The 121,896-nt window shown below is 44.3% G+C and overlaps 2 protein-coding genes across 2 annotated transcripts; one reads left to right on the plus strand and one right to left on the minus strand.

The window, feature by feature from the left end:
• The first annotated feature begins 4,013 nt into the window (after window positions 1–4,013).
• tcima (transcriptional and immune response regulator a) lies at window positions 4,014–4,984 on the plus strand. The gene has a single exon (XM_084457134.1). The coding sequence runs from the start codon at window positions 4,104–4,106 to the stop codon at window positions 4,404–4,406; it is 303 nt and encodes a 100-aa protein (XP_084313260.1). The 5' UTR covers window positions 4,014–4,103; the 3' UTR covers window positions 4,407–4,984.
• Window positions 4,985–57,425: 52,441 nt separating this feature from the next.
• Window positions 57,426–121,564, minus strand: LOC311324623 (zinc finger matrin-type protein 4-like; the record flags this gene model as incomplete). Its single annotated transcript, XM_084457120.1, has 7 exons — window positions 57,426–57,453; window positions 66,750–66,846; window positions 75,691–75,912; window positions 84,524–84,680; window positions 99,371–99,460; window positions 110,566–110,667; window positions 121,478–121,564. 7 exons carry the CDS (start codon window positions 121,562–121,564, stop codon window positions 57,426–57,428), a joined length of 783 nt encoding a protein of 260 aa, XP_084313246.1.
• Between the last annotated feature and the right edge of the window lie 332 nt (window positions 121,565–121,896).

Below are 121,896 nucleotides of genomic sequence, written 5' to 3' on the forward strand. Positions count from 1 at the left end.
ATATGCCCCTGCGTCTGTCTCTCTCCCTGCCCCTGGCCTATAAATACATATTTCTGGTCCTGTCACTTCCATTTCCCCTGTCCCTGACTCCCTGCCAGCCATCAGAAGGAATGTGTCCACTTTGCTGGCTTGGCTGTTGGCTTTGGAGGTGTGCCATGGATAAGCAGCGGCCTCTGGGAATTCACATACCCACACACACACACAGACACACACACACACACACACACACACACACACACACACGCACACACACACACACACACAACCGCCCCACACACACACAACTTCCCTTCTTCGTTCTCTACACTAACTCCCGGTAGCAGCTCACTGTGAAAACAGTCCCCTCCAGGCCATGGTCAAGCCTTATACCCCTTCCCGACCACTGCTCTGCTACCTCGAGGCAAATGGTTTCCCTGTCACTCCGAGGCCCCTGCAGCCAATCGACCCGGTCAGCGCTCTTCTCTGTCCTGGCCCCACAGTGGTGGGATAAACTCCCCACTCACGACAGGACAGCAGAGTTGCTTCCCATCTTTCGCCGCAGGCTCAAAACTCACCACTTCAAGAAGTACTACCTTGATCCTCCCTCCTCTTCCTTAGCACCTATTGTATTTGTATTTGTTGCACTTTTACTTTAGCACTAGTTATGCTCTTAGATTCCCGTTTAGAAAGGAGATGCACTTATGATTTCTGACGACTATAGTTCTCTTTACTACCTACATGGAATCTACTTATTGTAAATCACTTTGGATAAAAGCATGTGCTAAATGACTTATGGGAATGGAATGGAATAAAGACATGTTTACTGCCAGTGTTGTAAAGGCAATCACTCTTCACATCAATGGTGCTTTTACAACTGTGTTTCCGGACTGTAAACATTCCGTTATTGGCAATAAGCTTTGTTATTCCCTGGAGTTGTTGTGACATGCATATTTCCTGTTGTGCGTGGTCCCTTCTGTTTTGATTCTGGTTTGCAGAAATGTGAGGAATGATGTTTCTCTCTTTCTCTTTGTTTTCAGATTTTCTCTATGCTGTTGAAAGATACATTTCCTTCAAATAGTGTGTTTAACCAGTGATATAATTCTGTACTGCCCTAATTAGCAGGTCAATGTCCAAAACAGTACAGTCTTATGATAAAGACGTCTGTGCTTATCTCCTCTGTCTGCCAATAATATCAAGATTTTACAGACAAGGAGCAGATTACACAAAGGCTGTTTCTCTCTCTCTCTCTCTCTCTCTCTCTCTCTGTTCTGATAAGTAACAGAACTGATAAGCAGAGCGTGTGAATCTTCTGATAAGCAAAATAACTGATAAGTGTCTGAATCTTCTGTTGTACTGGTGTGTTGATAAACATCTGTAAATAGGCCTGGTGACTGCATGAGACAACGCACAGTCTTTAATTACAGTGATTGATTCCTTCTCCCCTCTGACAGAGAAGTAAACAAGCTGACTTACGTAGTTGACACAGTAGCCCGCATTAGGAAACACATCAGCCAGAGTTTCCCCATTATCACTCTGGCTTCTGGTGTGGCCACCAATAGGGCCCTCATGGTAATTGTTGGTTTTATTGGCTTCCTCCCTACGAAGCAGCGCAGGCAGCTAAATGATCACATTATGTAACACATTATGTGTCCGGCATTGTTCCTGGGTCATAAAGCTGTAAAAAGATAACGGAGCATTTCAACATCACAACAATATTTGATACATACAGGACAGAATCTAAATTAAAATAGCTGAAGGAATTTGATTGAGAAATGAGTGTGGGGGGGGGGGGTTGAAAAGAACATGAAAAGAACATGTGCTCATGGAACGTGGAACAGTACTGTACGCATGGAGACCCTGCTGCCAACCAAAGACCCACGGGATGGGGAGGAACACGAGAGAACAGCTTACCTCATCACAAACTGACAAAAATACAGTTTTACACCTTTGTTTATAACACCATTATCAACTCTCCTGATGTTCTTACTGATGAGAGAACAGATACTGTAGCAGTTATCATGTCTGCATATGCTATCACATAATATTTCAGACACTATCAAGTAAAAAAGGCTGGCACATGGGAATTGAGTTACCAGCACTGACCTTGTTGTTTCATCTGGACTGCTTTAATAATGAGTCTTCTACAGTGACATTTTCTGGAAGTTGTTGACTAAATCACTTATTTTCTCCATGTATACATATGTGAAGATGGAACAGTTTTGAGACTACAGTTTACTGGGGGAATACACTGTCTCCAAAGACTTGACCCCAGGGGGGAAAATGATGACATGACCTTTGGCCCCAGTTAAATTTAGCGTCCCTTTGTTATGATGAATACTGAACACTTGGCGTGTAGGGGAGGGAAGGTCAGTGGTTTGGGACCCCACCTCCTGTTTCCCTGACAAGAGATTTCATTGTGTGCTCTGCCTCTCTGTCTCAACCCTCAAGTACTTTTGGGTCATAAATATGCCAGTTTCCCATGACTTCCCTTTCCTGAACTGCACTAATATTCTCTGTCTCCGGTCAAAAAGGCCATGCCAGCCAGAGACAGACAGGTCTTCTGTGGCGACACTGTATTCAGACAGACAGGCCGACGGAAGAGAAAAAGACAAAGAAGAATGAGCATGAGGGTCTGAGTATTGTTCAGCTCATCACAGTAGTTCAATGCCAAATACCTGACATTCCATGCCAAGTTCACTATAAGCCCCAGAGACTACTGGCATACCAGCTGATCTGCTGAGAGAGCCAACAGCTCTCACTCTCCACTTCCATATATGGAGTAAGAAAACACTTTGTGACACACGCCAGTGTTGGGGACTTCCCCCTTCAATTGAGGGACATACGCTACTATAACTACTAAAGAAGGAGAAGCACTTGAGGTTTGGCGTCCCGTGTGAACATACAGGATGCAAGCCCTGGAGATGTGTGTACACAGTAGAGTTTATATATTCGGTGTTCATGGGAACGCCTATCCATCTTATCAGCAGAAACAGAGTAGGCTCTTCCCTCATGCAGACATGCCGGTAAACACTCAGAAAACTGAAGCAGACCACCTTCCTTACACTGGAAACACAGGGACGGGGGACAAATTCGCTGGTAGTTACAGTAAGCCCTCTAAGTGCAGTTGTAGAATGGTGTCTATATTTTTCTTGGTAACCCTATAGTGGATCTGTCACAATATTTTAAGTAAAATATCATGATCTTATAGTTTTTCTTTCTAGAAGGTGTTGCTTCTAGAAATATAATGTACCCCTGTTGGGAAAAATAGGAAAGGCAGACAAGATACATTTCTCAGAAGGATGAGGCCGGGGTACAAGAGCCAACCGCTTACTACAAGCATGAATTTCAATATAAGGCAGAAAAAACATCCAGTTTCATCCATGATTCAATAAACATGCTTCTATAAACAACGTAAGGATTTGCTGAAGAGCCTGTTCTGTTGGTCTCTTCAGGAGCTGCTCTTACATTATTGACAATATGCTGTTGCAGTCTGTTTACACTGATGCAGAGTGTAAACCGACAACTAACAATTTAGATCACTGTAAATGAGACAAGTCTATTTTTCTACATCTTATAATGACAACAAATGTGCTGTGTTTTAGCCTACAGTAGTTTATTACAATTTACAGTTTGGTCATTTAGCAGACGCTTTCATCCAAAGCGGCTGACAATGTTTTTGAGCTAGTGTTGGGGTTAATTATGTTTTTGAGCTAGTGTTGGGGTTAATAATGTTTTTGAGCTAGTGTTGGGGTTAATAGGCAAAGGGGCCTTCTCTGGAGCGGTAGGCAAGCAACCCGACGTTTGCAAACAGATTTCATCATGCTTCTCACTGTGCACTGGGGTTGAGCTCAGCTCATCTATAATTACTATAGCAGCACAGCGCCTAGTGCGCACAAAGGAGAGGGGCGGGCCTTGCGGGTGTGTAGAGCCGCCAGTGATGTCATTTGTATGTGGGTCTTGGCAGCGTTGAGCGTCCCTAGCAGCCCTTTATAAGCGCAGGCTGAGCTCTCAGCCTCCACTCACTCCCAGCTCGATTGCTCAGGCGACAGTTGCCCTCCCAACAGCTCAAAGGAGTTGATGAACCAGCTTCGGAGACAACTACAACCGTTGGAAGAAAAGGCAATATGTCTAGCTACGTCTCGTCCGACTGCCGCCGTGTCAGCCCTTCGGTCCACGGGAACAAATTCGACACAGCTTATCGCAAGAAAGCTGTGCCCAACATCTTCGAGAACGTCAACCAGGACGCACTGATGAGGCTGTTCCAGAAAACGGGGGACATGAAAGCCGAGGAGAGGGTGAGAAGCATCTTCTCCTTCACCCAAGACCCAGATGAGACTGCCAAAGCACTGATGGCGCTGAAGCAGCGAAAGAAGGACAAGTTCCTCCAGATTGCGGGAATGGTTCGGCATCTGCTGAAACTGCGTTGACTGTTTGCTCTCGGCTCTGCATGAGCTGAATTGAGTGTCCTTCAATATGACCGAGAACCGGACAGGTGATGGAGACCTGTCGCCAGGAATGGAACGTCGTGCACGCACTAAGCTACAGTCAAGACACTGGCCTTTTCAAGAGGGCAACAAAGCGTGACTATTCGATGAAGATAAGATGAGCTCCGTACGAGATGAAAGCAGAGGGTCGCGAGGATACATCGTGATGGAGGGAGAAAGAGAGAGGGAGATGGATTGAATGGAAATACTAGTGAGAGCTGTCCCTGTAGTTACAGACAGGGAGGCTCTCATACAATATGTTCTTCTTGAGACATTATGCATTCTTGTGAATGCGTGACTCTGCACCTTATAGGTGTTTATTTGCTGGAGCACAATATGAGCTAAAATGTGCCGAAGAAACTGCCTGAAAATGTTCTGTGAAAACATGCCTCGTCTCTGATCAGTTTAATTTTGTGATAGCCTACCTGCTAACACTGTTCATTGGTGTATTTATCACAAACATGTTATAGCACCAGGACATGCATTAAAGGAATGTCTTTTTGCAATACCAATAAATTATTTTTCCCAAAAACCAACTCGTTTGTCCTTATTCTATATATCAAACGACTCCATGACGTCGTCAGGTTTCATATCATGACATTATCACTTTTGTAGGCCTACAATTTCTCCAAATTAGTACCCCTAGAATATAGACCTCTGTTAAGATAAGCTCATCACACACAATGTAAATATTTATGTTAACCTGCACCTGCTGTAAATTCATACAGATACATATTAATAGTATATGTTTTTCTTTTACACACAGACCAAACCATGCAGGCTAACTGGTCACGTGTGTGTATTTTTTTTTACACGTGTTTCTTATTATGAAATCAAGGTTTTAAAAATGTGTCAGCACAGAAACCATGGATATACTGTATGTGGTCATATTTACAGAAGGATGACCTAGAATGGAATAATCAAAGCATACTGAAATTCTCACAGCAGAGACTGCTCAATTTCTCATACAAAAAAGGCACATGGTACCCATATCATGCTCAGGATTATTTTTTCTCTCTCTCCCTTTTCCCTCTTTCTCTCTCTTCCTGGTGAAACAAGGGCGTTTGAAGGGAGGTAAAGTTACACGTGGCTTCATCTGTGGTTCACCTTCATCGGGTTTCCCTACTCCATGCAGCCTTAGCAAACCGGTGCAAACCAGTTTGGCTGGGTATGGTCTGATGGACAGCAGTGTGTGTCGTGTGTATCTCACCATGGCTGCAGGCTCCCCAGATAAAGGCTAGCCAGTAATACTGGGTTTATGCCTGCTGCACACATGACACTCCCTGTCTCTGTCCATAGACAGTACAGGAGACACAGTCGGGCTGTCATCTATTATAATGACTGTTTCACCAGTATTTCAGTAATAGCCTATACTGTAAACACACTCTTTCAACAGTTGAGCAAGTATAATATGCTACAACATTTCATCACATCATTGTGCTGTATGGGCAAGCTTAGCTGAAGCCATGAGGATCAGTGAGTGGATGTTTGCTAATCTCATTGCAGTGATAGTGCCTCTCTGCCGGCTCAAACCAGTTCTGGGGATGCGTCATGTGACATCTGAAAGCATACCTGACTCCTGCATGTGCAACAGCAGGCACAGAAAACGCCCACAACCAGGCCCCAGGGTGAGGATTTCTCAGGTGAATAATCACCTGAGCCGGAGGCATGCCAATGCCAAATGTTCATAAACACACCTCACACACCGCAGACGCTCACTCGCTCTTTACAGGCAGCACTGTGCTCTCTCTTGTCCTGTCAGGGCGTTATTAAAACATGTTCAGATCAAGTAGCTAGTAGTAACACTGATGAAGGTCATAGTAGCGAAACGTCTATTGTGAATAAACCTTATTGTAAGTAGAGACAGAGTGCGGGAAACTTTTCTTTATCAGATCAAGTAGCTCGTCATGACCTGATGAAAAGAGACAGGTATACTGGATATACAGTGTCAGAATTCACAGTTTAGATTCAATTTTATTTTCATTTAGAGTTCACATTGAGAGTTTTATTTCCTAAACTGAAATAGTCTTTCCCGTTTGGCGCCTCTGTAGGACAGCATTAATTGCCAGCTTGTCCTTTTATGGTCCTCCAGTTGTTTAGGAAGAGAAAACTAAATATTTGAAACAGTTGTCTTGAGGACCTGGTGATATGTTTGCCGGTTCTCTCCCACCCTCTTCCTGCCTTTCACAGAGCTCAGCTCAGCCTCTTTGATGTCAGAAGACACTGTAGCAGACGACCCTCTAGTCTAGTCCCTGTTGGGGCCATTTCCATGGTGACAGGAAAAACCAGTGTATGAGACAAGGAGACAGAGAGAGAGAGGGACAGAGAGAAAGACGAAGAGAGAGAGAGAGGGACACAGAGAGAGAGAGGGACAGAGAGAAAGAGGGAGAGGACGAGAGAGAGAGGGACAGAGAGAGGACGAGAGAAAGAGGGACAGATACAGAAATAGAGGGAGAAAGAGATGGACAGAAAGAGACAGAGATAAAGAGACCGAAAGGGAAAGAGAGAGAGAGAAAAAAGAGAAAGAGACAGAGCATGAGACAGAGGGAGGGAACGGGAGAGAGAACGAAAGGGAGACAGAGAGGCGGGATTCCCCAGGGACCTGGGATTCCAGTGTGAACCGGTTGAGATCTGGTTCAGAGATGAGGAACTAAGCATGAGCTGTACGCTCTCTGTTAGGATTAGTCAGCATAGTCCTCATGACTCACAGTTAGTCACTTGATAAGAAACCTCCTCCTTCGTCTACACTTGGTTCATATTAACCAACGCTTCAATATAACTCCTATCTCCTTTACCTCCCTTTATTTCTAAATACATATTTCCACAACGTCATATAAGCTAAGAGGCAGCAGAGTTGAATCATAGAATAGTTTATTGGATCAAATAAAGTTGTGTGGGAGTTGAAAACTATTCTCTCTCCAAACAGCTGTTTCTGAATACAACACAGACAGATAGAGGTTACTCCCTGACCGGAAACATGATAACGGTAAGCATGGTAAGTTCTGGTAAGAACTCAGTGAACTGTGTCTGCCTGCACAGCAACTCCTTTGATCCTCAGCATTCCCCACAACAAAAAGTAATTGCAATTTTATGGAGCTCGTTATTTGAAGGTGGGTCATATTAGTCCTAAGTAAAAACCTGTGAATGACTATTCAGGCTGTCACTTTCAGAGCAACTCAAGCACCCTCCTCCTTTTTCACTGCGCTGACTCGCGCACGCTCCGCGACGTGGCCTGTGTTTGACGCTTTTTGTCCAAAGCACTCAGGGTTGCTATGTCCTACTTTTCTCACCTTCTTCCGCCACTCTCTCGCTCTGCCATGTGTCCGAAGCAGCTGGGTCGCTGGCAGAGTGAGAAGGGTGCGGGGTCACAGGTCACGGCAAGGTGGGCAGCGGGCACTATACAGGAAAGAAGGGGCTGTTTGAGAAGAGAAATGACAGTGAAGAACAGGCACTGAACCAAGCTTTTCCTTTGCGTGCCGGAGCCGGTGACTCATTTCATTTCATTTCCCCCCAGGGGCCAGCTAGCCTGTCACATCAGCAGGACTAGCTCATACTGTAGCGCCGGCACAAAAGAAAGGCACAAAAACAGTACGCATTCTACAACCCTTGAAAGGGATTCCCAGCATCTGGCGCATTGTTGTCACCGCTAGTCACCGGTGAATGTCGCTAGTCACTGGCGAATGTCGTGGACAGAAAAAAACACCTGACTCTTGTTGGAGGGCTGTTGTTTCTGGATGAATCGGTGTATTGTGTGTGTAGGATATGGGCTGGCCTTACATTGATGTCAGTTTGTGTTTGCGTCAGTCGGCTGCGTTGGAGCTGACCCTCGCTGCCCTCACAGCACCGACAGGGCTGAGCATGCAGACACATTGACGCTCTGTTCAGATTCCAATCAAAACATCCAGGCCGTTTCGCAGCAGCCTACATTGTCCCCCGGTGTGTCTTCCTTTCTCTATGGGTACAGCAGGAGTGTTGATTCGACAACTGGATAGTGATCTGATCGTGAGGCACACATATTATTATGACCACATATACGGAAAATGTTGAAAATGTCGAAAACAAGCACATAGTTCTTGGTGCTGATGATGGACACATCCCAAGAGTTCAGTGACTTTGTAAGACAAATACAAACTGAAACCGTTCTATCAGACTGGAACATCGAAACCACAGGCACATTCCAGGAAAAAGACAAAACTGTGTGTTTTTATGAATTTGTTCCATGGACTGCAGTGGTATGCTGGTTCATTTGAAAAAAGCAATCTGCCTCCTGGCCCTGGTTCAGGTTGGTTTACTATTCGGGGCTATACCCTGGTATACCTCCCTGCCAGGGACCATTCATTACGCCATAGACTTTTTTCACTCGGTGTACATTACCGCATCTACAGACAATATTATTTGGTTACTCACTGAAGACATTTTTCACAGGAGAGCATAGTGAGTGGTAAGATTACACCCTGCGCTTCTTGCCTCGGAAAACCACTTTAGCATAATTTTCCCAATGCATTTACGTATGCCCCATTGACTGCCATTGTAGCCCAGTGAGAGCCTGCATAAAAACTGCAGTTGTACTTTACTTAAATAATGGAACGATCAGTGAAATTATGGTCTCCCTCTCTCTCTCTGTTTCAGGTTCATGGTAGACAGACCAAAAAATAGGGCTAAATGTCTAAAATAGCACACTACCCATTTAAGTGCAAAATGTTGCTGTTTATATAAAAGGTGGACCAGGGCTATTTGCCTCCTACCTCTTGAACATCTCACTACAATAGAAAAGATGTACTATTCTACACATACTATTTAAACATCTTAGGAGCTTGTCCTAGTTGAATGCAAGAGTTGTCTTCTAGGACTTGTGTGAGTATCAGTTCTGACCTGCCCATAGGAGCGGTGTTAGCAGATAGCGTGCTAGACTGAGACTCCCAACAGTGAAGATCTGACTTATTGTAACCTCATTCTCCTCTCCCTGCCCCTGCCAGGACTGACTGTTCTCTGGACTCGTGTGTGTGATGAGTCCCTGGAGCCGGTGTCCTGTTCTGGACTTGGCTTTGCCCAGGGAGGGACGGGAGAGAGGGGGTGCCTGGTAAGTTCACCTCCATTGTTCATCTCTGTCTGTGTGTGAGCATTTGTTGTCTGTTGTATGTGTGTGTGTGTGTGTGTGTGTGTGTGTGTGTGTGTGTGTGTGTGTGTGATTATCCGTCAGTGTGTGTGTGTGTGTTCTAGGGAGGCGCTCAAGAGAAGCCCCTTTTCCTGTGTGGCGCTGGGGTTCCTCCCGGGGCTGGGCGGTCGGCAGGCCCTGCAGACAGCCTGTCTCGTTCCAGTTCCACCACGCGGCCTTGCCATTGTTCTCCCCTTCACTCCTTCGTCCTGCCCCCCCCCCGCCCCCCCCCCCCCCCCGCCTCCTCCTGCTCTGCCTCCAGCAATGCAGGTGCAGCTGTGTCTGGGCCCGTGGAGGAAGCCAGGGCCCAGCACAATGGCAGGCCTCAGCTCCTATTTATACATCAACTTATACAGTTCTGTGCTTATTTTCTGACAAAATGAATTGTGTGCAAGGACAATATTGTAAAGACGAGTTATAAAAAACCCCTAGGGAACTATATATAGGGTGAAGGACTCAGACCAGTGCTTTGTTAGTTGTGTTGCATGGAGGGAGTCGGCCTAAAATGCCTCGGAATTCCCCTCGACTTTGGTCTCGGCTTGTCGTTTTTGGAGGGGGAATTCTCTGAGTTTTGGCACATAGAGAGAGGCATGACCTTGGCCTACACAGATACATTACCTCTTCCCTTTGTTTACACTTACTGACCCTCAGTGAAGTTCAGGTACTGAAGGACACTGTGATGTAATGGGAGAATATATCATAATAGGTGCCATTCCAAGGGTCAGGAGTTATCAGTTTTGGTCAGGTACAATCTTGATTGCAGATAACAGGCTCTCTGTTGAATCTGAGGAAAACATTGACAATCACATGGTCAAGCTTGACACTTGTGGGGCTACAATGCAGGTGGAAGTGCTGAGATGGTAGTACTGGCTGCAGAGAGATTAGACTTATAGGCCACTCACTGGGTGTATGACGTCAAAAAAGGTTTCTCTCTCTCTGCACTCTGGACTGTAAACGAATGATAGGGGCCACGTCCCCACATGCTGATATTGAACCTTGGAACATCTTGGAACAGTGTATGTGTGTATTACACGCTCATATTCTAAACGCCTCCCCGTGTCAACTGTCTTCTTCACCCCAAATACTCTCATGTCAACTGTCATCTTCACCTCAAAAACTCTTTTAAGTGGTAGTTGAAATGTGATAGTAGCTATTAGTCTTTATAAGCACTCCTTTAGTACTGCCAAAGTAATAAAGTAATCAACCTAATTTGCAAAGCAATACTGTATCATTTATATGATCCGAGATATTGCACAAGATGTACAAGTACAAGTGTACATCATCATCTACGAGGCAGTGTACAACTCCCAGTCTGGAGTGGCCCCTTCTCCTGGAACCTACGCACGCTCCACCGCCTCTGGTTCATTTACAGTACGGTAGCCCTCGTTTGATCTTATCCTTTGACGGGCATTCACTTTCACAGTTCCTCAGCACTTAACAATGGCTGCTTCAGCCCCTCGTCTCGCCTAACATCTATCAGCTCACGACAGGAACTTGATAAAGGGAGAGGAAGGCGATAAGGCCATATTGCTCTGTGGCCATGATCCATATCGGTTTGAGGGAATGTCAGGCGCTGCACCAATTAAGGAAAGAGTGGACACTTCAAAAAACAACATCCAAAGATGTATGGAAGAGAAAAAGGACATGGACAGTGCCTCGGTTTCACCAATCTATTTTGGCCATCAAATAAAGCTTTCCCTCTCTCCATATCTCTCCCTTAACCACCATTAAGATCACAATCAGCGCCAGGCATCATCAGCATTGGCCCACTGTCATACTATAGATCACCTCCCATCAGATCAACCCATTAATCAGGGAGAGAGAGAGACCGAGAGAGAGGGAGGATAGATAGAGAGAGAGGGATTGAGAGAGAGGGATTGAGAGAGATAGAGAGAGGGAGGATAGATAGAGAGAGAGGGATTGAGAGAGAGAGAGAGAGGGGGGGGGGGGTAGAGAGACATACAGTACTGTACTGTAGTTCATCTCTCATCAGCCTCAACCCATTAATCAGGGAGAGAGAGACAGAGGGAAAGAGAGAGGGATAGAGAGAGAGAGAGAGAGAGAGAGAGAGAGAGGCAGAGGTTGTGTGTGACCACGGCTGATGATGAGGGATGTTAATCTGTGTAGTGATAGTGGCAGCCGAGCGTAGTAGTTTAATCTGTGTAGTGATGGTGGCAGCTGAGTGTAGTAGAGTTGACGAGGCCTCTGGCTGCCACCACATGATGAGAGAGTGTGTGACCTCCATAGTAAGACCTCTGAGAGGGAGATTTATGTGGAAAATGCAGGAATGAAGAGGACTGTAAGAGTGTAAGTAAATGGGTCAGTCTGTACTCAGTACTCAGTCTGGAGGGTGACCCTCCAGTGGTTATGACACTGACCTCTTAACGGGCCTCTGGAACTGGAGCCATAGTTGTGAGGTACATTTTCTAAACCACCTGGTGGTATATGAATTAAATGTCCATATTTACACACTTCCAACAACACTGTCAATAATTGCAGAGTTCACCACATCAACAGTGGTTATGGAAGGGTTGAGAAAAAAAGTTTGGACGCAGCACAAAATAACAAAAACATTGGGGAAATTTGATATTGACTGTGTGTTCGAGAGGACCGCTAAAATAACAAACTCTAGAATGCACTCTGGCCTCCACACAGACAATAACACCGGGGTTCCTCGGGGGCGGAGGTCAAAACAACATGGCAGATGTTCTGTGCTGAGTGGACTACATCCCAGGCATCAGGCTGTGCACAGACTCTGTATCAGCAGACAGCACTCATACCAGCAGCCAAGGGTAAAGAAGACAAAGCAGGCAGAGGCAACTATGGCCACAGAACCGGTTTGAAACCTGTTCAGATTAACCCCGCCGGTCGAGTCACGGTCGAGTTGCTGGGAGAGCACAACACCTTATCCCAGCAGCCTGGCACCTAAAGCTCATAAGCAGCTCAGCTGTCAGTCGGCTATGCCCCACGCCCGAAAACAAAATCCAAGGGCTAAAAATCATCTCAACAATGACAGTTCCTTTCTCAGCATCGTCAGAGACCTTGGCGTGTTTTAGTGGCAGCTTTGCCACTAGTTCTTCCTGGTTGGTTCTATTCTGTTATGGTATCTTAGCTACAGCACACTATGGAGCAGATCCAACTTAAAGGGGTAGTGTGCTATTTTGGACATTTAGCCCTATTTGTGGTTTGTCAACCTGAAACATAGCGACCATAATTTCACTGATCATCCCAGTATTGAGTATCTTATCTGAGACTAGTATTTTACTAGTCTCAGTATGCTCTCCTGTGAAATGTATCGCAATCTGAATATTTTTACGTGTTTGGCATGGCTTAGACATAGCATTCCCCTGGCACTTGTTTTCACTGCTCCCACGGAGGACTATGTGCAAGTCAACCTAAAAATATTAGAAAATATAGAATTTTCACAGGAGAGCATACTGAGATTACACCCTGTGCTTCCTGTCTTGGAGAAGCATATTTATCATAATTTGTCCATGCATTTACATATGCCCCATTTACTTCCATTGTATCCCAATGAGAGCCTGCATAAAAACTGTAGCTAGCTCAATACTTAATTATGGTCTCTATGTTTCAAGTTCATGGTAGACAGACCACAAATAGGGCTAAATGTCCAAAATAGCACACTACCCCTAAATGTCCAACATAGCACACTACCCTTTTAATGTGTCCCATAAGTGCCCTCTGACACACAGCTGGACAGCAAGTATCCCCCATCTAATCCCTATCAGCTTTTTGTTGCAATAAGTGAGTCAAAATATAAAGTATGCACAGGTATGTGGAGAGTACAAAAAATATATACATACAGTATGTATAAAATATAGTATATAAATACAAATAGTATAAATATGTATAATGTATCATAAAAATAACAACAGTAATAATAATACTAATATATATGTACATATACATGCATACACATTAATATACATACAAGAGTAAAAGTACTGATATACAGTAGACCTACAGTACTGTACCATTCAAACATTGGGCTGCCATAAAAAGTGTCAGCACTAAGCTGATTATAATTGAGTAGTGAGTCCTGAGGTAGGGGTTATGTCACTGAGCAAGGTGTAAACTTCATCTGATTATCAGGTTAAGGAGTTCAGGTGCAGGAGTGTTTGTAGAGCAATTTAATTTAAAATAAGTAAACCTTTTAGCTCAACTCAACTGCTCTGAGATGTTTAGTTTCCTCAATCAATTTAAGTAAATTGAACTCTATGCTACAGTGGAAAAGCTTTCTGTCGATAATAGCATTGATTGCTGAGACTATATATATATATATATATATATATATATATATATATTGCTGTGCAAAAATAATCTGATCCAGAGCCTATGAAGTCAGGTTAAAACCTCCGTTCAGTTCAATGCTTTCACTTTAACTCCTTCAAGTCAAGCTCTCCTCCTCCCATGCAGAAGTGACACAGGCCCAGGGCTGTGGTGCAGTGTTACTCTAGTGACAGCTGATTTGTCAGACTGCTGACTCAATTTTGTTTACTGCCCTTCACAGGATAAACATTCCACCACCCTCTCTCTCCCCACCTGGCTTTACACACAGCCCTAGCAAACTTGGACAGGAAAACATGCCTGTGGACCTTTAGATAAAGAACACTGCCTCTGCTGACTGTGTGTTTACAGACAATACATCACCATCACCTGCAGTTAGAGTGCACGATGCAGCCTGAATAGAGGTCTGGATAGATGCAGAGTACTGAGTGCCATCTAGTGTTGAAACAGCAGGCTTTTATGATTCTGATAGTTGTTACTTGTGGCCCTATGTAACTGGCTTCAACACTCTTGGAATCTTGTTCTAACGATAAGAGTGCTAAAAATGAAGAAATTAGAGATTATGCAAAAAAAAGCAGATTGCACAGCAGTGGCCCCGGCTACTGCTGTGTCCTGGATGCCCTAGTTCTCCCCCCTGCCTCTGTAAACTGCACACAGCCTCTCCTGACATTCCCAATATCCAGGTGTTCCTTGCCATACTGTATGTGATGCATTAGGCAAGGCAAGTTTATTAAATAAACTTGATGTATAGCACATTTCAGCAACAAGGCAATTCAAAGTGCTTTACATGAGACATTAAAAGCATCAAGACAAAGTGCAACACATAAAAGGTCATATGCAAACGAAATGCAACGAAATATGCAACGAAATACAAAAAAGGACATTTAAAACAAAATGCAGGAAAAATAAAATACAGGAATAAAAAGTTACAGTGCAGTGTAGGCTATAAATTAATAATTATTTGATTTAATAAAAAGCAGCGGCAAAAAGAAAAGTCTTCAGTCTTGATTTAAAAGAACTGAGAGTTGCAGCAGACCTGCAGTTTTCTGGAAGTTTGTTACAGATATGTGGGGCATAAAAACTGAACGCTGCTTCTCCATGTTTTGTTTTAACTCTGGGGACAGAAAGCAGGCCTGTGCCAGACGACCTGAGAGGTCTGGATGGTTCATATCGTAGCAGCAGATCAGAAATATATATTGGACCTAAACTATTCAGTTCTTTATAAACCAACAGCAGTATTTTAAAGTAAATTCTTTGACAGACAGGAAGCCAGTGTAAGGACCTCAGAACTGGAGTGATGTGATCCACTTTCTTGGTCTTAGTGAGGACACGAGCAGCAGCGTTCTGAAGAGAGACCTGTAAACACACCGTTATAGTAGTCGAGTCCACTAAAGATAAATGCATGGACAACTTTTTCCAGATCCTGCTGAGACATAAATCCTTCAATCCTTGATATATTGTTCAGGTGATAGCTGACTAGATAGAGCATTCATGGGAATTCTGAGTATACTGTACATATGGATTCCTATTTTTAATGACCACTACCCCATCTTGTGGCCACTATGGTCACTGCATTTCTGGTTGTCTACTTCAAGGAGAGTCTGTTCGGCTTGCATATTCAACCACATAGCTTTTATCTTGAGATGAGATGGAAGGTTTTGAGGAGTGAACAGAAATGGATAGATCAGTGTCTGCAGCTAGGTAACAATGCATCATTCCATAAGCATATGTTGGTCCTTGAGCTGAACAATACCAAATGGGATTTCCTGTTTTCTTTCAACTGTTCTTTTATCTTCTTTGACATGCTGAACATTCCACCATTTTATTTTCTGCTAGCCTCAATGGTCATTTTTCTGTCATTGTCTCAATTTGACAATGGCATACCAAACGTGTGGATGCTCTTGGTATGAAAGGAAAACATCGTATTGTAACTCACACACTTGACACACACTTAAAGCGCATTGTGTTGCCTCTGGGTATGAAATGCGCTATATAAATAAAGCTTTGATTGATTGATTGATTGATTGACACTCAGCTCAGAATGGAGGCAACAGTGGCTTACATCTGGGAAAGGGAGAGGGAATGACAGGGAAAATATTTGATGAGTCATTTTATATTTTGTTTAGGTACAGTAGGCTACATTCTCTCAGACAGTCAGCAATTTAGCAAATAACAACAATGGAGCTTGTGTAATCCATGATATTTTCATTTTAATATAGAACTGCAAATCTAGTGATTTATTTAAAAGCGGTCAAGGAATGATATATTGAAGTGATTGAAGTGAGTAAAATAATTTTCTGTATAGTTTGATGTACAATATTTTTATTTTATTTTAAGTGTACCAAGAGAACAGCAACCCCTTTGGATTAATACTCTCAGTTTTCTTAATCATATGATAACCTTTACTCACATTATTTAGAATAGAATAGAAAGTTTATTCGCCATGTGTAACAAGTACGGGTACAAGTACATTTGAATTCTTGTAATTGTTTGTCTCATTACAAAGTGTCAAGTGATTAATTGTTGGGGAGGGGTTGGTTGTGGCAGGTCGACAGGGGGGTGGGGAGGGAGGTGTCAGTAAGGGCAGAGGAGTGGGATTGAGAGACTGGTCTGTCAGGGGGGGGGGGGGGTAGCTGTCCAGGCAGAGGGGTGCTGGGGGTAGATAATGGGTCGTGGGGGGGGGGTGGGGGGTCTGACTAGGGGGTGTCTTCAGGGTCAGTCTACTGCAGCTGTTGGCTGTTGAGCTTGTGGACCGCATCAGGAAAGAAACTGTTGTAGAACCTCTCCTTCATGGTCCTGATGCTCAGCCATCTTCTGTCTCTCCGGTAGATGGTGCGTGGTGGTATAGCTGGGGTGGTGGTTTTATGTTTTTCTATAAGTAAATTCATAAATAGGAATCTGAATCTAATGTATTGGCATCTTGTCTTGAGCCCAGACATGAAATTACAAAAGCCCAAAGACCCAAATCTTTCCTTATATAGTCAGTGAACCAGAGACGGCAGTGGTCTGGGAGAATGATAAGGTCATTATAGTTGTTCACAGTGGTTACTGAAAAACAGTGATCTGCTGATAACTGGCCCTTTAAAAAGGTAAGTACCTCTATAACAGGCCAGAACCAGGCCCAGAGCTCTACAGTAAGTGGCAATATGTTTGTAAACAATTCAGTCTCAGGAGTTGAGGTTAAAGAGATCAGGGAACGTTTACTGCTTGGACCCAGAGGCAGGCAATACAAGCTGGTACTATTTCTATTGTGTTTATTCCCAATAGTTTAAAGGGAAGTTTTTGGTAACTTCCATCTTCTCCCCGGTCTCACTGCTGTCCCCCTCCTCCTCTGCTTCTCTGAATCCTCTCACTGCTCAGCTGGCTATTGTGGGAGGATATCAAAAGGGAAACAATTATCGAGACCAACGTAAATACGGTCATTGAATTCGACATGGCCGTTTTCCCATTAATTGCTGTTTTGGTGCTAGCAGCAGTGGCCTTGTCATCTAGTGGTGCATTAAAATCACAGTGGGCCTTTTAGACATGAACATATAGATATTCACTCAAAGCAAATGGCTGTAATTATGCAGTCTGTGGAATGATCTATGCTTGAGACTGCAATTGTCGAGAGATGTGACAAGTGTTTTCCTTGTCTAGAGTGCCAAACTAAAAGCATATGTCTGTGAGAAGAGGCTTTTTCTGGGATAAGATAGTTGAATGTGCAAGTCCCCCCCTCTCTGCAAAGCCTGCAGTTAAGTGCCAGTTAACTTGACACGTCAGAGAAGATCTTGTCTCCCTCATTTTCACGCCTCTATGGATTGCCCCCTTTCCCTTAAGCTGTGAATCTGTCACATGCCAAAATTGAAGCCAGATTATATGGTAATTATATTATTATATGCTAAAAATTGACATTTCCTCCACTGAACAATCTGGGAGAGCATGTAAGAAGAAAAGACAGTGATTCCCCCCGCAGAAAGAAAGAAAAACAGGTGTGATCCCAAAATGGATGGAGAATTTCAGGGTCCTCTCCAACACAGCTACTGTTCCAAACGATCTAATTTGTCTTCTGGTTTGGTCCTTGGTTCACATCTTTGATCTACCCCTTCTCTCTCCCACCCCCCCCACCCCCTCCCCAGTCTATTACGCTCACCTTCCCCTCAGCCGCGGAAAGTACATAAACACACACGTCGCCCCGTGGGTGCAGGTCATCCTGCAAGGGCAACACACACTCCACCTCGTGTGCCTCATGTCACACTAGCCCTCCGCCATAGCGTTAGCTTCACGAACACACATCCAGAGCCTGACTGTTGTCTTGGAATGCACAGTGAGTGCAGGCATTCATCCAGATGACATGTCTACACTGACAACGGTCACATTGACCCCCTGTCTCCTGTAACACGTACCCACGCTGGGGCCATAGCAGGACACTGTGGTTGTTTTCTGATGGCGTGATAGGGCTTTAAAGTTGAACTAGAGCTTCAGTGACAGCGACCATAAAGGGTGTTGAAATTCCCCAATCTACTTGGTCCCCAGGGCCTCTCTTGCTTGCCGTTGTTGTCGCTCAATCCTTTGATCGGCTTGAGCGAGGGGGGGGGGGGGGGGGGGGCGGCACCAAGCATGGTTAATTCTTACCGGCCCAGAGAATGACAACAACCAGAGGGCAGATAGAAGAGCTCATGCAGCCAAGTTTGGTGCTGCTGCCAATTACATGAATACTTAATGACCTGCTTTACAAGGAGAACACGCATGGTGTGTGTGTGTGTATGTGTGTGTGTGTGTGTTTGTGTGTGTAGGGGGGCAGAGAATGTGTACGTGTATGTGTGTGAGGGAAAGTGTGTGTGTGTGTGTGTGTGTATGGTCTGTGTGTGTGTGTGCATGTGTGTGACTCAATTAAGCAGGGGGAAGAGATGAGATGGGGATGGGTCACAGAGAAACACGCACGGTGCTGTCACGCCTGTCCTTGTGCTATCCTGGTGATGCTGCTGCTCTCCCCATGTCCAGAGTGACAGCTACATTGTTCACACCACAACAGATTGAATTGTATGTGGGTTTAGCTCCCCACGGACCAATAGCAAATAGAGAATTAATGGGATACAAAGACACCTTCAGGACAGTAAGACAGGTTGTGGCTGGATTGGAACATGACACATCTACACATCTGACTGTATACTATAGACTTTGATCGGCAGACCCCATTCATCTTTATACAAACTTAGTCATCTCATTATTTTCACCCCTCTTGAGCTGAGATCTCATTCATCTACATCCCATTCTCTATGGTAAGAGATTGCTTGTGTTGTAATCTGATAAACATTGTACACAATGAACAACTTGGTGGGCAGCATACTGCGTAATGTAATAACTGCAGTAACATAATGTGAGGGAAGCAGATTTGTCACCTGAAACATGCCTCTTTAATTCCTCTGTGTTTACTACCGTACACAGGCCCAGCAAAAGACTTGAAACACGTGTCTTCATGCAGCACATTTTATAATTAAGTCCCCTACTGATTAATAACTGTACGAAGGTAAGTATCTTGTTTCTGTAAAATTGGAGAGATCAAATGGAAGGCTAAAACATTTTGCAAAAATGTAAGCATGAGATGGAACCGTGTGAGGACACGCTGGCCCTGGAGAAGCTAGCAGTTATCTTGGTTAGATCTGCTTCACACCGTGAGAGCTAGGCCTGTGCCGAGAACTGATAAGAGAATATGTGATTTTCACCTCTGCAGTAGATCCCCAAACTGACAGAGATTATCTCGCTCGACTCAAAATGCTCAAAAGTCCTCCGGGGATCAAGCTTTTGTCTCCAGCTGTTGTATGAAAGTGACAAGGAGGAAAGTATTTTTGATTCAATGACACGTATTATCAAGGAGAAACACTCAAATTAAAGTATTGATTATTGTGCCAATTCTAGCTGCTATGAAATGGGCTCTGATGGCTTCTCCATCTTTGAAAGGTAAGTGCGAGAGGGCCCTGATATTTTCCTGTCACAGTCCATGGATACCAGCAAAAAAGGCTTTGAATATTCAACACATGCCGGTTCACATGGGTGCCTTTGAATCTCCCATCATGCAGTATTAACTAACAGAGTAGTCATGGAGACGCTTTTCAGGAGTAATAATAAACAATGTGACAAACTGGCATTAATTAACTCATTCATGGACTTTGTTTGGTGGTATATTGAAGACAATAGCTACAGGTATGGACACACCATGAAGTGGCACACACAGACACCACATGGGAAATTAAACGAACATGAACTTTTATCCTGGATCTGATTGCGATGGTGAGATAATGTTTCAAATAATGTACATGTCAATCAGGCTTAGGACACAATGTTTTCACTGGGGTGACATTCAATGTTTTATTTGTGCCAATCACAAGGAATTTGTCTTAATCCAGATGTTTTCAGTGTGTCTAGGAAGGAAGGAAGGAAGGAAGGAAGGAAGGAAGGAAGGAAGGAAGGAAGGAAGGAAGGAAGGAAGGAAGGGACTGCCATTGGGGGAGTGAAATAAAACAGCTTCCTTGAGTCTGTACAGAGCATGGTGCCTTGTACACCAGATATGGGGTTTCAATCTTAATGTTAAATGTACCTCTACATTCTTCACAGGGATTAGGTTCATTCTTATGATGGAATCCAATAGTATTTTTTTTTACTCAATGCATCTGTTTTTACTCCTGCGGTCTGTATATGCAAATTCAACACACAGGGCAGTAAAATATCTGGAATCTCATTCTGCACCAGTGGGAAGATTCCACAAATCAAGGCAGTTATGAACAGAGGAATATGGGTCTGCTCATATAAGTATGATCTAGCACCTAAGAGGGTCCATAAATTTGGATGCTTTTAAGGGAAGCCTGCCCCTCCCATCAATCTGGAAGGTGATGTGTAACAAGCTCCATAATTCTCTGTGACTCACACACTGGCCATATGGCTCCTCAAAGGGCTCCTCTGTCCTTTGTCATCCCAAACACATCAATCCTAATGAAAAGCTACACATTATGGATTGAAAAGGTCAATTCATTATTCACATCTGTAAAAGACACAATTCAAATCACAGACAGACGCATGTACTCTATGATAATGAGAGCTGCTTAGCAGTGAGATGATCTATGTATGGTTGTCTTGTGGTGCAAATATGTTTTAAATCACATCCAATACGCACCTATTGTTCATCAGCACTAGGTCACGGCCATTATGGAATTGGTTAAAGGATAAGTTCACTACTTTGGACGTTAGGGCATATTCTCGTAGAGACTATCATTTCCCTGATCGCCTCACTATGTAGCTACAGTTGTCCTGCAGGCATGCACTCGTCTACAATAGAAGTCAAAGGGGCAGTTGAGACGTTGGAAAAAGTATGAACCATTGCTGTTATAGAATATTACAAATATACTGTTACAAATACTTAGCTATCTAGTATGCTAGTAGCAGGCAAGCTAGTAAACTCCAACATCAGGATTTGTTGCCGAAGTGTGATCAGCTGCTTTTCAAGTGGCCCTCCACCTCTCTACAATGTAACCTAGTGCAGAAGTTTACAGTACGAAAGGTATGAGGTAGTCGACTGCTGACTTCCATTGTAGCCAAGTGCACACCTGCAGAACAACTGTAGTTCAATAATGAGGGAAATTATTCTCTATGTGTCAGGTTCATGTAAGACAGACTGAGAATAGGCACTTAAGTCCAAAATAGTGAACTTATGCTTTGAAGTCCATAATAATCACAAAGTCACTTGAAGATCATTTCAAGATCATCACCATAAAAAGTTAGTTTAGTTAATTTGATCAACAAATTCTGATGGCTATTTTCAGATGTTTTTCTTTTGATTACAAGTATCTGACCAAAAGGAACTCAAACTAGAAATGGTGCTCAGAGCAGCTCTGTACAAGCCAAAATTGAATGGGTTCTAAATTGACCCATGCTACACCCCTCCACCGAGTTTCATGAAAAGTAGTCTGGTAGTTTTTGCGTAATCCTAGTCCAAAAAATGAATGGAGATGAATGGCCGTCTGGGCGATGTTTGGACGGCTCGTGGACGCGCTCTGTGATTCGCTGGGGCGTAGGTAGGTAAAAATGACTGGAGGTGAATGGGTGGCTGTATTTGGCTGGCTCTGTGGCACCCTCCTTGGGTCACTGCCAGCGGGGGGCAGCGCGGTGCACTCCGGGCTCTCCCCCGCACACCCCAGTCCAAACCCTGTGTCTCTAGCACCCCCACACAGGGAGCTGGCTTCGTTCTAAGTTTTGTTTTCATTAGTGGATCCGGCCCGTGATTCGGATCTGCTCCGAAATGTAATGGGTTCTAAGGTGGCCCATGATACACCCCTCCACCGAGTTAAAAAAAATAGTTTGGTAGTTTTTGAGTAATCATAGTCCAAAAAATGAATGGCGGTGAATGGCTGGTCATGTTTGGGGCGGCCCGTGGACCAGACCCGTGCTTCAAATCTGCACCAGGGTTCTAAGTTGGACCATGCTACACCCTTGCACAGAGTTTAGTGAACAACGGTCCAGTAGTTTTTGCTACTAACAGACAAACACATGCACTAACGCCACTGAAAACATTACCTCTGCTCTGTTGCTGGGCCGGAGGTAATTAAACCCAGAGTAGCACTGTAACTCAAAATACATATAACTACTGCTTCTCTGCAGAACCACCCAATCAGGAAGAGAATCAAAGCATCAAAGCAAAATGAGAAAACATTAAAGTGTAGGCCTAATAGAGAGCAAATGTCAACACGCTTCTTTTCCATTGGCTTTCCATCTCATTTCCCTGCTCCCCCAGTTTTTGCTGAGTGCTCAAAATTTCATTAATCCACACGTGACGGCGCTCTCTCTCCTCAGCACGCCTGACCCACTCCCCGCAACACCGCCCTCGTTTTAAATTATCTTTCCCAAGCGCCCCCAAGAATGGGACTTGACTTCTTACCGCAAAGTCAATGAGTAGAAACTGACAAGGATGGAGGGGCAGGCAGTGATGTGAGAATGCATGGAGGAAACCTTTTCCATTCAACCCATGCCTCCCGTGTAGGCCTACAGGCCTGGTACTACAAGCCTATTTTAATTGCCACAGATGACCTCTGTGAGGGCACAGCTTCATTCTCATTTAGGTCTTGGTGACTCAGAGGAGGCGTGATCAATCAAGTCAAACCCGGGCTGGGGGGTTGCACATTTGAATGTTTCTTTCTTCTTCTCCAGCAAAAGAGAATGAGGGAGGAAGAGTGAGAGAGAAAGGGAGAGAAACACCCTCTCATACATTCCAGCTTTTCCTCACAGCAGTCAGTCAAATGATTCACTCAGCCAACATCATTAACGCTACAGAAATGTACAGTAGGCTAACTGGTAATTAGGTCAATGTCACCAGGCCGATGATCTCTCTACTGGAGATCACTGTGTCGCCTGCAGCCTCGACTTTCCAGCAACCATGATGTGATCTATTTTCAAAAGAGCATCACTCAGTGACTTTAGAGATGTCCTGCAGCAAAAATACACTGAGAGAACACTGACCTTTCAACACAAAAGGCAGAACACAAAAGTAGGTGAGTCTGTTGGCTACTGATCTGACAGTTTGAGAGAGACAGATATTTTCCCCTGTAAATGTTTCCTTTCCCATACCGAGAACAAACACACCCCTAGAGGACATCACTACCTCATCAAATACTGTATCAAAAATCACAGGAGAGGGTTGGTGTTTGATTGCTTCCTCTTTTGTAAGTGTGGAGTATATCCACCTCAATTCCAATTAACTCCTCACACTGTTCACCATCAGGGGACTATTTTACATTACATTGCATTACTTTACATTACTGTAATTTACAGTAGCTGACGTTTTTATCCAAAGCGACTTGCAATAATTGCATTTAAAGAAGGAAAAATCAGTGACGTTTTTATCCAAAGTGACTTGCAATAATTGCATTTAACGAAGGAAAAATCAGTGTACAGTACTACTACTTACCAGAACTCACAAGTGCATCTTCTTTCTAAAACAAGTGACTGAGAGCATAATCTAGTGCTGAGGGCAAAGTGCAAGAGTAGCAAACTAAAAATACAATAGGTGTAGAGGGATGATCGTGGTAGTACTTCTTGAAGAGGTGAGTTTTAAGCCTGCGGCGAAAGATGGCATCAGTGGGAAGTTCATTCCACCGCTGCGGGGCCAGGACAGAGAAGTGCCGTAACCATGTCGATTGACCGCAGGGACCTTGGAGTGACGGGCAACCAGTCACCCCGAGGTAGCAGAGCATAGTGGTCGGGAGGGGGTGTAGGGCTTGACCATGGAGGTAGGAGGGAGAAGTTCCTTTCATAGTCCTGTACTGTAGGCTACTACCAGAGTTAAACTGGATGCGAGCTGCTACAGGGAGCCAGTGTAGAGAATGGAGATTGTGTGGGAGAACTTGGGGTGGTTGAACTTCAGGCGAGCGGCAGCTTTCTGTACAAGCTCCAGGGGTTGCAGTAGTCCAGGCGGGAGATGACAAGGGCCTGGATGAACACCTGGACTGTTTCGTCAGTGAGGAAAGGGTGAATCCTTCTAATGTTGTAGAGCAGGAATCTGCAAGAGCGTGTAAGGGATGTGATATGCGCGGACAACGACAGTTGGTCGTCCAGGGTCACACCCAGATTCCTCGCAGTCCGAGTTGACGTCACCACTGTGTCTTCAATGGTGATGGCCAGGTCCCGTTGCGGGCAGCCCTTTCCCGGGAGGAACAGCAGCTCAGTCTTGTCCAGGTTGAGCTTATTTTAAAGGCTTGGGAATATCACTAGACTACAAATATCACAAAACAAACCACAGTCCAAAAACAAGTGCCACTGTATAATTTAAACCCTCTTTTTATTTTATTTTATCATGAAAACAGAGCCTCATTAGATTCCAAATGAGTATTCAAATGTTGACATTGACATTCAATGGGATTCATATTTGCTGTCATAGCTCCAAAACCCTGGAATGAACTGCCCCTGCCCATTAGGCTGGCCCCAACGCTTCCAGTGTTTAAGTCCCGCTTAAAAACACATCTGTTCTCACTGGTGTTTTAATACTTAGTAGGCTATCAGAGTAGTTTATTTTATTATTTTTATTTTGTTATTTTTATTATTATTATGTTTCTTGGTTTCTATTGTCCTATTGTGTTGTTGTGTTTCTTATGTTCCATTAGTTCCTATTGCCCTACTGTGTTTGTTGTGTTTCTTGTATTGTTTGAAATGGAAAGCACTTTGGTCAACTTTTGTTGTTTTAAATGTGCTCAATAAATAAAGTTGGATTGGATTGGATTGGATTGGATTGGATATGGAATGAGTCCCTACAGTATGAGCCCCTACATCCTAAACAAACAGATCACTTTGGGTCCCCTATCAGAACGGGAGTGCCATCATCCACTAATGGATCTGTAAGCGAATTAGATCCTCTGTGACCTCTACAGAGGTCACGTTAAACTGATGGGATTCTCTTGTTGGCAATGACAAGTTGGATTGAAGGTTAAAGTGTAATGAGAGTGTTAATGACTGTTTTCAACTTTGCATGAAAAGAAAATATCTGTACTTATGAGTTAAGAGGTGAAAACTGCAGTGTGTCTGCAGTTTCCTCCATTCTATTTCAGAATGTACAGATAGATATATGATGCTGTTTGTATGCTCTTTTCTCCGGGTCATCCATTTTTAAATTAAATCTCTTGGAAGGAGGACAGGTAATTTCAATCTTCACTTCTAATAAGATGTTTTTGTCAACAATCCTTTTCCATTAGTCCTCTAGAGATAAGGCTACATTAAAAATGTGGGGACATGTTCCAGCTCAATACATAATTTTGCAGTAATGTAAAAATTATTCCAGATTGCTTAAATCTGTGAAATATATATTTTAATCCACAGTGGATCATGGATTTGTTTTGCTACAATCATCTTGCACAGAGGGCTAAGTTCTGTCATATGTGCTCTTTGCATCACTCTAAAAATGAAATTACAGAGCCATTGAATTTGTTTAACAATTTAACGATCCTATCCTGAGAGTCTCGTAATAAATTGCTTGCATCGGACCTACCAGAGTGTGCGGCGTCTCCCCTCTTCTAGTTAACAATTTAGCGTGACACATGTCTTTAAACCTTGAGTGTGGTGATGACAAAGTTGGATTTTGCACTGCTCTTTGCTCTGTTTTCAGTAGAAATGCAGAATCTGATTTCCCATGGTACTGAGACTGTGATCCAGGGCCATCATCAGTGAGAGAGAGAGAGAAGAGAGAGAGAGAGAGAGAGAGAGAAGAGAGAGAGAGAGAGAGAGAGAGAGAGAGAGAGAGAGAGAGAGAGAGAGAGAGAGAGACACACGTGTCTGTGCCTGTGTGTGTGTGTGTGTGTGTGTGTGTGTGTGTGTGTGTGTCCACGCCTCGGGGGAGGCTAATGTCAAGGCATCTCCCATAGTCCAGTCTGATAGATCAGGTCAGAACAGACAGAAGATTGACAGGAGGGAAGAGTGCTCTATACTATTTTCCTTGACAAATGGGATGCTTTCTTTTCTTCTGACCAGGTTGGAGCTAATATGGGAAATACAATGAGATCCAGTAGCCAATCATAGCAGGTTCAGATTCAGATTCAGATCCAACATGTGATTTACTGGATTGACCTCCAGTCAGAACCAGTCAGTAATTACAACCATATTTTGATTAAAACTATGTCTCTGGATAGTATAAATCAGACAAACAATTTTCAATGAAAAAGTCCTTTTGGGACAAAAATAAATTGAAATTGACAACCCTGTCTTTTTGTAGACTGTTGAATAAGGCAATTAGATGCATTGCACTGTTTCAGCAGTACACAGCCAAGTTTCTTGTACATTAATCACAATCTATTTTCACCTCACAGACGTTTGCTGCATACACTGTCTGGACTTGATGTTTCTCCAGAACCATGTGTCCGCTGGAGAAAACGGCATTTCAATGAGCCAAGCAGAGGCGCCTGTGTCAGTGCAAAAATAATGACTTACAAATCAATATGATTCCAGAGGTCATTCAGCACTTGTAATTACAGTTCCCTAGCCCACAAACAAGAGTCATCCAGCTGATCCACTGAGTGTTAACACTGCATTTTAGCACTAGAGAGAAGAGATATAGACAGCATTTCTTCACGCTCTGTCTCACCAGTCAATGGAAATGCTATTTTCCAATCTATGATTAGCTCTGCCTGCTTCCTCCAATCTCTTGCATTAAGTTCACTAGTGCCAATTCAAACCACTTCACACTCGACAAATGCTTCCTTGGGTCCTGAGCAATACACCTGCTGAATTTCAAGTTTATAAAGTGCAATGATGACCATGGTGAATCTAATCTCGTATTCTACCTCAATCATGCTGCCCTTACACAAGAAGCCAATTTAGAGCACATGTTACATTAGCACACATAGGCTACACACAGCAATCAGATATCAATTGATGTTTTAATACCTCCTGGTTAAACAGAATGTGCCCTGGGAGAAGTGAGGTTGAGATGGAGGGGAAATGAGGCCAGTAGGAGGGGAAATAGATTTCCTCCATGATGACAAAATACATTAAGGGAAAATCAAATGAACACATCTGTAGTGAGTCATTTGGTCACAAAAGCAAAGTGACCTTTTCCATTAGATAATAAATTTTACTGAACATGTCCGTTTTCACTTTTGTCTAAGATATCTTAAAGATTTGAATGACCGGCCTGCTTAATCTTCTACAGTGAAAAGGATAATGTGTCTTGATTTGCTTTCTGGAGTAATTACGGCCAGCATGCAAAATCGAAGCAAGCTAAATAAGATGTAACGTCCACAGCCACAATCTTTAGTCCTTCAGTTCAAGTTGATAAAGGCCTGGAAGCAGTCCAGTGTCTCAATGATTTTTGGTTTCTTGTTTTTTTAAGCTTTAAAAGCAAATGTCCTGGGGCCCTTATAGGACAATCAGACAAAGTAAGAAATCCTGTTCCACCTGGAGGTGCCCCCAGACATCTTAAGTGAAGGAGAGAATAAATGAATCTCTATATTGGCTGGAGATACTTCTGCACCACTAAAACTACACTCAAAAGCAAGACGACTGGAATACTGTAGTTGATGTACTGAGCATCTCTTCAACGAGACATCCTGGTTTGGCCTTTCAGATATTCTAATAGAGGTATCATCATCGTGAATGTTTGATGTGATTATCTCCTTACTGAAGGAATGATCCAAAATGTCAAATGAGACCATTCTGAACTTGATACTTAAAAAGGTTAAAAAGGACAGAGCAAGTACCTTGGAACATAACACTCAGACTAGTGACACTTATGGAGAGTAAAATGCATGTATGTTGAAGGCTGGGAGATACCTGCCCCCGTCTCATATGCAAAAGACTTGTTTTCCTTGCAATGTTGTAATTACCATAATATTACAAGATGTGGTCTGATTGGTTATCTTCAGCAACTCAGTTGATGGTTGGATAATATCAAAGGGAATGTAGACCATTGTTTTCCTCTTTCTTTCTTCTACTCTTCCTCTCTTCTCCCTTTTCTTTTCTTCTTTGTTCTTTCTTCCTTGAGCTCTCTCCTCATAGGCCTTCATCATTATTTCTCTCTCTCTCTCTCTCTCTCTCTCTCTCTCTCTCTCGCTCTCTCTCTGTCTCTCTTTCTCTAATCTCACATCACAATGGTAGAGTAGGGTAGGATCGAAACATATTTTGGTAATATTACATTGTGCAGTTTACCCTTCCTCTGTCAGTGTTAGTGGGCCTAATTTTCTTTCTTTTGTTCGGTTACAAAACCCCTACAGTTTTGGAGTCTTCGACGTGTTACAGTTATAGTTTCAGAGACCCAATATAAAATCCTTACCTGTCATTCTTACAATGACATTTTACACCCCCATACCTCTTCTCTGAGGGAAAAGTAGGGCGATAGTGTGACCCATCATTGGGAATGTCCATGACCAGGTGGCAGAGCAGCACCTCAAATGGAGAAACAGAATATCCCGCTCTGTGTGCACCTCTCTCAACCTGCTCTCTCTGCACCTGTCTCCACCAGATTTTTTTTTTTACTGTATCTCGATTTGTATCTCGACAATTTGAAGCGAAAGCTTGCAATTCTAGACAACAGAAGCTATGGGACCCTGCAAACATTTAATATCAGGTAAAATAGATAACTTAGCTAATGCTATATCCGATTAACAATTATGCTATGGCCAGATAGCATAAAGTAGCTGTAATGTGTTCAGATTACTATAAATCCATCACTACATTAGGCTAACATGTTAATGCTATCCTTATCTAACTTTCATGTAGCGTTATTTCAGGGTTCCAAACAAATGACAGACCCCACCGAAGACAGACCCTTTCTGTTTCAAGAAACCAATGAGGATGGACGTACCTCCGTTTGTGAGTCAAGGTGCCCCTGCATGTGCTTAAATGAGAGAACAGGCGAGAATCAAAAGTTGCTGCAGTGATGTCGAACACCTGTGTTGTTAATAACCAAAAGTCTACATAGGGGTCAAATTTAAACCTTAAGAACACATAAATGGTCAAATATGTATGATTTTCTGATGTATATGTGTTGTAATATAATTTAGTTGAGCTGTTTTAAAACCCCATAATGTAGACTACTGTACATAGTGAACAGGCACTGCACTAGTCCTGTAAAAAAAAAAAAAAAAAATCACACCCAGGTGGTGAAATAAGCGGTGCTTATGAGCAATCTTTACTACCCTCTTGTGGTGTGCAACGGTATTGGCGACACCTGATCATGCTACAGTATGAATGGACACATGTCACGTACAGTATACAGTAGAAGCAGCTGCACTGCTTAAAAAAGGGAAAGAAAGACACTAGTTTATGTCTTGGGAGATTAAATTCTAAACCAATGAGTTAAAATAATCATACTTCGTAGGTGTTAAGACCTCTGAAAACATTTTAACAAATCTATTGCACCTTGTAATTAATTTAATTTTGGGGGACAACCAAACCTGTTGGGATTTGGCTGGCACAGATGCTGCTGATGTTAGCTGGAGAGATAAACAACATCCAATTTGTTTGCCTAATGTGCTTAAAATGTAATTTATTTCTGTTTAAAAGCTAAATGATTCAGCTGGTGCTTGATATGGCTCTGTGCCCAGCACTGTGATTGATCACACAAGTATGAATAATGGAATTTTCCACCCACAGTCCAAATGAAAAGGCTCTTCAGTCACAACCGTTCATTATCCTGGGGGCGCTCTGACCTGTGATGCCATCGTTGCAGCACATCGGAGTGTTAACGTAAGGAGTCCGAAATCACGTGTTTACTCTTTAGGCCTGCATCTCCATGAAAAATCTTTGATTACATACCAAACAACTCCCTCACAGTTTGTAAATGCTTCGTTTTAAATTGAGGTTTCACTATCTCAGTTATGTCCTGTATGAAATGGTGAAATGTGTGAGAGGCAATGACAACTGTTCATACTGTGGAAACCCAATATGCACTCACGGGTGCAGGCAAGATTGGAGAATTTGGAGTTCTTCACATGAAATTCTTCACAGATGAAAAGACTGAGAAAACTCAACCACCATCGGGCATTGGCTATGTAGTTGTATTCCATGTGGATTTCTCGAGTCTAGACACTTCTCAATAGAATTGCAGGTCTGAGTGACGGATGAAAACAATGGAAACAGTCAAACTGTAGGCCAATTTGTAGCAAAGCTGGCTGCCTTCTTCTGTTGCCATATTGACCCTTTTGTCAAAGCAGGATAAACATGGGTGTAATTGATCAAATGATTTATGGCCCTGTTATATTTAGTGTGTCATAGCCATTCCATTGAGCCAGCATGCACAGGACCCTAGGCCCACCTAAATCCTAAATTGAACAGGGCACCATAATTAATATTATTAATTACACCTGTGTTTACTCTGCTTTGACACGTCAACATGGCTGCTGTGAACATTGACTGAGTCAACCACTACAACAACAACAACCACCACAACCACATGGAGAATCAGTTACCACCACAAGCAGGGGTACCTTACCACCACGGGGGAACTTTTTACTTGAGAAACCTCTGTATGTGATTATCAGTATATTGAGCTCACATCATATAATATTGAAGTCAGCTGCTTATACTATAGCCTATATTTGGCTCAAGCTAATGAGAATAGAGGTCAATATGAATGATGTGGCTATGTCAGAGGCATGAAGATAACGTTTTTTTGACCTAGTTTCTTCATTGGCTAGATGCCATTTTAGTGTGCCATCTCTAAATGTCAAATGCTGCCATAGAGCCACAATCGGCTTAAAAACCTCTGCTTTTTTCATTTGAGACTCATTCAAAATGTCTATATCATAAAATGAGGCCATGATGACACCAAAATTATGTCAATGGCGAACTCAGGACTATACACTCTGCCTGGGCCTGGCATGGGATGTATGATTAGCCTACTACCCCGTCAAAAACAGCTGTTGCACAAGATGCATGACTCAGCAGCTAAGTATAGCAGACACTTGCTATATTTATGAGGCAATGTGCTAAATCTCTGCAAAAGGGAGGCAAGTTGACTCTAAGCATGTCCAGACCAATATGACTCACTCACAGAAACTCTCAGCTCCATGTCCAGTGACATTCAGGGAATACTATGGTTATTTATTGTTTTTTAAAGAAAGAAACAGCATCTGCATGCCTGCCTGGCTGTCTGACTGTAGCCTATCCTGCATATCTCCACAACCCCATAATCAACCAGGCCAGGTGAAGCCTGGCTTACAGTATGTGCATGGCTGGCTTGTTTCTGTTCAGGACTGGTAGGACGGAAGCTAGTCATGCCACTGAAATAACTGTGAATTGAAATGACATTGTGTCTGATAAATTAAGATAGGTCTTGTCGCCTGGACACATCAGTTCCAATGCTTCCAATGCTAATCCTACACAATAAGAGCCAGTTAGCCAGTTAGCTCATGAGCTCACAACAACTAGCAGCAGCTTCCATAACATTAATGGTAGCGGTCAGTGGCTAAAGCAGTTACACTGATGATTCCTGTAACGTTAGCTATTTTGCTGCAATTGGTTCAACTTCTGTTTCTGGACAAAGGTAAGGGATAAACCCAGATAACACAAGGCTAGCGGACCTACAGCGGGTCCCTGATGGACGAGTTGGCGGACCTCCGGGGGAATATAACACAAGGCTAGCGGACCTACAGCAGGTCCCCAATGGATGCTCCACCACCATTCCACCGGTAGTTAATTGTCTATATCCTAGGCCCATTGGTCGTAGGTACCGTAGCAGCAACACCAGCCAATCAGGAAGCACTTTTTAAAGGTGCTCTGTTCGATTTTCTGCACTTTTTGTAAAAAAAAAAATCCAATATATGCAATAAATAGGTCCAGGGGAGTCATTACTATCTGTACAGAAAATATAGCCAGCGGTGTAGTGCCTGTGGAGCAAATGCAGAATTTATTTTTATTATGAGCGAAGCCGGCCCGGCGCTGAGCCCCACCCCCTGAACGGCATATCCATATATGGAGTGAAAACGTCCACTTGTTTATATCTGATACGCTGCACCACTGCCCCATCTAGTGGCTGAAAAAAGAAAAGAGAAATCGAACTGAGCACCTTTAAAGAATATTAATCAGGCCACACCTGCCACCCTGCATTTCAGAAATTCGTGATGACAATTTCTGGTGGATGGAAGGTGTACAGTTGTTGTGCAATGTCTGACACAGGAGAGAAGAAAAGCATCTCAGAATTATTGAGAGAGGCTGCTAACCACCTCGATGTGCCAACCACCTCGACGGCCTGCTAGAGCTGCCGAAGTGGCAGCTGCCGATTTTTCAACAAATTTGGCCCCAACCTACTGTCCAATTGTCCCATCACTGCTGTGGAGGGTCCGTCGCATTAATTCCGCGGTCGGCGATCCAGAAGAGAGAGCCAGCTACCTGACTACAAGCTACCTGGCTCTCTCAAGCCCGTTACCGCGATTCCGACATCGGACGGGGTCACTGTGGAGTGGCGGATCCTCTCACTGAAATTAAACTAACCACCCTTGGGAGTGGCAGCCACTCCCCTGTGGGATCCAGCCATATTCGGATCTGGCGAAACCAGGGCGCAAACCCCGGTCCCCAGTGGGCAGCTGCACCAGAAACTGATGCTTAGATTGCTACACCACCGCTGTCCCTCCGCTCCAAAATTTAATTGGTTCTAAGTTGGTGCATGCTAAAAAATGACTAGCGGTGAATGGCCGGCCATGTTTGAGCGGTTCATGGACCTGCCCTGTGATTTGGATCGGCTCCAATATGTAATGGGTTCTAAAAATCGCCCATGCTACACCCTTCCACAGAGATTGGTGGAAATCGGTCTGTTAGTTTTTACGTTATCCTATGTAAAACACGTACAATGTGTTGTGTTGTATATACGTACAAACACCGCCCCCCCCACACCCGAAAACATTACCTCTCGTCCTGCGCTGTCACTGGGGCGGAGGTAATAAAAAAATATAAACTTTATAGGTAACTTTTTACAACAGTACAAAGTAACAAAGTAATCACTTTATGCTAATAATGGTCGGCAACCATCTGTTGACGGTCTCTGTCTGTACCCCGAATATCTCCATAAGTGTATTACGCGGCAAATGTATTACTCAGGACCTAAGGATGTGCATGTATCACGTGAAACTGAGAAAATGTACGTTTTGACTCATTTTAACGCGGCTCCGAAGTTCAACCCATTCTTTCATAATGCACTGCTCTGACATACCTACTGCACCAAAGTCAAGTCAGGCAATAGAAATACAGTACTGCTCCGAATAGAACCCGGCACTATGAAGTTGATACAAACGGTGCTGTTGTCATCCTGTTTGTGTTTCACTGTGGTCTGAGAGAAATACCTCTGTTTCGTTCCCTGAATGTAGGTTACGTTGTCATGCATACGTGGAATGGAATGACATATAGAGTAGTGAAAAGGCATGCACAGGATCGGCTCTTGAGCTGATAGAGGTGGACACACAGCAGCAGACTGTCTTTGTCTTGGCTACAACACTGTGAAAACAGGTAACGCTTTCGATGGGGGACTATTTTGATATTTCAGTGGACAAATGCCTTGTGGTGCTATTAAGTTGTGAAGTTTGCCATTCTTTCTTGCTAATTAGCTTCAGACAGCAGACGGGGCTGCTTTTATAGTTAGATGTCTTCTGTGCAATTATTAATCGGTCTCCAGTGTTCACTGACATCTTCAACACCTCATTAGAAACATGTCACATACCAGCTTGCTTCGAGACTTCTATCATCATCCCCTTCCACCAAAAACAAGGACCACTGGACTTAGTGACTACAGACCCGTCACCCTGACCTCTGTGGTAATGAAGTCTTTTAAGCGCCTTGTACTGCTCCCCCTCAAATCCATCACGGACCCACTCCTGCACCCCCTGCAGTTCGCCTACAGGTCTGTGGATGATGCGGTAAACATGGTCCTCCATTTCATTGTCCAACACCTGGACTCTGGAACCTATTCCAGGATCCTGTTTGTGGACTTCAGGTCTGCCTTCAACCCCTTATGCAAAGAAAAATATATTCCCCTATATATTAACTGTCAATATATTATAGTATATAGAATATATGGCGGAAATATACAGAATAATATATGATACATACATAGTATATTGAATTAAGGAATTATATGTAAAGAATTGCCGCTTTTCATATATTGCAGTATACTGGAAAATATAACCACTAGTTTCCTATATATGGAAATGTATTGTTTGATATATTACATTATATTTTCCAGGGACACCATCCTCCCGGCCCGGCTGGAGGACAAGGGCCCAGTCCCAATGTCCCTCCTAAACCCTCAAGCCCTGAGCCCTCACAGACTTATAGAGGTCAGGTGGTAAAGTGGTCATCAAAGTGGTCTATCCATTAAAGATAAGAACAGCCTACAGAATATAGTCAGAGTGTGCTCCAAAATAACTGGAGTCAAACAGAGAGACCTGTGTTCTCTCTGGGAGGACCAGGTGGTCAAGAAGGCGAAGAGGATCATTAGCCAACCTCTCCATGCTCTGTCTCAGCAGTTTTCACTGTTACCTTCTGGCCGCCGTTATCATGTTCCTTTGAGTAAGACCAACCGTCCCTCTAAATCTTTTATCCCCTCGGCTATCATACTTCTTAATTCAGATTCTGAATTCACTTGCCTAGCCTATACACTGTCCTTGACAGACCTATCAGAGATCTTTTTTACTTTTTGACTTAAATGTTCCCGACAACAACATTGTTGTCTGTTTTACTGGACTATGTATAGCATGGAATAATATTGTTGTTGTATGTTGTTGTTGTTGTTGTTGTTGTTGTTCAATATGTTTTTGTTACTTGAGCAAGCTACAAATGAATTGCCCCATGTGGGATTAATAAAGTTGTCTGAATCTGAATCTGAATCACAACCCTCTGTATTACCCTCAAAAAATGTCATTGAAATCATTTCATGTTGTGGTCATACTACTTACTGCCTGTTTGTGAGGAATCCAAAAGTATTTACTCAAGAATGGCAACAAACATTTCTGCACCTCAAAACTCTTTCCATATTCATGTTGAAAAACTAAATTCAAAGAACACTGCACCGAGATGGATGATTAATGTTTCATGCTTTTAACTGAGGAATCATATGATTAAGGGCAATAGAAATCTATGTAATTTAGAGTGGGAGCTGAACATCAGCTCTTTCACCAAGAAGGCACAACAGAGGATATACTTCCTGAGGCAGCTGAAGAAGTTCAACATGCAAAAGCCTTCATCATCGAGTTCATCCTCACTTCCTCCATCAACATCTGATAAACTACCGCCACAGCCAAGAGCAAGGCCAGACTGCATTGTGTCATCCGCTCTGCCCACATGGGCTTGAAGTGAGGTCTGACTGGGCCTTAGGTGGGACCCAGCTGGGCGATTTATATGAGACCCACATAGGTCCCGCTTCTAGTAGCCCAAATGGATCTGGGCCCCTTATTCTTTGTAGAGAAATATTTGCCTTCTTTTCACCCACTGCTTGACTCAGTTTCACATGACAGCATCTTGTAAATGCCCTATTCCCAAAGCACAGAAGTAATCATGACATTGAATAAATATCACAACCATACGCACAGAACAATAATAATAATAAAAAAAACATTTTACCATCTAATCTGTGGAATCCGGATATTTGTATTCTGCCTGACTGTTATTGTTAAAGTTACACCTAAGTATCAGGAGGGCACAACTTATATTACTCAAATCGAATTTGATGTGGGACTTGTGAAGCAGAGCGGCTTAGCTAAATGCCATCAAGCCCTTTATAAAACAAGCTAGAAGAACAAACTGCACACTCAGGTCTAGATGGAAAAAAGGTTTAGGCAAAAGTTTCAGCCATAGCCTTTGCCAGTCTTGAGACTGTGTCAAGACTGTGACAAAAGCTATGGCCGAAACGTTGTCCACTAAACCTTTTTTGCATCTAGACCCGAGTGTGTGATTTATTTTTCTATATCAGTGTACTTCTCGTTACCAGCACCTGTCTGAATATTCCCGGTGTGCATTTTCTTCTCTCTGCAAAGCAAGCTACAGAGGCATTTTCAAAATCTTTTCCTCTCTTAGTCCTTGGGCCAAACCCCAAAAACGATTTTGGGCTAATTCTAGATGTGTTTTTTGTATACCTATACATCCCTAGATTATGTTTTGATATGATAGACCTTTTGGTTTAGTAGCTTATTAGTGGTTATCACCTGCTAAAGGTATGGAGTGCTTTTATTCAAAACCGGAGTTTTCGCAAAATAAGACTCTTCCCAAAAATCACATCTAGAATTTGCCCACCCAGATGGTACCGAAAAAGTGTTTGGCCCAAGGACTATCTTGTCTAATTAGTGGATTAGTAACAGCTGTGTTGCCACCCTTACACTTTTGTGGACTGACTTCAGGATGAGCTATAGTGAGTTTCCACTAAAAGTGAGTTTCCACTGGGCTTGATGTACTGTACAGTATTTGTTATGTTTTCTATAGGTTATTTGCTTGAAAGAACTCATGGAAGAATTCAGTCATTCGTAGTATGTGTGAACCATATGCCTGGCTAAACAGATCTGGAATCTTGAGAATCTTGAAAAAAAAAGGAAAGGAACAATATAAGAAAAACCTTTTAAGCTTACAATTCGTCCCAAAATGCATCAGGCTATTAACTCATAAGAACACCTCCCCAGCCCAAATTTCTTCTTGCCCACAAGAAACCCATATGGGGCCCATGTAGTCTGCTCACATGAGTTTGCTATGTGGGACCATGTTACAGAACCCATGTGGGTCCCACATAAGATTTCCAGTTCCATCCCATGCCCACTTAGCCTGCATATATCCCATATGAAGCCCATATAGTGACCCATGCTATTAAACCCATATGGGACCCACAATTTGCCCAGTTCCAGCCCATACCCACTTGGTACCCATGTAGCCCACATTTAGCCCACATTTATGGGGCCCACATGGACATGTTGGCTGGGCTATTTGGTAGAAACAGCAAAAACGGCTCTAAAGAATCCATTTCAGGCTTTTGATTCATTTTGGTAGGCTATTATCAGCTGTATAGTTTATCGTGGTACAAAATAGGTGGATGTAGAACACCTATTTGAAAGGAAAAGTCAGTTCGCGTTAGGTGAAGCTGGTTTCAAGTTGGATATTCAAAAGATATTCGAACACCCAGTCTTATTGTCATATCGCTACCCCGGGGTTAATTTCCGCAATGCAACGGTCTTCCCAATCTGCCATTTAGTCAATGTGTAATCAGGAATGAAACCAGATCTTAAATGGTACAATAAAATAATTTATTTAGGGTGTGGTAGTAGTATGCTACCTAAGTCGTAATAGACTGGAACGTATAACGTAACTTCCCTTTTTAAAGTATTGTCTCTTTAGTTCCCAAACAAACAATAACTTCTGCTTCAAATCAGAAAGTCATTATTATCCGTACAAACATCACGGACAAACAAAGCAAATTAAATACTAATGTTAATGAATATTACTAATATTAATATTAATTATTATTATTATTAATAATTATTATTTTTCCTAAAGTTAAGGAAAAAAATCGTAACTATAAGTTTATGAGGTCCTTTGTAGGTTGGGGGCCCAAGGCATAATGCAAAAGGTGGTTGGTTACACTGTTGCATTTTTGGTGTCTGTCCTCATGAAAAATACTATCTGTGGGAAAGAGACCCAGATGGTCCCTATAGAAAACTTAGACACTCTTTCTTTTATATCAGACTACAGATGTCGCAGCCCTGCTAGGTGATCTGCTCTCTGTACTACAGTAATACACCCTGAAACTGTTAGAATGAGATGATGACATAGGAAGGCTCGCTTTATGAGCATAAGGAAGTTTTAAAGTTCCAAACTAGGTTCAACCTCAATGCTTTCTGCATTATTGAATATGATGTTTCTGAAACGTGCTTGCCCCAGGAGTGTCTGCCTATAGGGGAAATATGCAGGTATTATTTTAAATATCTTCATAGATTAGATTATTTGTCATGGTTCTACTCTCTCCTGCAGCCATTTGTCTGCTGGAATAGGTGGCATTTCAGATGATTTTGCATCATCCAGTTCCCAGAAGAAATGAACCTGTGCTGAGTGCTGTGTGTGTATCAGTGTGTGTTTGTGTGCGCCATGATTACACAGTGTGAACAGAATCCCTTAGAAACACATGCTTTATGTTTAAGCTATAGCTGGACTTTACAAGGGGAACATAATTCATCAAAACAAATGGGTCCCCGCAGGCTTCACACAAAGGATTAAATTGCCAAAATATATTTTGTCTGATCAATACCAGTCATGCGGGTTAGATTAATGCAAGTTCTACTGAAAGATTTCACAAGGCAGCTGCTTTTGGAAGTCTAGAAAAAAAGAGATATTGTTTTTGACAATAAACATTAATTGATTTCATCACAGAGAAAACATTTTATAAAATCATTCACACTCTTTTGACATTGAATTAACTGGAAATTCAACCATGCACAATTTCAAATTGAACATAAGTGTTCGACCAAGAAACTATCAACTTGGACTGGCACTCCTATCATAGGGGTGTTTTGATATTGGCATTCTCCTTGGGTTTCAGTGGTACACTATCTCCATTGTAATATCAAGCTATGGAGTGTTCAGTAGCCAGAAAATTATCTTCATTGAAACCTGGAACATGTCATCCAACTTTTTGTTCAACGGGCCATACAGATTTCCTCCATTAACTGGAAATTGTCCCCTTGGATATAGTATAACACAATATTCTTTCATTTAGTATCTGACAGTTCCACAGATGCTCCCGGAGGAGGGTGTCTGGTGGCCGGGAGTTCTGAAAGACTGGATTAAATTTATATGATTTGATATGAGTAATGTAATCGGAGCGGTCACAGTTGGCCAACAATAAAGGCTGACATTCTATTGAACTGTCATTCGATACCGGGGGGGGGGGGGGGGGGGGATTGTGTGGGTCAGGGCCATGACCCCAAGAGAGAGAGAGAGAGAGAGAGAGAGAGAGAGAGAGAGAGAGAGAGAGAGAGACAGAGAGAGAGAGAGAGAGAGAGAGTAAAGGCAGGACAGGCAGGTTGTGTGGAGACTCACTTGTGCTGATGAGGATAACCTGATAGGGTTCATAGCCCACTAACAGGGGGTGGAGGCTGATATCGGCTAGCCAACTATTGCAGTGGTGCCAGGAAGTCAGCTGAGAACATGTTGACATAAGACTTTCATGTCACCATAGGGGAGTGTAACATGGCACCCCTATCAGCATCCTACCTACTCTTCGTCTGGCTGGAACACTTCGTCAAGAACACTGTGGCCAGTCCATCTGCCAGAAAAAGAGAGAATATCCTCAACTTGATATTAAAATGTGTTTAGGGCTCCATCCAGACTTGTAGTGTTCAGCTTTTCAGGGTTGCTGAGCTGCTAGCGAGGGCAAGAATGTGTGTCAGCAGGTGCTGAACCATGTTCACATCTTATGAGGTGTCTGCATCAAGCTTCCTTTCAGCAGCGATTAGTCTAATTGAACAAACAAGGGCTTAACAGAAATGAAACCCCACTTGGTGCAATCTAATGCCCAATTTGTTTCGAATCTGTTCATTCTAATCTCACACTTACAGTATGTCTTGGCAGTCTCCCTTTGGTGCACAGTTGATTTGCAACAACCAGAAAGCTGAATAGCATAGTATGATTTACAGCATAACATGACATTATAACCTCTTCAAATAGATAAAATATAATACATTATGACTTTGTTATCCATCTATATGGATAGAAATGTGTTTTCGTCTCACCATATCATAGAGATATGCACAACCAGAACATACTACAGTAATGAGGCATCAAGTCCCATCAACCCTCTCTAGGCTGAGAGACATTGGAAACCTTCAGTTACTCTGGGCAACTGTATCCAGCTTTAGGATCATCCTGTGTAGAAGGATTGAGATGAGGCATCAGGAAAACAGCTGTTTCATGCAAGGGGACATTAAAAATCCTATTTGTGTTTTGTATTATAATGTTCTAGTTAGGTCTCCTCTCCAAAAAGGTAATTTAGAGTTAGCTTCTGACATTGGCTTTTGGCAGCTGTACAAGATAGGATGTGCTTGCCAATGCAAAAAGACTGTTTTGGCAATCAGAGCTCACATCACAACAGTCCATTACTGTACATCCAAACAGACAAAACTGTTTGCAGATAATTAATAGAGTTACGACACCTACTCCTACTGCGTGCTGTTTTAATTGCCCCTGAGGGGATGAATCAAGTTGTAGAACTGAATAAAAATCTCCTACATTGTGAAGGTTGCATAGGGGTTGATGTACTGTAGCCTCATACTGAATGGTTGGAAGAGAAGGCTGGGGCGACAAATTCATGTTCCCCGAGTTACCCGAGATCACAGTATTTTATAGTTACCGGAGATCACAGTATTTTACAGTTAGCCTACTAGAGATCACAGTGTTTTACAGGACAACATTACTAAGAGAGATTGCTATCTTTCACAGGCGGAAAGATGCTAATGCCCCTTAGCTGATAGATTTGCTAGCTGTGCATTATGCTAATACATAACACTTGTCCATTTAGAATTCATAATCACATCACAACACCTCTCCTGACAGGTTAATAAATTATTGCTAGCCTCACCCTTTACATTTACTGTATTTGCAAAATATTTTGATGATCAAAGTGCCTTGGAGATATGAATAATGAATCCGGGTGTTGGGAACAGGATCTGAGGTAACACAGACAGGCCTGCTGCCACCACTGCACTGTTAAACTATAGGGGTATTAGTTTGAGGGGTAAAATCTTAAATTGAAGCTTGCATTAAAGCCAGCTTAGTGTCAAAAAGCGAATAATGCTTCTTGAGCACTTTCGGTTGAGTTGAAAGAATGTACTGTATTACTTTAAACTGCACAAACTGTACACATAATCATAGCACACTTAAAGGATCACGTCAACATTTGTGCGGTACAGGATTGTACATTACTGCTGCTGGCTCTGTGATAAACCAAGCAGGTATACAACCAGAGCATACTGCACTGTGCGTGGAGTAGGAATTCTTGATGAGGAGAGTGAAAGTACAGAGGGGAGGAAATCCCATAGTCTACAGGGGTATGCCCTGCAGCAAAGACAGTGCAGCAAAGTTCACAATGGAATACCACAGCAAAATATGCCTTAAAACCACACCGTCGACTTAGGGTAAGGTCTGTTATATCACCCCACAAGACACACACACACACACACACACACACACACACACACACACACACACACGCTTCTTTGCCCCCTGTCACTCTCAGTGTGTCAGTCAGAAGTGACAGATCAATTTATCCCTTGGTGAGTGGTACAAACTCAGATTACGTCAGTCTTAGGGGGCTCTGGCTCGTCAACAGAGCCATTCGACCTCTCTCAGCCAAACCTATTTATTTTGATGAATGGAGAAACGTTTTTATGCTTTAATGTTTAATACAGTAGATTAAGCTGAATCTAAATTGAATTAATATCTAATAGAGAAGAATATCTTGCTCAAGATATACACAAAAGAGTTGCTTGGCGAGGCAAACTTAATTCATTGCTTTTTGTAGGAACCAAGTGAAAATAAACAAACAAATGCAAATTATTCTTCACTTTGCCATTTTCCATATAGTCCCTCATTGGCCCAACTTTAAAATGCAAATAGAAGAGTCCAGCAGCATGCATACACATTTGACTGAGAGCCAAATCAGATGAAGATAACATGCTGCATAAATGCGTTCCAGCAGTAATTATGCAGGAGTAAAGCCCAGGCCTTCCCCCCCGAGTCCTCACGCACACACACACACACACACACACACACACACACACACACACACACACACACACACACACACAGGCATGAAATTTGTACACACACAGGCACACACATACAAACCACACACACACACACACACACACACACACACACACACACACACACACACAGTAACAACAAGCTGTTCATGTATCTCCCATGGCTGTCATTACAACAATTCAATGGAACTGACCAAGCCACAGATCAATGGCCTAGTCTAGACTTCCCTGAGGAGTAGTACGCCCATATCAGCAGTGGACTTAGTCAATGCTGATGGAAGAACAATGATTACACACACATTGGCGTTATCTTTGTGTGTCAATACAAGGCCATAAACTGGTAAATGGACTGCACTTATACAGCTCTTTTATCCAAAGCACTTTACAATGGCCTCTCATTCACCCATTCACACACACACATTCACACACCAATGGTGGCAGCTGACATGCAAGGTGCTAGTCTGCTCATTGGGAGCAATTTGGGGTTCAGTGTCTTGCCCAAGGACACTTCGACGTGTGGACAGGAGGAGGTGGGATTCGAACCGCCGACCCTATGATCATTGGACGACCCGCTCTACCACTGAGCCACAGCCTTGGTTTTACTTGATACAATTTGGTCCATCTGTAGTTCAGTTGACAACACACACATGCACGCACATACACATACACATACTGTACACACACATGCATGCACGCACGCACACACACACACACACACACACACACACACACACACACACACACACACACACACACACACACACAACCCACAGCATTTGGAGAGAAGATAGAGTGGTGTCTGTGCTGTGGCCAGGATGTAAAAGGTTGTTACATCCTGATTATTGTGTGTCCATATGCTGTACAAACAAGCATGTATCTGAAATGTGAAGCAGTGATGACATTTTACTCTATTTTACACACACAACCAATGCCTCTATTACTATGCAAATACCATGCAATTACCTTACAGTCCCACAAAATCTAATGCATTGATAGTGATACAACATTGTTACCATGTTAATTACAGCATAAGCACACGGAAAAATTAGATGTTAATCATGTGGTAGAGGCTCTGTCAGGCCTCTGTAGGAACGGAAATGGGACCGAGTCGGAGTCTAATGAGTGCAGCAGATGAATGTTTGATTAGCATCGGTAAGATGGCATCCTCTGCACGTTCAGGGATGAACGGCACACTCTGGGAACGCACTCTTGCACGCGACAGAAACCTGCATGTGACAGCGGCATGGAAACACTGACACGCACACACAGTTCATACAAACCTCATATCGATCAGACACGAGGTTTGTGAACTCTAACCCTATAGAACTGAAGGGTCCCGAAAAGTGAAAAAGCAATGAAATGTTGATTAAAAATACATGTCTTGGCATAGGGGGCCTTGCATATTTGCATACATTACTATGTACCCCGAAGGTGTTGCTGACACTAGAAAGCTATGCACAATATTCAATGTAAAGTTGTTATAACTGTCAGGCATGCAGCATTTGCAAATTCTAGATTATTGCAATTGCAAGCAATTGGATAGGGTTTCAAGTCCTCTTGGATAGGGTTTCAAGTCCACAATAAATGTTTGAGATTGGGGGAATTTAGATTCTGGGAATCTGATCGCTACGCCTGGACAAAAACATCTGGCAGAGTTTAGAACTAGCACACTCATTAAAGCATTAACACTAGTTCTTTAAGTATTTATCATATTTTTGTGCATGGCTGTAAGCCAGCACCATAGATAACGTTTGTCGGGTTGTCACTCCCTCCCTCCCTCCCTTACACCGGTCAATGTTGACCTGCATTTCTCTGTTGGCACCACAAGAGGCAGTAGTTCCAGCACACCAAAATAAAGAAGGACAGCAAAATCAACCTGCCGATCTCCACTGCACAAGTAGAGTAGCGGTGAAAGTGATCTCCACTGCTCAAGTAGAGTACCGGTGAAAGTATTGGACACCCACCTGGGAGATTGGGGTTCAAGACCCGATGGGTATGATTTTATGGGACTATACCCCAAACATCTACATGTTCATCCTTTCCCTCCAACCTTTTCCCAGATAGCACACAGATATAGGTCCTCCATCGGAATCAGAGCGACAATCCGCTGGAGTGTTTCTACTGGGGTGTGTCTAGAGGGGAACCATTGTTAACAGCTGGAGAATTTATGCTGCCAAGTAGGTAGCGGTCTCCGAGCGGAATTCCGTCTCTATCAGCTTCCATCACTGGAGGGTAGTCTTGAACAACCTAGTCACTGACGACCAGCCCAACACGACGCCCCAGACAGGTCAGGTAAATTCTGGTTCAAAATGTAAAGCTGTATACAAACATCACATAAAACATGTTTTTTTTTTAAATGTCCGATGTATTGAGGTAACATTTGCTACTCAAATGTTAATGCTACTTCACGTTACGGCAACTATCTTAGCTAGGTGACACATTTAGGTTAGCTAACCAGCTAGCTAGCGTTAATGTTAGCTAGCTAATGTAACGTTAGCCTAGCTGCCAGCTACTATATTGTAGCTCTTTAGTTGTAAGTCTTTTATTAGTATAGAGATGGATAACAGTGTGAGGGATAATTATATTCGAACAAGGTGAGTACTGGTTCAATCCTTTAATGGTGAGATTCTACCACAATGTTGTATCATTGATTAGAAATGCCCGGTAGATTACTGTTAGCCCGATGTTGCTAGCTTTATTAGTGTTAGCCCTATGTTGCTATCTATGGCCTCGGTAGGGATTTTGATAGATTCTTCATACTAAGCCCAGGGCAAGATCTGGCCTGTATATGGCCCAGATCCGCTTGGCCATATAGGCTGGTAGCTAAGTACTTTGTTTGATTTTTCTGTTGTCCAAGTATGATTTAGTCCACGTTTTTGTTGGTTGGCTACGAATGTGTATTATTGGTGATAGACTGCATTTACCGTTTTCGGCCACAGGAGGGCAGCAACAGGCTTAGATAGACTGTGTTCCTTGTTCAGTTTCAGCAATTCGATGAGTATTTGAATTAGGCTATTTAGTTATTTGTGCAAGTATTTTTGTGTATTTCTATTTCTGGGCTGATCACCGACCACTATGTTCCTGTGATCTGGTATAAACCAAGTGCAGAGGTAGTGGTGTTTTCTCTTTCAATGTCTTGTTAATGGAGTAAACAGTGAACAATTCACCAAGGGGTGGATCAGAATCTGCTTCAATTAGGTCCTCAGAATTTTAACAATCAGAAGTGGGCCTTAAAAAAGGTTGAGAATCCCTGGTCTAATGCAATAGTCGTTGTAAATAAATAATGTTTAGAATTTAAAGCATGCCCCAAATTAATGCATGAAGGTGTCAGTCCCCTCCTCTCCCAACTTTCCTGTCCTTTTCTACTGTCGCTGTGCCAATAAAGCAGAAATATGTTTCTGAGCGAATATCTTCTTTATCCCTCTTAGGGGCTGACGCGGAAAACCCCAGTCACAAGGGGAACCACTGCACTGCACTGCAGCAGGAGGCTACCAAGTACCTGAAGGGGGCGTCAGACAGGGAGGGTGGCTGGAGCAACTCAAAATACTGAACTGCTTAGGAGCACCTGGTTCCATGGCCCCAGACACTGGGCTGACTGTGATGTAAAACAAGTCTCCAAGCTTTTTTTTATTTTTAAGGAAATGTACAGTCTATTTTGCAGATGAATTAACTGTGTCAAACCGATTGCAGAAACTGGGTGACCAATTACAAGTCCCATTGATATATTAGACTTGTGCTTGCTGTTATGTTTCTCTGTGTATGCAACTCTGTTCTGTTTTCTGCTCCTCCTGTTCTTGGTCCCACTCCCAGATTCCTGAGTGGATCCAGTTATAATTAATATAAATCAAAGCATTTTTAAATATAATATTTAAATAAATAAGAGCATTGTGATTTGTCATTTGTGTTTGTCACTGGATGTTATAGAAGTTGTGTAAAAATGTGGTAACTGGTGGTGCTATGTCAGTTATTGAATTTATGTGCAGTAATTGAACATTTGAAATACTCCTATACTATACCTACAGTATAGGTGTCTCAATAATTACCCATTATATATTAGGCTATGCTTTGCATGTATTTACCAGGTAAATGTTTAGTAATTGGGGGACTATGAAAGGAAGGGTTGCCACAAAAATCTATAAGCCTAGAGTCAATGGGCCTAGGATATAGACAATAAACTACCGGTGGAATGGTGGTGGAGCAATAGTGGGAGCATTTTGGATTACTAGCGGACCGCTGTCCCTGACGCTAATAATCTGCCAGAGGTCGGCTTGCCATTCGATGTGCAAATGGCCAGGAACCTGCCAGCGGATTCGGCCGGAGGTCCGCCAGCTCGTCCATCAGGGATCCGCTGTAGATCCGCTAGCCTTGTGTTATCTGGGTTTATCCCTTACCTTTGTCCAGAAACAGAAGTTGAACCAATTGCAGCAAAATAGCTAACGTTAGAGGAATCATCATTGTAACTGCTTTAGCCACTGACCGCTACCATTAATGTTATGGAAGCTGCTGCTAGTTGTTGTGAGCTTATGAGTTAACTGGCTATCCTGCTCTTATTGTGCTGGATTAGCATTGGAAGCATTGGAACTGATGTGTCCAGGCGACAAGACCTATCTTAATTTATCAGACATTATTTGATGTCATTTCAATTCACAGCTATTTCAGTGGCATGACTAGCTTCCGTCCTACCAGTCCTGAACAGAAACAAGCCAGCCACGCACATAAGCCAGGCTGGACCTGGCCTGGTTCATAAAGTAAGACTTGTGTAACCAAGTGAAAGTGAGTCCTCATGAGTCCCGAGTACTGTTGTTGGTTAAGTGCTAGCATTTCATCAGCGTAGCTGGTTAAAACAGTGTCTGTCACGTGGGAGACCTGGGTTCGAGTCCCACCCAGGGCATGTTGAAATGTATGGCTTACACTTGGACAAGCTTTCCTTCAGTGTGACATTGAGCCATGCCCCAAATCTGACAGCTGAAGAAAGCCATTCAGTTGTGTTTGGGTTTGAAGATGGAATCAAATTATTGAGTAAAGGAGCTCCACCCATGTCTGCCCTTTAGAGACAATTAATTATGAATAGCATTTGTTTCATGTTTAACCAGACATTGTTAGACAGTCGTGGGTAAAAAAAAGAAAGAAAAAAAAGTCACTTGACATATAAACCACAGCAGACTGCCTTGAATAATTGAAAAGACAAGCACTAGTTCCAGAAACAAGCAGATGCACTGTACTGTATGCGTCAACACAACAAACATGAAGGCTGATAGAGACAGATCTAAATCAAACCAATGGAATCTACCCCTACAAGTGGAGAGAATAGAAAACATCTCTATTTTAAAGTGTTGAAAGTGCTGATTCCTTCAGCACATGAATGCACATGCTATGTGAAGGCATGCACCATGGACTGTCAGTGACCCAAAATAACCCTAGTGCTTTAGTAGAGTGCAAAGCTGCATCCAGCATTTACAGTGCCCCATCTGATTAGTCCACTAGCACTGTTCATCGCCATGTACTGTAGTAAAATAGAGATAGTTTGCCAGCTTGTGCATTAAACCTGTGTAGCCTACCACCAGGCCCAACGGAGCATGGGGTTATATTTAGACCCTTTCCAGGATGGCATCCCTGGGGCCTGGGGTCAGTTCCATGTGCGTGGAGCCGGTGCTGGCTCCGGTGCCATGTGACTTGGAGTGGCAGGCCGAGCCAAAGAGGCACTGTTCCAGTTTAGCCTGGGACCGCTCGCCCTGTCGCCCTCTACGCTAACCCAGCCTGACAGGGCCTCCCCCTAGGACAGCACCGGCCCGGGAAAGGAAACCCGCTCATACCGGTTTAGAAACAGCGAGAGAGGAAGGGAAAAACATGAATAGCAATAATAAAAGGGGAAGAGATGTACTGGCTGGACAGATATACCTTGACAAGCCTGGCTGGCCCCCAGGCAAGATCCGGAGATCCAACCACGCGACGACCAACTGGATACGACAGCGACTAATCTATCCCCCCACTCTGGCCATTCATCAGTTGCATATGAATTCATATTGGTGGAGAGGAGGATGGCTCATGTTTAATGCACACTGCATGGAGCTGTGTAGGAATTTAGCATGACATCTCTATGGGAGGATTTGTACACACATGTTAAAGTAAATGGATGGCATTATAAATCACACAGAACAGTTGTTTTCTCTAGCTGGCTGTGACAATGGCGTCAGGGCCGGAGAGACAACGCACCAGTTTGTTGGCCCATTTAGATACATACTGTAGCTAATTCTAAAATAGGTGCATGTTAAGGTAGCCTCCAGTCTACCAAGTGTCTCAGAAGTGATCCATAATAGCACATGAGCGCTATGAGAAATATTATTTCACATGCGGCACGTAGCTCGGTAGGTAGAGTGGCTGACTGGGGATTGCAAGACCCTGGTTTGATCCCAGCTCCTGGCAGTGTCCTTGAGCAAGATACTGAACCGTAATACTGTCGCCTCACAGCAAGAAGATATATGGGCCTTTTTGTGTGGAGTTTGCATGTTCGCAAGGGTTTCCTCCCAAAAAAACGAATACAAAAAACATGCAGACCCTGACCAAGACTTGGACTGAGCACTTGGGACTTGGTCCCCGGGCGCCATGAATAATGGCTGCCCACTGCTCCTGGCTGCCCCTGGAGGAGGACAGCTTGGATGGGAGAAATGCAGGGAACAATTCTCACCGGCGACCCCTGAAAAATTGCATATGTGCTGTGTGCCGTGTCGCCGCTCACTGTGTGTGTGTGTCACTGTGTGGCTGAATAAAGACCCCCCCCACACACACCCTGGGTGCTAGTATTTAATTTTGTAATGTTATCATTCTGCAAACTGTTTAGCATGTCCTGATTAAGGGATTTTGTGTGTCTGGGGGGGTGGGGGTTCAGATGCTTGATGCCTGTGCATTTCCTTCCTGTGAATAATTTGTGAAATACTCTTAGGTTATGAGAGCAGAACTTGTGGCTGGCATTGGGGAATTTAGGCAGCTGCACTTCTGCCTGAGGAAATTATGAAGCAAAAAATATTTTATTAATGCACCATTAAAATTTGATTCATGCTCATTAGTTTCTCTGATGACTTCCATCCACTTTGTATGTGGAGTTAGAATTTCACTCCCACAAAGAGAAGACATTACCACCATGATAAGTGTTAAATATTCTCCATCTTAAGAGCCTTGAACACTGAGCAATCATCCAATATTTAATCTATTCTCAAGCCATGATATCAAACCTCGAACCTAGATTTTAAAGGTAGTGTAGGCGTTACACTACCTTTACACTATCACACTATATAGGCAAAAAAAAAGTCAGAAGCACTTTTTATTAGCCTATATTTTGTTGTTGTTGCAATTTTCTTTACTAATGTGGTATGTAAACACAATAAATAAATAAATAAATAAATAAATAAATAAATAAATAAATAAATAAATAAATAAATAAATAAATAAATAAATAAATAAATAAATAAATAAATAAATAAATAAATAAATAAATAAATAAATAAATAAATAATAAATGAAATGTAATCTGTGGAAGTTGCTGTAATAAGCCCATCCAGTCATTTCACCATGTTCGGTTGGAATTATTGGATAACCTATAGGTTGCTGCCTGTCAACCTACCTACCTGCATAGTGAGTGTCATGAACTGTTTGTTTTCCCCCAGTTTGGATGGCTGGAGGGAGTCTTGAAGGGAGAGGCTTGGATTTTTTCAGTTGGATTTTCTCTCAGTTTACTCTTCCTGGTTTCTCCAAAATCTCAAAATTCCCTTTGCTAATAATTGTGCTGCCATTGCTTACCATGCTTGAGTTGCTCTATGAAATGGACACACACACAATGCCAGAGAGAAATGCATAGAGCTGTGACAAGCGAGGTGGTGTTACATTTAACATTAAGATAAATAATTATACATTTTCTGTGAATTAATCAGATCACGCCCAAGTTAAATGAAGCAGCTCACAAGAGTGAAAATCATGAGAAAAGATGTAAAGAAAAAGTAAAGAAAATCATGAGAAAAGATCTAATTAATCTGGTTTAATTAGTTGGTTATGAATGCCCAATCCTGTACAGAATTGGGCATTCAGGTCGCTTTAGCATGGCTTTCTTCTTTTTACAAGTATAATCTTTTTCTCCTTTCCGCTTCAGGAATTTAATCCAAAAGACTGTCTCTCTTTCTTATCCAGTATCTACAGTATATTCTCCTAACAGACACCATTGTTCTTTTCCTCCCTTGTTCTGTCCCTGTGGGCGAATCCAGGGATGTGGGGGTGGGCGCCGCCGCCGCTACTGCCGACTTGAGCTGTCCTCAAAATAACCCTGTTCTTTTTGTCCCAGAGAAAGGCCAGAACTGGAGCCAACCTCCAATCTCCTGGCTCTGATGTTCCCTGGATCTAGCCTCCGGGCTCTCACCTCTCCTCCTCTCTCCATGTGATCACACACTGAGATGTAGATAACCCCAGTGCATCTAAACCATGGCTCACAGCTGTAGCTCAAAGTGGTACTTAGCCATGTTGTATCCAGTATCAATAACATTTGATCCTAAGTGATTGGTGGTGCTAGCATTAGGTCTTCGGTCATCTGATTCATCTACACCTCAGCTCTATCCGTGTGTCACGGATTTTGCTTATGATCAAGTGAAGTCATTGTGTGTACAGCTACTGCCAGAATATCTCTTCATGGTCTTCAATCACTGTGACCAACACTATCTAAACAGTTTCCATCCCTGTCTCTCTAAACCCAACTTCTTGACCTTATGATCATAAGGTCGACCTGCTTAGAGCAGGATTTATGCCCATTGGTTTGAAGCTGTCACCAATAATATTTTTTTTTTTTTTTTCAATAAATAATTTTTAACGACTCCTCGGAGGTCAATAAAGATCTTAACTCTTCCATGCCCTCTCCCTTACGCCAAAACCCATTTGGGACCTTTCCCATTTACATCCTATTATTTAAAATTTAAAAGGGAGAATTAATGACTTTGGCTACGTCTGCAGGGCTTAATTGGTATAATCTATGTGGCTGGGTTAGGACACGCAAAGCTGTGCAAGGCCTGGAAATTTCATTACAAAAGTTCATTATCAAACGAAATAGCTGATTGACTTCTGGGAGGACTGGCAGAGAAATGTCTTAGCTGCGCTGTCAGAAATGCCCTCTGTCCCTGCTCTGGGGAGGATATCTTGAGCTGAGGTGAGTATCTACACTAACGGCAAACCATATCATTGTAGAGAACAGAAAATATCAGAATTAAAAGGGTCTGGTTATCTGCCCAAGCCATAGCATCATCCCTGTTCATTCCCTATATAAATGTGGGGTAGGACGTGTTTTGGGACTATTTTTACTGTACATAAATGATATAAGAGATGATGTTCTTGCAATTTGTTTTGCAGATGATTCATGATTCAGATGATGCTCATCTCACATAAAGACATTCCCAAGGGCGTAGTTTTGATTTGAGCTTTGGAGGGGATTTAATGTGAGCGCGCACGCCACATCTTTTGGGCACTATATAAAATAAAAAAGCATACAGAGCTACAGTCAGATCTGATTATCCTGATGGCTGGTTCTTCAACCTCCTGAACTGATGATCATGCATTAGGCCCACATGTGCACTTGCTGCATACAAATTGATAACAACCGATAGGGATAAACCAGGCCAGGTCCAGCCTGGCTTATGTGCGTGTCTGGCTTGTTTCTGTTCAGGACTGGTAGGACGGAAGCTAGTCATGCCACTGAAATAGCTGTGAATTGAAATTACATTAAATCATGTCTGATAAATTAAGATAGGTCTTGTCCCCTGGACACATCAGTTCCAATGCTTCCAATGTTAATCCAGCACAATAAGAGTGGGATAGCAAGTTAGCTCATGAGCTCACAACAACTAGCAGCAGCTTCCATAACATTAATGGTAGCGGTCAGTGGCTAAAGCAGTTACACTAATGATTCCTATACCGTTAGCTATTTTTCTATAATTGGTTCAACTTCTGTTTCTGGACAAAGCCTGCTGTTTTGCACTTCCCTTTAGGTGGTGAAGTAAGTAGACCAAGACACAGTGGCTTATCTGGACATTTACTTGATTGAGTCAGCAGGTAGCAATGTTGTTTGTAAATAGTTAAGTGTTAATAGGCCTGCTTTTACTATATGAACTATGATCTTGATATCATATTGATATGAACATATGAAAGTACAGTTAAGTATTGGCCCTTAGAATGCACATCCAATGTAAAATATTCATCCCTTCTTAAACTAACTGGCTGAACAGAATGTCGTCGTCAAAAGTATAAGAGCTAACATTACGTACATCTCCTGTCTAGATTTCTGCACACTGCATAATACGCACTTATACTTCTGTAGGTTTTATTCGCCATTAGAAAATAGATCCGCGTCCGTCACATATTATTTTCCTACCGAAACCGCACATAGGTTCCTGCCCATGTTACAACAACTCTGTATTTTGCATGTACAGTATGTACACCCGAAAGTACCATAACCTACCCATGACAAATGTATAGACTTCTATTCTTCTATTGAAAATAAACATCCCGCGAGCCCCTCTATTCTGACCAATCAGAAGGCTGTCTGCAAGCGAAGCATGTTGGAGGCGAGTTCAGAACTGAGATCTGTCTCGATTGGGTATTCTGCTGTGTGAACACAAACTGGAACTAAGGATAGTTGCAACATTGTATCAATATCAAATTTTGTTCTGATTCCCCTTTGAATCGGAACGGAAAATAGGTTTGAAAACACCCTTACATTATAGGCTACTTAATTACATAGCATTTCACCTCACATTATACATAGATTCCGTGTATATTTTTTGTATTTTGCTATTCTGTATATATTTAGAAACTATTATTGGACTTACATTTTCATAAGTGACTTAAATAAATGTTCTCTTCAATTGCTACAATGTAACAAATAAACTGATGGAATTTAGGTAAGGGATAAAAAGGTTGGAGTGAAAGGATGAATGTGTGGAGGTTTGGGGTATAGTCCCATAAAGTCATCACCACCAGGGCCTTAAACCCCGGTTTCCTGGGTGGGAGTCCAATGCTTTCACCGCTACTCTACTTGTGCAGTGGATATTGGCAGGTTGATTTTGGTGTCCTTCTTGTCTCTAGTGTGGGTTGGGGTTAGAATAAGGGTTGGTGTTGGGACAGGACCTGACCTACAAGGCAAGAGGTAAAGGTCGGAGTGAAAGGATGAACATGTGGAGGTTTGGGGTATAGTCCCATAAAATCAACCCCACCAGGGCTTTCAGCCCCGATATCCCACGTGGGAGTCCATTGCTTTCACTGCTACTCTACTTGTGCAGTGGAGATCAGCAGAATGATTTTGGTGTCCTTCTTTATTTTGGTGTGCTAGGACTACTGCCTCTTGTGGCAGAGAAATGCAGGTCAACATTCAACGGAGGGATTGAGGGAGTGATAACCCCACAAACGCTATACTAGATGCGATGGCTTACAGCCATGCACAAAACAATGAACTTATTTAAACATTACATGTCTGGTTTGTTTACGTTATGCAATTCAGTGGGCAAATGAGCCTCGTGTTTGCAATGGTATCAAATCAACCCTCAAATCTTGCCGTGTTTGCAATGGTAGGCAAGTCGTTGCCCCGTATTGAAAAATAAAATGCACTTTCAATGCTGAATCAATACGAGACGGTAAAACAGACTATTTTGTTTGGATCTACGCCCAGATTAAAGAAGGCTCTGGGACTCAAGGTAGAAGTAGGGACTGAGGTCATAGCAGCCAAAACAACAGAGAAGTACCTGGGTTTTGTGCTGGATGACAGTCTGGGGTGGGAGGGGAGGGGTGGGGTGGCCTTACAGGTGCTGAGGAAAGTAAACGTCCGCACCAGGTTTTTGGCTAGAAAAGCTAATCTGCTGGACAGGGAAAGCCTTAGACTGCTAGCTAACAGTCTAGTGCAGTGTCATTGTGATTATGTCAGTGTAGCATGGTTGGGGAGCTGTCAGTTTAATTTAAGAAGAAACTACAGGTGTCACAAAATAAGCTGATCAGGGTTGTGATGGGACTTGGCCCTTGTGATCATGTTAGGAGGAGCCACTTTTGGCTCAGCGGGCTACCAGTGGAGGCCAGCGTAGCTCAGCTCAGGCTCAACATGGTACACAAAATAGTACATCACAAATACTGTATCTTAGCAGCTATTTTTCTAGGGTCAGGGAATCACATAGCCATTGGACAAGGTCCAGCATAGCCAACCTGCATCCCTATGGTGTGAACAAAGATGGGTCAGTGCTAATTTGCTCACACTGGAGCAGGAGTGGAATGAGTTACCTTTGACTATCAAACAGAGCTTGAACCCACAGTTTCAAGGTGAACATTAGGACATGGCTCCTAGGAAAAGTCCAAGAGTAAACTCAGGAGACTGTAGTGGCGGGAGGGTGTGTAAGATGTGTAAATTTCAATATATCCTACTAACAATGTTGTATTTCGTTGATTCTACTTTTATGATGTATGTAATGTTATTAACTAACTACTGTCTAATACACTAAACTAAATATACAGTAACTCATAAGGTGTGGTGTAAATACTAAAATGTAACTATTATGAGTCTCATCATACTGATATGGAATGGTATTGTTTGGCTTTTACCTTTGGATAGATGTTTTCTCTTGTCCACCTTCTGTCCTAATCTTCAGTTCTGGTGGCTTTGTGGATGAGGAAATCATCCACAGCTTGACAGAAAACACTGGTCAATGACAGCCACAGTAGAGCACATACGTAATCATTTGCAAGTGTCTTTTATTCATTTTCAGTCACAGAGGAGGAGCACATAACTGAGAGCACAAGGGCAGGAGGACTGTATGAGAGGTGGGTGACCTCTAAAGAGGGACAGACTTGACAGATGCAATGCCAAGTTGGACAGAATGTGACTTGGGCTGAGTAAAGCAGAGTTGCATTGACAAATCATACAGTACAGTACGTGCACATAGTACTTCTTGTTTGTAATATTAAAAACACTTTATACATGACTTAGTTGTTGCCTGTGGCTTCTCACAAGGCCGTTGGCTTCAGTTGGTTTTCAGTCCATGATGTTTGATGTCTGGTGTTTTATTTCTCTCTCTGTCTTTGTAACACTTTGGTGGTTTGTTGTTATAAGCAGGGAAATACATGTGATGTTCACTAAAAAAAAGAATCAAAGAAGGAAATAATTTGTTGTTTTGAACACAGATGCAGTATCCGATACAAATTACCACATAAATACCTTTTAAAAGCTTTATCAAGGCTACAGTATTGATCAAATACAACTTTTCTGTTGACACTGCCCTGTACTGACAGAAGAATATAATATAGATAACTCATACAGTACAGTATGTTACAGATACTCTACATCTGTTTTCCCAATTACAAATAATGTGTTCTACAACAGTAAGAACAAATAGAAATTCATACTAGAACATGTTCTTGTAGGTTTCGTACCATCCACTGTGATAACAATAACTACTACTGTTAATAAGATTGGTACACTGGAAATGAACTACAACTCTAAAGTATCATACACCTCTGCTCTGTAAAGCCTTCATAAAACTGCACAGACTGCTCTGTTAAGCATTTATGAAGGAGTTATAAGGTGTCTTTTAAAGTGGAACCATTAAAAAATGTTTCAAATAAGTGCTACAGAAGGTTTAGATACGATTATATAAAGTATGATTGCTTTTGAAATATTCTCCACTCAGAATAAGACATATTCACAGCTATAGTTTGACACAGAATAACATGGTTTGATCCACTGTAACTGGCATATCAACGTATTCTAAAAGGCTCTATTTGAATAAATTCAGTGAACATGAATGATCCATTTTTGACAGTTGAAATTCAATTTGAAAAAGTAATCAATGGGACCTCCCTGAGACGAAGACCACATTAACAAACAAAAAAACGAACAAAGAATACCTGTAACACTGACAACATATAAACCAAAAGGTCTGTTTACAGCACTACAAGACATGGGAATACGGTCCTGAAAATTCAAACAAATTCAAACGATTTATTGTGGACTAAACAGCAAGTTGTGCAACATACAGTTAGCAAAAACCATGACTTCCAATGGTATAGTCAAAAGCTTAAAGACCCCAATTATTGCCAAGAATTCCTTTGTAGTCATTACGGATTGAATGGTACTGTGAGATTGGATGAATGGGAATATATAGCATTATACAACAATACTACTACGTGATAATCTCACAGTAACACAAATCTGGGGGCAAAAGGGAAAATGTTACCCATAAATACAATTTAAAATAAAACAATATATGACTTTTATCTGTATATTGTTCAAATAAATATATGTTATTCTATTCAAATAAATGTCAAAATACAAAAAGAGAAAGAAAAATGTGAATGTGAGTTAAAAAAGAACAACACGTATTTCTCAAGTCAAATGGCCACGGCGGTCTTCTTCTGCCCATCCACTCACTGAAATGAGGACACAACATATAAGCTATGAAGCAGCAGGGAGTTAGTCCATGCATGTAAGAGACCGCTATGAATCACATCCCCACTGGAGTCTTGAAACAATGTTTTTGAATGCACGGACAGAGATATTGCGGGAAGCTGTTGATGCTGTCTGCATGTTGTCTGGTCAAGATGAAAGCAGCACCGCGGAAGCTGTACTGTACACACCAAAAGGTGAGAGAGTTGATGGAGGCCAGGAGCTCGTAAAAAATTCCAGCCCTCCTGCTTCCATGCCAGCAGGGCCATAGAAAGTAGTAGACAAGTAGGGTTTTCACACTGCATGTTCTTAGCCCAGGACTGTCCTTAACTCAGGGCTATATGATTCACACTGCACTTCTGCTAGCCCTGGGTTAAATGTCCATTGGAATATGCTAACGTGTACTTTAGCATTCACACTGGCACCTTTTAGCTCCGTGTTTAGACGATTTTCAGGGGATAACTCGGGGCTAACAAGCCCTATAGGCTAAAGTCGGGGTTAGCCCACTTTGGAATGTGCCAAGATTGTGCCAATGTGAAAGCTTTCTAACAGCTCTGGGGCTAAGAATACTTTTAGCCCTTGGCTGAGTGCAGTGTGAAAGGCCTAAGAGAGAGAGAAAGACAGACCGAGACAGAGAGAGATATAGAGTGTGTAGGAGAGGGAAAGACAGACAGAGAGAGAGAGATGGAGTGTGGAGAAGAGGGAAAGACAGACAGAGAGAGAGATGGAGTATGGAGGAGAGAGAAAGCAGGGCAGAGGCGGGGCAAGCTGACCACAGCTTGGCTGACATCAATCCAATGGTTGGTTTGTTCTTCAACTCACTGGACACATATCTGATTCTTCAGGCTGCAGACATGGATAGAGAGAGAAAGACATAGAGAGAGAGAGAGAGAGATGTGGATAGACAGGAAGGAAGAGAAAGGAGGAAGAAAAAGAAGAATTAAGCATTTAGTTTTTACATTTCTCTTCCCCCATAAAACAAGCCGAGATTAAATTAAAATAATCAATCTCAAGAACAGTTTCAGCAGTAAGGTGGCTATCCAAAGCAAGTGGAGACAGTTAAACTATATAAAGGAGACAATCAAAAGCCTGTAGCTTGGTTTCACATCTTGCCCTACGTCCAATCGTACGGCTTGAGCTTATGCTGTATTTCTCATGTGCTCAACAAAGCCCCCAGAGTTGCTTAATATGAGCGCGGTCGCCATCTAATCTCCTCTGTTGTGATTGAAGAGGTGGCTTTATAAGTGTGTCCAGCACACAGCCGCGACCGATGGCCTTATCTAAGAGTGTATTACAGTATCACACGATCACTGTCAGAATGGCCTTCTCTCATCTCTCGCTCATCTCTCTTATCTCGGCTGAGAACACTCTCACTCACCAGGGCGATAACTGTTATCAAAACAACGACATGCCAATCCACATCTAAAATGATTTGATCGTCTTGCAGCTGCGAAAAGGGGATTGAATGTGTATGATTTCATGAGTTTGATTTCACCCAAGAAGAAGGGACAATCGTCAGTCGACCATCAGGAAGCGCTGAGGAGAGCATTTCGCTTAACCTCTGAGTTTTCACATGTAAGTAAGTTGTGCAAAACGATGTGCTATGTCTGTGTCTGTGTGTGTCCCAGGAGGCAATGCTGCAGCTACTGCACAACAGCAGTAGCAAGAAAGACTGTGTCACATTAATTCCACCAGAGGTTAATATACTGTCTATACAGGGCTGTTCACTGAAGCACTCACTCGCAAACACAAACAGTCACATACACACACACACACACACACACGCACACACACACACACACACACACACACACACACCCCACACCCCACAATGATGAACAAGAGCACATTGGGGTGTTGTGGGAATAAACTGAGATTAATGTAATGCTCTTTGAGCAAAGGTGAGCAGTAAAGCAACCTTCAGCAGGGCCTCTCTTTTGTTACAAAAAAACATTCTATCAGATGGAGAAAAATGAACATGACCTGAATGCAAAACTGCTGCATTCATTCCAGTGAAAGACCAGGCATATTTAGCATTTTATGTTTCCATCAGTGAGGCAAAAGGGCAAAAGAGCTGTGCGCACATCCAACCTTAGTAGGCCAGGTGCTGGATCTTGGAGTACATACGTGAGAAGAGGAAAGATCCGCACACTGATTTCTCCCGGTCCACTTTATTGAGAATATCGCAACGTTTCGTTTCGCTTCATCAGGCCCCCTTAGGTCTTCATCGACCCTCAGGTCTTCATCGGATCTTTCCTCTTCCATCAGTGAGGCACACATCTTTGGGGCTTTTCATATGTAGGAATGTAGGAATTGTGTGCTCACCCAAGTACTTTATATTCCTACATGAAGCTCGGCTAATTGCAAGCACAAATGCACAATAGCAAGTGAATAATGACTTTAGTCAGGAGCCCAATTAAGATGTCTCGCTATTCTGATCATGTGGGCGTGAGGATGGTATGATCATGCAGTATCTTGTTCCAAAGGTCCAAGGAGCATAGTCCAATTAGGATAATTATCCACATGATCACAACAGGGCTTCAGTTGATAGCCTTGATGGCATTGAAACCTACGCAGCAGCAACAGAGGTGGATAAAAAAACTGTGGAGCGCAAGAAAACTACTCTGGAAGAACTCTACCCTACAGTTAAACTTCACATCACCATCTCGCCCAGCATACAACATCATCATGATGGTAACACCTTGTAACAATTTATTGTCTGAGGGTGGATATTAATTTGACTGCTGTACATTAGTGTGTTTGGTGTAAGTGCTGTATGTTAGTGCGTGCGTTTGTTCGTTGTACCAGACGTGTACAACGTGTACACACACGTGTACCAGAGCCCACCACCGGGGGGGCACTCCTCACAATAGATTTTTCCCATTGCCATATTTTGCTTGCTTGTACATAAACAACTATGCTTGCTGTCTCAATACAAGTATAGTCTATTTTACAAAGGAGCCCTTCTACTTTCTCAAACTTTCTACAAACTCTCCATTGAAAACTGTTTGGAAAAGGGAAAGCACTTTCAAAAATACTAGGCAGGTGACTGGGTGGGTGAACCATCACCGTCTATCATGTGTTAAATCCAAGCACTCTTTGCTGTCATAAGCCGTAGCTGTATTTCAAATTTCTCAGAATCAACGCTGATTGGCAAGATCGTTTTCTGATCTGGCACAAACAGATGGAGAGTATCCAGACTGATTTGCGAGAGAAACAGCATGTGAGCTAGCTCTTTTGGGGCTTGTTATTAGACCCTGTAGAATGCATTGAGCATATCCACTATGGCGGCAATAGCACTATATGGACAGCAGAGGGAGATATAGACCACGTTTTAAGAACGTACTCCTGAAAGGAAACAAACTGTGTTGTGGACACATTTTAATTATCGGTAGATTATCATACCATCTTATTGCATGGTTGTTGTTTTTTTCTTTAACATTGTCATTTTCATTACGTTTTTTTCATACAGAAGGTTAAAATCCTTTGAGGTTCTTTTAAACTATTTTCATCACTGATATTTTAATTCACTACTTACGTTCATATTAATGCTTACATTTTAGACCAAACCAAAAATATGAGGGGCCTATATGCCAGCTCTATAGATAAATCTAAACTAGAAAAGCCCACTCCACTTCCACATTCAACAACTGCACGTTGATGAGATACATCATGGGTGGGGGACAGCAGGTTTACTTGTTTCTTCTTTCATAGCACAATTATCCATGTTTCTGCAGCCCGGCCGTTTCTGTGTTCCATCTGGACAAGCTCAATCAGATAGGCGTGGATACTCTGGGTAAAATGCAAAAGCCTCATCGTAGTGTTGTATAAGTGGCAACATCTATTATTCTGTCACCTGGTTCCCTCCAAGAACAGTGGAAGTTCCAGCAGCTATATCAAGCCACCCAAGTTCACCTCATAAGTAATTTAGCGTGAAGCAGGTGTGGGTTACACAGCTTTATAGGGTACGACGGCGAACGGTGAAGCACACCACCTGAGTGCACGACCTTATGCATGGAGCATGAGCAGCGCTCACTTGGTGTGTGACAAATTGCGTCAGCACATTACCCTACCCAAGCATTATCCATGCATTATTCATGCTCTTGCTTATATTCCACATGGACATTCCAAGTCCCTTTGAAGTTAATTCCCTCTTCGCGATAAACAGCCTCCTTCCTTTGCTACAATTGCAGCTTCTGATAGTTCCAGGCTGGTTGCTATAAGCGCTAGGGAGGCAGTAACCTGTCCTAGACGATTTCAGCGTATAAAGCTGCAGCCTGCCAGATTTACACTTATCACTGGAAATGCAGCACTGAGGAAAAACCCCTATACCCTTTTAGCGATTGTACAGTATTCATAGACCCAGTAGATTTCTGCATGGTAACATACATACACACACACACACACACACACACACACACATACACACACACACATACACTTACTACGTTTCTGGCCTTTTCTCCCCCTGGCCTATTTGTGGTAATGTATTTCCGTGGGACGTCTCAAGGGATGTCATAGTAGGGAAGCGAGTGCCTGTGCAAGTGAATACTACTGGGACTGAATATCATAGCAAAAAGACCCTTTCATATTTCTGCTGCCTTGGAGATGCATGGTTGAAAGCGTGGCGTCAGGGAGATTTTTTTCCCCCCTCTTATGTGCCTGTCAGTACCAGACACTTCAATATTCCTATTTCTGATGTCTTGAAAGGAAGAGTAAAGTGAATATCCAATCAGCTCTTCCATTAAAGGACAGTGAAATGGATTATGGGTAAAAAAGTGATAGAAACAAAGGAGTGAGAAAGAAAGTCAGAGATCAGCATGTGAACTGACATGGAGTCCATCCGGTTTGGGGAGTGACATGATTGTCTATTCGGTAGCCCCCGTGGGGCCTCAAGCTCTCCCAGTGAGTACTCTGGGATTTAATATGTTGTCAATGATTGAGGAAGTGAGGCTGAATCATAAAAGAGACAATCGGCCCCTCTCTGTGTCTTTGCCTCTTTCCCCTTTTGTTGCCATCTCACTTTTGCTGGTTTCACCTCCGAGGCTGCGCCTGTCGATATCTAACTTCCACAGAGGCGAAAAGTGGTTTCTAAAGCTCCCCTCCACTGAGCATCTAATGGGTGCAGAGTGCCAACACTGGCTTGTCGCAGCCCTCCGCAGGGCCACACTGTGCATTATTATAAATCATGAGGCCTTCACACCGGGGAAATGATTGCTGGGGCGAGATGGCCTCTGAAAACGGCTACTCCCCCCCAACACACTCAAAAGGTTTTCTGCCTCAGCACACAGTGGCATTGTACTCGGTCAATCTTTTAGCATTCCAACACCTTGGAAAAGAGGCACAAAGTGACGTCCAAGTATTGGGAGTGCTAGCAGAGCTAGCTAGCCCCCGACTGCTCTTTCAGAATCAACTGCCTTTGCCACTCCCTCTGGGCACTTTTGCAGCCGCTAAGCTGTAGCTCTATGCAGTTGCCAGACTTGTGCTGGCAAAGGGTTCTTTCCAGGACCCTCCATGAGGTCACTTATGCTGCCACAGAGACAGAGTCTGTTGCCTGCTCCTGTCTTAACAAATACTATCCCCCCCCTCATTTTCTTTTATCAGCGGCGAAACCTCTGTTTTATTGTCCTTACCATGCGACTTGACACGCCTGCTACTACGAGCAGAAACTATACAGTCCCTTCGAACACAGGAGAGAAATATGTTGCTGGGTATGCTATTGCATTGTAATGAAGTGTCAAGCCTGATTAAGCTGCTGTACTTCCCTTTGAAGGCACTCAGGTGTGTATTTGTATGCATGTGCTAGACTTGTTGGAATGGTGTGTGAGAGGCTGGCCTGACAGAGCACAGATGTGTGGTACTGTACGCAGCAGAGTGCCTGGAGGGGACATTTCCTCCCGGGACAACCCTGGAGGACTAACCTGTCATGGTTGAAAGACCATCAAAGGCCTGTGGATAAAACTGTCAGCACCAATCCAAGGAAAACAACATTATATTCAGTGTTGCCTTTCCCCTGCCAGACAAAAGGCCAAGGAATTGGGAAATGGCACTGCCAGTAGGAGATCGCGATCCTACCCTTTTCAACAGATACACACAATATCCTTTCACACATGAGGTGAGAACAAACCTTGATGTACATTGCAGAGGGCCGACTTGACTGGCATACATAATTCCAGGCTGACAAAACAACAAGAAGTTGTTTTGTCTTTACGGTGATTGCTCTCTCCATCCTCTCTCCATTTCCTGTTTACTTTTCTTTATCACAAGGGAATGAAAATCACTTAAAAAAAAAAAAAATCAACAAAACAGTAAGGATTGTGTTTGAAAGCGATATCACTGGCGCATTGACCGTCCCAGGGAACGGAAAGGAGGGTGAGGAGCTTTCAAAGAGATGTCATCTAGAATAGTAGCAGAACATATCACTTTATTGCTTTGGGCATCTCTCTAGGGGTGCGTGAGCAGCAGGTGTTGTGTGCAGTGTGTGTGTGTATGTGTGTGTGCGTGTGTTTGCGTGCGTGCAGAGATGAAAGTGTAACCGTCTTTGTCTGCTGTGACCGCAGGGGAAGACAGGGAAGGCAGGTGGGAGACCGTCCAAACACCAGGCACTCCCATAATACCCCATTTCTGTTTCATGTCCACGGCTTAGCACCGCACAAGCCACCAGAATAAATGGAATAAATCAAGCCCGCCTTTGTCTGACGGTTTTACCATCTGGATTTGAGCTGTGAATACATTAGGGTTTTATGGTCCCTCCCCGCGCGAGGCGCAGGATACACCACAGAGTTTCGACTCCACTGAGCACAGGCGTCGCCCCTGTCACGCACATATGGATTTTATGAAGTGGGAACATAACATTACTGTATATTCAAACCCTGTTTGTTATGCATATTTCCTCCCCCACTGTAACATGGTTAATATGATTCATATTCGCATGTCAGATGTTCCCAACCTCTCACTTAGTCCTTGCACGTTCAGCAGACAAAACCCTGAGAGAAAACTGAAGGGCAACGGAATTTCAACCTCAATTTCATGGGGAAATGCCAATGAGTTATTGAGATTCTGTGACTCTCCACAATCCACAGAGTATGTACAGCCACATCATATTTCACAGGCACAAACTTCACCGATATCCAATCATATTTACGGCTTATCATTACGCGAATATAATATCAAATGATTGGATGGCTGTCTCACCACCCGTTGGAGTTACTGGCCTGTCAAACCAGGAAGAGGAATATCCTTCACAGCACAGATCCATCAGCTTGATTTTTTATTTTTTTTTGTCCCTGTGACCGGTCGATTCTACGCAACATCGGAATGAGAACAGGAATAACAAATCACTGCGACACAACCTGCCAGGGATTCCCAGACTCATTCACGGCTTCTGGGGAGTAAAAGACGAGGCTAATGCATTCTCTGCAGCCCATTAGCATGTGTGAGGAGGAATGTGTGTGTGCGCGCGTGTGTGTGTGTGTGTACGCCTGCGCCGAGTGTGTGCGTGTGCCTGCTTGGGCGTTGATGGATGGTGAGGCGAGGGACCGGTGATGCCATGGAAATGAGGCTGTCTGCTTTACTTGACCTATCGACGGAGGAGTAGCCGCGGCCGCCGCCGCCGCCGCCGGGGTAGAGGACTCGCTCTCGTGGCGCGCCTCCCGACTGTCGCCCCTCCCGGCCCCGGTATGCTGCGCTGCTCTTCGCTTTTCATCAGGAGGACGCATGCTGGGATCCAGGCGCCCGTTTCCAGGGCCGTCTCCTCCTGCTCCTTCAATCCAACCGGTAATGGAGGACACGACACCGCCATACCCGAGAGATGACCTGAACGCCTACTGAAAGCACCGTGGATCTGGTGGGGATTAAGAGAATAGCTACCGTACCGTACAAGCCCTACACTCACCCTGATCTAGGATGTTCTGATGATCATAGAGGTGTGAGGGCGAGCCAAGGTGAACCCATACACTGTACAGTAACGCTGTGAAGGTCTGGTCACATGTCATCACGCAAAGTATAATGGTGTCAAGCTAGACTGGAACAATATGAATTGGAGATTGCAAGAGAAAGTTAATCATTGGGCAACGTCCATTTGTGGCAGACTTTCTACTCTGGGTGCCAGTAGCACAAGGGTAAAAGTATTTAGGCATCGGGTCTGTTGTACTGATGTAGCCGGCTTGTTATTGATCACACATCTCATTAGTACCCACATCGGGACTGATTCCCATTTGTTCCCTCTCTGGAGTCAAAATTGAATTTCCTCATTGACTTCTTGGACTCGGGTTTAACTTACTGTAGCATCCACCCTGAGGAAACGACCAAATCATTTAGCGCAACATCACGAGTGGGTCGATCATTGTGACCCTATCTGACCTGACCTCACATGATGCTCTGTGTGCTGCCGCTATACAGTAAAAATGTGTCGAAGAACTGAAGAGACGCACGGCCCGGTCCGGTGCTACCCTGTCCCCTCTCTCTGCAGAGTGTTCCTAGGGAGATGCAGCACGGCTTTATACTTAACTGCAAGCAAACTGTTATGGTCCTGGCCCCTATGCTCAGCCCCTGCTCCCGGCTTGGCCCTTTGCCCCTGGACCCTCAGCCCCTTACCCCCCCCCTGCTCTCGCCCCTGCCCCTCCTCCCAGTGACTGTCAGCCCCTGCACCTCTGCGCGTGCCCTGCGCATGGAGAGGCTACGGCGAACGAGCTTACGGCGCGGCTCCGCCCCATACCTCACCCGGGATCCCACGGAGTCGTGCCTGCCTGCTGCGGCCCTCCGACCCTGCACTCCCTGTCACTCCGGCCTGAGACTTTTATGCCACCAGGATATGCTTTGCCTGCACTTTGTCACTATGATATGTTGATGTTCCTAGTGTGTATTGTGTTCATTGTCCTATCTTTCGTTTTTCTCATTTTCTTGGTGATTAAAACCCTTAAACCTGCGCTGCCAGCCTCCAACACGCATTAAAGTTAAATTTAGTTAAAGTCCCAATGATTGTCACACACCTGAGTGTGTGAAATTTGTTCTCCGCATTTGACCCATCCGCTGGGGATGCGGTGAGCAGCAGTGAATTGGGAATCATTTGGTTGGGAATCATTTGGTGATGTTATAGGGTCCTTCCTCTCACACAAACGGCATCGAGCAATGACCTACATATCACTGTAGCTACAGGCAGTGCGGATTCACTACGGCTGTGTAGTAGGTGTGTGCGTGTGGGGGGGCGACCTGGATCAGCTAAGGCTGGGGGAGCTCTGAGGGGAGAGGGCTAAGGGGAAGGGGGGGGGATCTGCACAGAAAGCCACTTGCTAGCTACAGTATTATGTAGCTCCGTTTTGGTTTGCGGTGCAGGCGAGCATGACTAAAGCGGGCGGGCTGTTAACCGGCGTGTCACGTCTCGCTCTGCCTGTGTCCCCCCCCTGTGAGGACGTGTGCGGCTAGAGACTGCCCAGCAGGCCAAATTAATTCTGGGACACGCATGGCACCGCCCGGAAATGGCAGTTACAGTACTTCGCACCTAGAGGTCTGCGTGCTACGCCAAAGCCGTCACCTCTGCCGTCACCCTCTCTCTCTTTCTCTCCCCCTACAGCTGTACAGTTCAAAAGGCTGTGTGTTTTGAGTTTGATGGGCCTTAGTTTGATGCCGGGCCTTAGTTTGACTTGTGTATTAGAGCTTGTTGTTTGTTATGTCTGGGCCAGCCTCTTGCAGTCTAAGCTCTGGGTGGTTGCTGCGTCTAGATAAGCTCTTGTTGACATTCAATTTTGGGTTCTGGCTTCTGCAGGCACCACAGCCACCAATTAGCAGCAATGTGAAAGAAGTGGAAAAATAGCTCAATTAGACACATTTCTTTCCTTAATTCTAATTGCTTTCCATAAGTCTGAACTTAAGTGGAAAAAAGATCCCAAGGTGCCTGCAGCTGAGCTGAGAGACTGCTCCCCACTTCTCTGAAACTAGCATTTCTGTCCAAGACGATGCACTTTTTCTAGATTTCTCTCATCTAAGCATTAAATGTGCTGTGTGTTTGAAGTTGCACACACTGTACATGCATGCATGCATGAATTTAAAGGGTGTCGCAAAGATAAAATACAGTACATTCTAGTACTGCATCTAACCAGATGGAATAAGCTCTGTTGCTGTGATGCACAGCAGGGGGAACTCACTTGTTTTGGTGCTTTGAGCCCTGCAGATGTGCATGGTACTGTGCCACGGAGTTGAGTGTGACGCTGCAGACTTCACAGGTATAGCTACGTTTCAGACCTGCAATAAAAGCACACAAACAAAGATAATTAGTACTCGGTCAAACACATTTCTGAAATGACCTCCGGTTTCAGCAGGAGAAAATGAATTTGTCATCTGTACTGTCACTGAATTGACTTGTGAAAAAGAATGATTGTTTGTGCGTACTATTCAGTGCTGTGAGGCATAAACTCGACTACAGTAGATATAGATGTGTTGAAAATAACTGGTCAGCAAACTTCCATTCTGCTCTGACAATAGATACAGTAGAGGAATGAAGTGGAAAGGACCGGAAGGTTAAGATAACAGCTGCCTCTATCTCCTCTCTGCAGCTGCATTCGCGAGTGCAAGGTCAGTTCTCTAGCTAGCCTGTCGAGCTGCACCTGATCCACTGTCCTGATTACTGCTGCTGGTAGGGGAAATGGGGAAGAATCACTTAGGACACTCAGACACTGTGTTTGGCCCCTGCATTAATCTCTTAACTGTGTGAGTCAGTGGCATTCGTGCTGGTTGTGTGTGTGTGTGTGTGTGTGTGTGTGTGTGTGTGACCATGGAACCATAATTACTGTGCTCTGTATACCCGGGGAACGAAGATGCTGCAGGTAAAATAGATTGAGATGTTGAGAGACGTTCTGCACATGCTGTTAATATCTTTGGTATCTGTGGATCATCACCAACACAACGGTGACAGACAATCCTACAGTAGCAGCATGGGCGATTCAGTGGCCCTAATATGTTTGATAGTCACGTGCACGTCACTTCTTGTCAGGGTACTGGGCTAAAGTAACTTAATTATTAAATGATAAAGTAAGCCCCACACACTCATGCCCACACGTGTCATACTTTTATTTGGCTCTATTCGGATAACATGTCAATCACATTTCTTCAGGTCATAGTAGCTGCATCAGTGAAGGTGCCCTGTGTGGGCTAGTCGCCGTTGTGGCGCAGTAATGATACAGTGACATGACAAATGGCTCAGTTCGCTCACCTCCCTCATCAGATCAAGTTAAAGCCCTAAACATGTTTGGAGGGAAAAGCCCAGACAAAGCAAATGTCCCGCTGCCACCCCCGTCGTCAAATCTAATTTTCAAATCCCTCTCATCAATCTCAGATACAGTCTCCGGGGGAGGGGTGACCTTTCTCCTCATATCTCAGCACTAAAAACTTCCACTCAGTGAGAGTGGGCGCTGTTTTCAAGCCGTCTCGCTGAGGCGAAATCAAAGAACTGTGTGACGTCTGACATTATCCTAAGTGCTTCCTAACTGTCAGTCAGCTGTTTCTACCTCCCTTTTTGATGAGGAGGAGATTGACGTCCCTCCCTGATGGAGAGAGAGGGAGAGAGAGAGAGAGAGAGAGAGAGAGAGAGAGAGACAGAGGAACTGGTCTCCTCACACCTCAGCCTCTCCATCTGTAGCCTTCCACACAACCATGTGCCAGACTGCTGCCGGAAGGCCTGGATATTTCAATTTCCGCGAGAGCCTCCCTTGACACACTGAAGAGCTGACAATAAAGTGCAGTGCGCTGCAGTAGCAGCAGGGACAGGTGGTCGAGAGAGAGAGAGGGGAAGAGTGTGTGTGTGTGTGTGTGTGTGTGTTGGGGGGGGGGGGGGGGGGGGGCGGGCGCTGGCTGGTGAGCTCCACGGTGGCCTTTTGACGGCCTACTTCTCAAACTCTTCTTGAAAAGGTGAACTGCCTGCCAGCCCACCTGGAGCGCTGGTTCCCGGGCTGATGCCCCCCTTCCTCCACCCCCGCATGAGGAATCACAGCAGCCCCCCTGCTCCGCTGGCGCTCATTACTTTCACTTCCTGCTCTCTGGGGCCTCTGTGGTGAGTCAGGAGTCATTTGTTTTGCTTAAGGCAAATCTGGCCCTATCTGAGGACAGAGTAACAGGTGGACGAGCGGCTGTAATATGGAGAGAGATGCAGTCTCTCTCTCCCACCAGCTTCATTTTGATCCTGGCCATAGATCTTGCTTTCATCCAAACGTCCTTGGTACAAAACTTTGTCCAGAGCCCATTTGGAGACAATTTCCGTTCTGCACTCGAGCATAGAGTTTTTTTGTACTCATGCCTCTCTAAAATTCTTCGAAGCCCATAAAAGACATCCATTATGTCACGGGAAAAAAAATAGGTACCTGACATCTGGCGTGTAGGCTATATCAGCTGTGCCCCATTAATTCCTTCCCCATCTTTCTCCAGCTTCTAATGAGAGCCTCTTATTGGCATTCCCAACAGAGGCATCTCACGGGTTCTTCCACACGCAGCTTTGGTTGTCTCCGCGCTAAGTGAGAGCTATTGCCCCTCTCAAGACCTTCGTAGGTGACAACAAAGGGGCTGCTGGTGGTGGCGTGATCGATCAACAGTGCAATCCTCCGGGTGGATTGTTTATGAGCGGGGAAAGGCAGTGCGGGTCCGCGGTTCATGCTAAATTAACCAGCAGCCATCTGGGCCCAGTCAGATGGTGCATCTCTGGCTTTAGCCTCTCTGGCTGTCGAAGAGCAGCCAGGCTGAAAGAGCATATGCTCGCCTCCTGCTCTCGCTCTGGACAAACTGTACGGTCGTTTGGCACTCGGGAGTCAGCTGGGACAACGGCGCTATCTAATGGCAAACAAATGGCCGACACGTCCGTCCTCGACGCGAGAATTAAAGGTATTAATTAGCTCCTCCCTACTGAAAAAAAACCAACAAAAAACCTGGCTTCATGTCTGTAGATCGCAGATGAGATTGATCTCTCAGCGCTCTGAGTAGAATTATGGTGGGTAATAACTTGAACGGGCTTGGTGGTGACAGTGTTTAACTGATGGCTAGTCCTGAGTTGCTCTAATCATCAATCTGTAGATGGTGTGATCTTCCCACTGAGAAGAAGAAGAACAGAGCTTTCCCCTGTGCCCTCCAGAAGAGGAGCTTGGTGTATCAGCTGGGTGTAATTTGCTAGTCTCTGAGCCTGCCATTAAGGACAGTAATATATCTATTTTAGGGTCAGGAGGGGAAGAGGGCGACTGGTGGATTGTGATTGCAGAGCGAGAGAGAGAGAGAGAGAGAGAGAGAGAAGGCGAGAATGAGGGAAGGAGGGAGGGAGGTCGGTCGGAGTGTAGGAGTGTGTGTGTGTGTGTGTGTGTGTGTGCATGTGTTTGGGTGTGTGGGAGGGAGAGAGAGAGAGAAAGAGAGAGAAGGAGAGGAAGGACGTGCCAAATGACATCTCCCGGACACGGCTCTCCAATTAACAGTCGGAATTGAGACTGGAAAAAACACAATTTGCCGGTTGGCTTGACTGACAGGCGTGACTATGGTCTAAATTAAACACGTTGCAGGGAGTCGTAATCACTGATGCAATCACATCAGATAACTTTAGATCTTTGCGCATGCTGCATGCAGAATCCATACAGACTGATTGATAAGCATGATGGGAAAAGAAAAACGCTGACTGCAGTGGCTCTGTGTGTATGTGTGTGTGTGTGTTTGTGTGAGAGAGAGAGAGAGAGAGAGAGAGAGAGAGAGAGAGGGAGAGTGAGAGAAATAGTTCAAAAGAGGAGAGGGAAGGGAGTAAAGCCGCTCCCTCCATCCATACAGAACCCTTCCCCGTTCTGCCCAGTAAGCATGTTCTGTTAGGGCAAACACTGGAGACACAGAGAAAATGAAACCTCCTCATGCAGGGGTGAGCTACAGCGAAACGGCATGGCGCTGCCCCTGCGCCACAGCAGCCTGGCGAGGGTAGATGGAGGGAGAAAAGGAGGGACATAAAGACAAGATAAAAGCAAGAGCAATTTCATGTGTGTCACCAGTCCTCTGTGCTGGGGGCTTCCACCACCGGGCCACCCCCACCCCCCATCCCCTGGGAGAACTTCCATTATCCGCCTGGCCACTGGAAACAAGCAAATAAGTCCCCTCTTTCTCTTCGCTAAAAAAGACTGCAGTGTAAAATCCCATCTCCCTGCCAGTGGTGCACTAGACACTGACACCAACTGTTTTCGAGTAAATATGTACCTCACGACACACTAAATAAAAAGGTAGATGTTGCCGTTAGATGACACAAGTTACTCCACTGTGGAACTTTAGACATTACACTTTAGACACAACTGCTATCATCATCTTTTGTGACACCTAAAAACTTTAAGAACTTTAAGAACCACAATCCTCCCTCTTAAGCACCTACAGTATAGTATTTTAGATTGCTATTCTTCCACTTTGCCTTCAGAACTAGATTATGCTCTTAGTCACCTGTTTTAGAAAGGAGATGCACTTGTGAGTTCTGGCAAGTAGTAGTACAGTACATTGGCTTTTCCTATGTTAAATGGTGTTATTATAAGTCACTTTGGATAAAAGTGTCGGTAATGTAAAGATAAAACAAGCCATTATTGTTATTTTTGCAGTAAGTATGGAGGAAAGTGCTAGCTACAGGCTTTGAAAATGACTAAATAGACTTACTGCAGTAAATTCGACCCAATCTTCAGTACGCATTCCATAAAAGCTGATGTCTTACACCCACTGAATCAAACACAACATGCCTCATTCCCACAACGTCTAATAGCACTTGGCACATTTTTTTAACCAAATGAATCAATTTGCTCTAGCTACTGTACCATACAATATCAAATGCACCAAGGGTTAAGCACTTTGTTTTGGTTAAACAAGCCTTTGTACACTGATTTACAAGGTAAACAATGTACACAGTACATGTAGAATTACGTACTGTACAGTAAGTTCACTAGCCTAGCCGTAGACCCCAGCATGAAACAATCACACACATCCTTTAGGACTGAGAGGTACAGCAGGATGAGAGCTCCAGAAGTTACTGGAGGTGCTCTGGAGGGAAATCTCTGTTCCAGCGTCCACATCCTCTAACCCCGCAGGATCATGAAGTGAAGTTAGCGTGCTTTAGGACGGCTAACCAACCTGGGGTGAAACGGAGCACAGATGGAGAGAGCCTGGGACGTCGAGATAAAGGAGGAGAATCGACGTTTTTTTGTATTGTGTAAATCAGAGCATGGAACTACAGTACAGTACTGGACAGCTAGACCCTGGAGGGTCATTCTCCAGTGTTGATACATCAACACTGTGTTAATGGCTTGGTCTCCTAGGACGTAGACAGCGAGCTGGGAGAGTGCTCTCTCTTCACTCAGAGAAACAACATGGATCTAGCCAGGCTGTACTGTGCGACACCCATGAGCTGGACAACTCTCCATGTGCAGCTCTACATAGGAACCTTTGAATATTTCATCAACCTGCTCATCTTCAGGATCAGACTGGATGGAGATTTCCTTGAGCCATTGAAGCACGTCGGTAAACTTGGAGCGGCCGAAGAGACAAGAGCAATTCTGGCTGCCGGACAGGAAAAAGAGACGCGCTACTTCACTCCGCACACAAAAGAGGAAAAAAAGAGAGAAATAAAAGAGGAAATTGAGCTCTTAGTGTGAAAGATGAGCTTGCCATCAACAGCTTGGCAGCAGTATGAATTAAGCAGCCCCAGACTCCGCCCCCACCCCCGCTGTGCCCCCTCGAAGCCCCCCCCCCCCTCCCCTCTCCCAATCCACCAGCTCACGATGCCAGTGCTGCATGTTAGGATGATTTGCCCCTTCATTACTAATTGATAATCGACGGAGAGGGAGACGCTCGTTAGCGTGTGTGTGTGGGGAGGGGGGGGGGTGGTAGTCTGCTGAATACCGCCGCTTCACACTGACATTTCCTGCCGCTGTAATGACTGTGTGGCGTCTCCCCCGATCGCTCTGCGTGACACAGAGTGCCAAACAGGCAATGAAGGCAGGTGAGGATGGGCCTGAGTTATGGGCCAATCTATCTCCGGCAGGAGATGTGCAGAGCAGACTGCTCGGGCTGGGAGGCAGAATTTGTTTGTCTGAGAGGAGGGCAGTCAGCTAAACACATCTGAAAAACGAGCGCTGCTTACAGCGGATTGCTGAGGGTCTCACCTCATTTGGTTAACAATCGGTTTTAAAAGTTGCCATTGACTCGACTGAAGCCATGAATACTAATGCATCTCCATCAATAATCCGTACTACTGGCTCACTCACAACCAACCTTATGAATTACATGCGCGTGAGTGGACAGGGGAATGAGCATAAAGTTCATCCCTCATGCACACCCAACAGGGCGGCACGAGGAGCCCGAACTCACTACCCCCCCCCCCTTGCCGAAGCCCACCTGTCAGCTTCAAGCATCAATTAGCCAATCACTCCCCGGGAGTGTGACACATGTCCAATCAGACATGAGGAGTCTCCCACATCATCCGTAATGTCTGCTCCTCATGCTCTACTTACCCCTTGACAGACCCCAGGCTCCTCCTGGTAGCCTGGCACCTAGCCGACTGCAGGCAACTGGAATAATCTCCAGTAATTGTTATTGACATACTGGAAGTAGGAGAGAATGGGAACGTTCTCCCCCTCCGTATCTCCCTCTCTCTCAAATTAACAGCCTGTAACATGCTCACAAAGCTAGGGTACTTAGCACTCCTGCTCTGCTCTCTGCTCCTATCAGCTAGGAAACAGAGACAGCAGGCTGAGTCAAGACAGGGGCACAGCACAGCTAGATCCTGGCAACTGCATCACTCTAATGGTTATTTTAGACCTCCTTTAAAACCAAAATACTTGACCCTGTTATAAATACATGGATGACTGAATCGATGATATCCCATATCAGCATTGACTTTTTGTTTTTCTTTCAGCTGATGCTTTTAGCCAATATTTGCGGACTGTAAAGCTGCCTTCATTATTCCTGGCTCATTGACTCTGCCAATTCCCTGTCTGGCCTCGGTCCATAGTTACTGTACACACACAGTTCTATATGCAGACATTTTCCAATCAAATGTTCTGCACCCTGACTGGCAATTCCCTTATGCAACACCTTGGTACGGTTGCTGCCTGTGTCATTCCGCGTAACCTAGAACATTCTATGTAACCTACAGTATTATATACTGTAGCTATAGTAACCGAAAACACTGACCTCTATGGGATGGTGTGTGTGTGTGTGTGCGTGGACCATGTGCACATCCTAATAAGAAGCTGCACAGTTTTTGTTGTCATGGGCCTGTGGGTATCTATTGCCCTGTCAGTCTATGGGTATCTATTGTCCTGTCAGTCTTGTGAGTATCTATTGTCCTGTATGTGTGCGTGTGTGTGTGTGAGAGAGAAATATTTTTGCGAGTGTGTGTGTGTCTGTGCATGCATGTGTGTGTGTGTGTAGTATCTCCATTCCCTTGGGCCTTCTCTATCACTACATGTACCTTTCATCTCCCCGATGTCCAGGGTCTCTATCTCTTAGCATTGTCACGATACCAAATTTATGACTTTGATACCAATACCAAATTTAGTATTGCAATACTCGATACTGAAACAATGCTTAAAACTGAAACGATACTGATTCGATACTCAATACTAGGGGTGTAATGGTATGCAAAAATCACGGTTTGGCATGTACCTAGGTTTAGGATTTGGCGTGAGAGAGAGGGGGAAAGACAGAGGCAAGTGACTGTTGATGTTTACAAAAGTTCATAATATGACTTATAGAATGAATACCACCTACTAGCAAACAAAACATGTTCAGTCACAATTATACTGTTAAAACTAAGATGCCTGGATAAAGATGCCTTTTCAAAGATGGCGCGGTTCAATAGGGCTTCACTTTAGATTTCGAATCCTGGGGGCCTGGATGCAACCCTATTTCGAATTCGGTTAGGATTTTAAATATCCTGTAGTGTGAGCCCGGCATAACGATTCGTATAGGGCTACTCCGGCTTGATTCTACTCAGCTGTCTTCAACATGTTTTGTGTGCACGGAGCGTGTGTGTGTATGTGAATTACGAGCAGCGTTGGCAGATATAATTATTGTATTTGTACGATAATTTTGCCCTCTGTATGATCAATAATGTCAAAAATCCCATAATGTACGGTAATTTGATTTTTGTGTGACAGTTGTAATCAGTTTAGTCATTAATTTCCCAAGTCCCAACAAGATCAGGATAATATGTAAAGAAATTGTAAAGAAATTTGAGTCGAAAATGTTGAGCTAGCTCAATACTTGAGCGATCTATGAAATTATGTTCTCTATGTTTCAGATTCATGTTACCGCAAATAGGGCTAAATATCAAAAATAGAACACACTGCTGCACTCTTGGACAGCATCAAATAGGCTACCCCATTAACAGGCACACCGGCATAATGCAGCCACAGACAGCGACTCACAGGTGGAGCTTGAACTTGAAGGTAAACCCAAAATCACACCTCAGTTTATATGTAATAGGATTCAGGATAAGAAAATATAGGCCTAATTTTTCCAAATAGTGAATAAGAATCAGATATTACTTTGGTTTACATAATAGAAAGATAACACACTAACACACTCAATGGAACATACTCTGTGGTGATTTTCTTGTCAGAACATCAGCGGACACCAGTGACCACTCCGTGAGTTTCTTGTCTTTGAAAATGAGAGTTTATGGTGTTTTTGTGGGATTTTCTCGATGCACCTATTGATCCATTGTGTGCATTAGCAGCAACAGGTCATATCTCGAGAGTGCAATGTTTGTCGAAACTTATATGATCGTAAATAACCTTATAACATGGCTTATAATGCTAAATACCAGACCTGTCATTTAACAAATTTGCAGTCCACCAGGCGCATATTCTCTCAATCACTTACACTGGACACACATTTGACCTACAATCAGATGTACAGGTCATCTCCCCCATGTCCAGGGTCTCTAGATGTACCTTTCATCTCCCCCATGTCCAGGATCTCTAGATGTACCTTTCATCTCCCCCATGTCCAGGATCTCTAGATGTACCTTTCATCTCCCCCATGTCCAGGATCTCTAGATGTACCTTTCATCTCCCCCATGTCCAGGATCTCTAGATGTACCTTTCATCTCCCCCATGTCCAGGGTCTTCCCCAGTTGCTCCAGGAGGTCGGCGCGCGCCGCGTTCTTCTTGTGCTTCTTGCCGTCGTAGTGCTGCTGCGCCATGCCCGGATTGTTGAACCAGGCGTTGCATAGCTGGCAGTAGCGGTCCGAGTCCCGGCGCTGTCTCGGTGACATCATGGGGGTCGTTTCCGGGGAGCTTTTCACCGGACTGGGTGGCACCTCTGAAAGGACAAACAGAACCGGAGGGAGAGGGAGAGGGAGAGGGAGAGGGAGAGGGAGAGAGGGAGAGAAAGAGAGAGAGAGAGAGAGAGAGAGAGAGAGACTGAAGTGAGCAACAAGCTTAGCTGTTTGGAAAAAGACAGACTACCTTTCAGACTGCTCAGTCAACTTAAAGTCCATAAAGTCTAATGTTTGTTAGCAGATGACAGGGCAAAATGTGAGGTATTAATGGCTGACTTTGAATCAGTCTGGTTGTGGCTATAATGAGCTGTTATGTCTTTCGTAGTCCTGAGGCTGATATCCTGCATTTTACTTGGCAAATGGGAGGAAAATATTTTGCTCTACTCGTGGCTGCTCGCTTGTGCGTTCATGCATGGATGCTGCCATTAACCCCCAAACAAGCATCTCGCCGCACGGACGGGAGCTCCTACACGAAACTGTGCTATTACATTAATCACTTTTAACACCCCACTGCTCGGCCCACCCTCTCCAAGTCAACAGTGCTCCCATTTCAGGGGAACAGATCCTGTTATGAGCCCCCAACGAGATGAGCCTGTCAGCATCTCACAGTGGCAGAAATGTCCACATTGTGACAGGAGAATTGGAGTGGTGTCAGTTTTACTGTACTGACTATTTCCAGCATTCCCTTCCTCAGCCTTACTCTTTTTAATGGCAGGTTGTTGTGATTCTCTGCACTCATCCTTGAGACTATTGAAACTTGAAAATTGAAAGACTCTCCTGGTTAACTGTCTACTGTTGTCAGAGTAGATGGTAACAAAACCGAGGCCTTGTGAAACAATGGGAATGTTAAGCGCTAGCTTTAGATGTGGAGTGCCTACTGTATATACAGTATGCTGAGCTACTGTATTGCCCATCCCACCTGTTTTTTCACTTCTGTCGTATGAGACAACAAAGCTCTAGCTTCAGACTGCAGCTAATACAGGAAATTAACTTCTGCAGCATAAAAGAGGATGGATGACTCTGAAATCAGGGAATTAAGTGGTTGTAGGTGTTCAGAATCAGAGCGTGTGAAATAAGCAGCGTATCGTCCGTGGGGGATGACAATAGGGCTGGGGGAACAAAGGTGAGGTGAATTATTCACAAAATGAAAAAGAGATAATTCCATCAATGTGGAGAAACATTTCCCCTTTTTCTTTGCTCAAACACGCTGATTCAAACTTTATGTCTTTAATTGTGTCTGCTTGTCCCTGGAAGCAAAATAAATGAATGAGTCTCACTTCTACGGGCCCTTGTTTTAATGTGATGTGTAATTTGCATTGGCACACAAGGCACTTTGTGTGATCTGCATTGCTTGTACAGTGTGTTTAGATACTGCAGAGAACAAGTTTGGACAGCGCCGACACTTTCACTGAGTCATCTGACATCTGAAACACGACCAGACATAACACAATATAATCTGCAATTACCCCCCTGCAGAGAGCCACTTCCCCATCACCAGTCCTGCTACTCATTTATAGTTTACTGCATAGCTTTATGTGACATACAATGCAGTAGATGTCACTTTGAATTCCCAGGGACATCTACCTCTGGATCGTGTTGGTATTTACACCCAGTCTGAAGTTGTTTGAGTTGGCCCTGCCAGTGCCCATCATTTTCTGAATAACTGAGAAAGGCTAGTCCACTGATGGCCTGCCTAGGTGTATAGTCCAGGACTATAATGAAGAGGAAGGCAGCAAGGGTGTACACCCTACCAGGATGTCAATCTCCTCACCATTGCCCTCTGGGGTCACCACCTTGGCTCTTGTACCACTGGAAGAGGCATGTATCGAGTTCAATGCCTTTTGAAATTGATAAAACACAGCACTGCTGTCAGGTTGTTCTTTTTCACTTCCTTGCTGATCCTCCTTAAGGCCAAGATCTGGGCTCCGGTGGTTCTCCCCTCTTCAAAGCCATTTTGGTTCTCTATCAAGTGAGGGTCGATGGTGCATCGTATCCAGGTTGTACATCTTCGCACTGATACTGATGCCTGACCATTGTCTTCCTGTTGTGACACCACGGACACCCGTAGCCAGCTGCCACAGGTGATAGTGCTCTTACAGTACATTATCCATCGGGCTGCACCCAGGTTTAGCGAAACCATCCATCATGTAGTGAAACCTCACAGTGTTTTGGGCCGTAAAGTAAATAATGTGTTTTTATAGCCTCTGACAGTTTACAAAGTAGGCTATTGCAACAGAAGGAAGAGAGATAATATTTATTTCTGGAATGCATTCAGTACTTGCCAGCATTGTACTGACATTCACATTTCCTGTATATATTACTCTTAAAGAGGAACATACCGCTTGCTGACAAAGGAACATTAATGCATCGATGATGTGCAGATTCCCTAACTGTGCTACTAAAGTAGTCCTTATTGGGGGCACACTGAGGCAAGAAGTTTATGCCAGTTCATGTCAGCCTAAGAGCTGGAAATAAAACACATTAAGTACCCCTGAAAGAAATATTTACACAACACAAACCAAGTTCTGAACATTTTCATAAACAATGCATGTTCAGAGACGCCAGGCGGGGCACCAGTAGCTGAGTGGTCACCATTACTCATCCTCAGTACATCTTCCCCTCAGGGTACCGTCTGAGGCCAACTGTAATCATAGCCAGTGTTCTGGCCTAATGTTCCCGCAGTTCTCCTAACAGCCTCATCCCGAATCCTTTACTCTCCTAGCTGCAAACAAGGCGTTTTTCCGTTCATTATCAGCCGACTAGTCCAACTCTGGTCTTTATCCTCACCAGGGGGGGCCTCGTCCCCATTCATCACTACTTCTGCTACTGAGGGGATAACTGCACCATTCTACGTTCAAGGTTCCAAGCTCATAGATAACTGCACGGCGGGACCTAAGCTCTCTTCCAGCATTTATAGCATCATTAGAGCCAAGGTGTCCCCCCCCCATGGTGGGTATTTTGGAGCTGGGGTACAGAGGTGCCAGTGCCGCCCCCCCCCCCCACCCCCGAAGGCCAGACGGGTGTCCACAACCCTTTTCAGTTGGCCCGTGGGAATGTATTGATGTAAAGGGCACATTAAAATCATGTAGAAGGCCATCAATTCTCCAGAGCAGATAGAAATATATTTATACAGTAGCTTCTTGGATCTGAGAACAACAAAGGAGTAGATACGGGTGGAGGGGTACCAACAGAGAGAGAGAGAGAGAGAGAGAGGATTTGTGACCTTTTGTAGTGAAGGATAGAGCAGTCTGGGTACTTTGCTGATTGTACAGAGAGTACAAAGAGACCAGAGGAGACAATACGTTGAAGAAAAGGATGCTTCCTCCTTGCATTTGGTGGAAATGGAGATGGGAGGCTGAGTTTGCTGTCATAGGGGAGCACAGATAGTTGAGGGAGGGGAGTGGGATGGAAGCTGCATGACTCATCTTTATGATGCCCTCTAATATCCTCTTCCTCACACAGTTTAAATCTCTAGATACATTCAATGCACACTTTAGTTTGGAGAAATGTGCTACATGTTCATTCGCTAATGAGCAAATAAACGAAACGGTCATAAAACAAATGAATATTGCTCACTTAAACTGGTGCGTAGATTCTGTTACAGCCAAACATTAGTATCCCTGGTTGGCATCATGTCTACAGCAGTAACTGGAACATGGACAGTTTTCATTTTGAAGACAGATGGTCTCCATTCATCACCAAGGTAGTGACGTCACAACTGCAGTAGACTCTCAAGTCAGTCTCTAAACGCTGCACACAGCTACTGTAGATGGTGATGTCGAAAGTCTGGCATCGCGAGACTACATCACAACAGGCTCCTTGATGATGGTCTCAGCCCTTCAGTTGAGTAGCTATTTACATGTAGCCATCTAGACACACAGTCATCCTGATTTTATGCTATTTGTGCTTTGATGAGATGTGTGCTGGTTGGTGAAATCATTTAGTTTCTTCTGCATGTTTGATATAATTAAGACAGTACATCTGGAAAAATATCTACATCTGAAGAGTTTGAATTGCAGCTGGCTGTGGTTAGTGGAAATTGCTATTCAAATTCCATTCTTAGTGGAGATGAGTTAACATTCATACCCAGAATAGGCACAATTACCCTGAGGGGGTGCATACATGTATTCAAGTTGCACTGTGAACCAGTTTGCGTAGAATAAAATTAAGCAGGAGAGAGGTTGAAAAAGGACATTTCCTCTTCGTTCCCAGGATGGATATGTAAATAAGCAAAACGGCTACATATGCTGGAATCATACTACATTTAATTTATATGCCAATTGAAAAACAACATCAGTTCATATTCCATTAAAGGAGAATTACCTTTTCCCAGAATGCTAGGTGTGCTTTCTGTGGCCACAGAGGGCCATGCACAATGCATGTACAATGGTCTTTGAGGGTGAATTTATGAAATCTGGTGAGATTCCGAATCGGTCATCAAAAAGAAACGAATCAAAGCTCTCTGACTCCAGGCATCCTTTCCAACAATCGGGCCCCTTTGGGCTTTATACCCCCTTCCCCCACCGTACAACTGGGAAAACTAAATATTTTTATAGAACACTGCACATTTTCACCTTTCACCTGCAGCGAGACCTGCAAGCTGTGCAGATTCTAAAATACAAACGAGCAAGCTCTTCTTTTCGACATTAAGCCCTACAGGAGGGCTACCCTGCCCTGCTTCAGCCTACAGCTGCAGTATATGGAGACATTGGTTTGAAGTTCTGTACATACAGTGTAGTGTTTGGAAGTTGAGCTGTTGAACCTAAACCGTTCAGTTGCTGCGTTCATACAGTAGATGAGATTTTCTGTGGCTATTTACTGGAAGTGAAGCGCGTACCTACTGTAGCATTCCCACAACCTCTACTGCATGCTCTTGAAAGCACTTCACAGTAATCTGGATGCAGTTCTAAACCAAGTGCCAGGATTTATTTCTGATGTGTTTATTTATTTAGGATGTATTCCAGCATCACGCTGGGAACGACATTCAGATCTCCAGCTATTGTGCTTATAGCCAACTGAAGTTTGGAGACAGGCCAGATATTTCCAATGTAAGCTGGCAACTCTGCCTCAAAGAACACGATTAGCCAGTTGGGGAAATTACAGGACATATAAGCGCCTGTGTTTGTATATGAATACTAATAGCAAATTAACTATTCATTCATAGCTAGCAGAGTCAAACATTAGACTGCTCATCATGCTGCTCATCATAACCCGATTCATCTACAACAAAGAAATGTCCATGCAGTATGTATGCTCACTGAATATGCATGTTCATATTTCCACAGCAATGGCTTCAAATGAAAAGTGCAAAATCTTCCCATATCGCTTGTGTGTAGAGACTCTGCTTCAGAGCCATGAATGTGTGATGTCAAAAACAGAGGGAGAAAGGAAATAACGGATTTGAAAGGCACCCTTCCTTCCTCTCTTTCCACTGATCCTGAGCTGTGTGCGGATGAGGGGCTCAGGATTTCACCTCTCCAATCACAAGAGATCTGATATTACAGCACCTCTAACAAGGGAGCCCGGAATAAATTCTAGATGGATCAATGGTGTCCTGGAAGATGGTGTCAGGGTTCTGGCCGTAGGGATGAGAGCAGGGCAGCGGCCAGCCTGGGCCTCGATTCTTCCTATTGGCTGGAACAACAGGGTTGTCCTGGGAGACCAGCGAATCAAAGGGAATGCACTGGGCCGCTCTACTAACGGCCGTTATGTAGAAATCAATAGCCCGGCTCCCCTGATGTCCTGGATTTATCTTACTGACGTTTTCTATTTGCCGTGGCAGCAAGCCTGACCTCTCGCAGTACCACGCTTGTGTCTGGAGAGTGCAGACGCTGGTGGAAGTCTAAATCCTCGGTCTGAGGGATGAGAGGCCTGTCTTGTTTAATGCCCTAAGTCGTTTTTTGTCATGAAAGGAAAGAAGGGTAGTATGTCGAATGTACAATGAGGAATAGAAGGCTAGTCACTGTCATTTGGCGTGATAAAACAACATGACTATATCACAGTTACAACATCCATTTTAAATATCCCATTCAAATGAATGAGCCGAGGAAGGCACTGTAACCCTCTCTCCTTGATTCTATCCAAACTCCCTGATACACTCCTCGGTTGGAATGTGTGCGCAGTACCTACCTACTACTGCGTGGTAGAGAAAGAAAAAAGGGACTACATTATCAGTCAGTAGTCTTGTGTTGTGGGTGTCAGGGTTGGGAGCAGACAGGGCCTGTTTTGGCTGGGCGTCAGAGTGATTGATAGCCGTGTCTAGATCTTCCTCTGTGGGACCAGGGACTCCACCGTTATGAACCGTTTGCCACAGATGGCGTGGTTAATGATTGGATCTGTCACGGGCATGGGGAAGGAGAGACAGGAAGTGGCACAACAGGGATTTCGTCTTCTAGCCGTTTAATGAAAGCAAAAGTTTGGTTCGGTAATGACAGAATTAAAAACTACTCAGTAGTTGCTCAATTGGATTTCAAACACTGTAACCACGTTCCTTACTGTAGTTTACAGGTGATGGACAGGATGCGTATCGAGCTGCAATGTTTGAGACATACAGTACAATGTGTACATAGCCCAGCACAACCACAATCGAGGCTGTCACAACCTCCAGTCCAGTCAAATCAAGCACACATAAAATGAACATCAAGTACACTAGGAAACGACTGACTGATTGGAGCGGTATACTTCCTGGCTGACTGGGTAATTCCCCTGGGGCAGCGCGCAGTGCTGGGAGGTGATGTCATAGTGTTGGAGGTGGCGGTGATGTGGTTCACTCTGCTGGGCAGCAGTAGCTTCGCCTCCACCTCTCTCCTCCCCTCCTCTACCTAGCCTCCTCTCCTCTCAACCTCCCTCTCTCCTCTTCCTCCCCTCCTCTCCTCTGTCAGCCTTGACACGGAACAAAACAACCATGGGCACAAACAAACAAACACACGGGTATCACTCCTGCCATGGACGCTTCTGAGGAGTGCTTTTTTGTTTTTCCTTTGAATCTAGATATTTTCCCCTGTGAGACCGAGTCATTGCAGCGCACACACAATTCCTACCGAATTCTTCACTCTTAGTTTTTTTGTGGGTCAATTAGGGCCGAGGGCGAGGTGGTGAGAGGGGACACTGATGTGCAGTGAAAGGGTGACAGCAGGCCTCCTGCACGACGCTGCCCTCCTCCCCTCCTCTCACCCCGGCGCTGAGGAAGGACGGACGCGTGGAGGAGGAGGAGGTGAGCAGAGTGTTCCTGAAACACGGGCCCCTCTCAAAACAACAACCGCAGGCTCCGACTGCAGCCCCAGAAATCTAGAACCCATAAGTCGCTTTGGATAAAAGTGACTGTAATGTAATGTAGAACCCAGACCCATTGTTCACAGATGCACACAAGCAGATGAGCGCATTGCAGGGTACTGTAGTTCTTTAGGACTTTTATTATAACAGTATTACTAAATGTACAGTGTTGGTGGCTTTCCAGCCAATAAGATGAATGCAGTCTCCACGGACCGAACAGAGGTTAGTCTACGATGAAAACGACAACGAGGGCTTCACAGAGGGCTTCACGCCAATCAAAATGTATATATATATAAATATATATGAAAATGGAACAATAAAGAATCCCCAGACAACTGTGACAGGAAACTGTGTCAAGCATGGAAATGGGTAGAGAGAATAAACTTCAAAAATATAAACATGTTTCTCATTCTGTCTTTCCTTCTCTGCACACAGATGTCTCAGGTGTAGGGATTGGAGGAGTGTTGTGGTTACATAAGTGTACTAATCACTACCCAAATTTCCCCTGTGACCAACTTTCATTATTCTCTCGATTGGCATTTGTAAACAGATTGAAGGCAAGCAGCTGCCGAGGTTCACGGTAGTGGCCAGACTTTCTTCACCCCAGGTGTGGAGCAGACTAATTAAATCAAAAACAAAACAGCCCACTGGAATAGGGACGTCCACCCCTGTTTACATGCTAGCCATGCCATATGAGCTACTATCCAAAAGGCTCCAGGCACCTGTTGCTCTTTAACTGTCAAAACATGATCTGTCTGATTTCATTAGAGTCACTTCCTGCTCCTCACAGCTACATTAGCATGCGGAGGAGTGTGTTTAGGTCTTGGTGTGGATTCAGGCAATACGTTAATTACAGTACAGAGCTTTAGACCTTTTTCCTCTGACCGTAACAACTGAAGCTGGAATGAAGCTGAGACAGGGAGAGATAGAGAGAGAGAGAAGGAGACTCAGAGAGAGAACAAAAAACAGAGAGACAGAGAGCAAGACAGAGAGAGAGAGGGAGAGAGAGAGAGAGAGAGAGAGAGATAGGGAGAGTGGAAAGAGAGGGGCAGAGAGAGAGACAGAGGAGAGGCAGAGAGAGACAGCTGAGAGGCAGAGAGAGAGAGGAGAGGCAGAGATAGACAGAGAGAGAGGAGAGAGGCAGAGAGAGAGAGGAGAGAGGCAGAGAGATGGAGGCAGAGAAAGAGAGAGAGAGGCAGAGAGAATGAATGAGATAGGGAGAGAGGAAAGAGAGAGGCAGGGAGAGAGAGAGAGCGGAAAGAGAGGGTCAGAGAGAGAGACATAGAGAGGCAGTGAGAGAGGAAAAAGAGAGCCAAGAGAGAGAGAGAGAGAGAGAGAGAGGTAGACCCAGAGTGTACTGTTCTGTATGTGAACACCCACCTTTGGCTGTGATGGCCGGCTGTTCTCCCAGCAGCAGCTTTAGTCTCTTGGCGTGGATCTTCCCCTGGTAATGTGACTGAGCCACCACCGCTGAGGTGAACGACATGTTGCACAGCGTGCAGCACTTGTTCTTGTCCACATCGCCCTCCTCACTGCCCTGGAATGACACACACATACACACACACACACACACACACACTTTTAGGCAACTAGGCTATAAATGAAACATTAAACCATAAATGACACCGTCATGACATCTCTTTGCCCGAAGAGCTTTTTTAAACCCTAACTCTGATGTGGTATAGAAGCAGACACTTGATATACTGAGCTGAACCAAACATAATTTTCTAGAGAAAAATCCTTGAAGGAAAACTGTCTTGTGACCCATAAATACTGTATCGGGCCTGTAACAATTAGGCCTGTAACAATTATTGTTAGGCCTGTAAAAATTATTACATAATCGCCAAACCGCAATTTCATGACATAGTTGCAATTAATTTTTTAACCGCGACTATGCTTTTTTTTTTCCTTTTATTTTAATTGCTAATGTTTAGGCCGACCACTAACAGTGTACTATTTCATAATGGTTGCAGTTCCAGACAGTGGCTGTTGTGTTTGATACAGTAGGTTCTAGAAGCAAGATAGTTAACTAACTAAGCTAGCAAGTACCTAAACCAAACCAGAGGCTCTGGTCTGGGAGCTGGGACTCAACCCTCCTCTCTGCTCAGGTCATAGCTCTCTCTCTCTCTCTCTCTCTCTCACTCACTCTCACTCACTCACTCACTCACTCACTCACTCACTCACTCACTCACTCACTCACTCACTCACTCACTCACTCACTCAAAATTATTGGCCTTTGTTGAAGTGTTAAAAATTCAGTTCAATACATCAGTAGCAAGAATAGGCCTACTGTACTGTAGCTCCCCTGTATGTTTTTAACATATAAAACACCACCGCTCTAGAACCCTTCTGGTACCTAGAAACCTCCCACCAGGGCATGCTTTGCAAGCGTACCCCCTAAAAAAAGAAAAAAAAAAGGCACTAAAAGGCACGCAAGTGCATTAGGTCCTCCACTCAACGTACAAAGAATTTTTTTTTTTTTTTTGACAATTATATTGTTAATCGCTATTATTTCTGAGACAATTAATTGTCTAGAAAAATGTGTTATTGTTACAGACCTAATCAGTGTTAGCCAAAAACCTCTCGTAGCATTCAGTGCTACTACAGCTACAACTACATACAGTAGTCAGCAGTATAATACTGTACATCGCCTAAAAATACACAAACCGTATGTGTGTGTGTGTGTGGGGGGCTGGTGCTTATGTTACTATAGCAGATGTACATTGAACATGTCAGTAAACCCCAACAGTCAGATAAAGAGAACAGTTTGACTCATAGGAAGAGGGAGATAGGAACCGTTTGAGGGAGAGGAGAGCAGAAGAGAAGAGAGGTCAGGTGAGGTGAGGTGAGGTGAGGAGAGGAGAGGAGAGGAGAGGAGAGGAGAGGAGAGGAGAGGAGAGGAGAGGAGAGGAGAGGTGAGGTGAAGAGAGCAGAGGAGAGGAGAGGAGAGCAGAGCAGAGGAGAGGACAGGTGAGGTGAGGTGAGGTGAAGAGAGCAGAGGAGAGGAGAGGAGAGCAGAGGAGAGGGAGAGGTGCGGAGAGCAGAGCAGAAGAGAGGAGATGGAGAGGTGAGAGCAGAGGAGAGGAGAGGGAGAAGTGAAGAGAGGGAGAGGAGAGGAGAGGGGGGTGAGGAGAGCAGAGGAGAGGAAGTCAAGTCAATTTTATTTATAAAGCACATTTACAAACAGCTGTGGCTGAACCAAAGTGCTGTACAGATAAAAGCAAAAGATATAAATACAAAAGCATAAGAATAGTGCAAATACAGATAAATGCAAAGACACAGACAACAATATAAAATATAAATAAAAAGTGCAGCATATTACTAAATAATGTAAAAGGAACTAAAATGGCAATAATTGGAAGGAAAGGGGTGTGGTGACGCAGGAGTTCGGTCAGATACCGATAGGAAGAGAGGAGAGCAGAGGAGAGGAGAGGAAGGGATGAGAGGAGAGGAGAGAGAGAGGAGAGGAAGAGAGGAGAGCAGAGGAGAGGAAGGGATGAGAGGAGAGGGAGAGGAGAGCAGTGGAGAGGAAGTGATGAGAGAAGAGGGAGAGGAGAGGAAGAGAGGAGAGCAGAGGAAGGGATGAGAGGAGGGAGAGGAGAGGGAGAGAGGAGAGCAGAGGAGAGGAAGGGATGATAGGAGAGAGAGGAGAGGAAGAGAGGAGAGCAGAGGAGAGGAGAGGAAATGATGAGAGGAGAGGGAGAGGAGAGCAGAGGAGGGGAGAGGAAGTGATGAGAGGAGAGGGAGAGGAGAAGAAGAGAGGAGAGCAGAGGAGATGAGAGGAGAGGAGAGGAGAGGAAGGGATGAGAGGAAAGGGAGAGGAGAGGGAGAGAGGAGAGCAGAGGGAAGAAGGGATGAGAGGAGAGAGAGAGGAGAGGAAGAGAGGAGAGCAGAGGAGAGGAGAGGAAGGGATGAGAGGAGAGGGAGAGGAGAGGAAGAGAGGAGAGCAGAGGAGAGGAAGGGATGAGAGGAGAGGGAGAGGAGAGGGAGAGAGGAGAGCAGAGGAGAGGAGAGGAAGGGATGAGAGGAGAGGGAGAGGAGAGGAAGAGAGGAGAGCAGAGGAGAGGAAGGGATGAGAAGAGAGGGAGAGGAGGGAGAGATTAGAGCAGAGGAGAGGGAGAGGGAGAGGGAGAGAGGAGAGCAGAGGAGAGGAAGGGATGAGAGGAGAGGGAGAGGAGCAGAAGAGAGGAGAGCAGAGGAGAGGGAAAGGAGAGGAAGAGAGGAGAGCAGAGGAGAGGAAGGGATGAGAGGAGAGGGAGAGGAGAGGAAGAGAGGAGAGCAGAGGAGAGGAAGGGATGAGAGGAGAGGGAAATGAGAGGAAGAGAGGAGAGGAAGGGATGAGAGGAGAGGGAGAGGAGAGGACAGCAGAGGAGAGAGCACAGCCTTGCACCGGGGGATGGATGCTGCCATTCAGTAGGGTGTGGAGGGGAATGCTTCAGGCAGTGAGACACGGACTCAACCTTCCCACGCTGGTCCCTTTTCCCTTTGTCTCTTTAACAACTAGGTTTAATGTCTCATGATATTGCTTTAATAATTTTTTTTTCTTCTGGTGTACTGGAAAGATCGTGAATTAATTTCCTTGACAGTATTAACAAAGTATACACTATACAGTATGCAATTATATGCAATGTGTGTGTGTTATTATTACGCATGACTCCAACTGTGACATGTTTTTGCATGTGTGTGTTTGTGTATGTGTGTGTGGGTGGCTGGGTGCGTGTGCATGTGTGTGTGTGTGTGTGTGTGCATACATGTGTGTGTGTGTGTGTGTGTGTGTGTGTGTCATCTCCGGTGCGTTGTCCCCCAGTGCCTGAGAGGACGTGGCGGGGGAAGTCATCTGGTGTGCACACTGCACCGTGACAAAAGGCGGCGCTGTCAGACGCAGCCACTCATTACATGACGCCGAGGCCGAACGCAGCGCTGCCTCTCTCTACCGTCGCCGCGACGCTGGCGGTGCTCGCTCCTAGTTAGCACGGGGGCCGCCGCCAGGGCCGAGCCCAACGGAGGCGTCCTCGATGGCGGAGTGTGTCTGTTGACCTCCAGGGGTGCACGGAGAAATCCTGTGTTTTACTGAGTCCTAATGTGGGCCGGATCAGGTTCTCTGTCTGGCTAGTGAGAGGGCGATGGACAGACCCTCCCCCCTCCTCCTCACTCCCTCTCTGGCTCACTGTGCATGCTTGGGCAGTACAGCACCGTGAGTCACTCGGTGACTTACAGTAGCCTACACCGCTCGCCAGACACACACACACACACACACACACACACACACACACACACACACACACACACACACACACGCACCACCTCCGTCCTTGATCCTGTCCTTCAGTGATTATCTCTCTCTCTCCCTCTTATTCTCTCTCTCTCTCTCTCTCTCTCTCTCTCTCTCTCTCTCTCTTCCTATGACTTACTCTTCCCTTCCCTCCCCCACCTCTCCTCCATGGATAATGAGCCCTTCCAGGGTTTTGCATCCGTTCAGGAGGGATAAAGAAACATGCCACACAAGACTAAATAAAACAGAAGATGAAACATCACATCAGAATCGGACGGAGCAAGTTTGTAAAGGAGACTTAATTAACAATAGAGGTAACTCTACTTGCCATCTTTAGTAGAACATTGGAGGAAGCTGTTCTATGGTTTGCATTTGCACATACTGTGCTATACGTGGCACACTGGGTGGCACGTACCAATACATCAAACGACACACTGGGGATATATGTGGAAAACGTGAATTTGTTCATGGGGATAATGTGTAAGTGTCAGCAAAAAGGGCTGCATTGTCTTGGAAAAAAAGCAAGCTTGTTGTTGTCAAACTCCAGCCCATGAGTCATCTGCAGTAAAGAGACATAGCTTTTACCATATCACAGAAGTCATGTATCATTAGACTTCTCTGTAATCTGGCAACGCGGAAAATAATTGCAAGTTCTGCATTGGCGAAATGCACAATACTGCTGTGCTGCACTTTGCCAGCGTGTTGCTGAGTGAGAGATATAGTAAATGTACACGGCATCTCAGCAGAAAGGGCCGACGTTTCATTCCAATTCATGTGAGGCATAATCAAAATAATCATTTTCATTTGCAGGCAGTAAATTCCCTTTGCTGTCAACGCCCAGCTGCATATTTTCATCTTGGTTTAAAGCCGCGCAGCGTATCCAAGAGATGTGTCTGTGTGTGATGTCTCACTACACTGGATCTCTAGACGCGTGTCGCCTAATTTCCCGTTCAGAGCCGCATCAGAACCATTCCGGTCTGTTTTGGGGCCGGGGAACAGTAATTTCCCTCCCTCCAGGCAGAGGGAGGGAGGGAAGCACAGGGCAGCTGAGTGTAGGGGTGAAGCACACACACACACACACACACACACACACACACACACACACACACACACACACACACACACACACACACACACACACACACACACACACACACACACACACACACACACACACACACACACACACACACCAGGAGGAAAAGATGATCTTAATATAGAGTGGGGTGCTGCGGTCTAGGGCTGCCAGGCAGGCCAGGCCAGACAGAGGCACGGTGTGCAGGGGAGAGCTAAGCAGCCCAGCCTACATCACTGCTGCTCTCCTTTATTTATTTAACCTTTATCTAACCAGGCTGGTCTCACTGACATAAAAAAATAGTTGGTTCCTCGTGACGAGACCTGGCCTAGAAGAACGACGGTTCGGACAAGATGACACTCTGAGCGTCACGATGGTTCAGACGAGACGACACTCAGCCCTTCACAAGAGTTCAGACGAGACGACACTCTGACCTTCACAACAGTTCAGACGAGACGACACTCTGACCTTCACAACAGTTCAGACGAGACGACACTCTGAACTTCACAAGAATTCAGACGAGACGACACTCTGAACTTCACAAGAGTTCAGACGAGACGACACTGACCTTAACGACGGTTCAGACAAGACGACTCTCTGACCTTCATGACGGTTCGGACGAGACAACACTGACCTTCACATCGGACGGCAGCCGGAGACAGGGAGGAGGCCCACCGATGGAGGCTCCCTCTGGGGATGGACAGAAAACCCTGGGATGCTGGGAAACGCTGATAACCCAGGGTTCACAGCTCCAAACTGAATAGGTGGGAAAGGTCTTCTTTCTATTCACGGTGTATTATTTCCAAACTGGTTCGAACGCTGACATTGCGAGAAGTGAAGTTATCCAGAGTCGGTGTGCTTTTATACAGCACTTAAAACGGTACACTTCGGAAGGCTGCGCACACATTCTAACTTATTTCTACAGATAAACAGAGGGTCATAGCACTTCTCTTTAATCCCCATCCAGATCATTCTGCATTGTAAAGCTAATGAGAAACAGCTGGTCCACTGCGGTCGCCGCAGCAGAGGGACTGACTTTGAATATATTCTGATTGGTAATGCCAGCTCTGTCAGATCAGAACTACAGAGCTGCTCCACTCATTGCATAGTCAGCTAGTTTAATTAGCTGCGAAACGCAAGCTTAATGAAAATGAATTATGACTATTTAAGAAAGTTACTCAGAATAACACTCTTGGGTGGAAAGTGTGAGGACAGCAATCTCAGGCAGCAATGCCCAGATGGACCACTTCAGACTAAGCTGTCATTAGCGTAGTGGAAATGAGATTAAGCCTAATGAATACACACAGGCACATGCATACTGTACATGCACACGCACGCACACAGACACACACACACTCCTGCAGCAACATTCCTTCCTCTACTCATCTGCATGTCCAGTTAATTTGTTAATGTGTTTGTTGAGCATATCTATCATCGGTGGCAGTGACATAGAGGGTTGCAACCAGCAGTGACAATTGTGCTTATCCCAAGTACAGGTCTCCAAACATTCGTAGCTAACAGTCATTCTTATACATGTTCATCATAACAATATGATGCTGATTAGCTACACTCTGAAGGAGGTGAGCAGACAAGCTAGATATATGTTTGTCATTTATACCTGTCTATCGAGCTACTTACTCAAAATTCCCAAAATAAACTCAAAACACAGACAAGATGGCTTGGGCACAAGGCCCCTAGGAGTAGATACTGTAAGTCAATGGTTGGGCTTAAGCAATTATCCCTCTCTGAAAATCACACACAGAGTAAAATGGTTATAATCAGTTACAATATTAATAATTATTATATTTGGTGATCAGCTCTAAGGACTAAATTTACCAAACTAAATTTAACACACACACACATGCACGCAATCACGCCGCACACACACACACACATTTCAACTGGGAATGTTATAAACACATACAGTAAAGAGCACCGGTGGCTGTATGATACAAAGTCAGTGCCCTCACTGCACCGATTCACTTCTGCCTTTTTTTGCTCTCACAGAGGGTGGGGAGGAGATACTGCAGCAAATAAAATCAGATATCACCCACGATTATTCAAATGACAGTTGAGGATAGGGCTGCACGATTATGACAAATAATGCTCCCAAATAACCAAAATGCTCCCAAATCACGGACGTTGATCCGTTTATTGCTACTAACTCACTGACCTCGTTTTCGCTCACTTTTTCACTACTCACGGCTGCGGGTACTCTTGTGACACTTGTCTTGACCTACTGCTATCTGTCTTCTCAGTGAAATTGCTACACACAGCGCACTCAGCGGGAACGCATATGATTGGTCAGACAGCATAAGCGCCTGTGATTCGTCCGTGTAGTCCTAGCACACTCAATTCAAAGCAAAATGATTAATCAAATTAATTGCGGCCTTTTGCGATTAGTCCTTTTGCGGAGGTCATAATCGCGATTTCGATTAATGCACGATTAATTGTGCAGCCCTAGTTGAGGACACGTCTAGATTGTTCTTCCGCTGTGAGGTGGGGGACCACATGCGGCAGATAACCTTTTCCGTCTCCATATTAAATAAGGAGCCATCTCTCTCAACCTTTGGCATGCTGGGAAATTGGTCTGCACAACCATTTTCGGGTTACCTCAGCTACAGCATTACTATTAAACGGTTCATTACACTAAGATACACCTCTCTGGGTAGCACTCACCTCATTCCTCCTGAGATACAGCTGCCAGCAGGTCAGCTAAGTGTTTCTTCAATCTGAAATCACAACCTGATGGAGCAGGCATTGCAAATTAACCCTCACAGAGAGGCTGGATGTATACCAAGAAGATGAGGAGGAAAAATGAAAGAATTTAGAAGAAACAGGCATGACACTCGAAACCATTTCACCCTATATGACTACCCACAAGAGTGCTAGAAATTGTTTTGTCTTCTTCTGTATTACCATAGCCAAAGCACACTAGCTCTCTTGTTCAAAAATGGACAGTCACTGATACCCATAACTGGAGCAGTCTTATTTCATAAACCTGCTTTTCCACACACAGTACTGTATCTCTACACTGCACCATCCTATCTTCACCACCCTAGTACTGCACAGTAACTATAGCTCTTTCTGATGTATCATTGTCATAGGTGGTTGGTGGTCAGTTAGCCTCAACTTCCAGTTTCTGTACACAAGCTACTTACTGTAGAACATGGTAAAATCATGTTTCAGATGTCCAAGAAGGTTTTTGACTTCTGTAAACTTCTGCGTGTATTGTCTGTTCTCGTGTGATGCTGTGTGGGGCTAGGCAAGCTGCCCATGTCTGTTAGAGATGGAGTAAAACCCAGCCCACATTATTCCAGCTACACTCAGTTAAACACCTCACTCACTGGCAAGCAGACATGCAGAGTCTGGAGATGGAGATGACTGGTTTCTGGTCCGTCTCAGTGTTGACAGACACCAGAAAGAGCTGTTTCCACACCGCTATTCATATGCGTGGGCACTTGTGTGTGAGGGACACTAGGCCAATAGTCTGGGCCACAGTCATCTGACCTCAGCAGCTGGACACAGCTCTCCAGTGAACGAGTAGGAGAATGAAAAGCCGAGCCCTGTAGATGGTTCCCACCAACCGTACAGGAAGAGGAGTTTGGTTCAGACTCAGACAACAGAGCTGTTGAGTAAAAACAGAATCAGGACAAGCTTCCTCCCCACAGCCACCAGGCTATTGAATGACTGAACAGTTGATGAGCTGAACTCTCAATCAATCAATCACGTTGGATTTATATAGCGCACTTCATGATACCCAGAGCGCTTTACAGAGTCCAGTATTCATTCAGACACAGTCATACCGGTGGTGGTAAGCTACATCTGTAGCCACAGCTGCCCTGGGGCAGACTGACAGAAGCGTGGCTGCCAATAAGCGCCTACGGCCCCTCTGACCACCACCAACATTCATTTACATTCATACGTTGCATGTCTTTATGATGGAGGACTCTAGACCGTGGGGACTACAGGAAGTGGGGCTACATCTCTTGTACCATTATTGAGTGTTGCGTGGCATTAACCTACTGTATATTTATCTCTACGTCTGAGTTTGAGTTTAATGTATAGCTAGTAGCATGACAGGAAAAATTTCCATACAAATGGAATAAATTAGAATGTATCGTATCTGATAAACGCAAAGGGTTACAGGACTTCGAACCAGTAAATCAATCAGGCCGTGTGTAGGGACAAGAGAGGCGTTACAATCAATGTCGTCCTCCCGGCACATTTGCATTTCAAACATGCAACCTCCTTTGCAGCAATATCTAATTAGAGAGAGCAACAACGGTGTAGATGGATGGTGTTATGGGCTTTCCAATGACATGTCTCTGACCTGCCTCCTACACCAAAGTGTAGGTGTGTATGTACCCCCCCCCCCCCCCCGTGTGTATGTACCCCCCCCCCTATTCTGCTGTAAATAAAGAGATGTGTGTGCAATATGCTGGATATTGCTGATGGAGAAGTCAAGGCAACCGAGAATAAGACCGCAGTCACGTCTTGTTCAGTCAAGGCAGCCCAGAACACCTGTGCCATCACCAATCAGAGTATTCTCTTTTTGTCCGTGTTCTCTCCGTGCCCGAATGCCCATGGAGACCAGGACAATCAAACAGAAAAAAGAGAATTCCTTTAAACGCTTATACGCCACCGCACACATTAGGTGTGCCACATGCAAATAACTGCATCAGAGCACACCCACTTTCACTCACTCACTCACTCACTCACTCACTCACTCACTCACTCACTCACTCACTCACTCACTCACAGTACACAAATACACACACACACACAGTACACTAATACACACACACACACACACACACACACACACACACATGGTACACACACAGACACACACACACAAACAAACTTTCCTTTCTCATGAACTGCAGTTACTGTGTGCCTGTGTTCTGGAGCTGCGGTGAACAGAGGACCTTTTGTGTTGTCTACTACCAACGCAACTACGCAAACATGCAGTGTAGCACCTGGAAATGCCAGAGCAGAGCAGTAGGTGCAGCCTGTGTGTACCAGCCCTGTGCTAGTCGCATAGCAGGGAAGCAGGGGGACAGAGCACAGACTGATCAAACACAAACAACCAGGGAACGACAGCCTATTAAAATCCCCCGCAACTTCCCTGCTTGTAATTGTGACTCCAGCGAAGCTTCACAGTCAGAAAGTGGCGTTTTTTTCGACGATTCCGTGAAGGAAGCAACAGTCATCTAGATGTAGTTCCCCTGTCCAGGTAGGAAGCAGAGGAGTGGGCTAATGGTCCTCTGCTGCGCCGCTAGCCTGTCTCCTTCTCATCTCTCTCTCTGCAGGTGGATGCCTTCTGTCTCTCCCCCCTCGGGGAGCATCAGCGGAGCAGGCAGCAGGCTACACAGCTCTACTGCAGCATCCACATTCAACAGAGAACTGCTGCCATCGTCTCAATAGGTGTCCACAACAAGTTGGGCTTTTATCCAATTACACTCAACAGCGAGCAGCTCTGATTACAGATACGACTGTTACAAGCAATAGGGATAGATGAGCTCTAGCTTAAGTCAAAAAAGTGGCATGTTGTCATTTTGACTGATACACCTGATAGAGTAGCCACTCTCCAATGCTGAAGGTATACATCTAACGAAAGTGTGCATACAAAACCGACTGATTGAGGTGTTGGGTCTACAGTCTACAGCATGGACTTCCGGATTTTGAATGTGCTCGTATGTGCTCCACGAGGACAGGCTATTGCTTGCGACACTCCGTGGTCCGTTCTGTTCCGCCCCCACAGAAAGCAGGTTACCACGGCGACTCTGGTCAGATTTTCCATGCGGAGTTGTCAGCTGAGATTAGCTCAGCCAGTCCAGACACAGGCCTTGCTGGGCACCAGGCACTCTGACAATGTCCCACGGGGCCGTTTGCATAATTTTAGACATCGGCACCTTAGAGCCATCCAGCAAACATAGCCGCAGTCGAATCACATTTGTGTATAGTGCATCGCACCCCCTTATTACCCCAATCTAGAGTGATGTGTCCTTTTGGGGAGTGCCAAAAAGATCACATCAAAGATATGGCACTGGAAGTAATCAAAAATAACAGTGTGAGCGTGTGTGTCCAGTAAAAAATCATCGTTTCTCTGTCAGATTTTCCTTCCAGGAGTAGGTAACTCACTCTGATGCAAATGGTGAGTTCATAGTTTAAGAGTCACCGATCATAAATAGAGATAATGGGGAACTTTATGAGCCTATGATGAAACCAAAAATGTGGGACATACTGTAAGGCTGATCTCTCTAGCTCTCTCTCTCTCCCTGCCTCCCTCCCTCTCTCTCACTCTCCTTGTATAATCCTGGACCAGATAGTGCCCAGGGTTGATTTACGACTTGTTAATTTAATAGGAGTGGGTCTCTAAGGAGATGTCCCATCTGCCCAAGTCATCCCTTGTCACTAATTGTATCCTCTCTACTGGTTTATGCATCAAGTCACAGGGCCCGGGATGGGAAGAGATTTTAACAGCCCTTTAGAGGCCCATGCACCCATTAGTAACCAATATCCCCGACTGATAGGTGCAAAACAGATGGAAATGAGCATTTTTCTCTATGCTGATTGGCTGCAGCCTGCTCTCCTTGAAAGCAGGGCCTGACAGCTTGTTAGAAGCAGTGGACTGGCGACTACACTGTCCATTGTACTAACAGGCGAGCTTGAAGGAGAATGATAACTGCAAATGACATGACAGACTTTCAGACACTGAACACTAATGGAGAGAACTAATGAGAGGTGGTTAGGTGGGGTGAACCATAGGGTCACATCATGTCTATGTTTTCTTTTTTGCCAAGCCACTGCTTCTGTATGGTAAATAATTGGGCCTTTCTGATAACTTTATAACATCTTAATGGGGACTGAGAAGCATCCATTATGCGTGCACATACTGAATCCTCTCACGAGAATGACTAAGTGAGCATGACGGCTCACATAAAATGAAATGAACGGAAAGAAAATCAGGAGCGGTGCTCACAAACCAAAATAATGGTGTCCTCACGAATAAATAGTTCTTTGTAATTTCATCGCTAAGCAACGGCTTACGTTTCATTCACAGGTACTCAAATGTGAGCATTATGCCTGCGTTGAAATCAAATGTGAGCATTATGCCTGTGTTGTACAGCATGTGTCAGAACTGCTGTTGATTTTCATTCACAAGCTTTAAATGAAAGAGTGTTTAATTTTCTGCCTCAGGAAATTCTGCCTGAATTAGTCTGATATGAGACAGCTACAACGTTTTCAGACATAGAGTTTTTTAAACCTCGTCCTTGGGATGTTTAAGGCTGAGAGAGAGAGAGAGAGAGAGGGAGGGAGAGGGAGGGAGGGAGAGAAAGAAAGAGACAGAGAGACTCAGGTTCTCCTCCTCAACATTATCTTTCCAATCGTCTCAAACTGTATTCCATAATCAGTTGCTTAGTGGGCAATGGTGGGCAATGGCATTTATCTATATAAAATGGACATCCTTCAAGATATATTATTTCAAGATATATGGTCTTCAGACAAAACAGTCATGCAGAAGACCAGCCCGGCCCGCCCAGCAATGCCCAGTTGAAAGTGGATGACAGGAAAGATCAAGCTGTCCTCACATGGATGGGCAGTGAGAGCTGCACCAGAGCAGTTTTCCGGTCTGCTGTGCTGCTCGGCCACGCTGTTGGGTGCAGGGTGGACGCTGGGCTGGGGACGACAGCACAACAGCTTCTGCTATCAAGTGACCAACGATATAGCTTTCCTCCGCTAACACAGAGAACCATCGGGAATACGCTGATTCCAGATGACTGCTATACACACACGCGCGCGAGCACATGCGTGCACGCACGCGCGCGCACACACACACACACACACACACAAACACCAGAGAAGATCTTTGATCCTGAAAGCAGCTGAAAAGTAAGTAAAGTAAGTAAAGTTTATTCATGAAGCACTTTTCTCAGACATGGTCACAAAGTGCCTCACAGAGATGAAGAACAAAGGGTAACGAAGGCAAGGAGAGAGGAGAGGGAAAACATATAATAATTGGATCTACCTCCAACATACCCCCTTAGTTTTCACTTTGGAAAGTGTTTATTTAGCGGTCTAAAGTGTGGGAGCATTGAAATGAATAAATACGAATCCCTCTGAATGCTATAGATAAGAATGTGCCTTCCTGGTCTGGCAAATAAATACTGTATCAACTCAAATTTGGATTTTTTTTCCTTGTGTTTATGTAAAATGCAATGATGGGACCTGGCTTTTGGAGAGAAACCTTAAAGTCTAAAGTCTTCAATCTTTAAATGTCACTGCATCAAACATCTTATTCCCATCTATACTGTATGCTGTAAGAGTGAGATTATGGTGAAAGGGATCAAACTAAAATGACCTCACACCATTAGGAAATGATGAGGGATTGGTGACAAGCTGTGTTATATTTCTAGAATCCGTTTCCAATCACAGATTTTCCAGCAGCCATCTGTAACCTCAATAATAACAGCCTGCTGTCCCTCAGCGCGACATTCAAACCCCCAGGGGCGTGGCAGCGGCAGAATGCTCTTGTGTAAACAATGTCCTCTTCCCTATCTGACCTATGACCCCGGTTCTCGACAGGCAAGCTTCCACGGGTCGTCCTGTGGTCAACACCAATCATTAGAGGGGGGGGGGGGCAGAGTTAAAGAGAAAGCAAGGGAGAGAGGAGGAAGAAGGCCAGAGCAAGAGAGAAAGAGAGAGGGAGAGAGATGAGAGGAACAGATAGAGAGAGAGAGAGAGAGAGAGAGAGAGAGAGAGAGAGAGAGAGAGAGAGAGGAGAGAGAGAGAGAGAGAGGAACAGACAGAGGGTTAGAGAACTCTCTCCCTTGACAAGTCCTTATCTGGTCCCGGGGAGGAGATCCCCAGACTCATGATAAACCTCCAGTAATCACAGAGACCTCTCCTCACTGACCTACCGCACTGCACACACTCTGTCACTGTTACGTCTCCCCAGGGCACCACAGGGTGATGCCTACGTACCCGCAGTTAAACACTGTATGGCAATATACAACATGAATCACAATTTACAACACCACTGTAACATTTATGGCACACAGCAATAAAATGCAATAGACGCATGCGTTCGCAGCGATGCAGCCCACTCTGAGATGAATGGGTAAACAGCCGGCGTAGTCTTCGTGTTGGGATCAGTGTTTCTATGTTTGAAGACGAGAAGTGGAGAGTCTAGGGTGTACCAGCGCCGCCGCCGAACGCCCACTTATCCCTCTGAGGCTCGTCCCTCATAAGCACACACGCATCGCCGTCATCTCAACACTCATTGGCCACGGGGCTGACAGGGCAACATGATTGCAGCTGTCAAAAATGGCGTGCACTCCCAATTTACACGGGGGAGATGTAGCTCACAATGTGCTCTTTTCACTTGACGGGAAGCCTCTCTGGCAACCCCTGCCGCTCTGGCAACCCAGATGCTTCTGACTCCCGTTGTTAGTCCCCTGTGTTCAGACAACCAGAAATGTGCTGCTCTTTATCTATTTGCCTTCTGACAGAGGCGCAGAGGGTCAGGACAAGAGTGGATGAATCGATAGTGTGGGAGTCCATTAAGACGGAGGAGTTGGTGAGTGCACAGCAGAGACAAGCCTGTGTTCGCGCGTGCATGGGTGTTTGCATGCATTTGTGTGTATATATGTGTTTGTGTGTGTGTGTGTGTGTGTGTGTGTGTATGTGTGTGTGTGTGTGTGTGTATGCATGCATTCATGTGTATATGTGTGTGTGTGTGTGTAAAGCCATACAATTTTCAACAACACTTGGTGATTTCTTACTAGTGTGAAAGTGCAAAGAGGCATGCTGTAGCATGCAGATACATAATTCACAGATGGAGGCTGTAGTGCTTATGGTACGGTATACTCACATTGTCTGTTCTGAGCTTTTTGGCTGGGCAGCCCCCATCCACTGGATGTAGCATGTAGTACAGGCGCACTTTGTTGGCATGTTTCCGACTCTATAGAGGGAAGAAGGAGAGAAATATACATGACCATCAGAAACAACGCTGTCTTCATCTACTGCAACGAGGTTACAGCTCATTCACAAGCAGGGCTCATTTCAGTGTTATAGACGTACGATTCCTTGCTCAACAACTCCTTGACATACTGGCTGACATTCCAAGTACAGGGTTATATCAGCCATCTGGAAGCTGCATGTGGCTCTAACCGGCTATAGACCTTGCTAAGCAATGAGAAAAACTGTGAAATCCACTGAAAATGGACGCGATTGATAATTACTTCTCCTTCCACTGATAGGGCAAGAGACCAGTCCCTCAATCCTTCAGCTTTGACAGCAAAGCTTCCGTGGGTGAAGGCGAGAAGAGTGCCAATCGATCGACTTTCCAGTTTATCTGAAAATAATTCCATCTGACTGCGGAGAGACGTGTAGCTAAATTAAAAAGAGAGGGAGGTGAGATGCGGGACTCGCAGGCATTCAGAGTCAGTGAAGTAGATCCTATTGAAAACCTTTCATTACACCTGAAATGGAGGAGAGAGAGGAGACAGACAGAAAGAGAGAGAGAAAAGAGAGTAACAGATAAAGAGAGAAAGACAGTGAGAGAGAGAGAGAGACAGAGGAAGAGAAAGGTTTCATTACCTCAAATGGAGGAGAGAAAGAGAAAGTGAGAGAGAACTAGTGAGAGAGAGAGAGGAATAGAGAAAGACAGAGGGAGAGATACTTTCTCTTGTCACTTATCTTGTTCTGTCAGATGCTCTGTGGTGAGGCGTGATTACACGTGTTCCTGGTTCCCTTCACACTGACATGGAGGAGGACCAATACCCGCTGTCAATTCTGATGGCCAGATGAGTCCAGAGCCAGGGCTATTACAGCATGTCTTTTTCACTGAGAAAGTGTGGAAACTATCTGGCCCGAACGACAGGAAATAAATCAACCATAATTTAGAGGAAACTTTCGATTTTCACAGTAGTTTCCTTGGACAGCATTTTCCTTTTGAGGCCACCTCAATTGCACTCAGGCAGTACATTGGCTTTGCCTCTGGCAACGTGCTGCCCCTTCATAAACCTGGGTTCCTTCAGCCGCAGCGCCTGTGGGGGTGTACCATTAAAAACAACCAACCTGAAGAGACCTTGAGCAAGATTACAAAGGGAATCTTTCAGTGTGCCAGTCATTCACTAGAATCTGCCAACAGTGTGAGAACATTGAGAATAGCTATTCCACTGATGGCATGATTCACTACTGACGGCATGAATCTGCACACACACACACACACACACACACACACACATACACACACACACACACACACACACACACACACACACACACACACACACACACATACACACCTCTCTGCGTCAGTCTCTGAACAACTGAAACAGCTTCATGGTTTTCCTTTAGTTTGTTTGGCAGGGCAAGGTTTGACTATATCAATAGAGCTTGTTCATAGCATAAAATAACCAACTAGCAACATCAGTGATCATAGCTAACTGCATTCCTCCTGAAGTGCCTGTTATATAACACTATGTCCAGACGTAGCAAAGATACAGTGCCCTTCTACCTCGCTGTCACAATTTAGTCCAATCACAAACCCTGAAGTAGGCTGCGCTGTTCTCTGTGTTGTGCCAGGCTGGACCGGACAAGCGGGCCTGTTTGGCTCTCAGCTCTTGAAAGAATCTTTCTCATAGGGGGGTTGAGCTGTCACATCACTGAATGGTGAGGTGGTCGTTAAGTGTTTATCAACCAGCCCCGGGCTCAGGCTGCTCCTCCAAACTGTGGTCGTCTCCCTGGCCTGCTCTGCTGGATGGCACAGAAAGATCCACATTCAGATTCTCTCATCATTAACCATTGACAACAACAGCAGCGGACTCAGGGTGAGTAAGGAGCCTGCTGCATGTGTGTATTTAATACTCAGGGTGGGTGAGGAGAGCTGCATGTTTGTATTTATACTCAGGGTGGATGAGGAGAGCTGCATGTGTGTATTTATACTCAGGGTGTATGAGGAGACTGCTGCATGTGTGTATTTATACTCAGGGTGGATGAGGAGAGCTGCATGTGTGTATTTATTACTCAGGGTGGGTGAGGAGAGCTGCATGTGTGTATTTAATACTCAGGGTGGATGAGGAGAGCTGCATGTGTGTATTTATTACTCAGGGTGGGTGAGGAGAGCTGCATGTGTGTATTTATACTCAGGGTGGGTGAGGAGAGCTGCATGTGTGTATTTATACTCAGGGTGGATGAGGAGAGCTGCATGTGTGTATTTATACTCAGGGTGTATGAGGAGACTGCTGCATGTGTGTATTTATACTCAGGGTGGATGAGGAGAGCTGCATGTGTGTATTTATTACTCAGGGTGGGTGAGGAGAGCTGCATGTGTGTATTTAATACTCAGGGTGGGTGAGGAGAGCTGCATGTGTGTATTTAATACTCAGGGTGGGTGAGGAGAGCTGCATGTGTGTATTTAATACTCAGGGTGGGTGAGGAGAGCTGCATGTGTGTATTTATACTCAGGGTGGATGAGGAGAGCTGCATGTGTGTATTTATACTCAGGGTGTATGAGGAGACTGCTGCATGTGTGTATTTATACTCAGGGTGGATGAGGAGAGCTGCATGTGTGTATTTAATACTCAGGGTGGGTGAGGAGAGCTGCATGTGTGTATTTATTACTCAGGGTGGGTGAGGAGAGCTGCATGTGTGTATTTTTGTGTGGGATACACATCAGGACTGAAGAGAACAATACAGTAGCCTTGCTGGGGAGGATCGCATTTAGAGGGTACACACAGTAGACTATAGTATATCACAACTTGGACTGCTTCACAAATCATTGGTTACCTAAGGCCAGCCCAACCTGGGGTCCGGGCCGCCCTTAGGGGGGCGCCAGGCCTCAGATAAATTGAGACCTCAATATCATAAGTTAGCTACACAAATATTTGTGAAAGAATCATGTCATTGACATGTCACACAGCATATATAAATCCAGCAAATTAATCGGAGACTCCGAATCGCGTCAACATTGACGGTACTGCTAAGTTGTCGAAGCGCTTCATTGTACCCTAACTTACACCTTATGGCACCCCCCCCCCTCCCGGCATTGTGAACGTCCAGTGTGTGTCGACCTCCATAGGACGTAGACTGGACGTTCACAACGACTGGGGGGGCAAATTCCATCAGGTCGAAGTTAGGGGGGCTCTAGGAAATAAAGGTTGGGAACCACTGACCTACAGTAATACCTTCTACCACATATAACATGTAATTGCATCAATGGCCCATTGATTCCTAAATACTGGCTGTATGCTAACAAGTTCACAGATCATTGTGTGGAAAATGGAAACAAATCACCATTTACAGAGCAACAAATCCTTATTTAGAGAGCAGACGGTAAAGAGAGAAAACCATCTAGTCAGCTGTATCACCTTAGTTTAGTTGTTTTTACCATCCCCCAAATTCTTTTTTGTATTCGCAGTGTCCTTGTATTTGCTTCACATAACCAATGTGGGTGTATATTGTATGTGTTTGTGCCTGCTTGTGTGTGGGTGTATCGGTGTGTGTGTGTCTGTGTGTGTGTGTGTGTGTGTAAATGTGCACGGACATGCGTGTTCATGGCTGTGTGTATGTGTGTGTGTGTGTGTGTGTGTGTGTGTGATGGGGTGTGTGATTAATTAGACACCATGCAGTCCCAGCTGTTCCCTGAAAAGGATGGCTGGGAGAACATGTCATCAGGCCGCATAGGGTGGTTTCTATTTAGCCTCACACTTTGCATCCATTCACATCCGTTCTCTACTCTTGTGATCATGTGTCCACCCTGCCTGACGTTTACCTTACAGTACGATTGATTCAAAGATGCTTTCTGCTTGGCTGAATAAACTACTGCAATTGCTGCAAGGAGGAGTCTGAATTGTGATATCTACTGTAGATGTCAACAAGGACCCGAGGGACTCAGCTTAAACCAAACACCGTGTTGACATTTATTTGTTGACATACATTTGCGTTCGATCAACACCAACCCCTCCCGTTCTCATTTTATTTTCAAGAGTTAAGTCTCCATTCGAGGCCTCAGACGATGAAGATGTACAGTATGCAGTACATTTGAAAATATCTGTCATTAGCCTGTACATACAGTAATCTGTCTTTAGAGCTCAAACACATCCAGACTGACTGATGGTGGCTGAGTGGGCTTTCATAGAAAAAGTCAAACCCCACATGGCAGGAGCTGGTACATTTTCCAGTCTGAAAGATCACTAAGCATGGAGGCTGCCCTCCCCAAAGACACTTGACAGAATGCTGTCACAAAACTAGGCCAGGCGCTCTACAACTCCCACTAAAGAAAAACGCAGAACAGTGGTGCATGTCATCTGCCTTGAGCAAAAACCCACAGAGATAAAAAAAATAAAAAAAAATAGCACAAGCATCTCACGTTAGAAGGAAGGAAGGAAGGAAGCACCACCTTGCTGGTGTTCCATCCACAGAAGGTGACACGAGGTGACATACTGAAAGGCAGACGCGTTTTCATGTACTTGGATATGAGCCTTGAACGTGTGGCGCTGACACTCAAGCTGAGAGCGTCGCCGACGAAGCAGCGGAAAGAAATGGAACATAGAACCATGAGACACCATGGTGAAAAAGCGATAGGTATACCCAACATAAATGCCTAACCTTCACATGTACAGACGAGCAATGTCCTTGTAAACAAAATGATGCTGTGTACTGTACCTGTCTGCCTGCCTACCTGCCTGTCTGTCTCCCAGTGTCTCCCTGTCTGTCTGATCAATATCTGAGAGCCAAAACACAATTTCCCGAAACAGTGAGCATGACTTGAAAGTCAGTGTGGAAGCCAATGGCTTGATAGGGTTTTGTATTAGGTAAACACTGGAGCAAGCCAAGCCTCTGAAGGATAGATCTAAGAGGTCCTGCATTAAAAATGCTGCATGCAACTTAAAAAAAACGACTGCCTATTATGCCTTGTTCATATTCCCAATGGCTTCAAAAGACTTTGTTCTGCCCATTAGCAGTTTGGGTATTTATGGGATTTGTTTGGGAGTGATTACCTTTGGGGGCTCACTGACATGTTATCAGCAAAGAAACTGGCAGGAATTACAAATTGGCGAATGCTTTCTTCTTTTGCTCTTTAATCAAGAAGTTCCTCCAAACCAAACTTTGTAACCACCCATTAGGCTACTTGATTAGAGCCCACAAAGTATGTTAATGTGACAAAATGTTGGGTCTGTTCCATGTTCCGCATGGATGGATTGGACATCATTTCACTCTATTTGTGAAAAAATGATTGCACCGAGAGAACAAAGTCAGTTTTGCTGGCCACCCAAAGGTTTTTTAATTTAGAGGGTATTTGTGTCTGATAGAACTGAACACACAGAGGGGGCTGGGTTCATTATACATTCAAATGAAAATCTAGATGTCAACGGCCTGAGATTATGAACTGAGTCAGAATTAATTAAATCTTGCGTGGGAACTGGATCTTATGCTATTTCAGTTGGGTTCTCTTCACCAGCCGTCAGAACGATTTGCGGCCTGGACTAACATGTTACATCTTCACTCAACATATACTGTATATCAACCGTCTCAATTACCCGATATACTGTACAGTATCAACACCTCTTCACCAGCAGTGGCATTTCTAAGGGTTGACTCACAATTGATCTTACAGGACTATTGCTATAAATAAAAGCTATAGCCTCTAGTGTCCCCTGGGGATACAGAGAAAACAAACTCAAATTACAGATAAATAGATACTATGGATATATACAGTAAAACATGTATTTATCCCTGAGGTGAAATTGTTGTAATACAACAGTAAGGACAACAAAAAGGCAGAAACAGGGACCAAGATGAGGTACACAAAATATACAAAAATATAACAACAATGTCTATAAACTCAAGCGGTACAGGAGTGCAATACCTACTGTACAGTGTCAGTCAAATCAAATAAGGAAAATGTCAAAGTCAACTTTATTTATATAGCACTGTTCATACAAGTAAATGTAGCACACAGTGCTGTACAGAATAAATAAAAACAGTTCGTCTATGTTGCTAAATAATAAGTGAATAAATTACTGAGTAAGTGATGAAATCTCAAAATCCTCCTCAAAATCGTCTCCTCAAATCTAATACACAAACAATTCAGGACAAGGGAGAATCTTATTGAGGTACAGAGATGTCAGCTTTGGTGAAACCCTCTCTTTATGACAACATGGTTAAGAGCATCGCAATTATCTGCTGTTTGTCCATCATTCAGCACGCATCATAGAGCCAGAGGAATCCCCAGGGGGACTCATCACTTTCCATGTTCATTTCTTGAGAGGCCCTTGTACTCCAGAGGATAAGGGGCCTTCAAAAGTGGATTCTTATTCCATAGAGGACATTGAAACATACTGCAAATCAACATTTCAACAATTATGAATTACCGGGGGGGAACCCACATTTTCATTCTGTTGTCAGCAAAATAAATGCCATAAATATTCCCACCTCATTATACCCAGAGCCTTGTGAAGCACGTACAGTAATGGGTGATAAATGGGCTTCCTGTACACATCCCTCCCATACATGCATGCATGTACACTCCAGTATGTCTCAGCTATCAAAGAGGGAACGAGACAGTCTGATGTAGTGCTACAATTAGAAGGCATCACAGGTTAATGATACGTGAGAAGTACAGTAATTAACGGAGGTCTGGGAATCCAGCTTCTTCTTTTGTCTGAGAAATACACTCACGTCGTGACAGCTTGAGACAAACAGGGGACAAATGAGGGTCCAGAGAAACAAATCTCCTTGGCTTTTCGCTTCTAAGCAAACTCTGCCAATCTCTCTCCATCATCATTGTGATATTAAAGTCACACTTCGGTGGAATTCTTCTGCTGTAAAACGTATTGCTCATTATCTGTCCGGTAATTTCAAACACAGATCGAATCAGCCTTGATGATAATCTGCTTACTAATGATATCTGCATATTGTGGTACATCCTCCAGAGGATGTGCCACAATATGCAATAATTATTTATAGAAACCCTCTATGGCCTCTACTGTATGCTGAATGTCAATAATGGCACTCAACCACAGTGAGGCCACTAATCCTCCCCCCTAGAATCAATAGTCAAAGGTCACCCACAGGATGCATGGGAGATGCAGATTAGCTTGTTAATAAGCAAGATACCGTCTTATCCCCATGAGCCATGCTTTGACGGAGAGCAGTTGGAGACCTTTGAAGGGCCTAGTCAAGACTTGAGGGATTTGCGACTGCTGTACTTGTCAGCACAGCACACAGACCACTAGACTCATGAGTCAGTCTCTGACCGCGGCAAGACATTCATCCAGGTTTTGTTGCTAAAAGTGGGTGGAAACAATTTGAGAGATTTAAAAAAATCTGCCATTGCAGCACCAACCCAACGTCTTTAGGGCGGTCCTTCCTAATGGGGCGGAGAATGTTTGGTTTTGTTTGGTTTTGATTCTCCACTCCAGTTTGTCTGGAGGACATCATTTCCGGTAAGGCGGGTCCTTCACTCTATTGGAGATGTAGCCAGTGGCTCTGATTGGTAGCGTGGGTTTTCGGCAATGTTTTAGTGACAATTTTCAATGGAGATGTCTGGCATCGCAAGACTAACAGACCACTAACAAAGGCTGTAACTGCTCTCAAAACCAACTCAAAACGAACCTCAGTTTCTGGCTGAAGATACGACCTGCAAGTCCCAAGACTGTCATCTAATCAGCATCCCACAGACAAGTCCACTCCACTGGTTTTGTAGGTCCTTCCTCCTTGCATAATAGGTTGAGGCACACAGTACAGTATGTTACATCAAATTGCTTCTAATAGGCATTACTGTACATTCACCCTCAGTGACATTTGTGAAGTCTGCGAGGGTGACGATGACCTCAAGGACAGCGAGAGCGGGCCACTGCGGTCTGGAACTGGGCCATGGTAATCATGCGACATGTGCCTCCAGTGGGAGCAGGCACATAGGGCATGATTACCAGTGAGCCCTTGAGGGCTGATGGTATCGTCCATAGCTGAGTTTAGACATTCAGCCCTCTGGTCTCTCCACTCTCCATCTTCCTGTTTCATACATATTCAGGAGCCAGGAACGCTGCACGTGGCAACCCAGTGAACAAAACACACAGGCCGGGGGGCGAGGAAGCTCAGAGAGACGCCGCTTACTCATGCAGCGAGAAAAATCTATATGCGTGGAGGGTAGGAGGGAAAACGATGGGCGGAACATCAAAACAACGTTCCGCTGGATATAAATGTTAGCATCAAAAGGACAGAACCAATTGATTAGTCTGTATGGTTGGGTTCATTTTAGTTGGTAAACGGCGTCGCCTTCCACAGGTAACAGTTAAATCCCTTGATTGGTCACGTTTCTTCATGTGATACTGCACTAGATTTTACCGCCAGTGATGATTAGCTTTCAGCTTAGCGAGCTCATTAATATTTTAGGCTTTGGATTGGGGATTTAATGTATCAGGCCAACAGGTGTGTCAGCCCACTGACTCCACTGACACGCTGCAGTCCTGTGATTAACTCTGAAAAGCTGTTCAGTCCCTCAACGTTTTCTACAGTACATCCTCTTTTCTTCTAGTCAGGGGAGGTGCTGCCATTGCAATCCCTAGTGAGTGGGTGTGTCTAAGCACATTGGCGGTGGGACAGAAAGTGCATTCGCAAGCTCTGCGTCGATGCACTGTACACAAGACCAGCAAGATAACGAGAAGCAATTCTGAAAGATCCAGAGAGGACAAAAGAGTGAGATCAAATGAAGTCACCTTGTCACATTCTGTAATGAGGGAAGCCAAATTGGCCCAACAATGGCGCTGAATACAGCCACTGCTAGTAAGACAATACAAAAACAATGCGATTCTTGTTATTGTGCAGCGGAAACAAATGAATAAACGGTGAATAGGGTGGATGGAGTGTGAATATAGTGGATGGAGTGTGCCCCTCCAAAATGGGATGTCTAGAATACAGCAGCTGTGCGATGCTGCCCCAAGGCTGGCACTATGCAAAACAAGGAACAGTCTAAGAACTGCTGACAAATACCAGTTGACAGGCAGGCTCCCCAGATCTGGAAAATTTGATTATTCTGACTAAGGCACTGAAATACATACGAGATAGATAGGACTGCAGTGCAAAGGGCCACCGTTCCAAATTACAAAATGTATTTTCTTTGATCAAATTAGTAATGCTGCCTAATCGACTGAGAGTATTAGTAATCAAATGTGTTGGTCTGAGAACAGTCAAAATTGATTATCTGATGGCAGATACCTTGAGCATAAGCTGGATTTGTTCTGAAAAGGCTGTCAGCAGTGCGTTACTAAAGAATAGGGAGAATTGCAACATAATATAGCGTTCAGTATGACCTTCAACTTGTGGTACAGTACAGCTGTACCTCTGAATGACAAATCCAAACCCTGTACATTACAGGGCAATCGATACATAGATAAATGTGACCTAGCGAAGTAAATGATTCTTTGAACAGTGGACCAGACCTCTATGATCCTCTCTACATCTGAGCAACGGCTTTGATGTGTGTGAAGAAGGGATTAAAAGCTCAAAGCAGCGAAGTAATTATGTCTGCAGTCTCAACTGAAAAAGGAGCCTGGCCTAAAGGTCTGATTTCTTTTGCGTTGTCAACTTTGATCAACTTCAGTATACAGGATCCAACTAAGGGAAGTAACCAAAAATCATTTTTATGAATTGAACAGCCCCTCAACAGTGAGAAGTGCCAAGTTGGAGAAAAAAAAACTACAAAATTGGACTGAAGGAAAGCACAGTCCCATACATGGATTGAAAGTTTAAATGCAGCATCAATGATATACTGATTACTGACTGGTCTGTCTTCCAAAAAATGAGAAGAGAGCAACTCAGGACTACACTACACATGTCTCTAGAGACAGGACAAGAGACACTGTCTGGAGGACAGGACACAGACCAAGACACTCTGTCTGGAGGACAGGTTTTTACCCCTGGGCAGTGGCGGTTCTAGAGGGTGGCAAGGGGTGGCATTTGCCACCCCTGAAACCCCAGTTGCTGCCCTATTTGTATGGGGGAGATAATTTCTGCTGCCCCCAGCTGGAAACCCTGCCACCCTTTTACCACTCCAGCTAAAACTTTCTAGAACCGATACTGCCCCCCGGGCAGGCCTCTAGCTAGCTGCTGTTGCCACTATGCCCCAAAACACATCCTGAAGCATTAGTCACTGATTCTCCCCATCTGCAGAAGCACATAACAGGCCAAATTATAAAGTTGCCTGCTCACAACGCAGTAACCAATAACCATAGCAAAATAAATATTTAATACGGGCAGGGTAGAACTTCTTCCTGTTGACAGCGATGCTGTCCTAAGCAGATTCCTGCTGCCAGTTCAGATTACTCCCGTCCTGGTCATAATGACCTCCTCCTGTAACTCACCTCCTCATACTGTAGAAACACAAGAGACACCAGTCTCTTCAGTCTCATCGGAAAGACGGTTTCATCGAAAGAGGTTAAAATGATTAGACATACGAGATCAAGATAAAGAAAGAACATCAAGCCCTTGCTGTAATTTATTTTATGACACGTCTGAGAGTGACCCGTCTAAAGACAGTGACCGGTTATGTGGACGAGGCACTGTTATAAATACTTAAACCATACCAAGTAGTCTCATATGAGACCTTTCAACTCCTATTATTCAATATGTCCAGCACTGTGGGCCCTGTAGTCAGACAGGCTGGCCGTCTAACTCTGACTGACAGTGAGTGAAGGGTAGCATGTGCAGGGATAGAGGGTTACCTACACATCCCCATAGCTTGATGGACAAAGATGCACTGCAGTGCTACAGAACACTTGCTGGAGAAAGACAGTTGTGGGGAGTTGAATAGGGCAGGCCAGCCCGGGCTGTTCATCAGCACCTAATTAAAGAATTGAGAATAATTGGGTTCAACTAGGTGAGTCGTGCTTATTGACATTTCTAAACTGCAGCGCTTTGCTTTTTGTTTGTGGGGGGTTAAGAGTCTCTGCTGGTTGACGGAGGAGAAACCAAATTGATCTTAACTGTAACTAAAAATGATTGGATTCCTGAGGTAAACCAGAGGGGGATTGAGCGGACCTCCAGAGTCGACCTCCTCACCTCGTAGTGGGCCACCCTCTGGGACTCAGAGATGAGCTGAGCGCTGCACACTTTGCAGTAGCTGTCTGTGAAAAGCCCTTGGTCCACTTCTGTAGACTTCATCTGCGGAAGAGAGACAAACAACGGTTAAGGGATTAGATCATCTGCAAACAAGGACATCAACATGACATGCTAAAACAAAACAGTACCGTCAACCAGGATTATTATCCTGCGCTTCAATACTTCACATGCAATATTGAGAGGTAATGTAGCAAGTAAAGTGTAATGTAATTTCATAGTTTGATAGTGGTTTAATCAATATTTAAACCTATCAAGCACTCACTGCTAGCAACAAATGCGGAGCAGGTTGTTCTTGCAATGAGTCATAACAGAACGAAATGCCAAATCAATAATCTCTTATTTCAGGTATCAACAGAGCTTTAGCATCATGGCAAATCAACTGTTGTGAAAGTCAAAACCATTTCTGTCAAACTGATTGAATAAACTCAAAGTAGTACTGACATTGTCTGTCTATCTAGGCAATGCCAAGAAATAAATCACATGGAGAGACTCAAAGGGGGAATAGTAATAGGAGGCGCAATCTGGAGAGAGACTCGGGTGGGATGCTCCTCCACCCATTCAATCGAGGGGTCTTTCTGTCTGTCAGAATCATTCCTGCACTTTATTACTCTTACAGCCCAGCTTCCATTAGAGATTCACAATTCATATTTGGGAGCACTCATCCTCAACTCAGCCTGTCTTCATCAGGAGCAGCATGACCAATGAGCACAGGATCACATTAAAGTCAGTTCTTTTAAAGCACTGCACCGTCAAAGCATTATAATACTGTAGAGGCTCTTTGCAAATATAAGACTGGAGGTACTAAGGAAACAATGATTTAAAACCTATACAGTTCCTTCAAATTGAACCAACGAATAATACGATTAAAAAAGGGAATGACAATTTATTATTCACAACAATCAATATGCACTAATGGACAATGATGATGCACTGTGACCTGTGAGTATGAGTTCTGCAGCAAAGCTTTTCAGAGGAATGAGGAATGGAACAGAATTGGATGAGCACCATGCATGGGCTTCACTGCTTCTCATTGGACAGAATATTGACAAACTGGCCTTGATAGGCCGATCACAGAGGCCGGTCTGCTGGAGTCAGCTGGTGTCACCAGCAAAGCTCATCCTATACTGTAACTACCAGGCCCCCAGGATTCGAAATCTAAAGTGAAGCCCTATAGGACCGCGCCATCTTTGAAAAAAACGTGTCATTGATACCTTTGACATGTGCAGTCAAAGGTATCAATGACGTGTTTTTTTCAAAGATGGCGCAGCCCTATAGGGCCTCACTTTCTCGAGCAGTCAGTGAATGGAGTGACCCTATCCAGTTCTATTAATACATCCATGGTAACTACACACAAACAACCATGATGTACACACCCAGGGGCGGGAATCCTGGGGGGGTCAGGGGGGACATGTCCCCCCCAATATTTGAGATCATTAAAATTGTCCCCCCCCCAATATTTAGTTTTGGGTAGTGGCATTCAGATGACCATACAGCCACGTAGGAAGATGTCCCCGCCAAAAAATACTCTTGCAAAATTTCAATGTAAATCCCCCCCCCAAAGTTGGATACAGATCCGCGCCACTGTCCACACCCACTTCAAATCACTGTATCTTTGAAATACTTTGATGTACTGCATGGCATCACATTACGATTTGTATTTCTACTATAAAGCTGGATACATTCAGCAGTAGACTTTCAGAAGGAAATGTTAATCCAGTAGATTTATCGATCCAGTTTAGTTCCATCATGGAGGAATAGGTATTATAGAGGCATTATGTACCTACTGACCCACAGGAAATATCAAGACAGTGCACATGGTAATGAAAGCTTTTGAAGGCCAACATACGGTTTACTTTCATCCATTTTCTACTCTCGATGTGTGAATAAAACATGAGCTTCGGGGACCCAGCCAGTTCTCACACGTTATTGGTTTCTGTTGCCTAGAGAAGCAGGTGAGGCTGACTAAAAGAAAGATAACATCTAGTGATGAGTGAGAGATGTGTTACAGCGAGATCAGATTCCGGCGTGTGTTGGAGATGTTTTCAACTTCAAGCAACAGACTTTGAAGATTCAGATTACATCTTGGCCTTTCCCACGGGTAATCTTGTCCCTTGACTTGAAGATTTCTCTCTTGTTCATAAGATAATTGTTTTGGCACTAATATTGTAATTTTCAAACACTATGTTCTTTAAATATATTGTGTGTGGGGGAAAAAAATACATAATTGTATTTCTCCACTGGTTTATGTTTTGCAGTACATCGCTTGAATAATCTGAACGAGCCTCTGGATTCTTCCATTTGAATGATCCTGCAAAAGCAGCCCTACACAAGTGAATGTGTTCCAGACAGAATTGTCACCTTTGGCAGTTTGTGTCACTTGTGTCATTGTTCCTGAAAATAATGTGACCTTGACCAATGAGTTTCAGAGGGTGGCACTCAAAGCCTCTGAGTGGACAGTGGCATTCACGACCCCAAGGGCACGGCCAGGGTGACGCGACGAGGATGAAGCCTGTCACATCCCAGAGTGTCTGCAGCACCATGGACACAGGAGGGGGAGGAGAGAGAGGGAGAGAAGGATGGACAGAGAGAGGGAGAAAGAAAGGGATGGAGAGAGAGACAGAGACTGAGGGAGAGAGAAAGGGATGGAAAGAGAAAGGGATAGAGAGGGAGAGAGAGAAAGAGGGATATAGATAGATAGATAGATAGATAGATAGATAGATAGATAGATAGATAGACAGATAGACAGACAGACAGACAGACAGACAGACAGACAGACAGACAGACAGACAGACAGACAGACAGACAGACAGACAGACAGACAGACAGACAGACAGACAGGCACTTTATTTATCCCTGAGGATAAATAGTATTGTAGAAAGGGACGGAAAGAGAAATAGAAAGGAAAAGGAATGAAGGGAGAGAGAGAGAGAGAGAGAGAGAGAATAAATAAATCAGTGCAGCATCCTTGGTCTTTTAATCTGGCTGGGAGCAGCATGATTTCCCTGGTCAGAGACAGTGCAAATTCCACAGGACAAACACCGTAAATGAGGTCTTTAAGAGCTCTATCTGCCTCCCTCAGCCCTCACTGCCCACAGCCTGTCTCGGCTAAGGCACATAGATACTGAAGATTAATAATGGATCAGTCTGAACACCAGTTACCAGAGGTGGAGAAGAGGTCCTCACTGTCGGCCACAGAGACCCAACCTTCCCGACACTGACCCTGTCCTTGTCCGCCAGCATTAGCATCATATAATACCTATGGTGCAGGCCCCGGAACAGGGCCAAAATCTGTTATTGAGTGAGAGAGCACCCAGTGTTCACGCAATTAGCATGTTCCACTTCTCCCCTCCTCGACAATCAATTCATTAAGTCGATGGATTTTCCTGTCAGATACAGAGCTATAATTGCAGTAGGTCTCCTAAATGAGATGCCGAATAATATTAATTTTAATCCCCCATAATTAGTTAAGGGAGATATCTCTATCTCAAGCCAATGTGTGGTACTTGGCTTGATACAGCTAGTCAATATCTGACCACAGCAGCTGCCGCTCTCAACATCATTAGGGCTACCTCTGTGCAGTTCTGCACAGAAAGCTTATTTGACAGGGTATTGCCAATTTAGGGAGTGCAGGTTCGGAGCAAGAGCAAGGCAGTGCTGAGTTTCAGCTTCTCCAAGCCCGATTGCCTTGTGCCGACAATCAAATTAGCACTCTCAGCCTCTCACCCCCATTCAACACTGTTTACCGACAGACGCTGACTGTGACGGCCTGGCAGGAAATCAGCTGGAGCGGGCCGTGGCGCTCAGACAGAGGGAGGGAGGGAAGGAGGGAGGGAGGGAGGAGGGCAGCACGGAGATTGCAGAGAGGTCAGTGTGGTGGGCGACCGGCAGATGTTCAGGCTATTAAGGGTCAGTTGTAATTCGTTAGGTGAAGGTATTCATCTGTGATGCTGGACAGGAGCCAATGCAGACATGTGCAGGAGTCACACCGGGCCGTCGTCAAGGTGACCCTTTGGCTGAGGAAAGGTATGACTCGCTCGTCAGCTCCTGGGGGGAGGTTAGGCAGTGCCAAAATGACAGGCTTGGATGTCATGAAGATCAACATAAAAGTAGAAAACAAGGGTTTTGGTGTTTGTTTTTAAATGAGTAATGAGTTGAACAAGTGGATTTAAAAACTAGCCAACATTAGCCTTGTGAGACCATCCTGATCTCGCAAGCTCACATCCTATTTCTCACGCAGATCAGTCTGGCAAGGCTCAGCATAAATCTGTTTGTTAATTGCAAGTAAATTGCAAAATTAACTTGTACACTTGTAAGCTCGTTGTTGAAAGCGTAGAGGTGGTGGGCGGGTGTAGTGAATGATTGAGTGCAGTGCTTGACCAATCACAAGAGAGGATAGAAGCTTTTCGCGGAGAAAAAAGAGATCAGCCTACTCCAACAGCCCTGTCCTGAACGTTAACGGCCAAGGTAGCTATGCTTTCTGATATATCAGCCACCATTATACCAGTTTATTTCTAGGCTCTTGCTTCATGAAAGGTAGCTAGCTAGCTACCTACCTTTCAGGAAGCAAGAGCCTGGAGATAAACTTCACTAAAAAACAGTATTGTATACAAATACAGTATTTGTATTTGTGAGAAAATATTCTACAGGTGTGCAACTTTTCCTCTGTGACTACGAATTTACTGTTACACGTGTGGCTATTTTCTACAACTACGAATTTACTGTTACACATGTGTGGCTATTTTCTACACCTAAAGATTTACTGCTCCCTTGAGCACATGTAGCCTACTCCAATGTGACGTTTCGAGCTACTGCCTCTTCTTTAGACATAATCACCTGCGAAGTATTTTTGAAAGAACCTCCCTTTTTCCAAACAGTTTCCAACTACGCCTTCCCAGATGGTTGTGTGGAACAAAAGTCAAAACTGCCCTGCATCCAAAGCATTCAGAAGGTGTCTTGGTCATCAGTGAATCTTTGGACCAAGAGATATGATGAAAACAGTTCACAGTGCATTTGTTCAAAGTATTTAGCATTTACATAATTTAAAAGTTTAGTAGGCTACAGTACAACTGTTTGGATCCTTTAGTTTTTGACAAACTTTTAAAATAACAAGAAATTTATTTTATTTCAAAGGCTTAAAAAAGTATTTGCCAATGAATAAAAGTGAGTCACATTAATAGTTGGACTGCAGTGACCAAAAGATTATGTGATACAGATTCTGCAGTGGTGAAAGGTGAACATGTCTTTGGCTTGAAGGCAGAATGGTTTCGAATTATTTTACAGGAAAAGACAAATTCTCTCCCTCTCTTTCTCTGCCAGGTCCTAATTAGTAGGACCTATGTCCAAATTAAAACTGAATGAGGAATGAAGATATTTCAGCAGCACTATGGGAATTAGCCCAACACCATTCAAGATGCGCCTCAAACAACACATACAGGGTATGGAGGGTAGAAGAGGAAAAAACATTCCAGAGGGAAGGCATTTCCGAAATCCAACTTCATGAGTGTTCAAAAGCGATACAGGCTGCAAGCAACGCACTGGCCGGGCTGCTCTGGATGTCCTCCAGTACATCCCAGCTGAGCTAATTACTATTGCCTGCAGGCAGCCATTTGATGGCAGTACATCAGAGCACTAGAAGACTCCGGAATGAGAGGGAAGGGACTGACAAGGATGGCAGCCTATCCTAATCAGATAGATTTAGCATTGACAGTGAGTGTACACTCTGCTGTCACAACTCCCCTGTCAACCCCCTCCCCCCAAAAAAACAACAACAACAACAACAACAACAACAACTCTTGGCTCTAAAAACAGAATCCTTCCATGATGCTCAAAGGACAGACAGCAGAACAAGAACAATTAAGTCAAAATAACGTATGGTGGTGGGAGCACATTACTTTTCTGCACACAGAGAGCCTGGGTTTCTTAAAGGAGATTGGGTTTTAGACTTCTAAAATAAGTACTGTAACCCTTGTTTGAATTTGGCAAATGTGCAAAATCTCTCTCTGATAGCAATGTACATTAAACAGACTTCAACCTTTTCATCGAAAATATGTAATGTTAAGTTAAAAGCAAAGCCAAATAGTCGCCTCTTTTCTCTTATGAACGAGGAGGACAACCTGATGAGGGTCATACGACCGAAATGAGTAGAATAAATTGATTGACTGCAAGTGAAGAAGACAGTGTGCGAGAGTTCTTTCTCTCTACTAAAGTTGACCATTGGTTCTCTCTGACACACCCGTCATGCTACAGAAGAAAAGTTCTACTCTTGAATTAGTAATTACAGGACCTGAGGGGTCTTTAACCAACCACACAGTGACACAGTACACACAGTTGAGTGGCGACACAGCACACAACACACACACAATTCTCCTATGAAAGAGAACATACTGTTGTATTGTGGAACCCTTCCAAGGCGAGAAGACCCTCAGCAATAATGTACAGCACAGGCCTATTTAATTGAGAATTACAATCCCACTATGTCTAGCAGGGTGTTTCACATTTTATGTGATGCTCATCTTCTCCTCTTCTCATGTTATGACTAATAAAATAGACAATTAATTATAACGTATAATTAGGGATGCACCGATTGCAAAATTCTGGGCCGATAGCGATGCTTAAAATAACGATCCGGCCGATGTCCAATGCCGTATTTTATTTTTATTCCCCCTTTTGTGCCAGGAAAACAAAGAAATAAGGTGTTTGGTTCCAAAACGCCAATTTTTATTTCACTTTAATTTGACAGCAAACTACAAGTGCATTTGCGGCGTTACGTCACGGATCTTCTCCGAATCGGCAGCTGGGTAGGCTATGTTTTGCAACAAAAAAAGCCGTAATTGTTGCGACATAACATCGGCCACTACATCGGTGAATGTCATTTTATTTGCCGATGGGCCGATGGCAGTCAACAAGGCCAACATCGGCTGATGCCGATGTTCGGCCGATGCATCGGTGCATCCCTACTTATGATTAATTATAACATGGCACTATGCACTGTATGATGTGGACTATGAGAGAGAGAGAGAGGGCTGGGTTGTTTTTGATATATATATATATATATATATATATATATATATACAGGTGCATCTCAGAAAATTACAATATTGTGGAAAGTTCATTATTTTCCATAATTTAAATCAAAAGTAAAACTGTGTGTGTGTGTGTGTGTGTGTGTGTGTGTTTTGTATGTATGCCAAAGTGCTGTACAGGTACAGGTTCTCTCCTTACTGCTTAATTATACAGTTGTATTTAGTAAGCAGGCCCTTGAGCCCTTGAGAAGTGCAGCAGACCACTCCACTTCTCAATCCCAGATGAGCTTACTGAGTCAGACTCTAGCCTTTATCAGCATAATAAATTGCCTTGTGAGTGGGCACTCGGTATGTAACCGAGTTGAATTGGTTGAACTCAGTAAACTGTAAATACCGACATCCTGCCCCATCAAATTACTACTGTTCTTTTCAAAGGCGTAGCTGGTAGCGGTGTTTATGAGAGGTGGTCACGTGTGTCCGTAAGTCAGAGGACTCGAGATCGAACCCAGCATGGGGCAAGTGAGGATGGAAGCGATACCGACGAACGACGCAGTGACCTGTAAGGCATATCATCAGTGTTGACACATACGCATGATGAAGCAACCCTCTTAAAAACCTTGGGAACAAGTCATCTATTGAAAATGAATGAGACTGAGGTTGCAAGGTGCTTGAGGCCTTGGCCCAAGCTACAGTACACAGTAGGAAGGAAAGGAGACCAGACATGGGAGGCAAGACCAGCAAAAGGAGTACATCTCAGCTACGGTCCGAGCCGGTGAGAGCAGCTGCTTTGGCTCCATACCCAAGTTTAAGCTGTGTTGATCATGTGTTTGTTGGTCCACTATCAGCAGTAGCAGCAGCAGCAGTATTAGCAGCAGCAGCTATTGTCCAGCTGGTACTCAGGGGCCACCAAGGCCTGGACATGTAGTGGAGCTCCCAGGGGACCATAGTAACCAGGCCAGCTGAGAGAGGCAGCATGCTGACGCACCCCTCATCCCACAGCACACTGCGGCCCTGCCGCCTCCCTCAACAGCTCTGCATCGCCTTAAAACTGGTATCTGTCAAGGTATGCCCCCCTCCCCCCACTCTAGGTGGAATGTGCTCTGCAATACAGAGCCTCATGAATTGCCGTGGTCCCACATGACATGGTGTGACTCTCTACTGTATCACTGGATGCCTGCGCCTAAGAAAAAACAATCAGGCTGGTGTTCAGCCACTGGAATCATTAAGGTCAAGTTGAATTTGTGCGAGTATTGAATAGTGACACCGGCAATCTCAATCACATCAATTTCTCTCCATCCATAGAGGATTCAAATTCTAAGGGGGAGTAATTATATTTGCCTTATTCTTGCACTAGTTATACAATTAGACATGCAAGAAGACAAGCAGAAATTATCCATAATTGAACAAGATATAAAGGACTCTCATTAAAGCAATAGCCCATCATTGTTGGACAATGCATTTCCTAATCAACATGTGGATTGTAGGCATTTGTGTTTATGGTTAAGGAGCCATACTGGATGTGGAGGTGTGGACTGTTTAGTAAGGACAGTGGAGTGTCAGTTTCCACTTCTGTATGTATTCAACTTTTCAAGGAGTGTGGCATAACTCAAGGTCACTGCAATACAGAATACTTTGGAGAGTTTCAAGTGAGGAAAGATTGTGGTTCTTCATTCTTAACCGGCTCCTTTGATATATTTAGAGCGCTCTTATCTACATTCATGTATTTGGCTGGTTGTATTGAAGTTATTGTTACATAAGGCAAGTTATAAAATATTTCTGGACCTTTCCAGTACTGCTCTCTCCATGTTTGAAGGAAGGCAGCAAAGAAAACCAGCACAGAAAGGAAGGTTTAAAAGAACTGAAGAAGTGTGATGTTTACGTCCCAAGCAACAAAAAAAGCGAACATTTGTTGATGACACTGAGGCAGAAGGCTTCAAAGCGCCTTATTTATAGCTCACACAATTTACCAGTAGTGGAGAGGGATCATAAGCCTTTTACCCCTTCAAGCTTTTCAAAAATAGAAATGATAAGCAGTGTCTAAACATATAAATCTGACATTATAAAACGTGGTGTCAATAGAGAAGGTTCTCATCTCAAGACTTTGGTGAAGTTGGAGAACTTACATGAATCAAACATACAAATCCTTCAAGTAATACAACTTGATATATGGGTATATAAACTGGTGAAAGCTATTGGAAGATGCATGTGTACATCGTACAGCCCAGAGGAGGCAGATCCAGCCTGTAGCACTGGGTGAGAAACAAAGACCTTGACAGTGCTCTGACAGAGCCACCTTGTGGTTTGTGCAAAAAGTAAGTATTACGCAACTTCACAACTTGGACAAGCACATCAAACTTAGTATCAAGCAGACTGGGAAAAGAGCTCATAGGTCAGCTGAAGAGTGGCAGTAATGAGAGCTGTCCGAAAAGAGACAAAAACACATGTTCAATTGGCTGCAGAAGAAAATGAATTAGAGTTTTCATCGTATTCTTATACAGGGTTGTCCGTCCACTCTGAACTTGTTGCCATAGCGCAGTATACTTCCAGGACAAGGGGAGCAGTGAGGGAGGGGCAGTTCTTATCCAAAACATCCAAAAGAAGCCAAAAATGAAAATGAAACAGTGAACACCAGTGGAAATGTGTCAGGGATACTGGCAACCAGAGAGGCTACAATATGCACTGAATAAATAAAGCAACAAAGGGAGAGCATAACTTTCTCTCCAACAAGACATTAACTGTGCTCTGGGGAACTGGATACAGCAAAGAGAAAAAGAATGCAGTGATGCTAAAAGACAAGCTTGGCACCACTTGGGGAAGACACTTCAAAGACACAGAGGTGCAACACAAGGCATTATTGGTAAACAGAGAATTTTTGCAAAAGAGCATTACACTTCTGTAGCCTGCATGTCCATACAAATGGTTTTCAGAAGCCATATGACCCAAGGGTTTTAAGGAGACACTGAATATGAGATTGGAAACATTGAACAAACATCGAACAGAATTCAAATAATAATAATAATAATAGCCTAATAATAATAATAAAATACAATACAATAAAACAAGTTGATAATTTTAATCTGGGAGCGTGACACCGTGGGTATCAATCCGTGTGGGTTATCAAAATAATCCTATAATCTCGTGGACACTGGATACATTGGAAAGATGGAAGTTACATTGTCTAGAAACATGCATGTTTGAAGCAATGCGCAAACTGAAACCATCACTGTACACTGAAGTCAGCAGGCAGAGAGGTGACTAATTCTTGTCCGTCCCATAATAAAATGCAATTGTAATCTGGCTATGCAATAGCAGAATCAGGTTGTGGTACAAGGCTACAATGGAATAACAGAGAAGACCTGACCTGGGAGGCAATGAAGGACGACGAACAATTAATTTGTATTTTATGTCATCACTTGTGGAAATTATTTTCGCTAGGAGTCCGAATTAGACGCGCGACTTCAAACTCGAACTGCGTGGGATAACAACGCCGTTTATTAAACCTCTGCATTAGAATAGCCTACATCTTTAGCCAAATATTTCAGCTCAATGACATCCACATTAGCGAAAGGCTAGGCTACTTTAAAACATGTGCGGACAAATCAACAGCACGCTATCCCTCCGCTGGCAGTGCGCATTGAAAATCCCTATGCAACATCAGTGATGCTGATATGCATAGCGGTGAACAAGAAAATGTTGCCTACAATGTATTTGTTAGAAACAATTTGCAAACAGTTTTCAGAGTTATTTCATGCTGAATGAAAGCTAGTTGGATGCACAATTTTAGATTTAAAAAACAAAAACAAAGACTCGTAAGGAATGTACACTGGTACCTGTAACTCCAAACTGTAACCCTGGTACAAGTGTGTTGGGAACACCGTCAGTTGATGTTGCACTTGTAGGGAAACTGTGTAATCCATTGACCAGATGAGCGAAACGCGTGTACAAAACCGAAGACGCTTCCACAGCTGTTGGCAGTCGTATAGGCTACTGTAGTACAATCGTCGACTGTTCTCCGCCCCGCTACTACCTCATTGGCCGGTTGGCAATAGTAGTTGTGGCTCCCACACAACAGCGTAGGCCTACAGTGCCACATCAATTTAAAAGTAATCAAAGGTCTAGTGCAGGTGGTTGAGCACCTGCCACGCAAAGGCCCGCCCTTACAGCATCTGACGTAATGAAATCTAGCTACTGGAAAGATGCTTTATGAGGCTGGTATTGTCATTAGTCTAATAATATATTTTCTCTAATT

Source organism: Borostomias antarcticus (assembly GCF_949987555.1).
Source record: "Borostomias antarcticus genome assembly, chromosome: 23".
NCBI lineage: Eukaryota > Metazoa > Chordata > Actinopteri > Stomiiformes > Stomiidae > Borostomias > Borostomias antarcticus.

Excerpts from the sequence above, each read along its gene's own strand:
- tcima (XM_084457134.1), top strand. The coding sequence starts at position 4,104 with ATGTCTAGCTACGTCTCGTCCGACTGCCGCCGTGTCAGCCCTTCGGTC.